The sequence below is a fragment of the Protomyctophum parallelum genome (assembly GCF_964188405.1).
Source record: "Protomyctophum parallelum genome assembly, chromosome: 3".
Classification (NCBI taxonomy): domain Eukaryota; kingdom Metazoa; phylum Chordata; class Actinopteri; order Myctophiformes; family Myctophidae; genus Protomyctophum; species Protomyctophum parallelum.
In genome coordinates, this window is record NC_139698.1 from 52222513 (window position 1) to 52363088 (window position 140576).

The 140576-nt window shown below is 42.6% G+C and overlaps 5 protein-coding genes across 13 annotated transcripts; 2 read left to right on the top strand and 3 right to left on the bottom strand.

Annotated features, from left to right (window-relative positions):
* Window positions 1–7959: 7959 nt before the first annotated feature.
* LOC310855690 (uncharacterized protein) lies at window positions 7960–18113 on the bottom strand. 2 transcript variants are annotated; one of them, XM_083760797.1, is made up of 9 exons: window positions 18012–18113; window positions 17752–17846; window positions 15324–15668; window positions 13378–13644; window positions 11982–12269; window positions 11475–11579; window positions 10762–10817; window positions 8634–10589; window positions 7960–8225 (listed from the first exon to the last, which is right to left on the bottom strand). In XM_083760797.1, exons 2-9 carry the CDS (start codon window positions 17789–17791, stop codon window positions 8199–8201), a joined length of 3084 nt encoding a protein of 1027 aa, XP_083616923.1. In that variant the 5' UTR covers window positions 17792–17846; window positions 18012–18113; the 3' UTR covers window positions 7960–8198. The 2 variants fall into 2 exon arrangements, with proteins under 2 accessions (XP_083616923.1, XP_083616922.1); XM_083760796.1 differs by having other exon boundaries at window positions 17752–17843; window positions 18012–18091.
* Window positions 18114–19597: 1484 nt separating this feature from the next.
* Window positions 19598–25455, top strand: LOC310855523 (uncharacterized protein). Of its 5 annotated transcripts, none has more exons than XM_083760558.1 (8): window positions 19646–19725; window positions 20395–20497; window positions 20933–21040; window positions 21615–21671; window positions 22475–22840; window positions 23650–23889; window positions 24607–24709; window positions 24979–25455. In XM_083760558.1, the coding sequence occupies exons 4-8, from the start codon at window positions 21620–21622 to the stop codon at window positions 25040–25042; spliced, it is 825 nt and encodes a 274-aa protein (XP_083616684.1). In that variant the 5' UTR covers window positions 19646–19725; window positions 20395–20497; window positions 20933–21040; window positions 21615–21619; the 3' UTR covers window positions 25043–25455. The 5 variants fall into 5 exon arrangements, with proteins under 5 accessions (XP_083616682.1, XP_083616684.1, XP_083616685.1 ...); XM_083760559.1 differs by lacking the exon at window positions 19646–19725 and adding an exon at window positions 21385–21449 and having other exon boundaries at window positions 20266–20497; XM_083760556.1 differs by lacking the exon at window positions 20395–20497 and having other exon boundaries at window positions 19598–19725.
* Window positions 25456–40666: 15211 nt separating this feature from the next.
* ago3a (argonaute RISC catalytic component 3a) lies at window positions 40667–81113 on the bottom strand. Of its 2 annotated transcripts, none has more exons than XM_083761431.1 (19): window positions 80357–81113; window positions 62534–62708; window positions 61349–61469; window positions 59943–60151; window positions 57646–57782; window positions 55536–55670; window positions 55279–55366; window positions 54382–54529; window positions 53455–53574; window positions 51568–51690; window positions 50465–50598; window positions 48983–49167; window positions 47828–47987; window positions 47228–47318; window positions 46461–46655; window positions 45326–45460; window positions 43854–43955; window positions 40995–41194; window positions 40667–40792 (listed from the first exon to the last, which is right to left on the bottom strand). In XM_083761431.1, the coding sequence occupies exons 1-19, from the start codon at window positions 80376–80378 to the stop codon at window positions 40684–40686; spliced, it is 2589 nt and encodes an 862-aa protein (XP_083617557.1). In that variant the 5' UTR covers window positions 80379–81113; the 3' UTR covers window positions 40667–40683. The 2 variants fall into 2 exon arrangements, with proteins under 2 accessions (XP_083617557.1, XP_083617556.1); XM_083761430.1 differs by having other exon boundaries at window positions 51547–51690.
* A 3246-nt stretch (window positions 81114–84359) lies between these two features.
* Window positions 84360–108202, bottom strand: ago1 (argonaute RISC component 1). Its single transcript, XM_083761429.1, has 20 exons — window positions 108054–108202; window positions 106200–106232; window positions 103874–104057; window positions 101512–101632; window positions 101146–101327; window positions 100024–100160; window positions 99382–99516; window positions 98942–99029; window positions 97675–97822; window positions 97288–97407; window positions 96340–96462; window positions 95922–96055; window positions 94917–95101; window positions 93414–93573; window positions 91856–91946; window positions 90877–91071; window positions 90618–90752; window positions 89169–89270; window positions 88813–89012; window positions 84360–87017 (listed from the first exon to the last, which is right to left on the bottom strand). Exons 1-20 carry the CDS (start codon window positions 108079–108081, stop codon window positions 86909–86911), a joined length of 2610 nt encoding a protein of 869 aa, XP_083617555.1. The 5' UTR covers window positions 108082–108202; the 3' UTR covers window positions 84360–86908.
* Window positions 108203–108677: 475 nt separating this feature from the next.
* On the top strand, window positions 108678–119432 carry dhdds (dehydrodolichyl diphosphate synthase). Of its 3 annotated transcripts, none has more exons than XM_083761432.1 (9): window positions 108678–108797; window positions 109528–109597; window positions 110561–110677; window positions 111195–111337; window positions 112430–112546; window positions 113502–113603; window positions 114862–114976; window positions 117142–117249; window positions 118617–119432. In XM_083761432.1, exons 2-9 carry the CDS (start codon window positions 109535–109537, stop codon window positions 118857–118859), a joined length of 1008 nt encoding a protein of 335 aa, XP_083617558.1. In that variant the 5' UTR covers window positions 108678–108797; window positions 109528–109534; the 3' UTR covers window positions 118860–119432. The 3 variants fall into 3 exon arrangements, with proteins under 3 accessions (XP_083617558.1, XP_083617559.1, XP_083617560.1); XM_083761433.1 differs by having other exon boundaries at window positions 108693–108785; XM_083761434.1 differs by having other exon boundaries at window positions 108779–108812.
* The last annotated feature ends 21144 nt before the right edge of the window (window positions 119433–140576 follow it).

Consider the following 140576-nt stretch of genomic DNA (forward strand, 5'->3'; position numbering starts at 1 on the left):
AAAATACCACTGTTTATATAATCTCTGTACATTGTTGGGCTTGTTGTTCTTTTTTGGTACACACACACCAGTTTGATTTTGTCAACTAAAACTATGACGAAAAATGGGGAAAATTTTAATTAAAACGAAGCTATGATGACTGTAAGAGCCACTTTAGGAGGTTAAAACTAAAAACGTTGCACTTTCAGTAGAACTAACGAGAGAAAACACTAATCAGACGTAAAGGAGGTTCAATAGTGTTGACTTTTTTTGTTCGTTCTTTTTTTTAAGCTGAAAAAGTTAGCCGGCTTTTGCCTGACAGCGACGATATACTGTATAATATACAGTATCAGTATGTACAAATAAATGTGATCTAAGGTCTGGCTTAAAACAGTCCTATTTAACTCCACTGCTGTAGGTCTACAAATCACCATGAACAACACTGGTGTGATTATGTGCTCGTCTGTTCTCTCCTCACAGCACTTTCCCAATCATAGCATAATCAACTCAACTGTGTGGTGTGGAGTGTATGATCCATCTAGAATGGGTCATGTAAATATAAATCAAGATAACGGCAGAGCAGAGCATGCGCTATTATATATATTTCCAGTCAGGTATTTACCCCATTAAGACCTGAGGCCGATTCTATACTCTGCCTGTCTTTGAAAAATCGAAGAACGACTGACATAGAAACGTAGCTTTTTCAGAAAACTGTCAGGATGTAGAAGACATTTTTAGAATCTGATCTCAGGTCAAAAGGTTCTCAAACTTTGTCGTGCCACTGTAGTGATTTAGACCCAAGCTGGGATGGAACCCCAGGGATGGAACCCAGGGATGGAACCCCAGGGATGGAACCCCAGCCTCTCACCGGGCAAACCAACACACCAACCGACCGTGACCGAAACCTGGCAGAATCATTGTTGTTGCTGCTAATTTTGAGAACCACTGTTCAAAATCGTTTTCTGAAAAACACATGTTGCTATTTAGATAAATTCTATGATGACACGTTTTAATGGGTTAAATCTGATGTTAGCTATAGGAGAAGTCAGATGGAAATTTGCAGTGGTGGAAAGTAAAGTACATTTACTCAAGTACTGTACAATTTTGAGAAATTCAAAATTGTTATACTATTTTCTACTTTTACTTTTACTGCACTACCAGAAAATGTCAGAAAACGTGTTACTTTGTACGTTTGTATAACTTACGGCCTATTTCATACTTCTGAAATTTGAAAATAGCTGATCTATTTTTCGTACTTTTATACTGTATATAGCCTATATTTTGATTGCAGATATACTTTTACTCAAGTACAATTTTGACCACAGGCCTTTTCCTTGTAATGTAGAATTTTTATATTGTGGTATTGTTACTTTTACTTATTACAGTAAAAGTAAATAATCCGAGTACTTTCTCCAACCACTAGAAGCATGCGTGCAGTTTAATCAGAATGATGGGGCCCCTGTACGCCTCCTCCCCAGTGACATTTGTGCTGATACAGTGGGTCCTGCTCCAAATGACACACGCCAGACGGTGAAGCAGGGTGACTGTGTAATACTAGGGCGCTCTGTTCTTTATCTCCACCAGTAATTATTTGCAAACCTCGACGAACAACCTACGTGGAGCAAGAGACACGTGCCATTTATCCAAACTCAACTGACTGGTTTGGCGTCCTCTCGTTGCCTTGGTAATATAGGGATGTAGCTGTGACGCCAGATTCATCCACTGATCCCCCCCCCCCCCGTATGTCTTTGGGATTCTAGTTCTGACCTATTTTCTACAGGCTATGGTGCTGACAGATCCTCATTGTAGCCTATATTGCAGGATCTGCTCCTGAGAGATTACCTGTCTGCTATTGTGTGTTCGCGTGTGTGTGCCCAGTGTGCCCGCTCGTTCGTGCACTGTCAAGTTTTTAGACGTGGTTCTTAATCTCTACAAGACAGATCAAGACCTTGGGAGTGAGCGTGTGTTGCTTGTGCGCATGTGTGTATTGTATGCAGTGACGTTCCACTAGACCTTGGAGATCTGCCATCCATCAAGTGGTTTTCTGAGGAATTGCCCCTGCCACAGACCTGATTCCTGCTGAGTGTATAGTCTAGAAGCCTATGTCACACAGTCATTGACTGATCTGCCTTTCTTTGAGCTAAAAAAGAAAAGAAAAAAAAGAATCCATTCTCGATTTGCATTTTGAAAAATGACATTGTACTGCTTATCAGTTCGCCTATAGCCTAAGTGTAAGCTAAACAAACAGGCCAAATGCCAATCCCTTTGGCATATTGAACTAGGAAGACGGATGTGTAATTAAACTAGTCAACTAGCCCTAATAAGTAGCCTTAATAAGAACACTGCAAGGATACAAACCGGCATTCTCCCTCTTGGTTTAGTCGGTTCTTTTTTTAGAATACAGTATATATTTGGGTCATGCATCTGTGTTTTATACATTTTCTATAGTCATATTTCTTTTTTTTGCTGACACTTACCTTCATTATGAGCAGAACTATCTGCACAGCAAATTGAGCGTAACAGCTATTTCTTTGAGATGTCCGGAAAGTTTTCCATATGCTCAAAGTATAGCTAACTTTCCTGCACGTGATAACTTCAGTGTGTTCCTGCTTCTTTCCAGTTGTGCTCGCATGGCTCAATGTGTGCTCCATGTTTGCAGTGCTAAGCAGTCTCAGGGTGATTGGTTTTCTTTTCTCCATTATCATAGCAGTTCTCTCCAAGCACTTACAGTAAGCCCGACATGTGGCATGGTAGGATGAAAATAGCCACAAGGTATTGTGCTGCACATCATGTGAGGCATTGTGAGCTAGGCCGTAGGCTTATTTCCTTTTCCTCGACATGCCTAAAATAGGGATGCCAGGGTTATGACTAAGGTGTAAGGTTATGACTAAGGTGGTTAAAGTATAAAACATACATATGACAATGTGGGTGCGTTTACCAATTTCATTCACAATTGGAATTGTAGGAGAACCAATTTATCAGTGTGTTCCAATTCAGTCTGTCTGCTGTTTATTATATTCCTATTCTTGTTTATATCCTATGATTTCTCTCTCCTTGTTTGAAACTGGTAAATGTATTTTCTGTTTACTAAAGGGCTGGAGAGATACGGAGACCCCTGTCACTGACCAAACACACTCACTATAGCAGTTATTGCTATGGGAATATAGAGCTATTTGACACTTATTTGTGTAAAAACCACACAACCTTTAAATAGAAAATAATACTCTGCACAATAACATTTTAATTCAATCAAAGTGCCATGAGAAATAATTACAACTCTAGGACCCGTATTGAATTTTAATCACCATATTAATCACCTCGCCCAGTAATTCAGGCGTGACCATCTTTAAATATAGGCTACCCTGCCTACAAACAACACCATGCTTTTCCAGGATTGTTTGACTGCTGGACTTCTTTCTGTCAAGGCTATGTTTGCCTACGGCTGGCATTTTGATTTAATGTCATTGAACAAGGAACAAAATGTTATCTGCAGAGATGGTGAAGGTCTGAAGGACGCAGTGATCATAATCTAAAACCTCAACCCTCTCTCTCTTGGCTCCCTCTAGTGGGACATAGAGGTGTGGAGTCTCCTTTTGTGACTGCACTATACATCAGTTATTCTCCAAGTTTTCACGCCAGATTGATATGCATTTATCTAGGCCACAGAACCCCATTTTATATGATTTTTTTATCTCTGGGATGCTAATGTACACTGTGAAATCCACTGCATCTGTGCATCGGTGTCATTCTAGCATCGTCTGTCATTTTAGATTTTTGCATTTGCTATATTCAAAAATGGCATAGACAAGCTCACAGCGTGTCACATCGTACATTTTTGAATATATACATATATTAGTGAACATTTTATAGATATATTTTGTGCTTTTTCTGCCTTTATTAGATAAGGTACAGTAAGCTCAGCTGACAAGAAATGGGGGGAGAGAGATGGGGATTGACACGCAGCAAAGGTCGTCGGGAACGATTAGCAGCCTAGGTGCCCGGACCACTAAGATGGCCTAAAGCGAACATTTTGCTTCTGGGGATCCCTGGAACATAAATATTTTGAGATGGTGGTCCGTAAGCCAAATCATCATCATCATCATATCATATCATACTATAATTAACTAATGTCTGAATGAATGTCTGAATGTGTGTCAGAAACACTGTCGTAGCTCCTCACTGCCTGCACCAATCACTCCCACTTTTTCACATTGGCATTGACCATAATATTATGGAGGTCTTAACGAAGTCCTTTTTCCCCATTTAACAAATTATAATTTAATAATGTCTTTATTAGTGAATTAAAATTGCCCCATCATCGGGTAAGGACTAGTAAATATAATTTTAGGGGTCCTTGAGATTAAAAAGTTTGAGCACCACTGAAATATAAACATACGTTTTTCAGAAATCCTTTTAGGATTTAGAAGATATTTGTAGAATCAGCCCAGAGTTAAGAGTGTTCAAATGGACGTGTAATGGTGCATTTGGTTCCATTTGGTTACAGGCCTGCAAGAGCTCATTTGGTTATTATCAATACGTTTACCCCCCTGGTGTTCCCCAGACCCCACAATGAAAACCAGTGCACTACATAACACTTTAGTTTATTGCAGAAAGGGGCCTTATTTCAGTCACTTTACAAGTTCCCCCTCCACAAACTAGCCTATTAGGCCACCCATGCGGTCCAATTAAACTTGTAACATCTTAAACCTAGCTTAATTGAATCCCTGTACTGTGAATCTCCAGTTTAAATGAGCGCCGTTACACCGTAGTCAGAAAGACTGTGTATGGAGGGCAGACATCTAGGCCTACACCAGGTCGGGCATTCATCAATAGGAAAATGCAGAATTTGCACACGCCGCCGTTGAATTATGTTTAGCTTTAATTTATGCCTCCAAAGGGATATGCGTAAACAATTACAATTAGTTGCAACAGTCACAGTAAATCATAGTGTATCAGGGTACCAAAACAACAAGGGTGGATTTAAATGCAAATTGGGTCTGGGAAAGTTGGCTGCATCAGCATTTGAGTATACTGTATATTCAGAAATGCACTGTGTCTTGTAATTCTGCTCTAATAGCTGTAGTTTATACAACGTAGTCCATTCACAAAGCACACGGTAGCTATATTGTAAGGCCCTGTCCAATCAAACTGACTTATACTGTACTTAGATCATTCTACAATACTACAGTATAGTACTATAGGTCTGTTTTCACCTATTCCCAGTGAGTAACATCATATTTGACAGTATTTAACCCTCGAGATGCACTTGATAAAACTCGCTGCTCTGCCAAATATTGTGGCAATGTGGCAACTATAGTATTGACAGCTCTATTTTCTTGTTTTTTTAATTCATGTTAACAATTAATCTGAATCTGTCTGATGAATTGAATAGGGTGGACCCTGTTGTAAACAAGTGTAATGCTTTATCAGTGTGTCGTCCACAGTAACAGTCTTTGTATTGAGTTGTGCTTTCATGTGAAATGTACCATTCTGCAAACTGTTAATAAATACCCTATTGGCCTGAATATAAGACTACGGTACATTTTTTTCCCAATGGAAATATCCTAAAAACTCATGTGAAGTGAGGGGTGCTAATATGGTGATGTAAAACAAACGGTACCAACATAAACATTAAATGCCATTAACAATAAAGAGACAATATGACGTAATGAGGGTCATTATGACGTACATTTTCCCTTCATTGTCAATGGCGTTTTTAAAACAAACATTGAACTAAACACAAACATTAAACCTGTATATAGGAGGGGCTAGCGCCCCTCAAAAATGGGGTCGTATTATAATCGGGGGCTAGAATATTTGACATTCAGTGTTCTTTTTCCACAAATGAGTCTTGAAAAAATGGGGGTCGTCTTAGATTTGAGAGTCAGGACAATAGGCCTACGGGTAGCCTACTTCAATCAATCAATCAAACAAACAAACAAACGATGCTTTAACTCACTCACTCACAAACTGTAGTAGGTCTGAGTCAATTCAATTCAAGTCATTGTTGCCGAATGTTCCTCCCAGAATAGGGACACAAGAATGATTAAAGTGCAGATGTTTCCAGAAGCTTTGGTAACCTTGTGATCACAGCCATACAGTAAGGTGAAGAACCAAGGGTGCTCTCATAGTCATAGACCATTAGTGCTACATACACAGAACAGTCATTTTGTTCTTACCTCATATTCTCGGGGTATTGCATTGAAGTGCTTCCATGATAAGAGAAACCTTGGGCTTGTTCATCAGGGGTGAACACACAAGTGGAAGCTGGCGACTGGGAACCGGACGGAGTGACCATCCAAAGGCACTGAACCTCCACAGCAATCTGGGTGAACAGATTTGGCTGGCGAGAAAATCAATAAGGCTAGCAGTACACTACATGGACATGTGCTTCATAATTAGCAATACATATCTATAAGTAAACACAAATATGTTCAGGCTGGGGGGAAAAAAAAGGTTTCTCGACAGCAAAAACAATGCATGCCCACCCACTGAAGTATACGACCAATACAGTACAATATAATACGGCATTTGAAGTATACGACTAATAACAGTACAAAAATAGAATTTTTATTAGAAGCAAGCATATTTGGCCCTAAACATTATTGCATAATCCTGAGATTAATATTGCAGAGGTGGGTGGCGATTCAAATATATAAATATATTCGCGCTTAAGTGGTGCTTAATTTACCACATTATCTTAACAAAAAGAATAGACAAACTCAGTTTTCACAAAACCTTTGGTTATATCAAAAGAATACACGCCTCTACGACATATCCATGTAATGTACAGTCATGTGCCGAGACTTAAGCCCCAAACCACACTGGTAGAATTCAATGAGTTGGATTGGTGTGGTTGACCTTGAAACGGTTCTGTCCCAAGGAGTCCCTACCAGTGTGGTTTGGGCTTTAAACAATAAAATAAGGAAGAACAATAAAACATACAGTAAATGCATACTCTGTATGGCAACATAACAGAGCTATATGTTGCGTTATCCATGGCATAAAGAGACCGTCTACTCCCTGAGTGAATTGTTACAATGTGATTTTGTCCAGGGGAAAGACGGGAACACCCGGCCTTTTGTGCTGTGACCTCCTTCATGCGCGGGTGTGATTATTTTCCGAGTCATTTAAGTCACATAAAGGCGCTTCATTAATTAAGCGCTCATCCGTTTTTTAGGGGGTCCCCTTCATAGTCAGCTGAGCATTGCGGTCACGCGCCACTGAGGTAAATCCCCCTAATTGAGAACAGTCAAGAGAAGCATCTGTAAACAGCAGACGTTAAATAAATAATTGAGTATAAATACATGACCGCTACAGTGGGTTTTCCCTCTTCCCTCATCATTTGCAGTTCCCAGGAGACATACAGCTCCAATCTGCCGGAATCGATCTCATCGGCTCATTCTCTTTTACTCTCACTGTAAAGTCTGCTATTAATGAGCATACAAATATATTTGTGCAAACATCTCAAACGGACGTGCGACCTTACATCGGAGATCTGTGGTTTTCCTCAACTTGTACTTGTAACTTGTAATGTAATGTAATCAATGTACTACACAAACACCATTTTATATCTTGCATCTAATTCAAAAAAAATTCAGTATTCAGACAGTTTCAAGGTTTTTTCCTGAAGGTTTTTTCAGACAAAATATACAGTATGATCGCCACAGTTGTGACCAATTAGTCATGGTATGATATCACTGAATATCATAACATCCCCCCAAATAATGTTTCTGTCAGTGGCTGAAGAGTGCACTGACAGAAACTGCACAGTTGGATCAATGAAAGTTTCTTTAATAAAAAATAAATGCCACGTTTTGGGTCAGATGAAGGCCATCCGACCAAAAGCTTGGATTTTTTATTAAAGAACTTGCATTGCTCCAACTGTGCAGAACCTCCTCATACTTTTCACTTTTTATAGCACCATGGCCCATTCTATAGTCCGTCGTGAGTGAAATTATTTTCTCACTGTCTCTGTCAGTCGTTTCCACGACATTCTAATAATGTTTTATACTAAAACAAGTGTAATTACCTCATCCCAATGTCAGATGTTTTCTACTCGTTAAAGAACAAAAAAGGATTTTAGGACTCGGCACACAAGGCGACTTCATACGATGTGGGATATTGCGTTGTCAATCTTGCTGGCTTGACGGCGAATCCAGTCTGTGAGCTGTTGCTTTGGTTAGTGGCTATAGGACGATACGTGGGATGTGGACATCTCACCATGTTGGCCTCCCTCTGTGAGCCTGTTGTTAGAAAGACAGAAGAAGCCCTTCATTACAGACATGGCATGCATCACTGTCAGTCTACTTTCAACTTCATGACAATCGTATACCAACAATTCTGTAGTTCCAAAGAAATAACACTAAATTAATTTTTGTGGCAGGGGGGTGGCAGAAAACGACTAGCTGCACTAAAAGCTGCTGTCAAGCATCCCTCAATAAATGCAGTCGTATAGACAGAAACAATCTGACAGAGGGCGTATGTAGGGGTAGAAGCCTGGCAATAAAATAAACTACACTCTTCCTCGCTATGCAAGTATGGCAGAAAGATGACAGGATATGACAGGCATAAGTGCACATCTGAGATAAGAGAGCCATGTGGTGGAAAGCTGCACCATCACTGAACATATGGAATGCGTGTGTTTCAGTCACCTGGTGTGGGTGGGCTGGGTGGGCAGGATGCCTGTGGCCAGGTGCATGGCCATGCCACCTATGTGCATTTCCAGGATGGTGATGTGGGTTCACATGCATGGCAGCAGGGTGGTGGTGGTGAGCATTCGGGCGCTGTGGGTGCCTCTGAGCCATGGGGATGTTAACAGGGGGTCTGGGAAACCTAGTTGGGGATGCGTGGCGAGTGTGTTCCTTAGGGAGTGCCTGGAACTGGGCCATGGGGATGACCGGAGGTAGGTTTGGAGGGCGATGGACCCCGGCTGTAGTGGCTTGAGGCTGCCGTCCAGGTTTGAGCAGGGCAGCCTGGGTCTGTTGGTTGCGATTTTGGAAGGTTTGAGCCTTCTGTGTGTGCATCTGTAGTGCAGCCGGTGTGAGATTACTAGGGTTTTCAGAAGGGTATGGGACTGTATTAGTGTCTCCTTGGCGAGGTCGATTGGCACCCTGTAAGCCAGCCTGTGTCTGTGGATCCAGGCCCCGCGATGCCTTCTGTGTCTGTTGCTGTGCCATGTACGCCTGTGGGAGATGATTAGGATCAGCCAGAGCTCTTGTATCAGTGCCCTGTAACACAGCCGGTCCCTGTAGTGTAGTAGCTGCTTGTGACGCATTAACATGGCCTATGGAGCCCTGCAGTGCCTCGGGCCTACTGCTGTGTACATCTGCCTGCCTGGGGGCATTGCGGCTCTGAGGCATGCTTCTGACGTCTTGCTGAGAGCTAGGCCTTTGTGAACGAGGTCTTGTGTGCACGTGATGGTCAGCCTCGAGCCGTCTCGTATCGGGGGCGTTTTGTCCCCGGAGGTCGGTTCCATGAGATTCTCTGCCCGTCGGTGGTACAGCTTGTGGGGATGTGCCTCTGCTCTCTCGTGTGGTCCGGTTTGGACGTTGATGCCGAGTCCTGTGGGAGATTGTAGCCTGCTGTGTGGGAGGCTGGGAAGTGTAGTCAGTGCTATAGCCTGAGGTGGAGTGAGGCGATGCCTGCCCTCTGTTAACTGCATCACTGGGATACGCCGGTGTCCCTCTGAGACGATCCCATGGCATTTGGCGGGGACGGCGGGAACCGGCACTCGCCGAGGCACTGTGGGGCAGGGAGCTGCCATCACGTGGCACGGACCTGCCATCACGTGGCATAGAGATGCCATCACGTGATGCAGGGTTCAAATTGGGTGGAATCGCGTGTTGTGTGATATTAGTTACTGGGTCTTGTATGTAGGTCTGCGTGGTGGTATGTTGCTGTGCAATGTTGTGCCTGTTGCTGTGCGTGTAACTAGTAGGAATAAGCCCAGCATGTGGTTGACGACTCCGGTCTAAGTGATCAGTCTGTTGGCGGTCATCAGGGAATGATAGTCCTCTTTGCTCAGTCATGTTCTGCGGGTTGCCGTTTTGTGAAGCGCTAGGATTGTTAAGGGTTCTGTCTTGTGGGTTATTACCGAGTGGGAGTGACTGATGTGTTGGTTGGCCATTGCTCGGATATGAATTTAAATTGACGTGAACGGTAGGCATCTGTGCATTGCCGTTTTGCTGGGCAGTTGGTGGCAGAGCGTTGAGGCTAACATGTACCGTTGCGGGCTGGGCACCGCCCTGGGTAGTACCAGCCTGTATAAGAATATTAGAGCTCTGCTGCTGTGTGTGCGCTGGAAGTGCGTTTGCACTTTGATCAAATGCGTGTGTAAACGCCGGGTTATCTCTGCCATTGTGCGGGTATGAATTGCCATTCTGAATGACATTGTGTGGGAGTCCATTTGTGTGAGTAAAGCCATTGTGTTGCTGCGCGTTAGAGTTATGTGGGCCGTTCATTGGCGAGTGTCGGTTCCCATGGCCTTCACATGGGATTGTGTAGAGTCGGTTCTGGTTCTGTACGGGTGTATTGGAGTCATGGAGGGGTGGATCAGGATGAGGACTTTGCTGCAAATCCCTCGAACCATGTGGCAGTGGATCTGGTGGCTTAATGGAAGGAGAGAGACAGAGTGGAGGGAGAGAGACACACACACACACACACACACACACACACACACACACAGAGTTAGTTAGTGAAAAGCTCTACAGCACCATCCCATGGTCAATAAAAAATGGCAGCCCCAATGATGTATTGATCGTCAACATTGCAGTGTCTTACCATAAGCCTGGGGTTTTGCCTGGACTTGGCAAAACAATCTCTCAACCTGCGGTTTGCTGTAATAACAGACATGACAGAATCAAATGTCACTTCAGCACCGGCAGATACAGCCATATTACTGCGAGTACACATTTACTCACACACAAAATAAGTTGACAAAGCCTATGACTTAAAAATAAAAGTCATAGGCTGCTACTGTACTTCTGAATAGCAGAATGTTTACATTACTATCGGAGCGGGAGCTTATAAGCTGATGGAAACATTTTCGTAATCAATATTTTGCATCAAATTATTAATTTTGTTCACAAGTAGCCGTGTAATAAGCGGGATAATGTATAGTGAGGCAGTCAACCGTTATGCTTTAGCTATTGAAAAATAGCAGATCTACAAGCTCATATCGCGCCACCGAGTGGCGCGATACGAGCTTGTAGGTCTGCTATTTTTGAAAAAAATCGAAGAGCGACTGACATTTTTAGAATCTGATCTCAGGTCAGAATGGGTTAATCAGACCAGTGTGTGTCCGGCGGAAACCTCGTATGAATCTGATCTCAGGTCAGAATGGGTTAACAAATGGTTAGACATTAAAGCCTGGGTACTGAGGCTAGGCGGACATTAGCAGAGAAACACAGACACAGTCGTGTGTGCAACCCACACACACACACACACACACACACACACACACACACACACACACACACACACATGCACTTAACTGTTTCTATAGCACACCAGCAACACAATGGCCAGGATGATTAAGATCAGCGCAACCAAACAACCAATCACGATCCCCGCCACTGCCCCTCCACTGAGACACGTGCCTAAGAAAGAGGAGAGGAATTAATAACGATAATGAGTCTGGGCCTCAGACAGGCAGGAGAAGGGGGAATAGGACAAAAGAACAGATTCTAAAAAAAAAGGCTTGATGAATCGATAGCGGAAAAGGAAAGGACAACACACAGACATGGCGAGAAGCAGATGAGAATTAAAGTAATGTGAGCTGAGACAGAGTAAAAAAAAAATGGAAAGGAGAGGAAAATAATTGAAGGAGAAATGGCTGAAAGTCACTCAATGACTTTGACCAAATCAGTCTTTTGGAGTTACACTCTGGTCCTCTCTCCTGTCATCAAGATGGAACCTGGACACAGAGACTGAGACCGAAGATAACAGCAATCATTATTGCTCACATACAGTCGGTCGATATCCAGTGTACAGTAACTCACCCACAATGTCCAGGTCTGTCCCCTGTTCGGACGTGCCTCCGGTTATAGCATTCTTGGCCACGCAGGTGTATCGGCCACTCTGATTGGCCGAAAATGTCTGAACGCTGAGGACGCCGCTATCTGGCTGGCCGGAAGCCACGGGCTGCTCGTCGTGTTTCCACGAGAAGAGGGCGGGGGGAAGCGAATCCGACGTGCAGGTGAGTCGCACCGTTTGTCCCACCACGGCGTCCCCTCCCCCGACACACTCTGCCGGGGTGGACTTGGTCAGCACAGGGATGTCTGGACCATCTGGTTATGCGACAGTGTGAAAGACATCAGAATCAGCACCACTTCATCCCATTAAGAGTTAAGACCTGAGCCCGATTCTACAAATGTCTTCAAAATTGCTATATCGGTGGTGCTCAAACTGTTTCATGTCAAGGACCACGCAAAATTGTATGCATTTGGCTTTCCCCATCTGAAAATATTTTGTTCCGGGGATTTGAGTTAAAGGTATATTCAGTGATTTCACTCAAAAAACCTTAGGTTTCGTTTTTGGCTGTGGGACCCAGCCTTTCGTCCAATCAGGATAGAGAGTCAAAAACTAAACCTAAGGTTTTTTGACCCCCAGGGGTTAACTGGGGACAGGGAGGAACTCCTTATATGGTCAGCACACTCTATAGTAGGGAGGATTATCACAACAAAACAAAAAAATAAGTGATATTTGAATTAAGTGAAATCACTGAATATACCTTTAAAAAGTTAAAAGATTTGCACAAAATTTGACGATTAAGATATATATTCGCGCTGCACTATGAGCTTGTAGATCCGCTATTTTTGAATAGCCAAGTCTAAAATAATGCTTTTTCGCTCAAATCTAAATGACACAGACGCTTTCCCGGTTTTTAACTGTAACTCGTTACATTAGAACAGATTTATCGCTCGATGTAAAGGAATTTATCTTGGTGACTTTTGAGTTTGACAGCTAACATACAGCCAGAACAGGGACCTCTTGTTCAAGATTTCACCAACAACGTTCTGTACGCACTGGTGGCCACTAAATGAAGTACTGCCAAATCTGTCTTTGTAACAATGTAGGCCCCAGCGAATCACATTGGAACATTATGTTATGTCAGAATCAGTGATGTGTTCAGGACAACATAAAAAGCAGCAAATAAGAATCAGAAATTGAGATCAATAAACCATGGACAAAATTGACTGTTTAGAATGAAGGATTTTGGCTGACATTTGTCAGTGTTTTGATACACACTAGGTAGCACTCGATTTTACATTGACCTCGTCATCATCATGGACCAAAATAAATGATGTATCAAATAAGGAAAACATTCCCATATTAAAGTTGTCCTTTTATCAGCAACCCCATGCCAGCATTCGAGAGACACCTGCGCTAACTTACAGTAGACGGTGAGGCTCCGCGTGGCAGTGTCGGCGCTGACAGGGTTGCTGACTGTGCAGCTGTACTCCCCGGCATCGCCCCGTCTGGCTGGGTTGATGAGCAGTGAGCCGGCTGAGATGGTGATCCTGGAGTCGGGGTTGATGGCCGATCCCCCTTTACCCCACTGCACGCTGGTCTCAGTGCCAGCCGTCCACGTGCAGCTCAGAGACACGTTGCCTCCCTCCAAAGCCACTGAGGGAACAGACAGAGTCACCCCGGCTACTGCGTCTACCGGACAGAGCAGAATGTGGGGAAAGGATTCACTGTGAAGAACGACCACGGATGAATTACTACTACTACTCAGAAATAAAGTTAATAAATGTGACATTTAGACGTTATCTTACATGACAGACCAAAGACTAGAGAACATCAAAAGTCACAAGTGACAAAACAATGTAGCTCGTATTTCTTTCTGCCGAGACTACTTTGGTGCAGTCAAAGTACAGTAAATGAAGGTCGAAAAAGGATGCACATACAGGGCACACCGGCACAGGCACAGATGGTGAATAAAGGGGCAGACGGTACGAGTGGTGGCTGAGATGCCACTTTGGCTAGCAGCCTAAGACGAATAATTGGAGTGGCGGGAAGGCAGTGTATGGATGGAGGAAGCTGTGACTAAAAAGAACCAAGCTGCAAAGGAATGTATGCAGGAAACTGGCGAGCAGCTCTAATGTCTTCTCAAATTTGCAAATAGATTCTGCAGCCCCGCCTTTTGCTAGGACCTGTGGTCCTCCCATGGTAAACATTGATGTGTGACACAGGTGCTAAATTGATCCAGTGAGAGCTGATGAGTTGGCCTGATATACAGTATAATGGTGGAAAAGGCAGCTGGGCCCACTGGACTGATGCCATATTATAAGTATATTCAGTTACTGTATATACACATCAATGCAAGGCATCATTTGGTTTCCTATACATCTGAGAGTGCTAAATCTAAACTGGTTTTGTATGTCACCTTATCACGACTGACTGGGGAAACCATCCAAAGGTCATATTTCTTTAAAGAAAGTAAAAACAGGTGTGCTTCCTCTGGAAACTGCCCTATAGGTTAAGGCAGTGGGTGCTCAGTTTTGAAAATAACTTAACTCATAAACCAACTAAGTGGTATTTTGGAGTGCTGCTTTTTCCACTTAGTTGATTTAGGAGTTAGGACAGTGGTCATGTTTCTTTGTTTTGCCATTGACAACTTGTGAACACTGTGAACTGTACTCATTCAGCAAGTAGTAAGTACCACTCAATGGGTGCTGCTATGTGCAGCGTAAAACAAAAAATTAATGAGAAAGCTATTTGACCCACGTCTATTGGTCAGTGATCCTTGATCAGCTCTCATGCTCTGTGAATCTTAACCCATTCTGACCGGGGATCAGATTCATACGAGATTTCCACTGGACACACACTGGTCTGATTAACCCATTCTGACCTGAGATCAGATTCAAAAAATGTCAGTCGTTCTTCGATTTTTCAAAAATAGCAGACCTACAAGCTCATATCGCGCCACTCGGTGGCGCGATATGAGCTTGTAGATCTGCTATTTTTCAATAGATAAAGCATAACATGATGCTAACACCAAAATGGGTGTCCGTTCAGAATGGGTTAAATAAGATAAGCCCAGGGACTCAGGGAGTGAGTTAAAATGGAATTAAGTCTTGAAATTGCATAAAAACCTGAACCATTTGCATTATTAACACCCCATTTTTAATTAATTTGTTACTACTACTACTATGGGTCACTAATTTCATTATTATTTCTAACCCACACAGTCGCTTTCTTTCGACCTCTTTCTCCCCCATGCAATTACTCCCCTCCCGAAACAGTCTCTACCCTCTATGGAGATGTCCGTCCCCTCCCTCACCCTTCCTAGGCCCTTCATAGCACCTTCACAAGCGATCCGTCCTTTTATCTCTTACCGAACACCCTCAGCTGTATCGAACGGGAGTTGGTGTCAAGGCCAGTGGTGGCCATGGGGGCCACTTCAACCGAGTAGTTCCCGGCATCTCGGAGCTGGGCACTGCTGATCCGGAGCTGGGTGGCGGAGATGGTGACCCTGCCCTGGTACTGAGCCACGTTGTTAATAACGGGCCCTCCGTTCGCCCAGAGACCCAGGGGCGTGGCCTCCCCACCGGGGGAATACCATGTGAAGGCCAGGACGTCTGTCACAGTCAGTACCGTGAAGACTATCTCAGTCCTGGTCTGAACCAGCACTGGGTCGATCTGGAACCGGATGGGAACTGGGTCTTTGCTCATGACAGCAGCTGCGGGACCAAAACATTTTCAAAGTGATGATGAAGAGAGAGAGAAGGAGGCTATTAAAAGTGGGATTAAAGACTTAGAAGAAACAGAAAGGAAGATGGTTTCTGTCGAAGTAGGAATTTCTTTTTTCAGTGGGTTTTGAAAAGCCTCTGGGTGGAATTATCACCAACATGTTCAATGTTTGTGGGAGGAGATTCTTTAAATATAACTTTGGCATGTCCATTCAGTATTTTAGCTGTGACGTGAGCGCCCCCTCCTGAGATACTTCCGGGTCCTACTTTTGTGTCGCTTTTGTGTCCCCATGGAGTTATACTGTGACGCTCCGTCAGACTAAATCTGAGACGAAAACAACCACGAAAGTCTAATTTTACCGCTTTCCTCACAACAACAAAGCTGTGCTGCTCTCCAAAATCTGGCTGTGACAGGCCGTCTGCCCCACATGGAATACTATCGCCATTATATTTTATTGTGTCAACTAAATCCTCATTAATGCAAACTAGATTCAACATAATCAAGCCTGCACACATTCTAAATATCCCCCGAAATATTTTACCGAGCAAATGGACTGTTGCCACCTTCAATAATAATGATAATAATAGTCTTTATTGTCTCCACATCATATACTTTTGTTGTCATGGACACTTGTACAAAACATTAATAATTGTACTCGAGTTGGAAGCATTAGGACCCATTTTAACCCTCTATGGATTCCTTTCTGAAAAATAACGTCAATTTAAAAAGATTCACGCGTTTAGATATTCTATTTACAATGGGATGCGGACGGGAGCTGGTGCCACTTGGACCCGGACGTAACGTAGCACTACAAAATGACGTCGGACTTAAATACTGAATAATTTTAGCAGCAGAGATATGACAACTACAACACAAGTGGGGGAAGGAAAGTGTATGCCTTATGTAGAGGCCATGTCCAATGAGAAACAGAGAAACAAAACATTTTAGATTCTTATTTATTCTTTTAGGTATAGGTATGCGTCTTGATGAGACAGACCAGTCTATGAAAATCATGAAAGATATTAGTGATTCTGTTTCAATATTGAAATTAGAGTTTTCTCCTTCCTTTGAAATGCCTGATTTAAGTGATTTTACACTTTCAACACCAAAAACGTGAAATTATAGATCATTATAGATCTTAGTGTTATATTGCCTATTACGAGCGTGTAAATCTGCTATTTTTGAAAGAACTACTAATTTAGCAAGCATTTGTAGAATCGTCCTCGGATCTAAATGGATCAACAAGTCAATATTTAGCTTTTGCAACCAATTTGATTTTGAATTAAGATGTCCTCTAGTTTTAAAAATAAAAACTGTTTTGCTTGTGGACCGAAGGTGTACTGTATGTTTTAGGTTACTTATAACTTAACTACAGACAGGCAATCCCTAGGGAATAGGGATTCTACAAGAGGGGATTTTCTGTCAATGACACAAACTGTGCAAGAAAGCCAACACTAATGAATTGTAGTGAATCAAATCATCCTGATCAACCTTGAATGTGTTTACAAGGTACTGTACACACAACAAAGAGCAGAATGACAGTGTTAACACCGAGATAGATTGCACAGGTTTTCTGTATTGATCCAGGACTGTTTTTTTAAAAAAAAGTTTATTTTAGTAGGCTACCTGATTAAAAGCATCATTCTAGAGTCTGAAATGGTTTTCCACTGACACTGTGGAAAAGTGGAACTAAAACAGTGGAACTAAAACAAATCCTGAGTCACAAATGAAATCAGTGTTGCCAGATTTAGCAAAAGAAATAAGCTACCAGGTTGTCGCAATGCAGCGTTGTGAGCTTGTACATCCGTCTGATCATGGCAACACCACGGTGAGCACTGAGCAGATTCACTGGAATGCAGTCAGGCAGGTTTAAGAGCCGTTTAGGAGTGACATTCTGCTTGTAATGTTTTGTTTTAAAATATGCATGGAAGGAATACCGACTGTAGTAGGCCTACATAGCTACTCCCAAACGTACGTATCCCACAGAGGAGTCAGAGGCAGAGCCAAGAATCTCCTGGCAAATATCAGGGTTAGCCAGAAGATTAGGTGAAATCAAAGAAAGTGCCTTTTTACCTGCCAATAACAGAACAAGTGGAAGGATATGTCCCTTCATCTCCTCGGTCGGATCGGTTTATGGAGAGATGCAGTCTCAAAGGGACTGAATGCTGCTGTGAAAGAGAAAAATAAAATATCCCATTAGCCATATTAGTGCTAATTGCTAAAAGACATTGTGTGACAAGATTAATACAGTAATACACCATAGCTATTCAATTAGCCTACATTTAGCTACCACATTTATTTGTGTTCTTAAAGCACAAAGACTTCAGACTTACGAAAGCGTTTTGCAGCTGCCTTCATCTTCATTGATTGTGCACCAAACATCTCAATGCGTTCATGTTGTTTGTTTTTGTAACTAATCGTCCACTTCCTTGTGCTCCACCTCAGACAGTCAAGAAGACACACCTGTTGGAGTGTTGCCATGTCCGCTTATTATAAGGGACTTTTGGCTTGTTCTTCTGCTTGTTTCTAAAGTGTAGTAGTAGCCCCTACTGTATTAAATACTTTGTGCCAGGGACCCCTGTTACGCTCGCACCAGATTTGTGTTATTAAAATATTAACAAAAACCTCCCCCATCCAGATTATTTTAAAATGTGCTCATGTGTTATTGTTTTCAACATACCATGGTTACTTATTTCTCTCAAAATATCTGGCAACACTGACCTGTTGAGTCACAGTATTGGAGCAAGGGGTGGCCAGATGTGTCCATTGTGATCTAGCATGCATATTTATAATTACAACCTAATAATATAGCATACAATAAGACATTTTGAGGTAGCGTTTATTGTATCATACCCCCCCCCCCCATGCTCCCTGTAATTACCCATCTCTATCACAGTAATGCGACAAATACACATTTATTACAACACATAATACATGAACCCCAGACACATTAAACCCAATAAACACAATGCCTTGCACATAGCCTACTAACTAAATAATAAGCACAATAAAAACATAACAGACACACAACATGCCCTGAGGCATTCTGGGGAGTCTCGCCTCAGCCTAGCAGCCCAGCTAGGAAGTTACAATAATTCCCTTTTATTGAACACATTTCTCATATCTCACTATTATTTTCATTGGGGCAGAGAATAATGCTTTAAAAGTGAATAGGATGGAACTAATTATATTGGTTGCTAGTGAATTGGAGATTAAATTCCATTTCAATTCCATTTTGAAGGTACAATACAAGGTACCTTGTATTATTTAGAGGTATCTCGATTGTAACACAAAGTTGGCCTCCAAGGTGAAGTCACTGGAATGAGTTTGTGGCCAAAAGACAGACAGGGTATCATAACTTTAATATCAACAAAACCTGTAATGCTTCAATATCTGTGTAAAACATGCATAGGCCTAACCATTGCAGGAGACAAATTATCTTGGATTTATTGACTTCCAGAAAATATACATTTGGGGAGACTATATATTTTTTTTTTGGCCAAAAATATGGAAAATGTTCAATGTTCAATTTAGGGGACGGGGGGACGGGGACCATAACATGTGATGTATTGATGGTTGTGATCTTGTAGATTTGCTATTTTAGAAAAATTCTGAAAACTTAAATTAAAACTGGTTGCCTACATTACCATTTTTTAATTACAAATTATAGGGGTACCAGGTTGAAAGGGGTTAAAAAAATAAATTGTAAATGGTTGGAGTTGGGGACTTGGAGTGGGGCGTTACTATAGGGACCGTTGGGGCCCAGAGGCAACCCTTGTGGCCCAACGGCCCAACGGTCTGTTGCAACGACTGTAGTTGTGTTGCAAAACGTTTGGCGGAGCCTGGTGGTGCAGGCTGCTGCTAGCACACACAGCCACGCACACACATGTGCCCGCCTCCCAACCTTTTACAGTCTATGCTCCCAACCCAACAGCTCTAGTGTAGGAGGCTAATAACGTGAAGGAACTAAGGATTCGGAAGTGGCGAGAGTGTGCAGTGTTCCCAGTCTCGAGCATAGAGTAATAGGTCTCGAGTCCCGACAGCCAGGTACGTGCACAAATCACAACTACAACTACAACTGTACCCCGCTGTTTATAAACCAAAACGCAGTTTGGACTTGTTTTTACAGGATGTACAGTCTGTGTACAGTGCCACGCTGCGCTGTTTATTGTTCGTTATCCTAAAACTTCAAACGCCTGCAGAGACTGTCTTTGTCAAAGCTTTACTGGTGGTGCTCTTCTCAATAAGCTATGTCTATGTGGACCAAAATCAATAAATGTTGTGAATTTTGCGCCAAGCGACAGATTTATTTAATACCCAAAAACATTCAACATTAGAAAGTTGAGGTAAGGACAAAGCATTTTTCATCTGATATATTAGTGCCACCCACTGGCCATGTCCAGATAACATTTTTTATTGAGAGAGAGAGAGAGAGAGAGAGAGAGAGAGAGAGAGAGAGAGAGCCTGCCCTGTTCTTGTGTCAGTGTGTCTATCCATCCAGCTAATAATACATACAACAATGCATAACACAGTACTTTACTGAAAGTATATATTTTTAATTGAAACAATCTGGCGGATAAGTTATGAAACAAAAACAAAACAAAAAACTAAATGGCATAACATTCTAACACTTTCAACAGCTAACTTTTAAAATAATGTAGTTTTATTCCATTCCATTCTATTTTATTGTATTTATGATGCTGTTTTTATCTACAGGTCTGTTTGAACAGTGACTCAGTGTGGCTGGAATCCACATCAACACAATCGAACTTGTTGCATTGTTGTGGGAGTGTGTGTGTCGGCCAAGCTGCTGATAGAGGTTCGGGCTATAAGGAAGGGTGTGTGGGGGGTTATGTGGGGTTATGAGGGGCGCTGTTATTCCACTGGAGAGTGGAGAGTGTAACTATTTAAAACTCAATGCGATAGCAAATGGCAATTACTGTACAGGAAGGGGTAGAGGAAATCGTGCAGCATGGAAACTAGCTGACGCCTACGTACAGAACCTCTCACTGCATGGACCTCTCACACCTCTCAGAGAAGCGCCAGTTTCTGGGGCCTTTACTCCTGCTCAAATGGACATTTTGTCACATGCCATAAACATCTAGGTTTTGCCATGCTATATTATTTTTTTGGAGCTTAGATCTTCAGAGCTATATTCTGGTCCTAGATATGTTTTGTTGACACAATGGCAAGTAGGCCTACATTGAATACCTGTCTGATATTGTTTTATTTGGGGCCATAAAACTGCAAGCAGACGTTGTCCCACACCTTACCCCTGGGTAAAGTCTTTTGAATGCGGCGAGGAAATTGGCCCAAGACTCCGCTCTGACTCATCTGTGTTGTATATCTACGTGCCGGGAAGGTAGGTGAATTCCATGTTTAGCAGGCTGGCTTTTTTATTTTATTATTGTACTCAGCTGGACAAATTGAAGTATTGTTCTCATGTAACACCCTTCAAATAGAACATGGAATGTACAGATATTTGTCTATATAACAAAGCTTTGGTCAGTGTTCCTATACTGCTGGGAGTATTTTCCTGATGTTGATTTTGTGTGCTCCCATGTAGCTAATTTGTTTTTGGCCCCATGCACATTAGTTGTGGTTCTACAGCAGGTTGCAGTGCTACAAAGTTGTGGTGCTTATAATGGAAAACAAGGAATACCCTTTTTTTTCTGACAGTGTGTCCTTTTCTTTGATGCCATTCAGAGATCCCTTTTGAATATAGGCTATCCACCTTTTGTCCTACGCACCTGTCACCAATACCTTTTGAGGTGTGCATCTGCCTTTTTCTAAAAAATATTATTGTGTCTGGAAATGTTGTTAGTGTCCTTTCTGTGTTTTGCACGTCACTTCCATGTGAATATAGAGAAAACATGTTGCAAGAAAATGTGAGGTCAAAGACCAATTCCTTCACAAAGTGTGTCTTTCATTTGCAGGTATCATGGATCTTCATTATCTCCAATGCTGGAGAGTTGCCCTGCTACTTCTCTTAAGTAAGGCCAAAAAAACAAAGAAAAAAAGGTTTATGATTAAATCGGGAGTCTAGCCAGGTTATTGTCTTGAAATATCATTTCCTCTATGTATGTGACCTCAGAGCTCCCTCTGAGGTCATCTGAGGCTGAACCATACTAGGTTTCTGTCCAGAATAGATGCAAGAAAGAATGTAATTGTGTTTGTAGATGCAAGTATGTAAATGCATTGTAGATTATAGATGCAAGACTTGCAAGTATGTAAATATATTTAGAGATTATAGACACTTAAACAGCCCTTTACATTTGTATCCCATGCAAGTGCATTACTTATGTTTCTAACAAAGTTACTGCACACTTGGTAATAATGTCCCTGTGTGAGTACAGACATGAGGCTTTACCTGGTCCACTGCAACTCTGTGAATACAGGGGCTTACTGTACTTGGTCCGCTGCAACTATGACATAGATTTTAGCGTACTAATGTGGTTTGATGGATATCACATTAGGCACAGCTGTCGTGGTCCATAAATCACTAGCTGACAGAAAACAGGCATACATATTCATAAATCCCATGCTGAGGAAAAAGTTGTGGAAATGACATCCTAGTATGGCAGTCTAAATTGACAGAACCATGTAGATTACTTATTGCAGCTGGCAGTTTTAGTCATCATCTCAAAATGCACTCCCCTTGGGCGAACAGCCAAAATATAGAATGTTAACCACATAGTCAAATATTCATTTATCACTATACAAGTGCATACACAAGCAGACAGTCCTTGGAATGCACTATTAACTATTAACAATGCTAACCAATCTCTGTTGCCAGTGCCGTGTGGTTACCGGTGTATGTCTGTGCACATCCTGGACGAGGACCCCGTCCATGTAATCCCTGGTACCAGTCTGGTTCTCCAAGCCCAGATCAACCACGGACCCCTGGAAGAGGTCTCCATGGTAACCTGGGAACGGGAACCCGAAACTGGAAGTCCCCCCGGGAAAGTGACAGTGGCCACGTGTCCTGGCGAAAACATAAAGTGTGCTGATAAACTTCCAAATGCGCATGTGAGCGCCGAACAGCAGGGGACGACGCTGAAGCTTGAGGGATACACCCCAGCAGACAATGGTGTTTATGCCATAACCGTGACGGATCAGAACGGAGTGAAAACCACGGCACAGTGCATTGTCAGAGAATATGGTATTATCAGAATCCCATTTTTCTGCACACTACAATCTCCTAGGTTTTGTTTCTGGATTATTCCGTCACGCCTTTTCGTTTCCTCACGGAGGATTAGGTTTCCACTTTCCAGTCAGTTCTGGTTTAGCTATTTTCCTTTTAAAGTATCCTTGCTTTCATTTCCGTCAGCCTCTGCTACCTCTGTCAGTTTATCAGTTCCCCTCTATCTGTCATCTCAATTTCTGTGGTTCTCCATTTCATTCTTACCCCTAACATGAAATCACACTCATCCCTTTTAGACACCCTTCTACTTTTATCTGAGGAGCTCTAGTAAGAAGATATTCTCCGTCATATCTCACCATCATCTCCACTCATTACAGTTTGATGGTCTCCACTTTGTATTGTATTTATTTTTCTTCCCATATCCCCTTAGGCCCTACTACGGAGCCCCTAAGACTTAGGGGCTCCGTAGTACGAAACCAAAGAAATACAAAATGAATACACCGACAGCTGCTAACCTTAATAAAAAAACCACGATAAAAAAAAGACATAAAGCTGCACTATGTAAGTTTCCTCTTCTACCCCGGTTACCTGGTTTCATGGAAAGTGCTCAAATGTTTGCCATTGAGCTTATCGAGCCTGCATGCTTGCTCAGGGGATAAACTGTGTAGGTGTCTGAGTCATGACCGTTGACACAATCTAAATATCTCAAATTCTCAATAGAAGAGCAGTGAGACACAATTCTGAATGTTTTTTCCCCTCATGAAATGATCCTCCCCTCTGTCTACCCCCGCCCTCCCCCAAAATGGAACCCTGCTGCGTCTTTGCAGAGCCTGTGCACCACGTCTCCGTGAGCGTTAACGTCTCTCACTCCATCCTTGTCTGCGGAGAAGCCTGGGGGACGGACCCGCAATTCAGCTGGCTCTACGAGAGAGACGCCATTAGCAAATCTGTGGGGAGTGTGTCCAAAGACGGGAAGACCCTGTATGTCTCCAGCGCGCCCATCTGTGGGCACTTCACCTGCATGGTCACTAACAAGCTGGGCCACAGCGTTGCCACATACACAGCAGGTACAGTATCGCTTCAGGCTGGTTCACTGACCAGTGCCATCCATCTGCTATTAGTGTAGGTCAGACACTAGCAATCCGCTCCTTGTTATGTCACTGTGCACAGGATGCATTGCTGTTGTGTTCAAAGTCTGAACCGAATGTTTATTCGGTTCAAGAATAAAACAGAACATTCTTACCATTGTTCTGGTATGTGCATGTTAATATATGACATGCATCAAATCAGTTTCATAATGTTAATAGAGCTTCAGAGTCTTCTGCTGGCTGTCTGTGTAGCATCCTAATCTTGTGTAGTGTCCTTAAAGTGCTTATATAATATTCGCTGTTTATGCTATAATGGGATTTTCCAATCTGGGCTCAGTAACCCAACACAGGGACTAATACTGTGCAACCAGAAACTGCTAATGCCAGAAGCCTACTGCTGGAACTGTAGCTAATGACACTAAATAAATGCACATCTTCCCATCTGGTAAAGCAGCACAGTTCAAAGTCATCCAGGTCACTTTCAGCTTGGTGCAGTTAATTAATTGATTAATTAATTCAGTGTTCTTGTTCGGGTGTGTGTGTGTGTGACTGTGTGTGTGTGTCTGTGTCTGAGTTTGTGTGTGTGTGTGTGTGTGTGTGTGTGTGTGTGTGTGTGTGTGTGTGTGTGTGAGTGTGCGTGTGCGTGTGTGTTTCCGTATCTGAACTGTTGCCTTTTTCTGTGCCTGACACCGACAGCACCATGTGAGACAGAGGGCAAGGGCCGGGCTACGACGACGGCCGTGGTGTGCCTTTTCATCCTCGTAGCATGTGGAGGAGTATTGGCTTTTCTCCTGTGGAGGTACAGTACAGTAGATTTGCCTGCTGACACTGTGTGGGGCCAGGAGTCAATGTACAGATACACATCTCACTTCAAACCTGCACGCTCTTGTGTTAGAAGCTTAAAGCATTGCTTTGGGGGAAAATCTGAATATTGCATAGATTCTTTCCATATGGGGAAGTGATACTGTATATGTCTTTGTTAATGACAGAGTAATTAATTATTATGTCTTTTGAAGCCGGTATGCCAATTCTGCTTGATCGTGATATGATATTTGGTTTTCTATTTAGGAGGAAAAGACGACACAACAGCAGGGGTGAGCGGCTGCATGAACATTTGGATGACAGCATCTGAATAGATGTAGCCTACACATTTCCCCCACCCAGTGCCTTTGAAATTGGCAAGCTACACGTTCGGTTTCTCAGCCCTGTTATTGGTGCCAGGGGATTGAAAATGGACCCCACTCCTTGGGAGGAACCTTCTGTCCTGTGAGCAGCATGACCTCGTGGTTGAATTTGACAAATGTGAAGAGTGAACTGCTTGCCGGCAAATGATAGTGTTCCGTTAATAGATTTGTCAAATAATTTCTGACTCCTTACACTGTGCCGACATCTTGTCCTTACATGGCCTCTTGTTGAGCTACTACTACTGACATTTATGCATGCAAATATGAAATAGGAATTAAGTTTTATGAAACAATATTTTGTTTTTACTCACTGCATATTGTATTAAGCTACACTGTCCTTGTAATAAAACCTTCCACAGCATGTGTTTTGACTCAAATATTAATATTTGAATTAGCTAATTAAAATACACCCCCTGGATATGATGCTAGTATGTGGCAGGGACTAACCGAAACTAACCCTTGATGACTGGGTCCCATTTTTCAGTCTTTGATATGACCCGGCTGGGGATCGAACCCCGACCTCCCAGTCTCAGGGCGGGGACACTAACTACAAGGCCAATGAGCTGGTTGAAAATTGTATAGCAGACGTGAAGTCCACATATCAGCTGTGACGATGTCATTAGCCGATCAACAAGATCACAACGTCACATAATGAGCTTGTAGATGTGCTATTTTCGGGGGGGGAAATGCTAATTAAATTATGACATGCACAGGATAGGGATGCTGGGGTTCACGTGGTTAATCCTTCCAAGTTGGCCATCCCACCCATGAACCAAAATTCCTCAAACATTGAAGACAAAAGTGAGGACGCAAATTGTGATTGGCCAGAATGAGATGATGTATGATGATAAGAGCGCCCCTCACTTCACACGGGTGGGATTTTTGGAGAAGGTGGTAGGGGAAAAATGCTCTCATCTCTCTCTACCAAATGCCATTAAGGCACTAAATGATACCATGTCTCGCTAGATTTGTTGTTTTTCCAATGTATGTGCCACTGTTGTCCTGCACGTTTTTGCCATGAGAAAGTGTTGTTGCTGTTGTTGTAACTGTTTGTTTTTTACTGTTGAGACCGAAGACAAATTTCCACACGTGGACAATAAATTAAACTAACTAACTAACTAACTAACTCACTCTCCTGTCCTAGTGAGATACAGAGGACTACATGAAGGAAAACCTACACCAAGCAACCAAAAGTCAAATGACGGATGAGTGTGGGGGAGGGAGGGTGAAGTCTGAACATCTGCCATGAAGGTTTCAGTGTTCCTCTGGGAGAATTAGCTCAAGATCTTGTCTGCTTAAAGTACTGACGTTTTGGAATCCGTCAGCTTTATTGGGCTCCAATTGTTCCATTACATTACAAGACCTCGATTACAGGGTCACCTTACAGGACCTCAACTCAGACCCAAGAAGAGAACACCACAATAGTGCCTGAGGAACGCGTCCTGTGGGTAAAAAGGTAATGAAAATAAAACACTAAACAGTGCGAGGGTGTGTGTAAGACAGGAGGATTACACTCACTTAATACTGGATCAGTGTTGGGTTTCTATGGAGGGCTGCATGTCCTTGTTCTGACTGATCCAGAGGCCTAGGATGGATGAGAACGAAAAGGGCACAAAGAAGTGGACACGATACATCGACTTTTGAAATCCATGTCCTGCCGACCTGCCTGCCATTTCTGTGGGAAATGTAAATGTGATGTAATTCTCCTTTCTCAAACAGCTACTGCTGGATTGGATTTTTTTGCAGTCAGAGAGATGCCCAAGTTACTCTCTATGGAAGGTGTAATTGTTCTGGGTACTTTCTAAATGTGTGATTTTGTGTTTAGTTCTCTCTTGCAGATATTACACAAAGGCATTACTATACAGTAAATGAAAATGTGAAAACTAAAACTGCACAAGGTTTCTATTCCATTGTAATTCCTACAGCCCAGAGAATAGACAAATGAAAAGTCACTCAATAATATCTTATCATTATCTCAATTCTTATTGGCCCTTAGCCAGCCCAGCAAACACAATAGTTGATTCATAGTTCCTCCTTGTTTGGGGAGATGCATTGTACACACAGGAAGTATGTACAATGCATCATCAAACCCTTTACTGGCACACTGCTTGCGCAAGTAAAGAGCAGTCCAGTGATGCATTACACATTCATGAGAAACATTGGCAGCCACTCTTCCTTGCGTTGAACCCACTTGTTTAATGTCTCTGTGCATTCCAGCTTCTGTTCTTGTTGTTGCTGCGGAACTTCCTTTGCCATAACTATACTGTATACTAGTCATGATTATAGAGATAGGGGGACCAGTGGAGTGCCAACGAATGGAAAATTGCTGGTCTGTTTTGATTAGTGCACAGATCGCTGAGGGCAAGTGGCAATGGACCCACACAGACAGCCATCGGGGTAGAGAACCTCTCGTGAAAATGTTGTATATGCTGATAAGAAATCAGCCTAAAGGAAGGAAGGTGTATACGTGTTGAATATCTTTGATAAGGCTTTTTGTGACGGCCGTCACTGCCCTTGTGAGAACTTCATGGTAGTACGCCTGTACAGTAGGGCATTACCAAGGGCCTAAATAGTTGGCAGAGACAGTGTATTGATTCAATTCAATTTCTCTGCATGCAACATGTAATTAACCATTTGCAACTAAAAAGGCTCCACGTTTCAATGGTCAACAACAAAATACAAAATGGAAACATTATTGTAAAGCTTTTTAAAACTTAAAAAAATAATAATAATACAGTGTATCTATAAATGCAGCAGCACCATGTCTCTATGTCTGAGTGTGTGTAATCCACGTAACTCGAGAACCGTTAGCCCCACTCCATATTTGGGCATGCCTGACACAGAACTCCACAAGCTGGCTGCATATACTCCATATTTGGGCATGCCTTACAAAGAACTCCATATACAGTATGGGCATAAAAGGGAGACAGACATAATATCTGGGTGGGGCATGCATTTCCAACTTGCATCGTTCCAAGTAGGCCAGTGCCCAACGGGCACCGCTGTAGAGGCCCCACGGGCACCATTCTAGTAATTAAAATGACAATAGTATGGTAATAGTTTCCATCTGTGGAGTCCTCAATAACAAAAACCACACCTGTGTGAAGTGAGAGGCGCTCTTATCATCATACTGTACAAAGTGTACATCATCTCATTCCAGCCAATCACAATTTGCCTCCTTACTTTTGTCTCTTAAATGTTTGTGTTTACACACTTTTGTCTTCAATGTTTGTGTTTACACACTTTTGTCTTCAATGTTTGTGTTTACACAGACCCTCAAAGCTGGACATAGAAAAAAATAATTGAATATGAAGGTCATACTTAGATTTGCAGAACCCGTGCCTTAAAATGAAAAACTGACAGACAAACAATCACAGACATTGAAATAGCATGTTTTCATACTGCATATTTTGTGTAGATATGGTGTGGATTCACCGTTACTCCCCTCGGCTACATGTGTCTGTGTGAGAGTGGCAGTCTTATAAAGTGTATGTTTGTCATTCATTCATGGGCTGGGATGCGTTACACCACACTAGTGTTACTATGCCATCTTTTTACATCTTATTTGAAATTCCCTCAATGCACATACTGTACCAACGACACCGTTGGTCCAAGACACTGAATGCAAACGCTAAGCAACAGAATGAGGAACTGTTTATTTGTGCAGCAATGCACAGATAGATTAGATTAGACTACATACATACATGTAGACCCACCCAGTAGAGGAACAATAAGTACAACTGCACATAACGTATACAAATGAAAAGAGGGCAGCAGGGACTTAAATGCAAAGTGGGACAATAGTGTGAACAGTACAGTAGCTGAGGAGTGTAAACCAATACAGTATTGAATATAGTAAAAAGATGGAATATAGGAACTTAATGTAATGCATACAGTAGGCCTACAGTAAAGTAAAACACTGCAGATTGTGCACAATATAGAATAAAAACAAAGTCAAACTTTTTTCCCAGCAATAGTGATAACGTAATAGTCAGTGTATCATCATTGCGACCATAAGTCACAGATTACTATGAAAACCTGCAAAACCTGTCGGTCAGTCTGTCACACCTCCATATATGGTTGTCAGTCCGTCATGCCTCGTGACACGCTCCATATATGGCCGTCTCCATATATGAAGATCCCGACACTGACCTCATCAAACCCTGGATAGCCATACATGGAGAAGACTGGATCATCACCTAGATCTGCATATATGGAGACATATATGGGCATCCCAGACCTGTAGTTTCACGACCTACGTATTCACCTTTTCCCTAGGCTGTGTGTGTTCCACTTCCTGTCGATTTCATTGGATATCATTGGTCATCTGACCAGTTTCATTGTATTTCATTGGATCAAATCGACAGGAAGTGGAACACACACACACAGCCTATAGGAATAGGGCCCACCAGTATCAGGGTGTATTAGGATGTTGATATTCATTCATCAGCCAACACTCCCAGCCCTATACGCAGGTCGCTTCTTGCCCTCAGGGCGTCTTACTGGTATCATATGTGCGATGTGTTCTATTTTGCCTATTTTTGTCAAAGAGATTTGTGGTAGAGGGGAAAAACCGGGATGACTGGAAGCAACGATGGAGGGCTCGTCTGAGGACGACCTAGAGAGAGGGAAAAAGGAGAGGACCAAACACAGACGCCTGGGTCTAACATACAGGGTTTAAGTGGGTAAAAGCTTGATATGCAGTTAATAAAGCCTAACAACCCCCCACACATACAGTATACAACTTGGTAAGATGCTGGGGAGAGGAGCAGATGTAGGCCTTAACTAGCATTCTTGGGCATGGAGACAATCAATGGGGCCCTCATGGAGCATGTGGGGACAACAAGATCAGTTCAGGTCTCGCTGAGCCACCCGGAGATGCCCTCTGGGACAGCTGCTTCCCTGATGTCAGCACCCATATCTCTGAAATGTAATCATCAACATCCTGCGGTAAAGAGAGCATGTACAGCAGTATAGCGTGCCTTTGTTTAGGGAGCTGTAATATGAGGACATGCTCCACTAATGGCAATGTGCCGTTGACATGCAGTGGCATGTCCACAGACCCTCCATGCTCCCTCGTGTCCTTTTATGACTTGGAGTTCCTGCTTGTTTCAATCTGGGCCTGGATACTGATTTCCTCTAGGATTAACACAGCGCTTGTCCTCGTATACACCGCCCCAGACAACATAATGTAGTCTACTGCTGTACGTGCTCGGCTATAAGGCCTTGGAGTTCCCCAGCAGCTCATATGCCTGTCTCCTCTTCAGCACAGGCCAAATTGTTCTTGGTGAAGTGCTCCATCTCCTGGTCTGTGATGGGACTGCAGGATCAATATACAACTAGTATTCATTTAGTTTTTCTCTCAAAGAGGCATATTTGGGAGTATGTCTGCAAGCTCATAGGCTACTTGAGTTCATACTAACTTCTGAATTAGTTTTCCTACACACAATATGTTTAGGTCTACTTGCTTACAGTCTGTATAACATGACTATTAAATATGTATATGTTTTTAAGCAAACCCTAACTTCTGATTTTGTATGTAGCCTAAGTAGTAGTAGTAGTACAGTATATTGACCTGGTAGAAAATATATCATCTATTCCCCTGAATCCCCAGTGGCTCTATAGGGTTGTGGTTCGTTCAATCTCAGGTGATTGATCAAGTGTCAAGGCCTCTACACTAGGAAAACAAAATGCTTGCCCCAAAACACTCGCCCACATTTTTTCAGCAGTATATCGTTTCATTTGATCTATCCCTCTAAAAGCATGACAGTATCACAGGGTAAAGCAAAGCTTTTTATTGCGAGTATTAGTGAAAGATACACTTCAAACTGAAGCAAAGCAACACTAAAAGGCCAACAACCTAGAGTTATAAAACAAGATAGACATTGAACTGAAAAAAAGAAAATAAATTGTTGGTACAATGAGTCTTTGCAACATACAGAGGGACAGAGACATGGATCTCATGATGGTAAAAGGTTCAACGCGAATCCATTTGCTGGTGCCACACTCAATGGTACCAGAGAGCCTACCACCTTCAGTTTGAATTGACAATGATAACCAAACATCATGCTACATTGCATATGCCCAACAATGGGCATATAGTACAGTCACGCTTAATGTAGCATCCTTGACCACAGTAAAACATCACCCTTCAAACCATTGGCCATATTCACATGGCAGCCTTTTTGCTCTTCTGTCACATGGCTGCCATGTGAATATGGCAATTATGTACACTTGGGAAAAAGAAAAATAATCAGCATCAGATAGCCTAATCTCTTGAGCAATATTTGGTTCATAGTCGTTATTGGAATGCTAATGGACTGAAATAAATTAACATCTGATAGCTCAGGGAAGTAAACATTAGAGTAAACAAACATTAAACCAGAAAACAAAAACAGAAAAAGATTTGGCTTAATGGATGGAGGGCCAATTTGCTTTTAAAGAGGATTTACATCCCTCCAAAGCTCCATGTCTCTGATCCCGTGATGAAGAGAGAGACAATCAACAGACATCTAAATTAAAAGGAATAATTCATCATCACAACACCTTGGTTCAATATACAGGCACAGGTCTCTAATCCAGCACTTTGAGGAACACCTCTGGTCAAATAGCACTAATAGTACTTTTCATCATTTGCTCTATTTTCTGAATGCCACGTCCATGGAGGTTACCACATAGAACAACACAATGTTTCTGTGACTAAGAAATTACCCGACACTGTCAGAACAGTCCTGATGTGGCATACTCCACACACACCTGCAGCATCCATGCAGGCTTAAACTTTTTTTTATTTTATTTTTTTTGTGTAAAATACTATTACGCTGAAATGTGGTTCCTGTTTGCACCAGTACTGGTTAGTGGTTAAAGTGATGCCTATTGGGGGAATGAGGGCACACACACACACACAGTAGGTAGGCTTCCCAGGACAGGAATCCCAAAGTCACACATGAATCTGAACCCACTTAAGGCGGACTATTGTGGAATGAGATCTACTTTTACTGCTGTAAAAGGTTCTGGCACAAGAAAAGAGCTTGACAAGAGACAATTAAAGAGGACAGAAGCAACTCCTACAATAATAATAATAATACAAAAAAAAAGACCATAGTTCATATACTTCTGCCTTTAAAACAGGTTTCGTTCCTTCCCGCTATTCTCTATGCTCTCCCACCAGCCCTGTACTGGCTTGGGGATTTACATGTACAAACTAGCAGCTTGGGATGAGAAAGTCAGCTTTTTTTAACACTCAGTGTGGTTCAGAAATGGTTCCCTTCGTCAACAGAGATGAACTGCAACATGTCGGGGGTTGGCATTCTGCCTTCTCAGATAGTTGGAGACCAACAGAGATGAACTGCAACATGTCGGGGGTTGGCATTCTGCCTTCTCAGATAGTTAGAGACCAATAGAGCACCGAAGTCTGACGTCACTTTCAGTAGAGGGCGTCAGTCGCCAGGTTCATGTATTTGTTTAGTTGCATTGAAATCGCCATAGGAGGATTTTTAGATTGCTTCATATAAGAACTGTGTTTGAAAAATGAACATGTCATCCCGGCCGCTTCACTCATATGGATATGAAGAATCAACTGACTGAGAGAAAACGCTAATGTTACTGCTGCTGAATTAGTTAGATTTTCGCTAGAAGCAGACTGTATCATATATGAGTGACTGACTGTCGCAAACGATACAGAGACACCTCCCTGACAATAACGCAGAGACAGCTTGTTTATTTTTGGACCACAACGCTTATAGTAGACGATATTAAGATCACCCCATGTTATTCTCCATAGAGAAATTATTTCCGCAAACCAGGGGAATCGAAGGGATGAGCGAGTTACGTCAGGACTTCGGTGCTCTATGGAGGGTAAATAAATAGTACAACAAAAAGAAGAGGGTGAAGAACTGACCCGTTCCCTTTTCTGTGAACAAAAGTGAAACTGCTTGACACGGGGCCTGTTAACAGATCACCTCAACCCCTCCTCAAGTCACAGGGCCTGTTAACAGGTCACCTCAACCCCCTCCATCCACCTCCTCAAGTCACAGGGCCTGTTAACAGGTCAAATCAACCCTCTCCATCCACCTCCTCAACTCGGACCCCTTCCATGTTGTTGTGCTTTGCACGTCTAGGGAGAATAAGGCGTCAACATGGAGGGGGAGGGGCTTAAGGCCTCATCCTCCAAGCTCCGCCCCCACCATGCTGCAAGTGATGCGGAGACTCCAGCCGCTTATATGCACTCTCAATAAATACACCATAAAATATGTCGCATATATATTTCATATATATATATATATTTAAAGAACACCACATTTAAATAGGACAACAAAATAAAGTCGGCTCAAAGAACTTTTTTTCCCGAAGTCTATTAAGTGTTAAGACAAAACAAAGAAGATAGTTTACAGTTATACTTTTTTTTGTCTCTAAAATAGTTATAAGAATATCGCAACCAGGCATTACTCAAGCATTGAACGGTCATAAAAGCAATATTTGCAGTTTTCTCTCATGTATGTAGTAACATAATGCAGCATACCTAGGTAAGTGAGGTGCAGTGTTTTGAGATCTCTTGTATTAGAAAGTTTTAACCCCTTTGGAATCACAAGGTACCCACAGAACGTACAGGACTAGAGGCACTGCTGTGCTCCCTCCAACCCCCCCCCCCCCCTCCAAGGACAACATGGCAGGGCATTGCACTAGGATGAAAGAATGCCATGGGCTGTCACCAAGTAAGGCTGGGTACCGTTGAAGAATTTTAAAGCAATACTGGTCGTTTACATCACCCCTTTCGACATGTTGAAGACATGTTTCATCATGCAATAGCGTAACTTACAGTAAGTTTCACATCCATGTATCCGTTTCTCAACATAGTACTGCTTATAATTCCTCAGAAAGATGCCCGTAAACAGGAACACATTTTAAATTCTTTCTCTAACAATCATCAATTTTCAATGCCTTATGATGCTTAAAATAAAATGAAATAAAGAGCAAGACAAAATCTGTATAGTAAACTTCTTTCTCAACACCCAGCCCTAGATGTTATGAATTGTGGTGTCCGTGTGGGTTGAGTCTTTGATCCTTTCCTACCTTGAACCTAGCACAGGGATTGGAGGGATAGATATCAAAAGCTCTTGGCCATGTGTCTGTGTGAGAGTGGCAGTCTATAAAGTGCTGTGCTATGTTTGTCATTCATTCATGGGCTGGGATGCGTTACACCACACTAGTGTTACTATGCCATCTTTTTACATCTTATTTGAAATTCCCTCAATGCACATACTGTACCAACGACACCATTGGTCCAAGACACTAAATGCAAACACTAAGCAAAAGCTCAACCACAAATCACATACTTGGCATATAGTCTAATTATATGTACGCTTTAAGTCTTAATATTTAGGAACGCAAGTTTGAATCTTCAATTAATCTCTAAATATAAACTGTGTACTGTATGCACACACGTGTGTGTGTGCAAATGCAGCCATTTCTGCATTACAATGCGTTCTTCTTGAAAAGGTTTTTCTTTGATTTGATGTTTGTCTTTCGTTTGCAGCACCATCAAGAGGAAAGGCACTTTCAGTGGACTTCTTTCTCATTTCTTTACTACATTCCACACCAAATACAGAAAAATCATAATTTCGGATTTTTACTCATGAAATACGAAGGACACGGTGACATTTAAAATTTGTACTTGGGCTATTTTTCTTCCACAGATGTCTGTCACGTTGTGGGAAAGGTTTGGACATTTGTTTTGACAGCCTCCTTCACATTCTACTCCGAAACCAAGGACATGAAGCTCTCAGACTGAAGAACAGCAGTCAGAAACTGAAGGACAGATGTCAAACCTTTATAACCACACCAACAAGTATGTCTAGTATACACAACAGACCCCAAATGGTCTTTTTCATTTTAGGTCACTTCTCCACTAGCTAGCATTCGCAAAGCAGAACTGATGGTGGTTTCGGCAAGTTGTAAGCCAGGCAAACACATTTGCTATGTAAACATGTGTTCAATTGCACTCAAGAGTTTAGTTTGGACACAACTGCATCAACATCCATCAGAAACAGCAGATATTCCGCTTTAACGGCATACCAATACTCGCATATATCAAGAACCTTCAGTGGCATACAGACCAGACTTCTCCAACAAACATACAACCGCATACACTCAGAATTAACTATAATCAGCATAGATTCTGAACGAATTGCACACCGTGCTAGAAAATACCACATAATCTATTGGATCATACACGTAGGGCCAGGCTCTGTGTCCACCAAGCACAACTTTTCTTTAAGCAAATAGCACGATATATACTTGGTAGAAGCGCTCCAAGCACCAAACACCTATAAAATGCCATGCTTTCAGCACTATTGGAAAGAACAAGGTACATATTGCAAGACAGAGCCGCTTCAAAGGAGAAAGGCAGAGCACCTAAAGGGGATGGGCATTGGTTCAAAACGAATGCACTGAAGCAGGTTGAGTCTACTCAATGTTGCAATTTTATGGAAAAAAATAAAAACTAATAAATCATTCCAAGTTGCATATTGATAAGTGGAAATCATTTACAATACATTTGGAAACAAACCTACCAGAGAGTAAAGTATAGGAGTGTGTATGTCGGGTATGTGTGTGCACGTGTGCCGCTGTGAAATGAAAAAGTTGTTTGTTCTTGTTGCAGAGGTTCTATTTCTTTCAAGAAAACAATGGCCCCGAAGATTAGACATGTCTCAATGGCTGCCTCGACTTGAGTTTACGAAAGAGTTCTCATTCGAAGAGAATGACGATGGATACGATAGTCTCTTGTCAAACATCCCCGAAGCCTAGGAATTGAGGAAGTGGCTGAAGGCATACTATATTATTATTAGAATTTGAGAAATTAACAGAAAGGAGTATATTTCCATAAGTTTGGAAGGTATAAAGAATGAGGTGGTACACCCATTACTGTTGCCCAGCCGAATATCCAACCGGCCTCGGTTTTAGCTGGTAAAGCGAACGACTAGAGGTCTTGGGACGACAACATCTCAACTTATTTACGAACTTTAAATGGGTAAGAGGCCCAGCTTAATGGCTTGGAGCGGGTATGGAATGCAAGTCATCCAAGAACCCTCTAACGATTCTATCCACCAGGGATTAGTATATAGAGAGAGATTCAATGTTGGCCTGCTGGAGAGAAAGAAGATGAAGCCTGAGAAGATGCCAACTAAGTTCAAGTCATTGAGGTGGGAATCAACTCACAGACAGTTTGAAGTGGCTGAAGTGGCCCAGGAAAAGGGAAGTCTGGGTTCCTCTGTTGCAGCTGTTGCCTCCATAACCATACTCTGGATAAGCAGACAAAGACGGATGAATGGATGGGCATTTGAAGAAAAGATACAGATAATGTGGGTCTATTTCAAAAGTGCACATAGTACAAGAATAGGTTGAGTCAACAATGTTCGCATCTGGAAATGTTGATATGAAATGTATTACATGAACTACAGGTGAAATAGGGATCGACAAAGAACTTAGTTTTTACTTTGTGCCAAGCGTCGCCCCTTTGGAGCTGCTCTGAACAGCAGAACAAGGAACTGCCAGGTGGACACGTGGCCTTACTGACCAAACCTCACCTCCTAATCTTTCCTATAACATCCTATGGGATTGGATGGGACCCCACTGGCTGTGGAATGTAGTCCTCTGGTATTGGGATTTGGGAGTGAACAGTCAGCAGTGAAGGGAACCATGAGACAATAATATGAAATCATAGTCACTGCCATTGTATTTTGTAATGCACATGGAAGTGCTCGGGTGAGGAGGAGGAAAACAACCAAGGTCACATGCTGACATAACCCACATTTTTAAATAAAAAACAAACCCCGCCGCGAATTATTCTTTCATCATACGTGTCCTTGACATGTATCAAGGAGCAGCTGTGAGCACCAGTTGATTAAAATGACAACATTCAAGAGCAGGAATTATGCTCTTATAATTCAAGCTACCCCATTTATGTTGTACTGTATATCATCATTACCATATAATCACAATAGGGATAGCAACAACACGTTTCAATATTCCTAAATTCTGTACCACAGGCCTCTCTCTGTCTGAACACCTACCAAAAAAAGGGACAAATAAGAATTGGATGGAAGGTCACCATCTTTTGTTTTTTCTTCTTCCAAAAAAAGCATTGGCCAGTCCACAACCTTACTATAGAGCTGAACAGTCCAGACACGCTTTACTAATAGCAATAACAACCCCATAATTGTACATAGAAATACACTATACGTTATACAGTGACACAGAAACAAGTCAACAGTCTATTGGAATAATAAAATTTCATTATACTTTTTAACCGTAAATAATCAAGATACAATTATTACTAAGATTAATAACTAGACTACATTTTTTAGAACTTTTTTGTTAGCAAAAATAAGTAGTGTGCATTACATAATTTAAAATGTACAAATATACTTTCAATCTGGCTTTTAAAAAGGCTTTCGGACACTAGTGAAAACCGTGAAGGCTCAAACCCCTTTGGCTTCCACAGCGGGAAGGCTAGCCTTGGAAAGGCATTCAAATGCAACAATGCAGGACAACGGGGCAATGTACCCTAAACCTATACTGTTACACTGCACTGTCCAGCCAAGGGGCAGTCTTTACCACTGTACCATTTGCAGATTTTAGTTTTTGCTGTCTGCTGAGGCAAAGTCTTAAATCCAGAGTTTGTCTGCACAAACAATGCCGGGAGGACCTTCTCATAACACCTCTCAAAGCATTAGGTTAGCCATTTTCATCTACATGTTTTTGTACCGTGCCCAGCCCCTATCCAACTCCCTCTCAACGCAGAGACTCCAAATTCAGAGTGAATAGCACCACGCCTGTGTTCAGTCTGATACACATGCTTCATTTAGTGCAGATTATCATTATAACTCTTTAAAACACCACAGGACAAGCTTCAGACCACCAAGAGCACAGAGGAGTGGTGAGTACATCCTCCAACACAAACACACCCTGTCATTCCGACAGCTGGCTCCCATTAGATAGTTAAGCTTCTTCTAGTGAAGATATGCAGTCAGCCACTTGGATCCTATGTTTGGGTCTGAAGCCAGTCCTAAACCATTACTTATTTGGGACTGGTTTCACCAGACATGGATTTCACCTAGTCTTCCAAAGAGTGACCTCCACTGAAATAAATGACCTTTGGTCTTAGGCTAAGCTGAATCCATTATGTGAAACTGTCCCTTTAAAGTACTAAACAGAAGATACAGTAGCAGCCGGATCCATGTCTGTTTAAACAAAAGCCAGTGCAGCTTGCTCTGCTGGAATACTGTGGCTAAGCAAAGACAACAGCTTCAACCGTCGTATAGGCAAACACCATAAATATCAGTCTTGGGACGATTAGAATGAGATGTATGGAACAGTAACAGTCAGGCGATGGAATTTACTGCACAATCCAAAGCTCTTTGAGGAGAGTTACGAGGCAGTAGCAGATGCTGACTTGCTTCAAACTGAGTTATGCTGCTCATTTGTTCAGAACACAAAGTTTGTTCATTTGAATAGTTTCGTTCCGTTACGAAAAACAAAAAGGGACATTTTTCAACACATTAAAACAATGGTATTTCGTAAAGAATTATAGGTGATTTGACTATTTCATGATGACACTTAAACTGGATCCTATGTTTTAGAGATGATACACTTCAGGTGGTTGAACAGCATTTTAGAAATTAACACCTAATTTGTCCCTAATGGAAACCTCTTAAGAATCTGTTACACCGGTTTCAAAACAATAAACCCTTCCCTTCTTCCAGGCACTTGACTACCACCCCATTATGGCATAAATACACTGTATTGTTGCTACTGGGTGAAAACCTTGCATCTCCAAAATGTCAACTCAACAGGAATTAAGAAAGGCCACCTTGTTAAGCCGTCTGCCATGCATTTGTTAATTTATACATTTAAAGGGGCTTCATAACACCAAGGTCAGAACATTTTCTCAACCCACAAAAGGTACTGTAATCCTCCCATTCAAGTAAAACATGAAAAATCATCAAAACTAGATTTACCAGGTCTTCACCTAACAATGTAACCATAAAAAAGACCTTCCTCCAAGGAACAATAAATAAAAGTGCCATATATGTGGCAAACTTTGTTTTGTTTATAAGAAAATGCGTATTTGTCAAATGAGATGTGCTACTTTTCTTTTGATGCACTACACCCCGATATCTCCACCTCTCTCTTAAATGATTATTGATTATTGATGCACTACACCCCGATATCTCCACCCCTCTCTTAAATGATTATTGCACTAGAGGAAACTCTCCATATGATCTGTTGAACAAATTCACCCACTGTGACAAATTATAAAATACTGTAACAAGCACAGAGTAGGAATTAAAGCAGCTATGAATACCAATAGTAAAAACACAAGCTTGCCGGCTTGAGAGAATTAATAAATATTGAAAAGCCTGATTATAAAAACAATAATAATAATACAATTTAGGTTCATATAGCCATGTTGCACATTATAAAGCCCCATAGATGGCTGCTATAGAGCAATTGTTATTACCATCATTGAATATGATCTGTGCCACTGTTTAAATATGGCAGTACTGCTCGATGCAAACAGATGCCACCTTGTAGCCTAAAGGTGGCACTGTTTTCCAAAAATAACAGCTTGTTTTGTACACACAAGTGATGGATTGACAAGGATTGGCAAATCCCTGTGGGCTGAAACAGATTAGACACAGGAAAAGAAAATGTTTGATGTACCCGTCATCTAATGCTCCAAAAAAATAAGCTATAATTACCACTTTATCACCCCATAAATTGACCTCTTCTTATTCTCTGCTCCTTCAACCACTAAAAAAGAAAAAAACAACACAAAACAAACAGTAAAACTGATAATGCAGAAAAGTGCGGCTGCTCAAATTGACTTTAAGTTCTGTAAAAGGGCATGGTATTAAGGGGGGAAGGGGCAGTGGGTCTGAAGTAGTGTGCCAAGCCACAGGCCGGCCGCAGAGGGGGAGCAAAACAAACAACAAAGTATATATATATCCTGGACCAGAAGTGAAGTGTAGGCCGGCGAGGGAGGGAAGATGGGCGTTGTGTCGAGGGGCCCCGATATGAAACGAAGGGAAAATTAAATAGTTGGCTGGTTTGATATTGCATAATAGTGCCAAGTTTCTCTGGTTTTTAAAGCAGCGTTTGTATCCTCGGTCCAGTGTGGAGGGGACAGCCTCCTCTCCCTCTGCACAGTGTCAGGTCCGGATTGACTAGGTGTATGGGTGAGTGGAAGGGGCATCTGAAGGGCTACACACACCGTCTGCGAACGCCGCGCGTCAAAACAGCCGCCTCCGTTATTTTCAATGAACCTATCGCACACCGGCGGCGTCCGACGCACGTTCACGCCTCGCCTGACGCTCCGATACGCCACTGTTCTATTTTCCAGGCGTTGCCGCGTGGCAACGCCTGTGCCGCGTCGCTGCGCATCCGGTGTGTGATGGGCTTCATACCTCCAAGGACTCCTTGACTGGCAGGCCAGCTGTGTTATAGGGGAGTGTGTATGTCTGTGCATTTATGAGGTGTGTGTGTGTGTGTGTGTGTGTGTGTGTGTGGGGGGGGGTCTGATGTAAGCTCAGGCGAAGTACATGGTCCTCAGTGTGTCGTGGTGAATCTGAACAGCTTTGGCCAGCGCCTGAGGGTCCCGGCCGTTACTCTGACCGGATACATGGCTGCCCTCCGCGCTGAGGAAGGGAGAAAATGAGAAACAGATGATCGTTAATCACACAGTCCCCCAAAATAGGGCGTGCAAGATCGCGAGCGCAAGCCGCACTTCCTGCGATGAGAACCAAGCTATAAAGCGAGCATAGTGGAACCTAGGACATAAGCCATGGGTCTATTTTTAGCCTACCTTCCACTTCCTTGCTACCTCCTTCACAGCCTCACCTGTCATGCTCTTTGTCCACCAGATGGTAGCGGGCACGGAAGGCCACCAGGTGTGCGTAGTAGGCTGGTGCGGGGATGGAGACAGAGCGGGTACAGCGCACATAAGTGTGGCACAGCTGGTAAGTGAGCAGCTGGAACTCGTCAGCGGTGAAGCAGTTGTCGTCCCACAGCACATGGTAGTGGGAGGGCCGACTGGTGCCCTTGGGAGAGGCAGATGACATGTGGTTATGAAATAGAATGTAACACACACACACACACACACACACACACACACACACACACAGTTTAGTTATAGCAGTACATACTACAGACAGTAACATTTTCCGTATGATTTGAGGTCTTGCTATTTGCTATTTCACACTGAAGAAAATCAGACCCATCTGAACTGAGTGGTGCTGGACTACTGTACTATACTGTACTGTACAAGCCCTCCTCCCTGGACTCTATGGCCCTCATTTATCAATCGAGTGTAAAATCTGCCACAAATTCGAGTGCAGGTTTCGTAGTACACCCACGTCTCCACGGCATTTATAAAGTGATCGCAAACAGCTGATCCTTCCTTAATTTCGTTCTCACGTTAATAAATGTCACGGCTGAATTTGATCTGGCACGCCCTAAGAAATCAAGCCTCGCCCTCGTTTTTGCGACCTGAACCACTGCTATACGATCTGGAAACCATGGTTACCGTGCCTTTCTGCCCGCCTCACCCCCCTCTCTCATACACACGCACACACACACACACACACACACACACACACACACACACACAGACGCACACAAGCTGCACGCACACGCAACTTGCAAGCCCAACTAACTGGTGTGTTGTTAAATAAATAAACAACGAACACCTGCATGAATTAAATAAAGTTGTAGGCCTACCCTGTCTGTTCCCTCTCACCTCGCTTGCCTTGCTGTCATGTCCACGCACGCACGCACCTACATGACACATTAAATAAAGCTGTCTGTTTCTCCTCTCGCTTCGTTTCCCTTGCTGCCCGCCTCACCCCCCGCACACATATCGCAATTTTTCACTGTGTGTTGTTAGTTGTATATTAAATCATTAAAGTATTTTTAATTTAATATACAACAAGATATATTAGTGAACGAAAACCTGAACCTGTGAACCATAATTAAATAACAAATAGGCACACACACGCTGCTGTTTTGCAGGTGCTCCTCCTGTCCAGTCTGTCTGTCTGTCTCTCTCTATCACAGTGGTCCGTCCGTGACCAACTGACCATGCACGTTCCGACGTTCGACAGTCTATTTAGATTGCCTCGCAGTCGTTAGTCACTGCTGTGGCCGCCGGCCGGGCTGTCAACTGTCATTATATGAATGTGCAGCAAAAACCGTATATAGCCTCATGTGGCATGGTGGTTGCCTGGCTGGGTAATATACCTATATCTCCGATGCAGTTCCCACTTGCGCTGGGAGCCTGGCACGGTACATTTGGCATTGAGCGACGCGTCGGGTTTATTATATTGCACATACCGTAAGAAAGACATCGGCCTTCATGCTGTAGATTAGGCTACAGTAGGCTATAACACGTTGGGACTGCTGCACTATACTCTCCAACGTCCCGTCATGGAAATATTTCAGCACAGACAGCCCAAATCCTCGCATGTATGCGCTCATGCAAAACACTGTTTAAATGGCTTAAGCATCTCTTGCAACATTGTTTTTAATTGCGCGATTTTATCTCCTACTAATTTCATATGACACATGTATTCCTTAACATTTTTATTTATTTATTTTTTACATGTAGCCCATATACATTATACATACCTTTTATATAAACATTTTAGGAGTGAATACATATATGTTTAGATGCCTGTGACAGCCTCTCAGCAGTTCAGACAAGGCTGCTCCGCTTGTGTAAAACAGAAAAACAGCGTACGCCAGCTGAAGAGTAGACGTGACTATTTGTCCTACTCAAGTTCAATTTCAAGCTTTGCCGGAAATGTTAAATGCCGAAAATGTCGGTAATTTCGGCGTGCGCCCATATTTTGGCGTACGCACGGTTGATAAATGAGGGCCTATGTGTGTGCGTGTGAGGTAATGGCTGCTAAAAACTCAGCTTCCCATCATGCACCTGTATGTGTGAAGCTCAACAGCACCACTTTGTCACCCGTCGGTACCCTAGACCAGAGGTTTTCCCAACCGCCACCAGGATTTTCCGTCAGTGACTGATTTATAAATTCCTTCGAGTCTTTAATTTTTTTTTTTATCATATTATCATTGTTAATATATAACGCCATTTAGGTCAATGATATAACATTATTTTGTGATATAATAATAATATAGCAGTGGCTAGCCTATTTAACTGTCTTCCGTGAGAACGTTAGGTGTGATGATGCGCAACACTGGTACAACAAATGGTAGCATCCTCTGCTCCCAACACCTCCTTTTTCTGTAAATATACCATTCGCTGCTACTGAGCTTTTACTGGTAAGTCAGTTCATTGGACCACAATGCAAACAAGCCCCTGGGGAATTTTGTGTTATCCTTTAAGCATTTTGACTGTACTACTTGAACTATTAACAATCTCGATAATGAAATATTCAATCAATAATCGATCAATCAACAAAATACCTATGGTAAGGTAACTTAATAAATACAGCTTTTAATGAAATCTCGGCCAGCCAAAATTTCTGCCTTTCTCAATTCCTGAACGGTTTGCAAATGTCTTACATAAAGCAACTGTATTTTTACACCATTTGTAAAAAATGCGTTGCTCCACAATAGCACAGAGCCTGCAGTCTTCTGGAGGCTTTTAATTGGATTTCAGTGACGCCCACGGCATTGCAGATTAGGCAGAAGGGTTATAGGGAGAGCAGATGGTGCATGGCTCTACGGTACCTGTATTCCAGCGTGACTGCAGAGGTAAAAGTCAAACTCGTAGGGGTGCGTGATGTCCGTGTCAACGGTGGTGCCGGCAGGAATGTTTCCACTACGTCCAACCTGACAGAGAGGAGGAGGACTGTACATTAAGGGTTGCTGCTCTTTTCACCACTGGCCTCTTTCTAATTTTCACAATATTCTGTATGAAGCAGAAAATAACTGGAAGAGTAAATTGAACAGAAGGCCAGAAGAAAAAGTCACCGATTTAACTCAGTTAGCAAACTGGCCCATTTAATAATGAACTCAATTGTTCACTGATTGCTGTAGTAACGCTGACATCTTCATAAATGGAACCATGTTTGATGGACATGTCCGGTTGTCAGCTTAGCGACTACTTCCCACAATCAACCAATTAAAAGCCTAATTCTCTAGTGAGTGGCTTGGCCCACTGTTTGTGAGAGCCTGAACTGTAAACGAGGTTATTAACTAATAAGGGGAGTATTGCTGCGGGGACCTTATGTGCCACTCCAGAGCTCTGGGTATGCATTGGGCCCTAACGCTTTAATCGAATATAATTACAGGGCTTGGGGAGGAGATCAGACCCACTGGCAAGAAGGGTAATTAAGCCAAGGAGGTGACATTTCCAACCATTAAAGTGCTAGTAGGGAACAGTGCGCTAAACTCAAACTCAAACCATTTGTCTAGCCTGGAATCCAGAGACTGATTCGCTCCGTTCAGCGCACCATTTTATTTATTTATTATTATTTATTTATTTATTTTCACTTCTCAGTCTGGTAAGCGTTGAGCACCACATGCGTACATTTCGACGGTGCAATGCAACGGGGGGCCTAGACGCCAGAGGCCCATGACGGGGGAAGAAGAAACCAAAATGCCATGGTGACGGTGACAAGAAAGCCTGAGTACCGAGGCTACTCGGTTGAATGAAGTGTAACACCAAGGATTCGTCAGTGACGTCACTGACTGACTGGTTTATAAACAGCTTCAGGTCCGTATTGTCCAGTCCTTCTCGGGATCTTTACCGTAGCCTTAGTTTCAACTTTCAACGCATGTGTTTATGATCAGCAGCATAACAAAGCTCAGCCGTAGACTATTTTGTCACGTTTGTGCTAATGAAACACTAGATGGGATTATTATTTCATGTCAACATTCAAGTACAACTATCAGAAGATGTAACCCAGGTAAAGTAAAGAAAATATGTGCACCGGGGCCGATTGCCAAGTCCGTACGCCACTGTTGAGCACTATCCAATCAGCAATGACGTGCCTACGTAACAGGTGACAAAAGGAAATGGAGAGTTGTTCAGGAGACAGCCAGAATGAGAAGCGATTGTTTTTTAAATAATATATTTACATGTATAAAAAAAATTTGTGGAGCGAACCAGTCTGGATTCCACGCTACCATTCTGTGACATTTGACATACTCTGTGATGGTTTTGTGTGTGTGTAGGTGTGTATGAGTGTGTGTGTTACCCTCTCGTTGCGGTCGGCACAGAAGAGGCGTGTATGGTGGCGCTTCTGCACTACGATGTAGGTGATACCTGGCTGATATTCCTTCTCCAGGTTGATGCAGGCCTCACGGATGGCCAGCAGCTCATAATACAGCACCTGGAGATGACCAGATGAATGCAGTACATTTATACAAGTAGAAGAACAGGGTTTTTTTCTGTACATCTCTACAATAGTGGTCCAGGATTACATATTTCTTTAGCCGGAAGAATTTCCTTGTTACCTCAACAAAAGTCAATGCTCGTGTGTTCAGCATAATGATGTTATGTGTTTTGTCCTCGACAATGTCTGTAGTGTATTTTAGCGACTTGCCTTTTGTAAAATGTAGAAATGTAAAAGCTTTCAAAATTCACGAGTGGGGTATTTACTAATGAATGTATTTTATGTCATAGAACAAAACGTGACAACCCCTTAAGCATGTAAAATACAGACCTTATTTCAGGAATTCCCAAAAGCTCATTTAAAAAAAAAAACATAAGCCAGATCCCAATACAAAAACTTTTCCTCCTGTGTATAGTAAATTTAAATTGGTGACCTGCGGAAATATTTGACCATTTTGTGGACTTCATAACATCAAGGTCCAAACCACTGCTGTTTATTAACTAGGGCTCGTAATGCAAGACCTCAATGTGTGTTATGTGAAGTTATCTTTCTGGCTGCGTGTCAGTGACCATGAGCAAGACACTTTTCTTTAACCCTGCGTTACCAAATAAAATTAATAATATTATTATGTAATATATTATTACACTGAACTCCTAACTGCTCCCTATGAGCAGGTTGGTGCCATGTATGGTCTCCACACATCTACAATAATACTTCTACAATATCTTTACAGATTTAAAATGTTCAATTTCAGGGTCAAAAGCCAGGCCTTTATCTGGGACAGGCTGTTCACCAAAATACGAGGATATGGAATTGCTGACAATATGAGTTAACTGGCTGCAGAGTATGCAGCATTTTAACTTGAAATGGACACTTGGGTGAGATCACGGGACATCTGTGGACATTTGGGTATGCAACCATCATCAAGCTTAGGGACAGGGTCACCCTGGACCAAATCACTCTCCATCAAATTGAGTCAAGAACGGGATGTGCCGACCTGTCTGAACTGGCCTTCCGACACTCCGTCCCTGTAGAAGATGATTCTGGTGGGCTTGTAGCGGGTCGACTTGTAGAACTGGATCAGCAGCTCACGCACCATCGAAGCAAGGTCCTGGATCACCTCCTGTCTGGGTCTCTGGACCCTCACTGTGGCACAGTACCTGCTGGGGTGGGCATCCATGCTGCCTACCACCTGGAAGACAGTGGGTAGAGCAGTGTGTCTCAAACATTTTCATGCCAAGGACCACCAAATTCACCAAATTGGCCACAGAACCCCATTTTGGAAAAATGTTATGCCCGGGGACCCCAAAAGAGAAGATATGTGTCATTAATTGTTTTTCAAAATCAGTACTTTTCGAAAATAGCAGTGTGTTGTGATTCGACACGTTGTATATGGGCTATTTTTGATTAGCCAAATATTAAAATGGATTAAAGTGGTTAAACAAATTTTCATGCTGTATTAATGCCTTTGCTGGAATCCCCTCAAGGAACCTTGAGGGTCCCCAGACCCCGCTTTTAGAACCAATGGGGTAAAACAAAATTAAATAGCTAAATAAAAAATATAAAATCATAAAAAAAGGACAATGAGGAGATAGGGACAGACAGCGTGTAGCAGACACAGAGTGTATCCAAGAGTTGTGAGGGAACAAGAATGTTTGTGACAACGCAAAAGCTAAAGATACTGCCCACCAACACGGCATTTTTACAAAGAGAAATGTATATACTGGCAGATTGGGAGGGTAAGAAAGGGAAGCTGCAATTTACAGCTGCGATAGAAGGCTTCTTCCCGTCTCCTGCAGGGGGATGTGTGACGTCTGCGCCGAGGAAGATAACTGGCTGCTGGAACACTGACGGCCTGCGAGATAGGACACACAGTCAGTACAAACAATATTATAGTTCTACTCTTTATTTTACATATCTTTGCTGCGGGGTGGGAACCTTGTATGTCCAAAAAAACAACATTTATCAAAAACAAGCCAAAATAGCAGATCTACAACCTCACAACATGACAGCTCTTACACTTATACAAGGCACGCTAAACTCTAAAGCACAGGTTGTCAAGGTGGGGTCCGTAGGGGGGGGGGGGTAATTCTATCGTCTACTCGTGCTTTTGTGAACACCCCAGACAGTTTTTAAGTTGCTCGATTCAGTATTTAGATATTTGATATTCATTTCATCGCCCTTCCTATACAAAAGTTGTAACTTCAAACAAGATTTTAACCATTCATCGAAAACACCCGTCCTTGGTTCTGGTGAATGATAGTTATTTTTTTAGATAAATGAAAAAAGTAATTGAAAAAGCACAGCCCCCTCACGTATTATAAGGATAGTAGAAACGCGGATGAGAAGAAGAGTGGTTCTGACCGTTGATGAGGTACCAGGATGTTGTTTATTCCTCCCAGCTTGACGTTGATCTTGAGGCAGAGGTTGGAGAGGGTCTGAGGGGACGTCTTCACCACATTCTTCACCTGGACACACTGGGTGGCCATGCCTAGGAGGGTGTCTCCCACACGCTTCACCTCCGCTGTGAGTGGGCAGGAAGAATATTAACACCCTACTTCATCACACACTACCGCATCACACAAAAGCATCAAAAGTAGTAGATCGTAAGATAGTAAGTTCGAAATGTGGTGCGAAGCGACATGTTTTAAGCTTGAAGATCTGTGATGTTTTTGCATAGTGTATATTTGTATTACATTATATGTTTTGATGAATTGAGTATGAAGGACCCCAATGTAAACAATCCAATAGGCTTCCTTGGGTTTAAATGCTCTTAGCAGACCTTGTATTGAACTATACTTTACTGTGATTTTTTTTCTGCAAACATACAGTATTCAATCAATCTACAGTACATTGATTCAATCAATTTGCTATTTTTTTATTAGGTAAAATCCTGAAAAGGACATACAGTATGAGGTGGAGAGGGGCACAGTTTGTCCCAAAATGACAAAGGATCAGAGTTACACTTGCTTAAATAGATAAAGGGTTTAAAATAATTGTAATATTAACTTTGAGAACCACTGCCGACACCACCACCAGTCCACTCATTCCGACACCGTTAGCTTAGACAACACACATTGTCGCCATATTTGGGCATGGAGAGTGTATCCTTATGTTGAAGGTGGCGTAGTCGACAAACATTTGGTCTTCATTTGGTTTAAAAGTAGTAATTATGCATTTCACACTTTAACCCATTCTGACCGGGCACCCATTTTGGTGTCAGCATCATGTTATGCTTTAGCTATTGAAAAATAGCAGATCTACAAGCTCATATCGCGCCACCGAGTGGCGCGATACGAGCTTGTAGGTCTGCTATTTTTGAAAAATCGAAGAGCGACTGACATTTTTAGAATCTGATCTCAGGTCAGAATGGGTTCATCAGACCAGTGTGTGTCCGGCGGAAACCTCGTATGAATCTGATCTCAGGTCAGAATGGGTTAAACCAGTGAAAACCAATTCATTTATTGCTGTAAGCCTTTTGGTCCAGTCAGTCATCATGCTTTCAGATACGGTTCCTACCGTAGACCGGAGTCTTTCCCGGCAGGATGACGATAATGAGCTGCAGTCCAGAGTAGGTGTTCTTCAGGTGTCTGAACATGGGCTCCACGCTGTCGGCCCCCTGGGCGTATTTACAGAAACATGGCTGGCCCTGGATCGGCATCCCAGCATCCTTAGAGATCTTCCGCAGCTGGTCTGTGAAACCCCTACAAACGGTGCAGGTAGGAAGAGAAGATGGAACCGTCTTAACCACCGTCTCCCAAACAGTGGGTCACGGTCCCATTTTTATGGGTCCAGAGTAAATAATCTCTTATCTTTTTAACCCATATTATGTCCAAAGTCTCAACATTAACATGTTCAGGAATTAAATAGAATAGTTTGTGAAAGTCGTGAAAATATTTTCACATCAAATGTCTCTTTTAGATCTTGAGCAAAAAGGTTTGGGGAAACGCCTGGTGTTGTGGTGTAAACAATAGGATCTCATTTAGGTAATGTAGCAGTAACCAGACACTTGTGGGCATTGGTTATAAATACTAGCAATACACAAAAAAGGGCCAGGTCAGTTCATTTAACTAATTAAACGTAATGACCCTTTGTGTTAAGTAGTTCGTTCATTCGGCCTTTAAACTGTAGAAGGGGAAAAACATGTGATGTAGAATCCATCATGACTTTAATATACATCAACAAGCTAACAGAAATGTCTACTTATTGGTATATATCCCTTTGGTGCATTGGCACACATCTAAAAATACACAAGATAGGATGGAATGTTAAGCAGAGTCAACATCAATGATTTGTGATGCAGCCACTTGCAATAGAATACTAAAACTGTGGTTTGCAATGATGTAAAAATGGACAGTCCACATCCTCAATTTCCATAGCAACAGTATTGTCACAGTACCTTCGGGATATGGGATACAAACGACATCCACTCCATAAACAGGACAGTGACGGACACATCAAGGTGAGGAGCAAAGATAGTTAACGGTTTCCTTAGCACATGACATAACCCATTATATTATGTTGTAATACAATGGGATACAAATATGGAATATCTATATTATCTCTTTATCCAATTCGTAAACTCTATTTTTCTCTCCCCACTGTATGCTGTGTGGGAGGGAGAGAGAGAGAGAGAGAGTAATTTAGGGTTTTCAGACAGCTGTGACTTTTCTCTACAACATTATTTAATGGTTCCGTATTGCAAATCATTGGTGTGGACTGGGCTTCATACACAACATACTAAAATATACGCTATATAATAGTTTTTATGTTTGTGTTGTCTTATGACCGTACACTTTGACAATTATATGGGACGTCCTCAACAACTGCAGAGTAAATACTCTACACAAAGAGAAGGAATTCCAGGAAATAATAGTTGAGCCAAAATAAATGTACGATAGATGGAGAGAGAGATGGACAAGCAGACCGACAGAGGCTAATGTTATGCAGAGCACGGCTGTAAACGGATCCTGAAAAACAGGACCAGTGAGTAGTTCTCACTTGAGGATCTCTTCCCGACACTGCCTCTGTGTGGCGAAGCAGGCGATGGCCCACATCTTGATCTCCACACCCGTGTGGAACTGTTTGCCCCTCATGTCCCACACCCCATGGCTGGGCGTGGCTACGGTGCGGTTCTGAAACAACAGCATGCCGTTGATCTGCTGCCAAGCCTCACCGTAACAACATGCATGACTGATATACTGTAGAATACGCATACATTCATTCGTACCATCCACGGACGTACATACTAACTAGAATGTGTGCACACACACACACACACACCTAAAATGACTAATACAGATGCTACAAACATACAAATAAACACAAAGACCTAAATTTAACATGAATATTGTATGTGGATAAACTAACTATAAACTAACAAGACAATGTATACTGTATGTTTCAAGATTTTTTTATTTTATTATTATTTTAAAATGTGTTTTACATTCTTTACTGAAATGCAAAGCTGGTACGAATGCTGCATGGTTTCAAAATCAGTCAAGAATAATGAGAGTATGCACATTCAAAGGGTGCCATAATTTCTCTTTGGATTGTTTGCGCAAACTAGATAAGTGTAAGAAGTGAATGTTAATGCACACAGTGGATTAAGTCTCAATGAGTTGCTTCTTGATTGAGTTCCACAAAAAGAACTTCAGTCAAGACAATTACTGCTAAATGATTTGTCTTTCACGATTGTCCATTCTACTCCTTTTTTGTGTAAAAAATGTTGAGCTGGCTAAACCATGCAAAATGTAGACTAACTGATTTCCCACCCTGGCTGATTTTATCCCCTAAATACATTTGAAAAAAGTTCAAGTGGACTAAAAAAATAAATAAGCCCCCAATCAAATAAACAAATCAAGGCTATACTTTTGAGACTCAACCACAACAACAATATACAGACACGCAAACGGATGGACAGACGGTTGTCCAAATAGACGGCAAAAGCCTGCATGTGTTAGTGTCCTCAGTGAGAGGGGAGAGAGGTGCCGAGAGGGGAGAGAGGAGGAGGAGGAGGAGGAGAAGCGTGTCAAAACAGACAGACAAACAGAGAGAATGGGCGTGATTTAAAGGAAGGGTACCATAAAGTGCTCTGTGCTCACCCTGCCGCCGTATTGCAGCATGGGGGCGGGCAGCACGCGGCCCGTCACATGGGCCATCTCGTCTCGCACCTTGAACTGGAACTCCTGCACGAAGGGATCAGCCTCGTAGTTGGCACTGCGAACCTATAATAATAATAATAAAACAACTTTATTTGTATAGCACCTTTCATGACATGAAATGCAGCTCAAAGTGCTTTACAGAGCAATGGAGAAAAAAAGAAAAGAAAAGCATAAACATTAAAAAACAAGCAGTAATGCAATACAGTGAGGACATGAATAACAAAACATAAAAGATCAATTAAAAGCAAGGGTGTAGAAGTGGGTCTTGAGCTGTGCTTTAAAAATGTCTACAGAGGGAGGGAGGCAAAGTGAGGCCACAGTGGGGATGTGTGTGTGTGCACGCAAGGCTTTGGTTTATTTTGATTCTTCCACCCCAAAGGTTATCTGGCTCTCTGGCCTAGAGTTAGAGAACTTGGCAGTTGGGTTCAAAAGTTTCAGCTGTTTACACATTTTCCGCCAATGGACTCTTTCTGTAATGATGACTCCGATGCACTTGCACATATGGATGTTCATTCTTTCCTTTCTGCTATTTTGAATTTTGTCCAAACCAGTTTTTCACTACTCTTACAACTAATTTTGTCCAACCCCTCTCAAAGTTTGGTACGCCTCTGGAGTTCTCTGATGTTTTTTCCACAGCTTTTTCTATTCGTTACTATGTTCAATTTAGCTATAATTCGCTTCCAAATTCAGAACAAATCCTGTGGGGATTGGGCCTATTTTGCAGACACTGCCTTAACTAACTAACTATCTTAACCACATTTTGTCCACAATGGGCAGGCATCGGCTTTGAAGTGTCATGCAAAATTGGTGCAATTTCACCAATAGATGGTGCAATAGCAACACAACTTTATTACGTCATTATAATAATAGACATGGACATGGACACCATGATACACGATTAATTGCTGCTTGTGGCTGGATCTTGTTTTTTGATCACCTATCTATCATAACATATTACAGTATGGGGGGAAAAAAGAGAAACAACCCATGATGCTCTTGGCTTTGTGATAATGTCTAACAGACAGCTTATCTCAGTGTTTTGTCCACCTTCACCTCTCTTCCACTTTCTGCAATAGCATCAAGTTCAAGAAAGCCCATCTAAATGAAAACACAGACACTGTGCTGTCTCCATCGTGTTATCTCGACAGCAGGCCCAGTTCTTTCCATTCCCCGGTTGGAGACGCGAGGGGAGACTTTTTTAATAACGTGACAATGGCCTGGATATAAGTTAACAGCACTAATCTGATGGTGGTTGGAGGCAATGTACTGTCCGTGTCAGTCCATTTCCAGACAACACACTCTAGAGACAGCGCAGTTACTTTATACACATTAAATCCATTATGACTCAGGCAATTTTCTGAGCCAGGTAACTGCTGCCATCCATAATACAGCAGTGCTGGCATCATTTTAATTGTGACACTAATGCATGACGACGAGCAGTAAGTAACTAGTGTAGAAGAACAGTTTGACAATGTGATGTAACCACGAGTGGAGAACACCAAGAAATGTTGACAGCAGAAAGGAAGATACTGTAACTGCAGTAGTATCAGAAATTTTTTCTTTACAACAAACACTGAATTTCTAAGTAACACGTTATCACACACCTTTCCATGCAGTATCTTTCGGGCCTATTCATAGTCCAGTGACAGTGACACCGAAACGGTGGCCAGTAAAAACAGAGAGATGTGTTGTGTGAGCGGTGACCACCGCGCCGTGATTTCATGTTTTCATAGTTTTCGGTGGTTTCACCTTCTTCACCGAAAATCAGGACTATGAATAGGCCTTTTAAAAACAGGCCTCCGTCCACTTGGGGGCTCCACCACTCACCAGCCTGCTGATCTCCTCCTGTCTGTCGGGTGCAGAGCGAGCTGTGGCTTTGATCATAGTGGAGGTCTGATTATCAGTCAGCTTCTTGATGCACCGCTGACCGGCTACAATGTTGCACACCTGCAGGGAGAACATGGCAACATCTTACCCAATTAGACGTGAGACTATAGTCTAAACATGACAGTTTTCTGAAAAAGTCCGTTGCTCTCCCCAGGTTGGCATTAGATAAGACATATAAGACACCTAGCCTGGGCACCACTTCATTTCGGTATATGATCCGGGCTGGAGCCGGATGATATGCTTACAAACAGGAAGAAGAGGAAGCGGAAACTTCCTTTTCCCTCTCAATAAAAGCTCTCGTAAGCGAGAGCTTTTATTTAGAGGGAAAAGGAAGTTTCCGCTTCCGCTTCTTGACTACAAAACAATACTACAACATGACGTAACCACATCATCCGGCCCCAGCCCGGATCATACGGACTTTTGAAACAGAGACCAGGCTTTCCTCCGAGGCGGTGGAAAGCCTGGTGATGCGAGGTTATAAGACACCTAGCATATGTATTCAAGGGGGGGGGGGGCATTCACTGAAAATAGCCAATTCACAAGCCCACATCGTGTCGTAGCAAGAAGCATTGTGAGCTTGTAGATCTTGTAGATTTTCGTCAAAGAGGTTTGGTGTAGAGGGCTAAGGAGCTGAACAGGTACAAAGCCAAATGTAAATGTTACCAAGTAAACTAGACATTAACATGAATTCAACATTCATAGAAAAGACAATGTATAAAGAAACAGTAATATTATGGTCAGTATCATCATGGTCAGTATTACTGCATGTCAGTATCATGTGAGCATCATGTTCAGTATGATCATGCCAGAATCATGTCACTATGAAATCTATGAAAATCTCTACATGGGTTGGCCAGTTTGTCTCACCTCCAGAGGCAGGTAGGTATGCTTCTGTTCCTGTCCCACCTGTAGACATGGCAGGTGGGGGTATTTCAGCTGCAAGTTGTACTTCTCCCTGAAGTACTGAGCTACAGTGCGCTCTACTGTCTGGCCATTCTCCAACTGCAGGGGGAACCTGTCCACAACAGAACACATCATTTAACCCATTTAGACCCGAGGACAATTCTACAAATGTCTTCTAAATCCTGAAAAACCTATGTTTCTATATCAGTGGTTCTCTTGTAGATCTGCTATTTTTCAATAGCTAAAGTATAACATAAAAGGTGTTCCCTTCCAGAATGGGTTAAGAACTGTAAAGCTCGTCCACCTTATTTTGTTCAAATACTGTATAAGAGTGTAGAGCAGAACCTTACAAACGACATGATAGGGAGATGCATGTTTAGGTTGCTAAACATGGCACATACATCCTCTTGTGTACATGAAAATGAAAGCAAAAAAAACTAAACCAACGGTCTGGCTGTTGAGATGGCCACGTGGTGATCAAATAGTCTTACAATGAATAATAAATAAATAAAAGCATAATAGTTTCAAATTAGACCATGCCTAAAATATGACACAGCAAAGAGACAAGCAGTTGCATGCTAGAATTACCACCGATTCATACTTTGTTGCTCGCGCTGGCACACAACTAAGTAAAAACCAGGCTTCACTTCAGTGAAGGATGACTAATGCCTGCTTTCTGGTTTGGCAATTGCAAGAGTGAGCCATTATGTGGTTTAGTTGGTGAATTGGTGATCAGTCATAACATGGGCCACTCAAGTCACCGCACATGCACGCGAGCGCACAGCCGCACGCACGCACACACACACACACACACACACACACACAGTCTTCCTCCACTGGCCCCTTCCCCCGCTGACTCACGTCTGATGGCTGGCCGGCCGGCGGGTCACATTGCACACGCGGTACTTCCTGCGCATGGTTCCACAGTGCGTCACCTCCACCTTCAGACCTGGTGAGTAACAGAGTGGGTTGGAGTAACGTGGGAGGGTGAACATGTGTAGCCAGCCACATGTTCACAGTACACAAACGCACATATACACCATCACGCGAGCACACACACAGTCGCACACATGCACACACACAGGTCAGCATGGCAGTGTTTGATACATCTCTCTCACCCTTGATTTCTTTGGTGAATTTGACCCGGTGTGAGTCTGTAAGGGGCCGGGGCTGCTCGTCTATGTTGTGGATGTCCAGTACTTCACACATGAACTGGATCACCGGCTGGGCTTTATAGAAGGCAGTGGCAGATACTGCAGACAAGCAGATAAAAGAGTCAGCAACAAACTTTAATATATCAGTTCTACTCTAAACAACCATTTATCCAGTAATGGAATACAACCACTTATGGATGTTGTCAACGATTTTGTCGCTCCTCCAACAGATATAGTTTCTTCAGCACTCCATCAACAACTTAAGCAACAAATAAAGAGTTGGCCTCAAAATGTTGGCTATAACCAGCTCGCAAGCAGAATAACACTTCCAATGCATTAAACACAAAGCATTGACCAACACTTCTAGCATAACGAGATTAAACAAATTTGTATTTTAGTTTATTTAACGTTTGTCTCCTCAGATTCTAGGAAGTGGGGCATCTCCTGTGGCCGGACAAACGTCTCAGCTTGGTATTCATGCAGGACAGAGTAAACAGGCATCTGATGCTTCGTATTCACAACATCATAATGTTCGAAATGGCAATTGCCAAGCAACTAATCACTCCATAAAGTTACACAGACCCGCTCAAATGTTCTATGAATATTAACCCATTTTGACCTGAGATCAGATTCTAAAAATGTCTTCTACATCCCAACAGTTTTCTGAAAAAGCTATGATTCTATGTCAGTCGTTCTTCGATTTTTCAAAAATAGCAGACCTACAATCTCGCTTGTAGATCTGCTATTTTTCAATAGCTAAAGCGTAACATAATGCTAACACCAAAATGGGTTCCCGCTCAAAATGGGTTAAATGAAGACAGACACAGGAATTGATTTGGTAAGCACAAATGTGCCCGGTAGCTATAATGCAAGTGCAAGAGAGAGAGAGAGGGAGAGAGAGAGAGGGAGAGAGAGAGAGAGAGAGAGAGAGAGAGAGAGAGAGGGAGAGATATGCTGTTAACTACTAATCTACAATCTGTTGTGTGATGACAGTGCTCTCACACACCTACACACACTGCTAGTCTGTTTCAAAAGGTCTCACTGCCATCAGGAAGCGATCTCACTCTGAATTATTTCCTCGCCCCCGTTTCGCGTTTTGTTTTGACAACCGTTTGTTGATCTCCGTGAGTCAGAGATGTAAACGTAAACTCCAAAGGTCTCACGCCCCCCTAATAAAATTATTCTTTCTACATCCTCTTTTGATGATCAGTGAAAGCGCTTGTGGATGATGGCATGCACAGGTGTGCAATGAATGGCAAATAGTTTGGTCGTTGGCTCCCATTTGGGGACCTTCTCATGAGACCAGTTTCATCGCTTGAGCATACAATGGGCTAGGAACACTTTCTAGATGTTGAGACGCTTTCGGGCCTCTTGGTTAATGTTTGAATTGACGTGGGGGAGACCAACAGATTTTATGGTACAGTGATAGAGAGACAGACTAAAACAGAAACAGCACTATAAAACAAAAGCTAAAAAATAAATAAATAAAACGTTCCCCAACAGCGTCGCTACCCTGCCGACCTTGGCACCGCCCACCAGTCTCTCACACGCTGCCCTCTGTCTCCACAGCAACCGCCTAGGCAGTTCCTATTCAGTCAGTTGCCCACCTTCCACCATGCTCCTCTGTCTAACGCATATACATACACACATATGTACAATCACTTTGTTACACTCTCTGCAGACTTGCTTTCCAACAACCGCCTGCAGAGAACAGAAGGCACAGCACATTCTCCAATTTTCACCACTAGCATCACTAACGGTGATTTTTAATAATGGATTTTATTCATAAGGCACTTTATATTCGTGAGAATCTCAAAGTGCTACAGCAAATGAATAAAAGCAGAAGAAACAACACACCAAAAAAAACATCTAATAGAACGGGAACATTAAAACATAAGGGCAAGGCTATAAAAATGCTTTGGTCCAACGTCCAACGTCCAACGTCCAACGTCCAACCAGGGAAACTCCAAATAAAAATAAAAATAAACTTGAGTGGGATTCGTCTTTCCACATGAACAACACATCCACTTTTCATTCAATACAGTACTGGGGACAGGACAAGTCTGATCCTCACCATCAATGTTGAGCATCATCTTCCACATGGCTGGCCGCACAGACTGGTGGAAACCAAACCACACCTCCCTGCCACCGCCCAGGGGGTGGTCATAGCCTTCTGGAGCAGAGAAGAAGGATCGACCCACTGGAGTGTACCTGTACAGAGAGATGAAAGGGATAGGGGGACAGATGGGTGGAGGAGAGGGAAAAAGAAAAGGACATTGGGGGAAGATAAAGAGGTCAAAACAAGACTGAAGAAGATAAACATTAAATGTATAGTATGAAGGGTGGTGGGATGAGCGAGCAGGAAATAGGGAATTAGTATTAGTTGACACAACCTGAATTGATAATGTGGGTCAATGGTAGTTTGTAGAGTGTCACATCTAGCCTCTGTTCAATACATCCTGGAAACGCCATCAATGAAATGAGATGGCGGCGACGTCGCTCACCTGGCTTTATCGACATCTTATCGCTCGGTACAGGAGCCAACATTAATAATAGTGCATAGACCATGGGCCTCTGTGTGAATCCCAGGCTGGACAATCTATCATGATGCCAATGCATTCTGGCCCTCTAGGCACATAATATGGCAAATAAGAGTCAAATGAAATCTGTCAATATGGCTTGGGAACAGAGTTTCATTAAAAGGGCCTCCGATATTGGCTCCGACGTTGATATTGTGGGGTCGGCGGTATAGCATGCATTGGGATCATATTTAAGACACATTTGATTTCCACACGGATTACAGTATTGATATTTGGTGTGGATCATACGAAAAAACTAATCGTCCTCGGTATCAGAAAGCACACAGTGTGTGTTAAACTACTGGCATTCCTTCCATGTCTGACTCTATAGTTTTAACAGCTGGTGACAGAGGCAGGTCAGAAGAACGTACGAATACACGAACAGTACTGCGTTTCCCCTAACGTGCACATATTGTGGGTACAAAAAAAAACTAATATTGCTCTTTGTATCAGAACAGTACACTATACAGACGCTACTGTATTTCCCCTTATGTGCACATTAGGTAGGCCTATACTACATGTAGGAAGTGACTGGATGGTGTTCCGGAGACAGTATATCGTCATGTTTCAGGGTTTCTGCGTGGCAAGTTAGGTTCCACTCCCAACACATTTCAAAATGTTGCTATTGGGTGGAAACCTTGCAAGTCCAAATCCCGTTCCTTATACAAGAATCACACTCGTGTGAAGTGAGGGGCTGTCTCGCCTGTCTCATCATCATACATCACATTCCGTGCACAGCCAATCAAATCATCACATTCCATGCTATAAACACACCAAGCTGTGCATAGGAGCCCCTCAAAAACAGCAGGACTATAAGCCATTCGTTTACGAAAAAACTTAACAAAAACATGGTCAACATGACCTGTAATAACCATACATCTCAGTTAAGAGTGCCAATCTAAAACGGCTCAGTAATATTCTTTTCGGCCAGGCCAAAGGTGTGGCCAACTGGGCCAAGACAATATATTCGCTGCTGTCCGTCCATGCGTGCGTGCGTGCGTGCGTGCGTGCGTGCGTATGTGTGTGTGTGTGTGTGTGTGTGTGACCGTCTGTGAGCAGCATCGATGGACCAATCTAAATGATAAAATAATTTAAATGTATATGTAATGCGTATGTCATTATATTAGCCATATTGTTATAGACATTTATGTGCGCATCGATCGTTTACTTTACATTACATTTCTCAAATATTTACAAGAGTTTCAAAAGAATCTCATCATGTGTGTGTTCTTATGACTCAATCTCTGCTTAGCTCCCTCACATACACACACTCACCCTTCGTAGCCATTAGCGAGAAGAGGCAGTGGCACGTTGGATGGCAGGCAGCGCTGGTTTTGGTTCACTCAACGTGCCGCTTTGGTTGCAACCACAGCAATTATTGGCACTTACACTTACACACAAGGTGCCTTCAAAACACCTTTAGTACTACTACTTTGTCCAAAACTCACAGAAATCGACACACATACTCTCTACGGTCATACAGTACGTAGGAGTCATATTTTTCAGGCAGCACTGGCTGGCGGAGACACATGTGCTCTGCGGAACACACTTTTCGAGTTGAGTCATGTTTCTTGAAAGCTGCACAAGAAGAAAAAAAAACACCCAGAAGCTACAAAAACAGTTGTCACAAGTGCTGTAAATGCAGTGCAGTGACGCATCTGGCTTTCATTCCACAGGGGGGTTACAAGGCTCTTATCATTCCGTTTTGAACACAGTGAACATTCACAGGTGACAATGACAGTCAAAAACAACCCTGAGCTACCGCATTTACAGCATAAAAGCGGTGACTCACTTCATGGACGGCAGGTGTCGTAACACCACGTCCACAGCGTGCACAGGGTTGGTGCTGATTGGCTTGTCCAGCTCCAGAGGCTCAGGCATGCTGCGGCCGGTCAGCACCTCGTGCAGCATGTGCCAGCTGACCAGAGACACAAACTTGATGCTGACTTTAAAGGGCCTGTCCTTCCCGCCCTCACCCGGGAGAGTGACATCCAGGTCCACCTATACCGGGGAGAGGACAAAGGGGTACATGTGTTTGGGCCACGGGTTAGTTTTAACCCATTCTGACCTGAGATCAGATTCATACGAGGTTTCCGCCGGACACACACTGGTCTGATGAACCCATTCTGACCTGAGATCAGATTCTAAAAATGTCAGTCGCTCTTCGATTTTTCAAAAATAGCAGACCTACAAGCTCGTATCGCGCCACTCGGTGGCGCGATATGAGCTTGTAGATCTGCTATTTTTAAATAGCTAAAGCATAACATGATGCTGACACCAAAATGGGTGCCCGGTCAGAATGGGTTAACCTGCTATGGGTTCGTTGTAACGTGCCACGCATGTCGGGAGCCACAGGTTAGTTTTAACCCGCCGCTGTGTTAGTTTGAACCTGCCATGCCTGTCAGGAGCCACCGGTGATTTCTTAACCCACAGCACGGGTAACCCGCAGCGCATGTCGGGAGCGATGTCGTTGTCGAACTAATGCCTGTCGGACTGTTAGTATGTCTAACCAACGTATGCACCCCAGGACAAAGAGTGATGACATGCCTTACCCTACCCCCTTAGATAGCACTTTTGTAGACTTAGATAGCATTTGATACAGCTTGTTATGTAGACAGCACTATAATTGCACTGTATGTAGTCATAGCACGTCATAGTACAGCAGTATAGCATAGTATAGTATATATGTATAGTTTATATGTATAGTTTAATTATATAGATGTTCCACTGTTACGTTCTTAGCTTACGCATGTTTCATGATAAATGCTTTTTATATATGTGATGTATTCCCATGCTTTTTTGTTCTTGCTTAACCCATTCTGAACGGGCACCCATTTTGGTGTTGGCATCATGTTATGCTTTAGCTATTGAAAAATAGCAGATCTACAAGCTCATATCGCGCCACCGAGTGGCGCGATACGAGCTTGTAGGTCTGCTATTTTTGAAAAATCGAAGACACTTTTAGAATCTGATCTCAGGTCAGAATGGGTTAATAATGACACTGTCAGGATGTAATAGACATTTTTTTAATCTGATCTCAGGTCAGAATGGGTTAATGTAAGTCGCTCTGGATTAAGAGCGTCTGCTAAATGCCTAAATTGTAACTTGTATATATGCCGAGGAGGTTGCAGGCGTCTCCATGTACTGTACGTAATGTAATGTGTGTGTACTATGCATGCAAGTGTGTTGCCTTCTCACCCCAGCGGGAGCCACGGGCAGTGGGTTGGCTGTGTACAGGCTCCTCTTCCCATCGTAGACTGGCCTGCGATCCCCGAAGATGGTCACCTTGAAGTGCTGCACCATGGAGTCCACCACCTCCCTGTACAGTACAACAGTCCAGTTCAATGTCATGTATAAGCCATGAGTTCAATTCATCATACGGATCATTTTTACAAAGTGCACCCGTTGTGCACGGCGGGCGGCTATGCCAGCCACCTGGACCAAGTATTCTATTTTTGTAAAGGTTTATTTGGTTCCTTATAGGCAAAGCAATTGTCCTCCACCCTACAAAATCTCTTCAGCATTAACCGGACAAAAGGCTGATACTCCTAAGAAGTTAAGAACTCTTTTTTTTTAAGACAGTGGTGATATCTCACAATACAAAATACAACATATACCTGCCAAGATGAAGATACTATAGAGATGCCATTAGCTTAGAAGTCTTTGTGCTATAACAACACAGAAAGAAAGGTTGAGTAAATAATAAAAAACATAATAAAATATAATAAAATATTTCCACTGCAAACGGCAAAAAATAAAGCAAGAAGCAACAACGGAGTCAAGAATACACAGTAACAAGTGGACACATACATTTTATTAGGCCCGATTCACTAAGCTGTTTACACAGAGAGACTCTCTCAAGTCTCCTCCGATTCAGACTTACATGGGACCAAAGCTTGCTGTATGAATGCCTTATTCTAAACTACTAACTTGGGAAGTTTAGAAAGATTCCTTTACACGCAAAATATGGGTGTAAACAACTTAGTGAATCGGGCCCAATGTAACACACCACCATGTGTAAAGGGAACTGGACTGGACACACTGAAACACAAACACTATTCCATGTGTAAAGTGGACAGACTGAAACATTATTCCATGTGTAAAGTGGACACACTCAAACACTATTCCATGTGTAAAGTGGACAGACTGAAACATTATTCCATGTGTAAAGTGGACACACTGAAACATTATTTCATGTGTACAATGGACACACTCAAACACTATTCCATGTGTAAAGTGGACAGACTGAAACATTATTTCATGTGTACAATGGACACACTCAAACACTATTCCATGTGTAAAGTGGACACACTGAAACATTATTTCATGTGTACAATGGACACACTCAAACACTATTCCATGTGTAAAGTGGGCACACTTTACCTGTTGACTCGTCGTGGGCACTTCTCCGGTTTGATGTCCACCTCATAGAGGTAGACGTCCATCTTGGGGATCTCCACCTGGAAGCAGTTGGCCAGCAGCTTGATGGGCTTCCCCATGGTGCCATAGCCAGGCCGTCGAGGAACGGTGAACAGGGACTGGGCCGCAACGGCGGGTCCTGGGAGGAGAGAATGAGAGGTATAAGAAACATAATGGGGCAATAATAGCAAGACAGAAGAGAAGACTGTTATTGCAGATCTAATCTTATCTTTGCCACTTAAGCATGAAATCCTGTTAACCATGGTTCACTTAAAGATTCGTTTTTCATAGTCTTCGAGTGAGCTGTACTGCACAAAACAGAAAGCATCAGTGGCTCAGGAGGTAGAATGGCCGCTTGGGAATCGGAAGGTTCCCGGCCCGGGTTCGGCTGTGTTACTGTCGAAGTGTCCTTGAGCAAGACACTGAACACCTAACCAAACATTCTCCTTAGGAGCAGGTTTGTGCCTGCCTTGCATTGTATGGTATGGTTTCCTCCATCGGTGTGTGAATGTAATGCACAATGTAAAGTGCTTTGGATAAAGGCACATTTAACAACTTTTAACCTGGTGTCTCTATTTGGACATGCAGGGCAGAAATAGTACTTGTAAAAGGCTCTTTTCTGTTTGTACCGCTTCCTGTTTGCGTTTCTACTGCTCTTATTAAATATGGAAAAACATTTCCATTTCGGTATACTTGGCAGACATCATGCACAATGTTTTTTGTATCCGTTTGTATTGTGAGTGACGTGCAATGCCAACCACAGGTTGCGATCTGGTAAAGGAAGGATAACAGTAATGACTGAAAAATGAATGGATCCCTTCATGTTACTTCAACGGGAACCAACTGAGCTGAGAAATAGGGCTATTTGAGTGATCAAATGAGTTGATCAAAACAACCATTATTGTTTGATATGCACTCAGTTTGCACAACATTGCACTCAAGCTATTGTTTGATGTGCACTCAGTTCACACACATTTGCACTCAAAGGACCACAATATAAATAAGCTCTCAAGCTTTTAGTGTTTTATCTTTTTGATGGATACTGTATGTACAAATATTCATGGATATGGATATTCTTAAATTATGGACTTCTGGTTTTGCATTATTCTAATTATCAGCCTATGATAAGACGTACGTAAAAACAAGAAACCAGCATTGGAAAACTGCAAAGTGACCATGTGTGAAGAGTGTAAACACTGTGTGCGCACACACGACACACACACAGACAGACAGACAGACAGACACACGTTTGATTCAGAGACACGGACTCATCTCTGTGCTATTTTTGGTATGCTGAGACTTTCCGTATATTTGCATCATACTTAAAGAAACAAAAAACGCTTTCGTTGGGTGACTGTGTGTGCATGCGTGTGAACGCACTTTTTGGAGATGCGATGAGTCGCTCTGCTGTTCTTATGCATCCGAAACCAAAGCTCAGATACCAGGCATTTCAGTCGCCTCGGCTTGTGTCGATTTGTTTATTGCACTCTCAGTGACACTTTCTTCTTTTGGTTTTGAATACACTCCGTACCGCTACCCCCACACACACACAGACACAAGTTTCCCCTTGGCTCAGTGCTCTCCGTTCTCCACCAAAAGAAGAAACTGCCCAAATGTGTCATTGATAAATGAGAGTCAGTGTTGAGAGTGATTCATCACCGATATTGACTCACAGGCTCACATGCGTGGGTGATGGTGAGGTTTAGGGCCCCGGTGGAGAGGGGAAAAAAAAGAAAAACACCATAACGGTACATAACAGAGATCCCTTCTTTCAGGTCACGCAGAATGCTATGAGCCTGTGTGGCATGAGTGAATTGTGTTTATTTATGGTCACGCTTAACGAAGTGCAAGCTTTTTCGCCCTGCTCCCGGCGTTCGCTTTCTGGTGGGCCTACGGCGCAGAGGGGGTGCAATGGGGTGAGGGGTGGTCTGATGTTTTAAAGAAACCTGCTGGAATAGAAGGACAGCAGAGGGAGAGCGAGACAGAGGCATGTGGAATTCATACACACACACACACACACACACACACACACACACACAGTCCAGTGGGGATCTCAAACCGAAGTGTGTGAGTCTGAGATGCACTTTAGCCCAAATGTAAGGCTGATTGAAATATATAATATATAAATATCCCAAATATTTTTTAGACCAAACGCCTCACTATCAATATTGTGACAATAATGCAGCGCTGCATTGTAAAAACCTAATATATACAATATATAGTAGAAAAGTATAAAATAAAAGTATTAAAAATAAGGCTTAAGTGATTAAAACCAAGAAAATACTGTGCTTGTGTCATATTACAATATCCAAAATCCTAGATATCTACTCTCATATCACAAATTCACACACTGACTGACACACTGACAAATTATGACCTAATATTAGGTCGATTCTTAGCTGTAGACATACGTAGGTTTATTTACATGTAACATGTAATGTAGCGTAACACATTAAAATCCTGTGAACCTTCCGAATGTTCTGTCTGTCTGTCAAATAATGTTTAAATCACATGAACCTTGGCGTCCCTATTCCGAGGGCAAACTATTCTGCGAAAATAGCAGATCTTCAAGCTCCAAACACGTCATGACACTAACACACTCAAGAGAAGGTTCCGCTGTGTTGTGGTGGTGCTGGCTGAGTGAGTCAGGGTGGAGTAGGACCATGTAGCAGCCAGCAGGGAGTGGTGGAGTTAAGAGAGGGGGAAGGCCTGGGCTTTTCATGCCTTCATCTGCCTCTCTGACAGCAGGCAGGCCTCACACTGAACTGGCATCCACTCAGCAATGACTCACACAGGCAATGTAAGCGAAGACACACTGACACACACAAACACACCAGCATGATCCAACAGTACTTTTGGACTCAATGGACAAAGCACTACAACAACCACTGGGGCTCCATGCAGAGTGAAAAACAAACACTATAGTCTACCGTGGTTTCGGAGTTTCGGAATTCCATTTGACGGGAGGTCCGCTCTTTCTCAAGTCTGCTTCCGAGGCCGATTTACTGTACACATGGGACCAAAGCTTGGGTATGTCTTAAATAGTGCCAAAATGTGTATTTGTCACACACATTCCGTGCTACAAACATTCCGTGCACATACACACAAACACACAAAGCTGTGCATAGGAGGGGCTAGCACCCCTTTGCATACTATAGACACAAGTAAGACGCGCAAACGCGGGAAGCGAACGCAGCTCGTGTGTGTGTGGTTGTGTGTGTGTGTGTGTGTGTGTGTGTGCTACAGCTGCGCCCTGTGTGTGTGTGTGTGTGTGCTACAGCTGCGCCCTCTGGTGGCGGGCGGGTGGTATAACAGCGTGACACACACACAGACATTCAGCCCTTGCTGTCATAGTAAGTGGCTCACTGCGTTCGCAATGATGCAAATTTGAGCTGGACATAGGAGGGGCAAGTGCCCTCCTATGTAAAAGCTTTTAGTGTGTGGGCACAAACTTTGTCGTACACAATCTAAATTCCCATCGACAATGAAATGACAATTTTACGTCAAAGTGTAAACACAAACATTGTGTAACACAAACATTCATATTCTGTCAGTTATACACCCTCCTTTAGTCATTTTATTTACACGTTATTTACGACCAGCTTAGTGCCTCCGTTTTGTTTTTTGAAGTGCTCTCGGACACCAAAAGCGGTTGAGTGGCGCATGCCCGCGCGGCATCAATCCTCGCCATGCTGCAAAGGACACAAAAGAAACTCCAAGGCCATGCCAGAAACGAAATCTAACCCATTCTGACCTGAGATCAGATTAAAAACAATTCTATTACATCCTGACAGTTTCATTATTAACACATTCTGACCTGAGATCAGATTAAAAAAATGTCAGTCGTTCTTTGATTTTTCAAAAATAGCAGACCTACAAGCTCGTAGCGCGCCACTCGGTGGCGCGCTATGAGCTTGTAGATCTGCTATTTTTCAATAGCTAAAGCATAACATGATGCCAACACCAAAATGGGTGCCCGTTCAGAATGGGATAAGCATGAAAGGGAAGGGAGAGGAGTTGCACAGCCGGCGTCATGGCAACTGGAAAGCGCTGCGTTGCTGGTTAGACGTCAACGGAATAAGAGGGAGCAATAGTCTCACTATCACTAGCTCCTTTACAAGTCCAAAATGACGGCACCTTTTCTGGAAAGCAGTAACATTGCATCTCCAATTCTCCATATTTAAACTCGTGTTTCGTTCTTTTTTTATGGTGTACTACTTCATCATGCTGCAGTGTCAGTGAAAGGTCAATAAATAAACACGGATGGCTAAGTAAAGCATTGGTTTAGACTAGAGATTGTCATTGATTTTGTGGGTTACAGTTAAGGGGTTACGGTAAGGTTCTGGGAAGGGGCTTGCTCTCCATTGGACTTTTGTGGCTATACTCGTCATGCAATTCATGCCAGTGTGTTCCACAATACGCCGTGCAAATGTCTCATCAGATTTGGGGGAAATAATTATGTATAATTATTGGTACCTGGAATTAACCCATTTAGGCCAGTATTTTCACGATTTTTCAAAAATAGCAAAAAATAGCAAAATAAATAGCGCTATGAGCTTGTAGATCTGCTATTTTTTCAATAGCTAAAGTATAACATAATGCTTAGTTAAAACACCAAAAGGGGTTCCCGTCTAGAATGGGTTAAAAGGGGTGGTAGAACAGACCAACATACCAGTTACACTCATAGCAAATGGAGAAAATATGCCAATAACCTGTGATTGTAGCATTACACGGAAGTGGGGACTGAACCCGGGGCTCCCACTCGCCAGACCAACTCGCAACCTGTCGTGCCGCCAATAGGGCTGAGCCCGAGTGGCAGGGCTGTTGTGGGCTGGGTCTTGGCTGGGGGGGGGGGCTACACAAACAGGCTGTTGTGGGCTGGGTCTTGGCTGGGGGGGGGGGGGGGGGGAGGGGGCTACACAAACAGGCATCAAAACAAGCAAGCAGTGTGTGGGCCAAAATCAAAACCGGCTACATTGCCACAACATTTGGCTCATAGCACTTAGCATTCCCCAGCTTCCTGTCATTATAGAAGAACTCTGGGCTTTCTGCTCCTCATCTGATACGCTGCCAAGTTAACACTGTTCTTCATATGACGTAGTCCTACATATTGTGTCTTTGACTCTTTTTACATGCAGCTTAAGTTATAAGCCAACATTAAAATGTGTATTGTGTGAGAGTTAAGATTATACGCAGCCTGTTCACCTTTCCCATATTGTATGCATAATAGGCAATAACCTTTACACTAGTCCATGGCTAATGAAAACACTAAAAACACATTGTGATCTTATAGATCTGCTATGCCCACTCTATAACCACTCACAAATAAATCAGGCTTTAGGTTCCTGTTACTTAGCCAAGTGTGTCCTTAAGTGCACTGCCACCCTAAAATAAGGTAAGTTCAGGATCAGCTGAGCTACAAGAGAGAAGCAATTAAGCAAGCGTGCCTTCATCATGTTAAACATAATCACACTGGAAACTGAATTGATCATTCTGATCAATGAGCATAATGTGACTAGGCTGTTTTTAGATTATGCACGACAGTGCAAGCACACGACAGTGTGTGCTTGCACTGATGATAGCAGTGTGTGTGTGCCGAGTGTGTTTGTGTGTGTGTGTGTGTGGGAAAACTAGTCCTCTTAAAGTGAACTCGGATGGCGGCACAGCTTAGCTTCATAAATGCTACTGTTAGCTGACATAGAAAGTATTTTTAAGATTATCTGATATCTGCACTTCTTTTCATTTATAAAGGAGCATATCACACATGCCGGTAAAATAAAATGGTAAATGGTGCATTTATATAGCGCCTTTATCCAAGGCGCTTTACATAGATTGTGCATTACATTCACCCATTCATACACCGATTGCGGCGGAAGCCATGCAAGGTACCAACCAGCACATCGGGAGCAATTTGGGGTTCAGTGTCTTGCCCAAGGACACTTCGACATGTAGACAGGAGGAGCCGGGATTCGAACCGCCGACCCATGGATCATTGGACGACCTGCTCTACCTCCTGAGCCACAGTCGCCACAGTGGTTTCGCCACAGTCGCCCGGTAGTTATTATACTGTGCATGACTATGTTTACAGTATGTGTGTATGTGTACAGTATGTGTGTATGTGTGTGTGTGTGTGCGTGAAGCAGTGCTCTAGTCTACAGCATATCTAGGATCTACACAGTCCATGTTTAAATATTGAAAAGGTGTGTCAGGGTAGCTCATGTGGTTGTCATGGTTACTAACATGGTGTCTGTGTTTCAGAGAATGGAGGGAGATCTGGCCCACCTATAGTTCTCCATTTGGCTGCAGGGACAGTCTCTCACACACTCTCTCTCTCTTACCATGTAGCTCACTGGGAGCACTCCAGCCTCTTTGCTCTGAGTTGGTTATACTATGCTTTGCACATCCATACATTGATCCACACACATGCAACACTGATTCTACTGACTTCCTTGGTTAATACAGAGTTTGTTTGCATTTTTAGTTATCCAAGTTAGACTGTTAATACAATAATTTAAAACGTTCCTCGTTTGCGTTGGCTTCCTCATCGTTACAAACTGAGCTACTTGTAACAGTTAGTTGGCATCTCGGTTGTTGAACATTTTGACAAAAGATAATCAGAGTACTATAGAAAAATAACAGTTTAAGTCGGAAATCCACGAAAAGGCCTAGTTTTCCTGACCCCTTATCCATCATTTATACATTATGGATAATTAGTGCGGACTTAAACTGTTATTCGTCTATAGTACCATTTTGACTCTTGTAGAAATAGAACAAGCTTTCCTGATTCCTGATGAGGATTGTTGTACTTCTTCTTATTAGTTCTGGATCATGCTGAGTTGGTGACATCATTTACAGACATGCTGCTGCCTCAACACTTAAGCCCTGGATGTTGTGCTCAATGACACCACTAGAGAAACATGTCATAGCTTCCTATCATTTACTTAACATTAGCAGTAGCTCCATTTACATGTTTTGTTTGGGAATTTTAAGGCAACGAGAACAACGTATGCGTTCTTGGGTCTCACTTAGTCGGAGTTGTCCATGAATGTCATTAAAATAAAACAAATATATATGTATATGTTGTATAAATCAAACGTGTGTTAGATGGCCTTGGCAATGGGACTTTGGGTTTGACTCGGTCCCACTGTACACAGTGGGCAGTGAGCCAGGATATCTGGATAGTGAAAACGAAGCCAGGCCCACATCCAGTCCCCACTAAACCCCCATATACGAACGCTGAACTCGTTCACTCTCTCTTCGCTGCCAACAAGTGCACACGTCCATAAAGACACACACACACACACACACACACACACACACACACACACACACACACACACACAATACAGCTGTTGTGTGTCTAATCCAGAGAGGCCTAGGCTGTGGGAACAGGGCGAGTGCTCAGTGGTGTGGCACAATGGCGTCAGTCACAGCAGGCCCGGCCCAGACACACACTCATATGTACACACGCGCTAACGCACACGGATGCGTGTGTGCATACGACGTTACTGTGTGACAGCGTTTACACACACATGCATCGTCACAGATGTGGTTTCACTTGCTCATATGTTGCCACACAGTCATAGACAAAGTTTAACAGTCAGACAAACACACTGGCGAGAAGGGATTGATAGGCATCATCACGCACACTGCCAACCTCTTCCCTCATGCTTCCCTCATCCGTCTCACAGTGGCATCCCCTGTGGTGCCCTTGGGAGCCACTGCCACAGACAAACGACAAGAGAGGGGGACCGACAGAGAGGGAGCCCGGTCCGCCACGACAACATATCTAAATCCCTCGGAGGACCAGAGAGAGACACGCACAGAGGGGAGATGAGGGAGAGTATGGGAGGAATAGAGAAAGGCAGTAGGGGCAATGAAAAGAAGTGGTGAGGGAATACAGACGGGTGAGGAGAGGACTGAGTTGATGAGAAACATCAGTGATCATGACGACAACCAGGGGGAAAACGGCAAATATTTGTAATCAGAAGAGAAGTCAAGCTGAGCAACCGAGACGGAGAGTGAGTGAGTGTGTGTGTGTGTGTGTGTGTGTGTGTGTGTGTGTGTGTGTGTCAGACTCACACGTACACACATGCTCTATTAAACTGCTTGAGGATTCTGCTGGTGTAGGTTAAATGGAGCCCTCTGTCTTAGCAGGCAGGGTCAGCATGTTTGGAAGAAATTGGAACATCGGGGTGGGGGTGAGGTTAGGATGAATAAAAAGTGTATGTTTATTAATGGCCAAGGAGACCTAAAGACTGCTTTTAGGAGACATCACGTTAGTGTTCCACTGTTCATTCATGTGTGTGTGTGTGTGTGTGTGTGTGTGTGTGTGTGTGTGTGTGTGTGTGTGTGTGTGCGTGTGTGTGTGTGTGTGTGTGTGTGTGTGTACACAACGGAGATCAGCCCACATGTTCTCTATGCAAAAAGTCTGAGATGGCAATATATCGTGTTGTGTCCTTCACTGATAGAGCTCTAGTAGTCACAAAATAACATAATATTATACCATATTAATCACAAGAGTATGAGAGATAAGGTACAAAAGGAAATAATTGTTTTGAATATTTCTCCCTGATGATTAAAAGAGAACACACTGAATTTTGTCTGCACAGTTAAAACATTTGGTGTTAATTTAACTCTTCAGAAGGTTAATATTCACACGCGTAAAATATTTTACAGTGGAAAACAAAACAACCACGACATAAATGTCTGCTCGCTCTCCTTCACTTCCTGTCTTCTAAATCACCCCTCCCTCATGGTGCCCCTCGCGGTGCCCCTAACAAACAAACCCCTGGAAGGGAAGGGAGAGATTAGCCTGGTGTGGCCTCCATATTCACCGACACATCAGTCCATGGCCTTCCTCCTCCTCCTCCTCCTCCTCTTCCACGGCCTTCCTCCCCCTCCCACAAAGCGCTTCTGTATCACGTCCACGGTCCTCCCCCTCGGTCGTTGCCTGGCTTCGAAGAAGAAGCCCACCCACATCAGCAGGCCATCAGCTCATGCACTCCAGCAGCATGTGCTGAAGCCACACTGACCACAGTCAGTGCTGCCTCCGTCTTGCACGCAAACAATGAACCGTTTTAATTAAGACTTGTTAAGGAAGATGAATAGGGACATTCCTTTCGAGGCCACAGGGTCACACTTTGTAGCCCTTTGGAGAAAACACAGCCCATCTTGGTGTTTGAAACTAAGGTTGGCTGAAAAAGTTAGTATGGGCACAATGTTTCAAAAGAGAGCATAGAAGGGCATTCCACGTGTTTTTGCCAGGCTGGGTGACCTACCAAGGGCTGTGTCAGTTCTGCCAATCTTTAGCCAATTACAGGCAAACGGTATGGAATATCAAAACCCTGTTTGATGGCCATTGTCATTTGTACTGTATTTGGTACAACAAATTGTGAATTTGTAAAAAATGTTGGCACTCCCTATCGGTGGAATTGCAAATGTGCGATTCAAATTTGAGGCAAATAAGAGTGCTGCGTTCAGGAGTTGCAAAATCCTCCCGCAAACGTTTTAACCAATCGTAATGGAATCTAAAAAATATGACTTATAAAACTTTCAAATGACTCGAGATAGTAGCAACCATGTGCATGCAAAGTTTCACAGCGATTAGTCCAGCAGTGCCTAAGAGGAGCTGTTCAAACTCACAGACAGATGTGCAGACAGACATACAGGGTCTTCCCGTCCCAGTCTGACGGCCTGGCGAAAACAAAAGGGCTGAATGATTGATTGTTGAAATGTCTATTTCACAGTATGTAGAATGGGTACATTTCAAACGAAAGCACAAATCAATACAAAAACTGCTACTTTAAAAGGACAAAACCAAAAAGCACTAGACTTGTTTACATCAGGGTACTCCATTTTCAAATCATCAGAACATTTAAAGACGTACAGATATACACTTCTTTGAAAGTCAAAAAGGGAAAAACGTACAGTATAGGGAAAGGGGGGGGGGGGGGGGGCTATGCCCAGCTTTGTGTAAACACAAACATTGGCTTGTGATACCAATTTACGTCATATTTGGTGGACATTTGACCTTTTTCTCCTTTCATTGTCGATGGCAAATATGAGACGTGTGGTGACAAGATGACATAAATCTTCCCGTCATTGTAAATGGCATTTAATGTTTGTGTCGTGGACATTTTGTGGGGACAAAAGCTGTATATAGGCGCCCCTCAAGAATGAAGGGACCAAGGGAGGCTCCGCTGAAATTGTTGTTTGAGCCGAATCCGGCTTGTTGAACTCCCTCTGGTGTTGTGAGAAATGAGAATAGACTTCGTTGACATTAACAAAATATTTAGACAGGTACATGGGTATCTTGGTGTTGTAGCGAATCTTGTAGACCAGCAAGATGCTGTACTCCGTTGTCAACCCTAAGCCATTCCAGCCTATCCTGACGGAACAGAATAGGTTTTAACTTAAGTGAATCAAGAAAAATTACAAAATACAATAAAACAGGTCAGCATTGGATTAAAGGTAGGTTTAAGTGAGATTTCTTTGTCAAAACAAACTTTTATTTTAAAGCTATATTCTGATAGTATTCATTGCCCTACCCTACCTTTAAATAGAATAGAAATACTTAATGTTTAATGAACTTTACTCTCACAGTAGAGCTATACAAAGACTCAGTGGCGGGAAATTTTAAAACAATAAATTAAGTAAGTGTGTGCGTGTGTGTGTGTGTGTGTGTGTGTGTAGGGAGGGTGTTAAGAGAGTTTCCCGCTTTCCTTTTAGAAAAACAAATTGACAACTGTAGCAGTCTGCTACAACAAGCCCAAAAGACCAACGGCAAACTTCACTCTCCATAGAAACCTGCCACAATATGCCAGAGTCAGCCTTACGGGAGACTGGGGACTTGGGGGGTGGGGTGTCTATTGTCACTGGGCTGCTTCAATGAGCCAAGAATTATACGAGGAGACTGCAAATCAAGTTGTCTACTCTAAGCTCAAGGCCTTCACCACACAGAGCCACCCTACTGGAAGAACGGCAGAAAAGTCAAAGTTCCCCACCGAGGCACAGACAGGGAAAGAAAGGCTTTGGAGAAAGCAAAGCAACAAGAGCGAGGGGTGAAGAGGGGGCATCCGTTTGTGAATGAAAAAAAGAGCGGGAAGAAACTGAGTGAGTGTGATAATGGGATTTGGGGAAAGAACTGGAGTAAGACATCAGAGAGACAAAAGAGCAGAAAGCACATTCAAAACAATGTATTCATGTAAGGAGTGCCACTTGAACCTATCTCACCACCATTGCTATATTTAATTTGTTCAGACACATACATTTGATTGATTGATTGAAATATCTATTAACAGTTTGCAGAATTACAGTACATTTCAAGCACAAACTCAATACAAAGACTGTTAACTGTGAGTGGACGACCCAATTAAGCATTACACTTGTTTACAAGAGGGCCTACCTTGTTCATCATAAGGGAGGTAAAAAGGGAAAAGAAACTTATACAGTGAGGGGAAAAGGGGGGGGATCAGATTTTACGGAGGCCAGTTTCGAATTGCAGCCGTCCCTAGGTGCCCTTTGAGAGCGGTTTTGAAGGAGTCAAGGGATTCGCATGTCTTAATGACTGTTGGTAGGGCGTTCCGCATTTTGGTGGCATAGGAGCGAAAATAATTTATTCCCTTGTTTGTGCCGAATCTGGGTTGTACATGGTTTGTTGCACTTCCTCTGGTGTTGTGGGTGTGGACTTCGTTAACATTAAGGAAGTATTTAGACAGGTACATGGGTATCTTGGTGGTGTATTGAATCTTGTGGACCAGACCCATTGCAAGATGCTGTACTCTGTCTGTCGTCGTACATCCTACACTGTACCTAACTACCAGTGTAGTGTGTGAGTGAGACAGGTTTGGGGCCCCGTATTATTAACCCATTCTGACCTGAGATCAGATTCATACGATGTTTCCGCCGGACAAACACTGGGTCTGATTAACCCATTCTGACCTGAGATCAGATTCTAAAAATGTCAGTCGTTTTTTTAGATTTTTCAAAAATAGCAGACCTACAAGCTCGTATCGCGCCACTCGGTGGCGCGATATGAGCTTGTAGATCTGCTATTTTTAAATAGCTAAAGCATAACATGATGCCAACACCAAAATGGGTGCCCGGTCAGAATGGGTTAAGTGGCAGTGGCATTTATTCCTCCCAGGAATACCCACCTGTGTGTGCAGTGCATGCGTGTATCTCAGATACACGCATGCATGTATCATTTATTTCCAAAACATTTGCTTGATAATGCAATTCATGTGAATTTTGCACGTATAAAACGTTAGGCAACAAAGTCTTATGCACACATGATAGGCGAGGGAGACGGGTGCGAAGGTACTAGGCAGGGCTCAATGTATTCCGGAAAAAATGCGTGTATATGCAGTAGTGCACAAACATGCCTGAAGAAGGTCTTTGACCGAAACGTTTCCTAAATAAAGTGTTCGTATTGTGCAGACGCCAGACGGTGTGCGGGTCTTTGTGAACTTTATGTGCATTTTTTCTGAATAAGTATAAAAAGTTAAAACACACCTTGTGCACTTAAGCTCTACTATTTAAAAATAATTGTCTTCACCAGGCCAAAGGCCTGGGGAGAGAGTATGTTTTGCACTCCGTCCGTGTCTCCATCCGTCCGTGAGAGTGAGTGTGTCCGTCCGTCCGTCCGTCCGTCCGTCTGTGTTACCAGCTAATCTCCGGCACCGTTAACCCGGTCAATGCCAAGTTTTGCACACACACTCCCTGGATACCAACGATGAACCTCTGCCCCAAATTTTCCAGAACGTTATAGCGCCACCAGGAGGCCGACTTTTGAAAAACACATTTCTTTATATTACTCTGTCCAAAAATCCCACAAATCGTTCACACTATCTCTATAGTCATGTGTACAAGCCGGAACTGTCACAATATTTCATATTCCATCATAATTGGCTATCATTGGCTTGATTTGAAGTTTGCAGGATTGGCCCGTTTTGAACAAAAAGCCTCAAATCATGAACGCAGCATGCAATTTACGTGAAATCTTTCACGGACTTTCCTACTAGGCTGAGGAATATATCCTACCCTTTTCACATTGGCCTGTTATAGCGCCACCAACAGGTGGAATTTTGCAAAACACATTTTTGGGCCTCAAATCATCCAATTGCCATCCAAGGCGTAAGAAGAAATGGCACCTTTTTCACATTGGCCTATTATAGCGCCACCAGGAGGCCACAACCTGACCTGCCCTGGTGGAGATCTGTGCCCTGAGGGGCACTTTATCTAGTTGGTGAATATTATTATTAGTAATTAATCTACAAATATCCTTTGTCTGGTTTGACACGACTGGTTGTAAAAATGGTACTGAGACCGATGGTCAAAATTAAATATCTCCCCAGAGCAAGCTGATGGCTCTATAAGCTCAGCGGCAGAAATGTCAGCCGTTGTGCAGCAGACCCAGGTTCGCATCTGGGACAAGACATGAAAGTTACAGAGGGAAGCTTTAACCCATTCTGACCTGAGATCAGATTCATACGAGGTTTCCGCCGGACACACACTGGTCTGATGAACCCATTCTGACCTGAGATCAGATTCTAAAAATGTCAGTCGCTCTTCGATTTTTCAAAAATAGCAGACCTACAAGCTCGTATCGCGCCACTCGGTGGCGCGATATGAGCTTGTAGATCTGCTATTTTTAAATAGCTAAAGCATAACATGATGCTGACACCAAAATGGGTGCCCGCCTGCCCGGTCAGAATGGGTTAAATCAATCATCAGCATAGGAGCTACTTGTAACATAGAAATTCCCAAAATTTTGGGAGAGTTTCTTCAATATTTCCCCAAATTCCCACAGCTTTTACAACACTATAGTGTAGGTGCACAATGGTTGCAACCACAGGCAGCATATCCATTACGACAGGAAGCACCTGTCTCCATGCACTGTTGAATGTGGGTTACCCAACCAAACTGCCCAGCTGGGAGAAAGGATCACTCATTTGGGTTATCCTCATATGACCGGCATAAAATAAACTCTGGCTGGACACTAAATGCCACAGTGACGGACAGTGACTGTACTGTAGATTGAGATTCATGTTCACTTTCTGGCTGGGAGGCCAAAAACCTATTTGAACAAATGTATTCAAATGTGTGTCTTCAGTTCATTCAAGGTTAAGGGTACTGATAATAAGATCTAAGGTTACCGTATAATTTGGGAAAAGGTCTTTACATGAAAATTGTGCCCAGCAACTTGGCTAGATAGCTACAAACATTCAGTATTGACTATTGAACTACGGTATTTGTCAGCAAGAGATCCTAATACCACAGAGTTAGCACATCAAAATGGATTAGATTTTCCTGGGGCTCAAAAACCCCAACACTCATTTTATCCCTAGTGCTAATCTCACCAGAATAAAGAAGAGTAGGTTCCAATCTGCATTCTGCATGCATGCTGGTCAGACTGCTACTATACTAGTATGAAGAGTGGCCGTTAGGGCAGCTCCAGACAGCACAGACGGTCGGCTGTCGATATCGGCTTCACGACACATCGGCAACCGACCGAACCGAGCAAGTTCGGTCGGTTGCCGACCTCGAGCCGTCGCTATCCATGTTGTAGTGAATTATACTCCACTGTATAGTGGACATCTAGTCTGCTCGTCATGTTTCAGGTCCGACTACTGGTGTAGTACTGTGAACTAGATACCATATTCTCAATCTCTTCTCAACTCTCAATTCCTTTATCAATCGATCAACTCCAAAGCAAAGCTAGTGCAAAAATGCTACCAGTTGTGTTTTCATTGTGAGATACAGAGCGGTTGCCCTTCTGCAAGCAACCAGTTTCACCACTTGAGCCCTATTAAATCAGCTATTTTCAAAAAAGGTGTTGTGAAAGCAAGCACAAATAAGCAACTACACTTCAGAAACAAGCCCAATAAGGCAATGCGCAACAATGAATATTTATCGCTTATAATAAAGCAGAACTGGCAACACTGCAAACCAGCGTGGGCAAAAATAATGTTTCATCGGCAGACTGGTTTGTGCCGATTATAAATGCCAGTCTGTTGCAAACTTTTCTGGTGTGGAAGCTGGAAGGGCCTTTAGTGTTGGCGGGCTGTGTGAGCCATTTGCATTTTCTCACGCCGCTCTCTGAAGCACTGACTGACTTGACTGACAACAAATGAGGGCCCCCATTCAATCATTCACTCAAGGCGGTAAACTTTTGGCGGTTGGAGATGCACATTTACCGGCAAACACACAAACAGCATGACAGACTAGAGCCAAAAGTCATGCTTTGTCGAGTGAAAATGTTGCTTACTGAAAATACGTTTTTCCGTCTAGCGACAACATTGTATGATTAGCCTCATTCTGATTAAATGTTATAAGAGCCTTGCAAATGACACACACACACACACACGATGGAAAATCCCTCCTGTTCTGTTACAAACCCTGGGAACTGTCACACCTGAGAGGGGCTCAGAGGTCACTCTGTCAGTCAGTTGGCTGGCAGAGAGGACTCCTCTGTGGAGGAGGGAAGGGTGAAGGTGAACAGTTCTGCGTATCACATGTCGCTAGCTGTTCAGCAGAGGTACATGCCACCCAGTGTATGGTTGCATAAGTGGAACGCTTCCGTTAGTTCAGACAAAGCCAGGCGAGACAGTGTAACTGCCACTACAATCGACAGGGAGAGACACTTTTGCCGCCAGTGTGTTAGGCCCGGGCTTTTTCATCTCCAGTTCCTGGAAAGGAATTTGCCTGACTAGTTGATGTTAAGCATCCGACTTTGTGGCTTGGTGGATAGACGGACCGAAATGTCTTTTCTTTTTTAATGCCCACCAGTAACAGCAAAACATCTGCCAATCAACAGACATATTAATTTAAAGTGCACCTAAGAATCATGACACTAATCCTCTTACCTGCTCACTTTCCATAAGCTGCTCTGAGTAGAAGCATCAGCCAGATGCCTAAAATCTGAATAATCATATGCACATAATGAGGACGACATTCTGAAAAGCCTGGCCTACAAACCTACACCATACCTGGGAACACGCTCGACTATATTGAGTTCAGCTTGTGGTCAATTGGTTGATTCTCATGAAATTAATTTAATACCATGGTAGCAGTAATCATTTCAATATAAAACCTGCTATTATCATTTAATTATGTTAAATATTTATAAGTGTTCTCCTTCTTTCACAGAGGGTTCTTTAGATTTGAATGCATGTTTTCATCCATTCAGATGAAATTCTCATTAACTTAACAATAATCTTACACTACACTGTGTGCTCCTGTTAAGACAATAATAAAGTTTAATAAATAAAGTATCTCATTAGTCATCACAACGAAGAAGCTGCTAAATGGAAACTAGGCTAGCTAGTCTCTTCACATTTTAACACCATGAATTATAATATCTAAATAAAATCCTTTCTTCGGAACCTGTACATTGAAATTGAATTATTCCATTAGAAAATGCAGCTCCATCTTTGCCAGAAAACACGATTGAGCAGTCAAGCTCTGAACCTCCACAGACTGAATGCACACTTAATTGTCTTTAGATAAAGTTTAAGTTTAAGATTAAAGATTAGCATAGCTAATCTCTCAAGACAGATTCAGAGCAACTCACATTACAACATGTAGAGTTTGTTGTTAGTAGGAATGGAAACAAAGACACACCATCGGAAGAGGGATGATGGTTCCCAGAATGTAGCATAGCTAATACGGGGCAATAAATATGATGCCAATATGAAGCAAAATGTAAGGCAATGTAATGTAAGCTAAGGCAACAAGCTTGTTACATGATGAACCTATATTGCTTTGCTTTAGCAACTGTACAGTACATGTTATCATCATTTAGCTCAATGAAGACAGTCTGGCATCACTCACACTGCAATCACTCAGTTTGCTCCATCAATCCAGGCAGCTATAGTAGTGTAATGTGACACTAGGGCAGTTACTCCTCTCTCCTGTCATTGCCCTATCACCTGACATTTAGTTTTTATAATAAGTGGGATTTCAGATTTTTGTTCTAAATCTCATGCAAGTCTGTGTACAGGATGGTTAAATCAATATTCTTCAAGTTTTGAAATGTCATTTTATGGGTTTTCAAGGATATGGATTTGAAATGCATATGCATATATTGTCTAGTGTCTACGTGTTTTTGTAATTGTTGATCCATGTCTTTTGTCAATTGAAATTTTGGAAATCTTGTTCTGATTATTTGCAAGCACAAGAGAATCCCGTCTCCATCTCTTCTCCTGACAACTAATATCATCATTCAATATGAAATTAAGATTCAGCATCTAATTCAGCTTAATTGTGAAATTCACTTCACTAATTAACTTACAAACATGACCATGAAACGAACACCATGAAATACCAACGCAGGTAGGGTGTTTAAATAAAATGTAGATGTTCGACCACAGCACAAGGAGGTAGGTGTAGTAACCTACACCAGACCTGGGGATGCTGAAAGCTTTTAATGGAAAAAGTTAAAACGGCAAGAACTGTCACGTCACATATTGAGCGCGAGGATGTTCGTTAGTCATGCTTGCTCAAAAGTAAACTCACTGCTTGGTTACAGCTAAACAAAGAGCACCTGGTAGATGTCAAAGTCAAACATGTCAAAGTCAAACACACCTGAGACATGAAGATGCATATCATTATTCCACACCTGCCCGGAGCGACCAAAAGCCTGCCAGTGCCATGTTACAAAATAATCAATCGTGATTCGTGACAATGACAGCTTGCCAGCTTTAGTCGTTTTAGACTTTTCTACTCAAAGACGTATTTTTGTCAACAGTTTGGTAAACAAGCCGACCGACAGGTCAAATTTACCTGCTGTAGTTCCGATTTCCATTCATGAGGTCCCTGCCCGGTTCACTACCCGGATCACAGTTGTCAATCTCTGGCTGGGGGACTCCGTCTCCGCTCGGCCCGGGGTGTGCAGCGCCTTCGCTCCGCTGCGACTCCCCTCCCTCCCTCCCTCCCCGAGAGGTCTGTCAAAAGGCCCCTTCTGCTCCCCTCCTCCGTCCCCGGAGAGTCCGTTAGGCCGGGAGGGGGGGGGGGGGGGGGGTCTTTTTGGTGTCCCCGTTTGTAGACCCCGGTCCAGGGCAATATCCAATCAGATGTCACTGCCACGGAACCTGGTTGATCAACGTCGCTGCTGGGCAAACAGTCGCTAGCCGCGTTAGCTGGCGCTGTATCCAGGCTTAGGTAAAGTACTGGACACAGCAAACAACACAAGCTGTCAAGATATCATAATAACAGCAGCTCCGTTTAACTTCAGATTCATTCCTACGCGATTTCCGAGGCCCCCACGGCGGCGAGAATGTCCACAAGAAGCAGATAAGATTGGTTAGCTATGATAATTAACTAGCCGGCTTGGCTAAAAAGGCTGCTGGATAGTTGTAAAATTCTGACAGAAGATGGCCACTTTTAACACAGCTGTTGCAGCGGATTCCTGCGGCGTCGTCTTTCGTGGTTAACGTTATTGGTCGCTGTGTCAAATTTGAGGGCTGTCAACTCCGGCTTGTTTTTCCACCGGTAGTGTCAAGATTTTTCAGCCCCTGGGTGACAGATCAACTGTGCGGGGCTCCAGGCAGCCAGCTAAATATGGTGAAGTTGCCTTTCTGACACCGGCAGGAAGAGGTGGGCTCAGTCATCGTACGTCACAAGCATCAACTCCGCCTCTTTTTTATTAAGTTGTACTCCATCGTACGACGGTAAAAAACAATAGCAGATTTACATTTTTTATATATATATAAAAAGTACAAAAGTATACCCAAACATTTTTAGTTGAGCCCCAAAGGCAAGCTAAGCACTTTATGAAACAATACACTGACTCAGCAGGCCTACACCATATGTGGTGCAATTTGTTGCTTGGGCCAAGGTAAGATTCAAGAAGGTCATCATGAGCCATGCATGAGGCTCAAATATGCACACATCTAGGTTTGCCCTGGTCCATCCTTCCATCTATCCATCTTCAACCGCTTATCCGTAGTCAGGTCGCGGGGGCAACAGCTCCACCAGAGATTTCCATACTTCCCTCTCCAGAGAAACATTACTAGTGACTTCCTCCTGGGGGATCCCGAGACGTTCTAAGGCCAGTGAGTTGATGTGTTTCCTCCAACTGCACCTTGGTCTGCCCCGGGGTCTCCTCCCAGTGGGACATGCCTCGAGGACCTCCCTAGGGAGATGCCCGAGATGCATCTTAACCAGATGCCCGAACCACCTAAGCTGGATCCTTTCCAGGCGAAGAAGCAGCGACTCTACTCCGAGTCTCTCTCGCGTGACTGAACTTCTCACCCTATCTCTAAGGGAGATGCCAGCCACCCGTCGAAGAAAACGAATTTTGTCCGCTTGTATTCGCGACCTTATTCTTTCGGTCATGACCCACACTTCATGACCATATATAGGTGAGAGTAGGAACGAAGATTTCTCAGTAGACAGAGAGCTTATACCTTCTGGATTGCCCTATTGAACTTCTGATGCACAGTCTCTCATGAATCAACTTTTGAAAAGTAGATATTGAATGCCACTCCTGTTTTAGACCCATCAGCATTGTAGGACAGTGATTCTCAACCTGTGGGAAAGTTAAAGTGACAATGTAAGGACTTTTAAGATCTTTTTTATACCTACAACCAAAAAAGACAGCATGTCTGTATCAGAAGTAATCAACAAACAATATAAACTGGTCAAACATTGGCCAAATGATAAGGAGGCAAAAATAGTGAAAATAGTTGAAGCTTGTGAGTGTAACCGAGTCAAACTAAATGTCTCAACTCCAACAATTCCAAGTGCTTGTCCCCAGTTCAAATATGACTATTTTGGGGGGTCACGGGCCACGGCCTGAAAAGGTTGAGAACCACGTAATGTTTTAGGACACTCAAATCAAAGTTTGAATAACTCACCTGAATTACAAAAATGTAAGTAAACAAATAGTCTGTTACTCTTTGTGTATGTACTATACATACATTATACTGATTATAGTACAGTATACAGGTGTGTGTGTGTGTGTGTGTGTGTGTGTGTGTGTGTGTGTGTGTGTGTGTGTGTGTGTGTGTGTGTGTGTGTGTGTGTGTGTGTGTGTGTGTGTGTGTGTGTGTGTGTGTGTGTGTGTATATATATATATATGTAATATATAGCCTATATATTGCAGCTCTTATTTATTTGTGACCGAATTTCCCTTGTGGGATAAAGGTCTGTATCTATTAGTATCCATCATCCACCTACTTACCTATCTTACCTACCCTTAAATTAAAGAAAAAACAAAGCGTAATAAAAAACAAATTTATTTTCTTTAAAAAACTAACCCCCCCCCCCCCCCCCCCCCCCCCAACAGAGTCTCCATACTATTACATACACAGAGCCAAAATAAGTTGCTTCCATGTCCTTTCATTCAAATCTATTGGGAAGTGCTATGACAGGGACTGTTCTTGTTCAGTGGCTTCATATTGCTTAGTCAGTGAGGCTGGGCGGAGAGGAGCGGACTCTCCTGTGTCCACATGATGCGTTTCTAGGGTGACTCCTGTTTTGTCCCCCTTCTTTCGTTGTGTGTGTGTGTGTGTGTGTGTGAGACGCAACTTGGCCTGTTGTAGCGCCACCATGAGGCTGATTTGAAAACTGTCAAGTGGCATTTCTTCCTCAGCCTATGTGGGAATAGGCATGCACGGTTTGGGAAGCCGTGGATATATGCACGGCTTGAGATATCCGTGGATATGCACGGCTTGGGATATCCGTGGATATGCACGGCTTGGGAAGCCGTGGATATGCACGGCTTGGGAAGCCGTGGATATGCACGGCTTGGGAAGCCGTGGATATGCACGGCTTGGGATACACTGCCATGTCTTCCTTCTCAGAATGCATTTCTTTCATGTGGATTCCAAGGGATTCGATTTCCCAAAAGTTGCGTAACTGATCTGACAGTGCCTGTTCCTCTCCGACGCTGATGCATCACTTCAGTTATGATATTTAGCATGGTGACTTCTCCTTGCACCAGCCATCCAAATACACTTTCCAGCCACCCGTCGAAGAAAAGTCATTTTGGCCCACACATGACCCACACTTCATGACCATAGGTGAGAGTAGGAACGAAGATTTCTCAGTAGACAGAGAGCTTATACCTTCTGGCTTGCCCTGTTGAACTTCTGATTCACAGTCTCTCATGAATCAACTTTTGAAAATTAAGTAGATATTGAATGCCACTCCTGTTTTAGACCCATCAGCATTGTAGGACAGTGATTCTCAACCTGTGGGAAAGTAAAGTGACAATGTAAGGACTTTTAAGATCTTTTTTTATACCTACAACCAAAAAAGACATGTTACTAGTCAGTATCAGAAGTAATCAACAAACAATATAAACTGGTCAAACATTGGCCAAATGATAAGGAGGCAAAAATAGTGAAAATAGTCGAAGCTTGTGAGCTTGTAGATCTGTTATTTTCACAATCTATCTGTGTAACCGAGTCAAACTAAATGTCTCAACTCCAACAATTCCAATTTACTTACAAAAATGTAAGTAAACAAATAGTCTGTTACTCTTTGTGTATGTACTATACATACATTATACTGATTATAGTACAGTATACAGGTGTGTGTGTGTGTGTGTGTGTATATATATATATATAGCCTATATATAATATATAGCCTATATATTGCATCTCTTATTTATTTGTGACCGAATTTCCCTTGTGGGATAAAGGTCTGTCTATCTATCCAGTATCCATCATCCACCTACCTACCTACATAGCTATCCTACCTACCCTTATAAATTAAAGAAAAAACAAAGAGTAATAAAAAACAAATTTATTTTCTTTAAAAAATAACCCCCCCCAACAGAGTCCCCAATACTATTACATACACAGAGCCAAAATAAGTTGCTTCCATGTCCTTTCATTCAAATCTATTGGGAAGTGCTATGACAGGGACTGTTCTTGTTCAGTGGCTTCATATTGCTTAGTCAGTGAGGCTGGGCGGAGAGGAGCGGACTCTCCTGTGTCCACATGATGCGTTTCTAGGGTGACTCCTGTTTTGTCCCCCTTCTTTGCAAGGTGCTTGGTGGCTTCAGTGAGAGAAGAAAACTGCATCTGAATTCAGCGGTGCCGGGACTTTCCCCACCAGGCTGAAATCTTAAACACAGAGTGGGGGGAGTATTGTAACACTGGCCCCAACTGTGAAAAAGGCCCCGCTACCGGTGAGCCAAAAATACATAACAGGTTAATATATATTTATATATACAAATCACCTTGGACACAATGAAGGATCAGAAAAACGGTGTACAAAGGCATTCTGATTATGCAAGTTAATAAACATGATTAAAAATCAAACTAAACTGATTTACATCATCATAGGATCCCTTTCGGCTCAAAGGGGCTCTACCCATCAGGTAAAATTTGAGGCGCTTTAAGGGCAACTGAGGTGGAAATCAGACTGTCCCCACAGTGCCCTCTTGAGGATACACTGACTGACTGACACTAGTCACAATAATCATAATACAGGAAAATAAAAGCAGTCTTCATCCATTACACAATCGAGGCAAAATGACAGGCAGCGGTGAGCACGAGGCTCCTATCTCTAACAAAACCAAAATAAGGTGGCTCAGAATATCCAGTCATAAAAAATAGCAACATGCAATTTTTTGTTCCATAAAGCCAGAAAGTGACGAGATGTAAAGGCAGGGCATATAAAGTAGCAATAATGACCCACCCAGACTTATGTAGCAACCCCTATCTGTGTTGCTCATGCACACAGCGCACCAATGGGGAATATCTAGCACAGACTGGGGGGCAGGGCAAGGAATGACACAGGTAGATGACGTTAAAAGACAGGATAGAGCATATAGGCAAAGCTACTAAACAAAGAGGGGGACTTGTCCATATGTTTTTTGGGTTAGCGGGAGATAAGGGCCAAGTGCTTTGAAAAAGGGAATCTCTACATGCTAAGAGCGGAACTGAGAGGTTGACATGTAAATGTGCTCACGTTTGGCGAGGCTCAGAGTAATCGGTGCCTGTAACACACCTGCAAGGCGTAGGAGGAAGAGCTTTATATGAGGTGCAGCTGTCTGCATTAGGGGAAGGTGTGTGTGAGTGGATGTTAATTAATTCCACCGTTTGGCGTCATGTCCAATGAAACATGTTGTAATGTGGAGAATGATCATAACAAGGTCAAGTGCTTCATGTAGTTTCAGCTTTGCAGCACTTAAAGTGATCACAGGCTTCCATTTGCCTGCATTCAAATCTACAAAGGAGATCTGACCTTGCCTATTGCCTTTTTCAAGTTATGAGAGGGTGAGAGTGAGTTGTGTCTAGCCTGAGCCTCATAAGACAGTCTCCCCATTCAGAAGTGAAACAAACCATAACGTAAATTAAAAAAGTGCCTCGTAATTCTTATAAGAGCTATGCATACAGAAACAAAAGATTATCTTCCTGTTTAAGTGCCCATTTCCATTGGTTGGTATCACATTTGGCTGGTTAATAATGCTGGTTTAGGTGCATGGGGTGCAAGTATATTTGATACACTCTATGCAAATGGTCCCTCTATCGTTACACTAAGTTTGATCTATTGGCTAAATTATCTAAGGGACTGGCCAAACAGCACATTGTGTGTGGCAGGACTTTACTCCTGTATCTACAATATGCTACAGCTGCTCTTCCTCTGTATTCAATATTACATAGACCAGAGGGCTAACCTCACACAATAACAAACTTTTGTGTGTGGGGCTGGCAGCATCTACATGCTATCGCTAAGTGCTAATGTACCATACCACTGCCTCCTCGAGGCCTTAAAAAACAGACAGAAAAACATAACACAAGCAAGAATGCAGTTCATGACAATTGACAATGTTAAAAATTATGATAAAAGTGTAGTGTCCATTACCACCCCTCTGAAGGGGCCCCGTACCAAAGAGCTTGGAACACTGGCATCCGGCATTCAGATGGGTAAAGAGGCAGCATTGTGGTGGCAGTCAAAAAGGTTTCAGGATCGTCTTTTTGTTGTTGTCATTTACCGCCCGTTGTCCTCCCATCCATATTGCATACATAGGAGTGTGAAGGTAACATACAATACAATAACAATAATATAATACCCACAGTTTAAAAAGTCAACATAAAAAAGAGCAATAGTCCTTTTAAGGTCAAAACAACAAAGAACAATAATAACAATAATATTCATAACCATTTGTGAGTGCATGAGGCTGTAGAGTCTGCCTGTGTTTTACAGGTGGTTGTTTTTCCTTGGGGGGCTGACTTGGCTTTGTCAGACATGGGATGTCTGTGGAGTATGTGTGGGTGGGCAGTTGCAGGGAGGAAGGCATGGGGATGAGGTGGTTTTGCCTTACTGTGGGCTGTATGCCCACTCAGGTAGGAATGAAGGCGGGACGATGGTCGTGGCTCAGGCGAAGTACATGGTCCTCAGTGTGTCGTGGTGAATCTGAACAGCTTTGGCCAGCGCCTGAGGGTCCCGGCCGTTACTCTGACCAGACACGTGGCTGCCCTCCCCGCTAGATAACATGAAAGACAGAACAGAACAGCGGTCAACCACCATGTTAGAAGGCATTCTTCAGATTTTAAATGAGAAACAACAATTTGATCAAGACTGTGAAAACAATTGTCAGTTACATCTGCTTCCACGTGCTTGTGAACCATCCGATTCTAATATATTAACCTAGTGCTGAAAAATAGTGTGTAGTGAAAAAGAAAACTTGTGCATTAAGTTGTGAAACTTGTCAGTACTACCATAAATACTGTGTATATATATATATATATATATATATATATTGTGGGGTCTGGTGAGCGACCCCCGCGATGGTAAGTGCGTTGCCAGGGCAACCAGGCACGCTGTCAGACAGAAGACGCCTCGGGCCGTTAGGAACGCCCTCCTCCGCCAGATTAAGCTGATTGACGGACCGCACCCAAACCAGCAAGCGGCCACACCCGGCGTATAAAAGGAAGACTTAGTAGTCAGTCTGACAGCGGCTGGTTCACACACACACGCTCACGGAGGCACGCACACGCAAACCGTCGGGGGGTAAGCAGACACACACGCTCTCACCAAACACACACACTCATGTGTATGGCTCTGCATGTCTTAAACTGTCACTCTCCTCTCGTCACAGGCTTTATAGGACCCGTCCGGGGTTATGTCCGAGGGACACAACCCACGGGACTGGATGAAGGACATGCAGGATCGGTCCAGGGTTATGTCCGAGGGACAGAATCCACGGGACTGGATCATGGACATATAGGAACAGGCGTTCCGGTTCTCACGTATCGGGCTGCGGGAGGAAGGCAGCCCCGCCAGTGACGGCGACGTGAGAACCACAGATAATCAGGTTGGAAAGAAACATATAAGTCTGTCTATAACATTGAGTTCCAGTTCTCACGTATCGGGCTACGGGAGGAAGCCAGCCCCGCCACAGACGGCGACGTGAGAACTACAGACAGTGAGGTCGGAAAGAAACATATTCATTCTTTATATAATATTGCGTTCTGTCTGGGATACAGAAGAGGAGCCCAGTTTCCACGGACCGTGCTGCGAGAAGGAGGCTAACCCGCCACAGCGACGAGGACGAGGAAACTACAGATATTAAGGTCGGAAAGAAACCTATTAATTCTTTATACAATTCGGAGACATTGCATTGAGGCCTGTCTAGCAAACAGACGCTCATTATAGACGCCGGATCGGCTTGAAGGCTGGCGCTCTTGCGGAGCTGAACCCCCGCTATGGGAGAAGAACCCCTACAGTAAAGGCTAAATACTGACGACGTCACGAAGCAAGACTCCGCCGTCATATATTATTATTATTATTGTTTCTTATGATAAAGAGCCCTCCAGAGAGGAGACGTGCCGTAAGAAGACTGTATGAACTGAGTTGATACTAATATTGTATTCTCACCCCTCTCCAGGCTGTGAAGGAAAACGCCTGTGAGACCAAACAATTACTGTATGGACCAAACTCAGCAGAAGAGACCTATGTGGGGTTTCTCCTGTCTGGAAATTGCATCTTATGTTTGCTGCTCTTCTTTGATTTGTTAACATGAAATAAAACCAGCGTCTTGAAAGTGCTGCAATACCTTGTCCCGCCTGTTGATGACCACAGAGACCTCACAATATATATATATATATATATATATATATATACACTTTAAAAGGCCTTGGCCATACAGTATATATATATATATAGACTGTATGGCCAAGGCCTTTTAAAGTGTTTAGTAATACTGCTACTCTTTTCTATAAATGTTGAACTATTTGCAGATAACATTTGATATTAATCCTTTAAAAACAAACACACACCTGTCATGCTCCTTGTCCACCAGATGGTAGCGGGCACGAAACGCCACAAGACGGGCGTAGTAGGCTGGCGCAGGGATGGAGACAGAGCGGGTACAGCGCACGTAAGTGTGGCACAGCTGGTAGGTGAGGATTTGCAACTCGTCGGCGGTGAAACGATTGTCGTCCCACAGGACATAGTAATGAGAGGGCCGACTGGTACCCTGGACAAAGAGAACAGGCAACCAACTGAATAAGCAAACAACTAAATGCATTGGTTATGAAAAACAACTTCATTGGACATGAAACCATTATAACAACACATCCTACATAATGACATTGTCTATGGACCAATGCTAAGAAAGATTTATTCATTTTACCTGTATACCAGCATGGCTGCACAGGTAGAAATCAAACTCAAAGGGATGAGTGATGCTGGTGTCCACAGTGGTCCCTGCAGGAATATTTCCACTCTTCCCAATCTAGGCACAGACAATACAGAATGTTAATTATTATATAATACATGCCTACCCCTACCTGGGAGCCACACAAGTCAGGAACGATGCAAGTTATGCAATACCCTTGTATCACTTTCTACAGATTGTACCCCTCTGTCTGTCTGTGTCCCTTGTATGCCCAAATATGGACTGAGACCCTGATGTCATCAGAATATGCCCATATGTGGAAAAGGGTGCCATGTGTTCAAAAGGGGCCAATCCTGCAAACTTTGAAAGCCCATGTTAGCCAAATAGGAGGGAATATGAAATATCAGACAGATCCGTCTTGAACACATGACTATAGAGTAATATCAAAACATTTTGTTTTTCAAAAGTCGGCCTCCTAGTGGAGCTATAACAGGCCGTTCTGGAAAATGTGGGGTTCATCGTTGGCATCCTGGGAGTGTGTGTGCAAAATCGACCGGGTTATTAGCTGGTAACAGACGGACGGACAGACTCACGGATGGAGTGAAAAACATACTCTCTCCCCATGCCTTCGGCCTGGTGTAGACAATCAGATTGCTCAAACACAGGATTGCATAAGACACTATTCAGCTCATCTTTAACTGCTAAATCTGTCCTTGATAGAGGTATAGAACGCTATGAACACTGTTTGTGTTGCTGATGTTGACTTTACTTTAATAAAATAAATTGGAAAACATGGCCGCCCCAATAAGATTCTGTACATGGGGTACTGATGGCCTAGTAGTTAAAGGACCACTTCACCACTTTTCAACCAATCTTCATATAATAGGTCCTCACTAATAATCATGATAAAATGGCACGATTTTGTTCTACTCAGTCTGTGTCTCCTAGGAGGGCTGTGGGCAGTTTAGAAACCGTCTTCCAGTGACATCATCATTAGGCAGATTATTTTTTAAACAAGATGTTTTTACAAAAATGTTTAGATTTTCATTATCGTGAGAATGATGGCTTCCATTTTCGCATTGCAACTTTTCAGGACTAGGAAGCCTGCAGTTTTTATTAGCTTATATTCCCCATTGATGATGTCACTGGAAGACGGTTTCTGAACTGCCCACAGCCCTCCTATGAGACACAGATTAGAAAAGAATTGCGCCATTTTTTCAAGATTATTAGTGAGGACCTATTATATAAAGAAGGACTGAAAAGTGGTGAAGTGGTCCTTTAAGCCACAAGCCACATAGCTCTAATGCAGCCTGACAGCGAGTCGCGTCTCTCTCTCTCCCCGTTTCCTGTCATTCTCAACTGTACAATCCAACAAGGTGCAGAAAAGCCCCAAAAATGTATGCGCAAAAAAGATTCTGCACATTTAAATTATTAAGAGCAACAGGGCTTGTGAAAGGAACTCACCCTTTCAGACTTGTCTGCACAGAAGAGGCGTGTGTGGTGGCGTTTCTGGACCACAATGTAGGTGATACCCGGCTGATAATCCTTCTCCAACTTGATGCACGCATCTCGGATGGCCAGAAGCTCATAGTGGAGAATCTGCACAACACAAGTCCATGACTCATTTATCAGTAATAATATACAGTGTATTATTTAAAGTAAAGCTACAGTATGGTTCATCTCACAACTATCGATTTAAATATAAATTTCAACTTGTACATACTTGTGGCAGCTGCCCTTCTGGAACCCCATCTCTGTAGAAGATGATCCTGGTGGGTTTGAAGCGGGTTGACTTGTAGAACTGGATCAGCAGCTCACGCACCATGTAAGATAGATCTTCAATGATCTCCTGTCTGGGTCTCTGGACCCTCACTGTGGCACAGTATCTGCTGGGGTGGGCGTCCATACTGCCTACCACCTAGAAGAAGACAAGTGGAAGGAAGGAGATGAAAGAAGAATATGACAACAGAACACTAAGAATACATTCCAAACCTACATAGTTACTGGGCTAACTTTGAGTGGTGCTCAACTGCCCTCACCACTCATGTATTGGCTCATAAATAATAGTGCACAGTCCTCTCTACCGCGCGAGTACTCTAAATTCATAGCTCTAAAGACAAGGTTTACAAAAAGACAATTACAGTTGGAAATTATGAATCATAGAATTAAATCATCATCAAGCGTCACTAAAAGAGCTGAACCTTTTACTGTTCCCAGTTCCGCTGTTGGTGTAATAGCATCCCCTACAGGCAGTGAAGGTGAGATTTATAGTGCAGCAAAACCAACACGTTACCACCACTATACTATGATTCCTGGCTAACATACCTGTACTTCTCCTGTGTCAGCCAGTCAAACCACTCTAAACCTAAACTCTGTGACTGAAGTGCACACACACACACACACACACACACACACACACACACGCACACACGCACACACACACACACACACACACACAAACACCAGCGTTTTGCTCTAAGATCCTGACATTCCTTTGAGACGTTGGCTGACCACATTAGACTGTCTGCTCAGCTAACTTAAATTGAAGACACCTGACAGAGAACCACATGAGAGGGGGCATAGCACTAGCAGTTGACCAGTTAAGAGCTGCGACAACGTAATCTTAACTGAGAGAATCAGTAAAGTGAATATCTTCCTGGCTTTTGGCCACCCTATTTATCCATGCTGATGTTGAGACTTACAGCAGTAATGGAGGGCTTCTTCCCATCTCCAGCAGGGGGATGTGTGACGTCTGCTCCGAGAAAGATAACTGGCTGCTGGAACACTGCTGACCTGGGAGCAGGAACAGATGAGGAGATAGAATCACACTTATTCATTACGAGGCTACTAGGCCACTAGATTTGAAGTCATCAATTTATTATTTCCGGCAGGGTGTGACCAGGAGAGAGGCACCAAAGCAAATGTGTTGAAACGTTTCACACCATGCTAATTTATTAAATCATAACCTTCCTAAACAGATTAGAGCTATTATGTAAACTAGCTGTCTGCCATGCACCTTTCATCTACTAACTTGCAAGTTGCCCTCAAGATGCATAAAGTCAATTTTTGAACTTAATAGGAAACATGATGATAGAAAACATAGCTTAATAGTTAAAGAACATACTGTAGGAGCGGCAATGCCTCTTTTATAGTATCACAGAGGTGGTCCAAATTAATCCATCCACCCACCAAACACATTTATCCTAAAGTCCCTTATTGATAAGACACAATCATACTTTGATGTTCCTCTGGTTCCGACGCACACTGGAGAGATGGGTGTGTGTAGAGTAAAAACAGCTACATGTGCTGAGGTGACCAGTGACCACCTCACCGCTTATCACCGCTGCTCAGCGGCATCATTTTGTAGAAATCCACACAGCCAGTTCGGTGGGTGGATGGATTCATTTGGAGCACGTAGCCGCCTTTAGTTGGTAGGACATGATAGGATACTGTGTACTGATGACACCACTTTACCAAGATACATACATTCATTTAGTTCGACAGCTTACCATTAGGGGTAGCTCAAGTTATAATGATGAATGAACAAATTACAGCAATCCATGTTTTGGGTGGAGCCAATCGAAATGGAATATTGACAATCTGACTGATACATCTTACATGCCATTATGTACCGATTTGTGAGAGTTTGACAACAACAAATCTGTAGTAGTAGTAAAAACTAAAAGTGTTTTGAAGAAAACACAAAATGGCAGGAAGTGGGCAGGCCTATCTGGGTAGTTGCGGCATGAATCCAGGGAAATATGTTTTGAATGTACTGTTACAACCTAAGGATCAAGAGGTGAACCAGGCTATAATTTGCACCACCATGAGACTGATTTGAAAATGTTGGGGTAGAGGTTAGCTGTTCATAGATGGACACACAAACAAACAGACAGTGTCTGTCTGTTTGTGTTCCAGACATAATCTCAGGCCTTTGGCCGTCTGGTCTGGCGGAGAAAAAGAACACAGACTAAGGGACGACGAGTAATGTTAAACCCTGCTTTCATATTGATTTGATTATTGCCCATTTTGGTGCGGGAACCCCTTTTGGTGTTTTAAACATTATGTTATAATTTAGCTATTGAAAAATATCAGATCTCCAAGCTCATAGCGCGCCACCGAGTGGCGCGCTACGAGCTTGTAGGTCTGCTATTTCAGAAAACTGGAGGATTTAGAAGATTTTTTTTTAATTTTTGAGGTCAGGCCTAAATGGGTTAAACAAATGTCACTTTAATCAAATGCAGTGGGTAGTACACTCACCGTTGATGAGGTACCAGGATGTTGTTTATTCCTCCCAGCTTGACGTTGATCTTGAGGCAGAGGTTGGAGAGGGTCTGAGGGGACGTCTTCACCACATTCTTCACCTGGACACACTGGGTGGCCATGCCTAGGAGGGTGTCTCCCACACGCTTCACCTCCGCTGATGGGGATCAACAGACTACAGGTGTCAAGAACTACATGCAAGTAATGTAGCCGATATTGTTTGAGTGGCGCTAGCCCCTCCCTATGTCCAGCTTTTAGTGTTTGTGCAACCGTGTAAACGCAAACGTTGTCCTAACACAAACATTAAATGCCATTATTAACCCATTCTGACCTGAGATCAGATTCTAGAAATGTCAGTCGTTCTTCGATTTTTCAAAAATAGCAGACCTACAAGCTCGTATCGCGCCACTCGGTGGCGCGATATGAGCTTGTAGATCTGCTATTTTTCAATAGCTAAAGCATAACATGATGCTAAAACACATGATGCTAAAACACCAAAATGGGTGCCAGTTCAGAATGGGTTAATGAGTGGTTGATTTTTATTTCATAGTGTAAACATAAACATTAAAAGCTGGACACGATGATGTATGATGATAAGAGCGCCACTTCACACGGGTGTGATTTAAAAAATGGTCATCTATGGTCATCAACATTTCAACAACCAGGCATGTTTTGAGATAGATTAATATAATGATAGTTTGCAATCTTTTCCCCCCTCTTCTGTGTGTTACACAACAAACTAGAAAAAGTGCCCTACTGGGCACAGGTCTCCACCAGGATGAGCAGATGTGAAGAATTCCAGGCAAAGGTTTTTCCTTGGCCTCTAGGGAGTTGGCATACAAAGTTATCCACAGATCCGTGCAGTTAGAGGTGAAAACACTTTTCGGCCAGTTATAGCACCACCTTGAGGCTGAGTTGAAATTGTTCATGTGGCATTTCGTCCTCGGCCTAGTGGGAATGTGGGTGCACAATTTCACGGAAATCACGCGATGTGTTCATGATTTGTAGCATTTTGTTTGAAACTGAGCACTCCTGTGAACTTTGGAAGCCAATCTTAACCAATCAGGATGGAGTCTGAGAAATCTGAAAGACGGGTTTCGTTGAATGGCTCTAGAGAGACTGTGTACCAATTTGCGTGATGTTTGGACAAAATCTGTAGGTGTACTGTGCAAAAACTTGTTTTGCACAAAGCGGCCTCTTGGTGGCGCTATAACAGGCCGTTCTGGAAAGTTTGGGGCAGAGGTTCATCGTTGGCATCCAGGGAGTGTGTGTGCAAAATTTGGCATCGACCGGGTTAACGGTGGCCGAGATTAGCTGCTCACGGACACACGGACGGACACACGGACGGACGGACGGACACACACACGGACACACGGACGGACGGAGTGCAAAACATACTCTCCCCCCCATGCCTTCGGCCTGGTGGAGACAATAAAACTAAAGCAGAATCCTCTTCATGTGAAAAAGCTCGGTCATAGAAGTACAGGTGACTTATCCTACCGTAGACCGGAGTCTTTCCCGGCAGGATGACGATAATGAGCTGCAGTCCAGAGTAGGTGTTCTTCAGGTGTCTGAACATGGGCTCCACGCTGTCGGCCCCCTGGGCGTATTTACAGAAACATGGCTGGCCCTGGATCGGCATCCCAGCATCCTTAGAGATCTTACGCAGCTGGTCTGTGAAGTTCCTGGGAGAAAAACGAAAACTGGCAATTAGCAAAGAAACTCTGCAACACAAGCTACAATAAGTCTACACAGCATTTAATGAATGACTGTCAATCATATGCCTGTCACTTTATATTGCAGGTGAGGTCCTGCTATTCCTGTACCATGTAGGAGCTGTGTAAAGGAAGAAAGTCTACCCGTCTGCCTCCGACAACAATTCCTGTACAGCAGGGGCATTTAACCCATTCTGACCTGAGATCAGATTCATACGAGATTTCCGGCGGACACACAAAGGTCCTGATGAACCCATTCTGACCTGAGATCAGATTCTAAAAATGTCAGTCGCTCTTCGATTTTTCAAAAATAGCAGACCTACAAGCTCGTATCGCGCCACTCGGTGGCGCGATATGAGCTTGTAGATCTGCTATTTTTAAATAGCTAAAGCATAACATGATGCCGACACCAAAATGGGTGCCCGGTCAGAATGGGTTAAAATGTTTAGGTGTGATTCCATTATTCAAACCCGGGTCTCAAACTTGGGAAACCAAACATCATCCGCTCATCCCAAGGGGCAAACCGCCTTGACCAGTGGAGATACGAGCTCACTCCCCTTTCACCTCGGTCAGGGCTACTCATAGTTACAATAGGCTATTCCAAGAATGTTTCGGATGAATGCACATTTTCCACTGAACCAGCTACAGCAAATGCTGATGCATGACACTCCATCTGATGTTTCTCATTTCATTTAATGCTTCTATACTCAGTTGCATATTGTTCATTCATTTTCTTTTTTCTTGCATTTATTTTACAAGGTTGTCACTTTTGATGCCATCTAGTACTTACTTGAGTACCTCTTCCCGGCACTGTTTCTGGGGGGCAAAGCAGGCGATCGCCCACACTTTGATCTCTATGCCGTTGTAAAACTGCTTCCCCCTCATGTCCCACACTCCCTGGTTGGGGGTAGCGATGGCACGGTTCTGTGGATGAAGGAACACAAGGAAACAATATTCAAACGAAACTTTAATGAGATAAATCCAAGAGTTTGGTACAATAAGCACAATATAAGAGTTAGCTGAAATGTTTCTGGTTACAGATATTTGCATTACCGCAATTAAAGCCCATTAAAGCCCATCAATTGCCCTCACAGTCACACACTCAATTAAAAGCACAACCATGCAAAGAGACCTCTAGATTTTGGTTTTAATCATGGACAAAAAACAGTCAACAAAGGCCAAACAACAGAAAGCGAGTCATGACTTACCCTTCCTCCATACTGCAGGATGGGGGCAGGTAGAACCCTTCCTGTCACCTCAGCCATCTCATCCTTTACCTTGATCCCAAACTCCTGGATGTATGGATCCAGGTTGAAGTTGGCGTTCTTCATCTGTAAATGAAGTAGAGTAAATTGTGGGTCGGTGGAGGGAGGGGATGTATTGCATGTTTAATAACTTGAATAGAAATAACTAGATTTATTTTTCATTATGCATTAGAGCTTGTACAGTATGAGGTCCAACAATTCAAGCCTGGACTAACCAGTTTAGAACCATTGGTCTAGTAGCATATTCAAACCCAGAATGCAACTGAACTGTCAGCACAATACATAAAGATTATTTTCACCGATATTGATGAATTGCAATAATAATGTCACCGTCAATGGCTTTGTACTCGCAGAGTCCGCCTGCCGGCTACTTTCACCAGCAAAACAAAGATGAAACTTTTAGATTCAACAATGAGTTCAATGTAAATATGATATAATATCGGTATCGGCCGATATGACCCTGTAAATAATCAGAGAACGGATATCGGTCATAATTTCAGTATCATGCATCTCTACAATTTAATAAACCTTAACCTAGAGTCCCTGGCTCTCCCTGCAAATGACACTGGCAGGGTACATAACGTGCAGGCAGGACACCATAGGTCTAAAAACGAGAATAACTTGAGCACGTATGAAAGATTCATGTTGCTAAATAAATTGGTGAAAAAAGGTTTTTTAACAAATCCCCGCCCAAACATCCAAGCCCCATCTGGTTCGGGCAGAGATAACAATCTCTATGCATATTACTGCCTTTACGTAACATTAAGCTCACTATTGTACACATGGCAACAATTACTATGCATCCTTCGTAACTTCCTTTCGTTATGTCCAGTGTAATTGTTGTAACACTTGATAGGCAGTTCGCCCCCACTAGGGGTCGCCAACACTCACCAGCCTGCTGATCTCCTCCTGTCTGTCGGGTGCAGAGCGAGCTGTGGCTTTGATCATAGTGGAGGTCTGATTATCAGTCAGCTTCTTGATGCACCGCTGACCTGCTACAATGTTGCACACCTGCAACGAGCAAGCCCAAAGTCAGTCGAAATTGGAAGTACACACCAATGTATGTATGTTTAATGTTCTCAATCATTACATTCTTCTAGTGTAAATTGTAATACATCACCTAAAAATAACAACCCTTTCAACTTCCAAGTATTGTCAAATCAAGTTGACAAGTGATAAAGAGTGGGTGTTTAATTAGTCATTATGTCTTTAATGATGAATGCATTCAGTGTATGCTAGGCTTGCATGTACTGTAGAAGATCTTTGTTATCGCCTCACCTCCAGGGGCAGGTAGGTGTGCTTCTGTTCCTGTCCCACCTGTAGACATGGCAGGTGGGGGTATTTCAGCTGCAAGTTGTACTTCTGCTTGAAGTACTGGGCAACTGTACATTCTACTGTCTGCCCACTCTCAAGTTGGAGGGGAAACCTGGAACAGAGCATAAATGTGTCCCATCCCATAAATGTGTAATAACTATGCATTACTATATGAATCACAAATATGATTTTGCACTGAATATAATACCCTACAACTAATAGTAGGCTATTAGTGCATGACGTTTTGATCCCCACTTTAGGCACTGGATGATGTTTTTCTTATCAACAGAAAGCCTGGGGAACGTTGAGAGTGTGGACAGGAGCTGTTCCACAGCGGAGGAGGAGGGGTTCGACAAGGCGCTCACATCAATATTGTCCACATTAAATCACTACTCCGTGGAACAAACATGGTGATTGCAGCAAGTAACATTACGCCAACAAAAGCTGCTGATGCGCAGTGCACAGACCACAGGCAATGTTATAATACGTTACTCTTCCAATTGTGCTGATGGATATACATTTTCAATCAATTTTTTGGTTTGTACCTGGTTAGAAAAACACAGGCAGACTCTATTCCTGTCTCTTAAAGTTTACCCACACACCAGCAAGTGAGCTGCTTGCTCATTCCATCCCCTGTTTCTGATCACTGATTCCTCCATTCGGAGTGGAGCGAGATTAGAGGGCTGGCCAGACGAGACGAGAGGGCATGTATGTATAACCCATCTTCTTTACGTATTATGTGACTGTGCTGGCCTGGAAACCAGAAGAATCTGCCAGTAAAAAAAAAGGCCTCTGCAGATTGAGGCTTTTTTTTATCTGCCCCTTTTATTTCCAGACCAATATCTACGCAGTGATATTAGACTGGCCATGCACTTGTAAGTTTAGTTTCAAACTATATTGTGGGACAAATGTCATCCACAAACCATATACTATAAAAAGTGGTAAAATGGTGCATTTATATAGCACCTTTATCCAAGGCACTTTACATAGATGCATTACATTCACCCATTCACACACCGATGGCAGCGGAAACCATGCAAGGCACCAAACAGCACATCAGGAGCAATTAGGGGTTCAGTGTCTTGCTCAAGGACACTTCGACACTAACTCTGGGGGAGCCCGGGTTCGAACTGGCAACCTTGCGGTTTCCATCCAGCCACTCTACCCCTGAGCCACCGCCACCCCCATCTATGTGGTTATGTGCATATGTAGACCATAAGAGGACATTTACGTCTGGTGGCTTGCAGGACGTCGGGTGACATTGCATACACGGTACTTCCTTTTCATTTGACCACAGTGAGTCACCTCCACCTTCAGGCCTGAACACCAGGCACATGCAGGGCACACACACACACACACACACACACACACACACACACACACACACACACACACGTTAGTGTAACAGAGCAGATCAAAGCAACACCCAATCCCAGCCTAACACAGAAAACAAATGTGACATTTCTGACGTAATAAACAGAAAATTTGTAATCACACCAAACTTTAGAAAGAAATGTTCCTAAACCAGAAGTATACCAGAAACAACATATATAACAAATGTGGCAAAGATAAAATGCAGAAATCAAAATAAACTGGGGACTAAGAGCTGTTGTAGACATCTCTGAAGAGGTGTGAGGTGGCAAAATAGTTTCTTACTGTTAAGTAGCCCACCTTTGATCTCCTTGGTAAAGCGGACCCGCTGGGAGTCGGTGAGGGTCTTGGGCTGCTCGTCGATGTTACGGATGTCCAGGACTTCGCACATGAACTCGATGACTGGCTGGGCTTTATAGAAGGCCGTGGCAGACACTGGTGGGGGACAGAGAGCAGCATTCAACCACTGTGGGTAGAATTCATCCAACGGTTGTATTTTATATCTCTCACTTTTAATCCATTTTGACCTGAGATCAGATTCTAAAAATGTCTTCTACATCCTGACAGTTTTCTGAAAAAGCTATGTTTCTATGTCAGTCGCTATGAGCTTGTAGATCTGCTATTTTTCAATAGCTAAAGCATAGCATAATGCTAACACCAAAAGGGGTTAAAAAGGCATTTAATTCATACGTCCAGAAATACTCACAAAAAGGTCCAATGAGTAGATATGCATTAGATAACCAGATATTATTTCTATATTTTGAGTGCTAATTTGGGCTTTCTTTCTTATCATTTATGTCTTGTTTTTTGTTTAGTTTTTTACAATAGCAATTAGAACACATTTCAAATTTGTACATGTTTACGGGTGTTGAGGTCATCGTCTGATCTGCGAGATATGAGATAAGTTCACTGTCACTGATGAGTTCATCTCCACTGACTCACCATCAATGTTGAGCATCATCTTCCACATGGCAGGACGCACCGACTGGTGGAAACCAAACCATACCTCCCTCCCCCCACCCAGGGGGTGGTAGTAACCTTCAGGAGGGGAAAAGAAGGACCGGCCCACCGGTGTGTACCTAGATGATAGCAGATTTGGAGAGGGTTAAGCGTAGGATATACTAAATCACACAATGGTGTCACTTGCCACAAATAACAGATTTTCAAGTAAAAAATGCACTGTGATACAGCGGTATAGCATGAATTAGGCTTTAGCAATGGCATTGAAGGATGACTCAACAGTTATGACCTCAGCGTAAATTAATCTCTCAGTGAAGCTACTGTCTCACAGGGGGGCATTTCAGAAGAAAGACACACATCGCTGCCAAGCCTGCCATCAGGCACAATCTTTGTTTATACAAAATTGGCACCTCTTTAGAAAGCAAGAAATACAGTCATGTCTGCCTATTTTCTTGACTGATAAAATGGGTTTTGACAGCATTTCATATGGTATTATAATTTAGTCCTTCCACTCAAGTAAAACAAACCTTTCATTGACATAGTTGTTTGACTACCTGAGACAAGAGTGAAAGAGGTTAAACGCTTATAAACACTAACTGACATGGTATCGGCTCGGTACACATAGAGCTGTACATATAAACGCTAAATTACATGGAATCGGATCGGTACATATAGACTTGTGGACTCGCCAATACCAGCGATTTAGGCTGTATTGGGTTATTGGCACAACTTAGCTAACAAGCATCTTTTATTTGTTGACTCAAGAGTCGTGAAGCATCGAGTCTGATCCCAATGAATGTACCGTAGGGAACACACCCCATTAACCCTGCTAGCTGGCTGATTTGGTATGTTTTAATGTAGCACACAACATATAACTATGGATAAAAAGCATGCCCCTCCCCCTCCAACTTCTTGACAGAATGATAGAGGTTGAGAGTAAAATCTAACAAATGTGCTTCCAAGCTAAACAAAGAGAAGCAGAGAGCAAACAACGATTTATTATTTGGTTATTGCGTGCGTTTTTATGCCTGGACTGTAACTATATACTCCTGTGAATGAATACATCTGACCACCGTTGATGAGTGTTTACTGTGCGTGGTGTACCTCATAGAGGCCAGGTGGCGCATGGCTACATCTAGGGCTTGGACAGAGTCCAGGGGGACCTGCAGTCGACCGCTGACCAGAGTCTCCTGGAGCAGGCGCCATGACACCTTGGCCAGCCAGCGGATGGACACCTTGAAGATGCGGTCCTTTCCCTCCCCAGGGATGGTCACCTCAAAGTCCACCTGGAGGGAATGTGAGGGGTGAGATATAGGGGAGAGAGAATGAAAACAGAAAAAGACAAATTAAGCAATGATTGTATGGCATCGATGGATGTAAATAAATAATCGACGATACTGTCAAAGAATGATGGTGCAAGTGCAATCACGTGCGTACACATTAGCAATGAAGAAGATGCCGTGCACCTACCTTCTCACTCCCGATAGGAAGTGCTAGCACAGTATAGATGTTCTTTTTGCCATCATACACTGGCTTTCTATCTCCAAACAGCTGGGGCTTGAAGTGTTGCACCATGTATTCCACCACCTCCCTGCAGGGGGCAGAGCACAGAAAATGACACTGCATTGGTATACTGAGTGACAACTAACACTGCATTGGAGGCCTCAACAGATGTCATGCTACAAATTAAACCCATCATCCAATCAGGATGTTCTTTTGGATGGGGGGGTTTGAAGGTGATAGGATATATATTGATCAACAGGATACAGCTGGTGGAAGCAATATCTCATGGTCGTGGGGGAGTGGCAAGGACAAAAGGAGTAGGTGTGCGAGGGGCCCCCACCTTTCAATGCATGGTGCCTTGGCCAGACCTTCATATAAATTGTGGGGGGATGAGGAGACACTTTGAATGGGAGAGATCACGCAGGCTTGACCTTTGCATGCCTTCTTGGACCCTTTGTCCCCGTCCCTAAAAGAGGGGCAACTACCTCATATGAAGAGAATGAAGCTCTATGTTTGTTTTTTTACAGTGTTTGATAGAAAATCTTGTTTCCGATTGCAACAAGCAGACTTTTTTTCTTAGTTGTATTTTTTAGACGAAAAACTGCCTTTCATTTCTCATGAAAAGTTCTCTCTCTCCTTTGTTTTTCAGACCACATCCATTCCAAGCTCATACAGACAGACTGAAGTTCAAAGACTCTCCCTGCTCCATAGACAACTGCTCATTTGTTCAATCAAGTGGAGAGAGCTATATGAGCAGTCTGCTTCTGGGTCGTGGTTTTCTCAATAGACAGACATAAAGCATGTTGAGTTATGCCTTTCAGGATCTCCGAAGGCTGAAGTTAATCAGTGTAGTAAGGCAACGCGCAAAGGCAGATCAATACCTGGCCATGGAACCAATAAGGGCCTTGACTAATCTGTAAACGATCATAGTTGCAGTGTTGAGGCTGCTGACAGAAAGACCTGCCTACTAGTGCCTACCAACCTGCCACTTATTGTATTTAAGTGAGCCATAGCCCCAATTATAGCCTTGTTGCCACATATACCTTCATCCCTCTTAACTACTTCTACCCCCTACTCTGATCAAAAGCTAATATTAACCCTGTAGACTCATTGTCTTTGTAGTAGAGATGGAAACATAATTGCAACTTTCTTGATTACTACTACCACCTGATGTACAGAGCCTTATATTTGACAGAATCAAAGTTTGAACTTAAGCCCAATTCACTACAATGAGATTACTGCTGCTAAGTGAATAGACAATAAAAACCTGTTTATTTAATTTAACTATGGGACCCTAAGACATAGTTCAATCTAATTGTAATTTAACTTGAAAAATTCCAAGTCCATCCATCCATCCATCTTCAACCGCTTATCTGTAGTCGGGCCACGGGGGCAACAGCTCCACCTGAGAGCTCCAGACTTCCCTCTCCAGAGCAACATTAGTAACTTCCTCCTGGCGGATCCCAAGGTGTTCCAAGGCCAGCATGGAGATGTAAATCCCTCCATCTGGTCCTTGGTCTGCCTGGCGGTCTCCTTCCAGTGGGATGTGCATCGAGGACCTCCCTAGGGAGACGCTTGAGAGGCATCCTAACCAGATGCCCGAACCACCTAAGCTGGCTCCTTTTCAGGCGAAGAAGCAGCGACTCTACTCCGAGTCTCTCTCGCGTGACTGAACTTCTCACCCTATCTCTAAGGGAGATGCCAGCCAGTCGAAGAAAACTCATTTCGGCCGCTTGAATTCGCAACCTTATTCTTTCGGTCATGACCCACACTTCATGACCATAGGTGAGAGTAGGAATGAAGATTGCTCGGAAGACGGAGAGCTTTGCCTTCTGAATTGAAATCCATCATCTATTGTTAACAAGGTCCCCATTATGAACATGGATATGTTCTATCTAGAAGTGTGAAAAACATATTTTTTCACTTCAGCTTGGTCTGACGGGAACCCCTTATGGTGTTTTAAGCATTATGTTATACTTTAGCTATTGAGAAATAGCATATCTACAAGCTCGTAGCGTGGCACTCTGTGAGCTTGTAGATCTGCTATTTTTTTTTTTATGTGGTGCAAATCATTGACTATATATTCTTTCAGAGTGAATGTTTTTAACTCAAATATTTTCTTCTGGGGGGTCCCTGGAAACAACATATTTTCAGATGGGGTCGACGGCCAATTACATATGGTCCTTGACATGAAATTGAAAAACGACTGATATAGAAACATGGGTTTTTCAGAAAACTGCCATGATTTATAAGACGTTATTTTGTAGAATCGTCCTTAGGTCTAAATGGGTTAAGATTTTGCTCAAGTTTTATTAGTTGGTCACCTCACCTGTTGACCCGCCGTGGGCACTTGTCGGGCTTGATGTCAACCTCATAATGGAAGACATCCATCTTGGGGATCTCCACCTCAAAGTAGTTGGCCAGCAGCTTGATGGGCTTGCCCACGGTGCCCATGCCCGGCCGGCGGGGAGCCTGGAACACCTGCTGCAGTGGTGGGGGGAAGGCCCCGGGCACTGGAAGGATGAAGAAACAAAGGGAAAGGTGGACATGGGCAGGCAGAGAATGTGCACAATGGAAGGGAAATTACAGAATTGTTTAATTAGTGGGTGGGCAAGTACAGTCATTAGAGAGGTGTACAGAGGGCAGAAACAGAGTATTAGTGCATGCATGGGTTGACCAGAAAAGGTTATGTGTGGGATGTGGTGTAAGCACTAGCAGAGGATGCGGTTTTGGACAGCGGAAGATGGAGCACAGATGGGGCAGCGATGCGGGCATAAGTCCAGGAAGGAAGCGTAGGTGTCAGGGGCCAAAGGGGCATGATAGGTGGGCACGAGGAGAAACAGACAGGAAGGGGAAGTCAGAGATGAGGAATGGAACCATGTGAGGGAAGAAAAACAGTTGGGAAGCAAAAACAACATGGTGGGACAGTGGCAGGGAGAGATATAATACGCCATGCAAGAAGTGGCAAAAGAGATAGATATTAACGAGGAATAAAGAAGGCGAAGGGTGAACAAAGAGATTTAGGGAGGGTGTGAACAGAGGAGAGGGGTGAGGGACGATTGAATGAGAATTAAGGGGGGGGGGGATATATTAGAGTAACGCTTATTTTTACAATAGTACAGACATTGAAGAATGCCAACAAATCTAATTCAGTCCTTTTCAGCAACTGGTCAATGCTTACAGAGTACAGACAATACAGACGTCTTTACAATGAATTGTCTCATCAATGGCATCATGGAGGATATAAATCTCTGTCAAGTATACTGGTCTACATCAGTAGTTAATTTTTTGGTTTCTGGATAAATCCGTTTCAAGAGACAGATTCCAGATTTCCTGCATTGTCTGTTCTGGATCACACCGATGCTATTTAGGTTGCCCAATAATATAGGCTTACACTACGTGTGCAACTATACCCTCAGACTCTCAGGTAGAAGTCCATTCATAGGTTAGACTGCATTCTCATTACGGTACTTTCCCAAAAACATATTCTATGTCCCTCTTGAAAATGTCTATAATACTGTCGTGTGGTGTCTTAACTCACAGGCTTAGGCTAGCCACGGCCACGGTCTTACTAGGCAAGAAGTTTGCATTCTTGTGATGGGTTTCCATTTTCTTTCAAAACAATTTACCGTTCAACTGATCAATGACTGGCTACGACCACAGCATCATGCATGTGCAAAAACAGGTCTGATTCAGGAGGCCTAGCAAAGAGGGGTCTGGACCTGGCTGCTAAATGTGAGGCTAGCCGTGACTCCTGCCTGAGAGGGGCCCTGTGTCTTAACCTCTGGGCTCCCCAGAGAACAGCCCCCTCCACCACAACAAAGACCCCAGCTGCCCTGGTCCTCCATCACACACACACACACACACACACGTCTGGATGTGAGAGAGGGAGTGCCCCTGCTAAGGCGAAACACACACTCACATACGCACAAACATAGGGGGCCCCCTCCACATTCTCAGTCTCACCATGGAGACACCACAGCAACACAGCATTGTCATGGAGATCAGGAAACCTGTGTGTATGAGTGTGCACTGACACTGTGCATGTGTGTGTGTGTGCGTTGTGGTATTTGTGAGATGGGGGTGCCACCGTGGTCGATTGGGCTTAAAGGGACCTTGGCCTTTTAGGTCCCCGAGTGTGATCTCGTTCCCACATCAAGCCAAACTATACTGAAGAGTGGAGGAGCTCTGCTTTACAGGCTGCTCTGGTCAAACATGGTCCCTCAGTCATGTTCACGGTCATTACGTCAGTTTTGGGGTGCCTGAGATTTGTGATACCCGAACACTGACATGGAGAAAAGCATTAGACATGCGAGTTGCTTCAAGGGATCACTTACAAACACAGTTAACAGACATGTTCAGGCACTGGGCATGTGATGATGACACAAAGTCTGTGGGCGTACGCATTGCACATACAGAGAGAGACATGGGCATTCACACAGGAAGACACAAGAACACACACGTCACCCTCGCGCCAGCGAAGACAGATGGTGAGAAGTGGAGCCAGGGCTCACACACATCCCCAGACAATAGCTGTCCCTGGTGCTGGGTGCTAAACTAAAAGATGGCTCGAGTCATGTCATCTCTCTGCTTTAACGCAGCATCCCTGGATCACATATAATATGCCATTTTTATATTGTATAATTGGAACTTACTACCTGCTCCTTCATGACCAGGCCAGTCTTGCTCTATAGCACCACGGGGGAGGAGAAAAGAAAAAAGAAAAAAGTGTAACGCAGGCCTGTAGAATGATGTTACTATAGGTGCGCGTAGCTGTTTGATGACTTAGCGTAGAGTGGTCCTAAATTTGAGCAAAATAGTTTATAATGATAGGAGTAGGAATCGCAGGTCAATTGCCCCTTAAGTTAAGGGGCAATTGGTATATGTACACATTTACAAACACATTTTGCAAGATGTTATTACATTCTGTGCCTGACTAACTTGGCAACCTTAATATTTGTTTGTTTTAACTTACAAAACATTTAAAAATGTTACACAATGTCAATCTAAATGTGAAGGAGAATGCCTAAAAAAACATCCAGGGGCTTAAGAAGTGGCATTCTCCATTGAGGGGGGCTGAGTTTAATGGTGGCAGTGGATCCCTTCTAGGGCAGATACTGAACTGATGCTGAACTGTAGGTTGTGCAGTGCTTACAGGGCAAAATGTTCAGCTCAAGTGAAATGTCACATCAATGGTGGGAGATGTTTGTAGACAAGTCCCATCTTATGCTAGGGAATCACAAGAAACTAACTGTTTGAATGAGACGATGGAACAACCCATTACATATTATTACGCCCATTTTGGCTAAAGTTAAACTACCTACTCCTACTGTAGGCTACCTCTCCCTCTAGTAACTGGCTGTCCACCATGAGCTAAACATGGTCAGTTCATGCTTCAAATACAAAAAAACAGACCCCGGAGTACACGCCTCCATTTGGGGGAAAATAATCATTGATATATATTCTAGGTTCAACATACTGAACTGCAACTGACAGCTACTTTAAATTTAGGCTACTGACTCACGACATGAACATGAACATAGCTGGGAAAGCAGATCATACATCTTGACATAGAACTACTGAACTGCCATGGACAAGAGAGTTCAAGCATGGTGCATTAATGCATGCAATGGTGCAAGACGTTCCAGAATTGGTGGACTTCAAGTTCAGACCACTAGCTCGTTTAATAGGTCATCTCCTGTATCTGTCATTCAAGAAACCTGACTAAATAAATAAATAATTGATCAACTTATTGCACATTAGTGGCTATAAACTTGTATGACAATGTTCTTACTAAGTGCATAGTCAGCAGTCTACATGTGCCAGTAGGAGTAGGCTACAATCAAATCGCCCACTGTACAGATGTGAATATTTCACAATACATTGTGCTTTAAAACGTTAAATTCAATTATGGTTAGATATAGATCACATAATTAACTAATCACTGCCGATGTTAGGCCTATGCTCATGTCTTGAAAGAGTGCATGTAAGGTATTCATGTTATTAGACAACATAACATGTGAATAACCTGGCAGGATGGGGCTGTGTGCGCTGCGGGGGTCATAGTGTGGCGTTTGGGGTGTGTGTGTGTGTGTGTGTGTGTGTGTGTGTGTGTGTGTGTGTGTGTGTGTGTGTGTGTGTGTGGAGGCTGCAGCCAGCTGCTGCTTGAAGGCGGGCTTTATCTCGTGCCTGCTCGCTGGAGATTCCCACGACCCTCCTGCCCCCCGCCCCCTGGCTCAGGACATTGTCAAATCAACGCACCAAAAAGACCCGGTGCCATGAATCTTGATCAATTATTTCGTACGACACAATTTCACAAAGTGTCGTGCCGTGTATGGGTGTCAAAAGAAACCCACCGACGTTGCAACAGAATAGATAGATTTGCAGGCAGGCAATGCAATCTAAAACACCTCCCTGATGCTTTAAGGGCCACTGTGTCCTGTTTTTTTTTTACCAGCCAATATCTGCATTTACTCATCACCCCCAGAAACAATGAAAGATAGACCTACCAGCGCCAGACGGACTTCCCGGCTCCATCCCATTCACTTAGCCGCACGGGTACAAACTAGTTATTCCAGGGTTATATGTGGCCACAACGCCGGCCCCTTCAGGCTGGAAGCGGCTCAGACCTCCAGCCCCCTCCTCGCTCTCAGTCTCCTCCTGTCGGCGTGCAGCCTGCTCCGTTCCCGCTGTCCCCCCGCCCCCTGCCCCTATAGTAGCAGCAGCAGCCCCAGACCCGCAGAGGAGTGGAGGAGATAACGGTGTTCGCTGGTCTGGTCTGTCTGGTGAGTGACCCCTGCTATCGGAAGGTGTCGAGGGCGGTATAGGTGCTGGCTCAGCCTCCCTTCCCCGGGGGTCTACTTCGTCAGATTGTCCGGCGGTGCTCTGTGACTTCTTGACGGCCTGCTGTCCTCCTGCTTCACCGTTCAGGGCAGGCAGGATTCTCCAGCGGAACAAAAAAGGCCAGCCCCTCACCCCCAAAATCTGAAGCTTCTTCTCTCTCTCTCTGCCTCTGGCACACTGGAGTAGTCATCTCTCGTCGACACTTGCAGTCTCGCCGCCCAAAGGAGGGTGGTGGAACATGCACCACAGATTTGTAGCTGATACGTCCCACAGTGACGAACGTTGATGCATTACAAAAATGCACATCCGCATGATATACAGATCTACTCCACTTACACAGGAAGTAGTCGCATACGTCACTTTACTCAAACCAGGAATTGAACGTCATCGTAAAAGCTGTGAGTTGGAAGGTCTGTACCGCTATGGTCTGTAGTACAACGTGTAATATAAATAAAACACGGATAGTCTTTCTTTATACGCGATCGGACAATCCAGTTGTTTAAAGTAATGAATGAAGCAATTGCCATACTGATTAAATGTTTGGTTGGCAATTTATTTCTGAATTCAGCGTTCAGTTTACCTTGCATGTCTTGTCAGCTCAGCTGACTGCTTCGAAGAAATCCACATGATGTCAAGATGTGTGTTTATTTTGAGCTGACAAAATGCAAAAGCTATTCGGGTCAAAAATGCCGTTCAATTGTTTCCCGGCTTTATAGAAGCATGTTTCCCGGCTTTATAGAAGCATGTACATGTATTGTATTTATTTTTTTATTTTTTTATTATCACTTAGCCATCTTGATTTATGGACTAGCTCTAGAATAGCTGTGGTATTACACATAGTAGTATATACATAACAACACACACACGTTATAGCATAGCACAACATTTGAACTCTCGTAGATGTATTTATCGATTCTGACATTTTCAGAATCGATTCTGACATTTTCAGAATCGATAAATACATCTACGAGAGTTCTACTTTTGGGCTAGTAATATCACAACCATTCTATAGCTAGATTTGTACTAGCAAAGACCGATTAGCTAAAATTGCATGTTTATTTTATCCCATCTGTATTCAGAATCTTCAGATGTGTAAAATGTCTATATTAATTATGCATTATTATTTTTATTTGTTCAAAGGTTGAAGATGTCCTGGATTAGAGAAGGCGAGCTGAACTTCATTGAGAAAATCACAGCCAACATACTCAAGGTAGAATATTACAAAACTTGTAAAACGCTTGTAAATTCATTTCAAGTGAAGTGACACTGAGAAAAACACATTAGTACTGAATGACTCATGTTGACGCTGTTTTAAAAAAAAAGTAGACCGGGATGACTGGAAGTGACGATGGAGGGCTCGTCTGAGGACGACCGTCCTAGAGTATTTGAAAGGATCAACCTAGCAATATTATCCAAGTTTAATCACCTTCCATAAACATGGTCTCAGAAATGTCATAAAAAGCAAAGAGGTTAATGCCTCAAATCTGTGATGTTTTCCAAATGGTTGGCTGTAAAATAGGTTTAGAATGATAATACTGTACCTAAACATCATTAACTTTTCAGTCATGAGATTTTTGCTTTATTCCATGTATACTGTAATTGGGAATTGAATAGCCGATTATATGATTCATATTTTATATAATTTATTTATTATTACCAGTTTTTTGCTGTCATGGCCGTACCTTTGTTGTAGAGCTACATGATAATGGCTAAAGACATGATTACATTTTGATCACGTCATCACAACAAAACTTGTTACAAAAGGTAACCACGGTTCTTTGACTATTGGTTTCGGCTCTAAAATCAACCGGACCGAATATCGAATATGCTTTTTTTTGCCACTATTCGGCCAAATAGTTTCGGTGGCCAAATATTCGGTGCATCCCCTGTGTTAATGGGAGTCGGGGAACACCGCCAACAGTGTTTGGAGGTGTTACTGCTCTGGCGACTCCTAGGAGTTAGTTGGGACACCTGTTCAGCAGGGAACGGAACTGGGAGTGATAGCGTGTTCTTCCAAATGCGTTAAGCCCTCCTGGAGAAACTCCCCACTGTCAGCTGAAAAGAAGTGATGTCAAGTGTTTTGGAGGAGACATGTGGTTGGCTCTAAGGGATCAGCAGCAATTACTTATTTCGAGAGATAAAAATAAATGCCATCTTTGTCTCTCTTGAACAGGCTGGTCCAATACCTAAGCATGTGGCCTTTATCATGGATGGCAACCGACGCTTTGCCCGTAAGAAACATGTGGAGCGACAGGAGGGACATATGCAGGGATTTAATAAACTAGCAGAGGTAAGGTTCATGAAATACGGCAAATTACCACCAGACAGTTTTGTCTCAATCTTTGGCTGGGACTGCCTTATTTCACTACTCTACCGGCCATTCTGAAATGTGACAATCTAGAGATGGATGGACCCCTATAAAGAATGGATGACGTATACGTTTTTGCTTCACATATTTGTTGTCAAGGATGACATGTTGCTGATAAGTAGGATCTATATTTGACATTACAGTTGCCTAAGACTAACTATGTAACTTTTAATGTTATGTAATCTTTCAGGACATTATCCGTAATTGACTGATGCTTAACAAACAATACTAATGTGTGTTTATTTGTTGTTGTTTGACATTGTTAATAATGCTAATATAATAATGTTACTACCTTTGCATAGTCACATCAGTGCACAATCCACATTGAAACGTGTGGTTATGATGAATGGTGGTACAGGGTGGATTTCAGGCTTTTCAGGATGCTGTTTAATAATGATAGGGGATGAAAGCCTTAGTGACATTTAGTTTCCCCCTTCAGGCGCTACGTTGGTGTTTGCATCTGAGCATTCGTGAGGTCACAGTTTATGCCTTCAGCATTGAGAACTTCAAACGGTCCCAAGATGAAGTGGATGGACTGATGGAGCTAGCCAAGCAAAAGTTTGTTAGACTGTTAGAAGAGCAGTGAGTATCAAAATCATATTTATTGGATCTTAAATATCTGCTGCAGAGAGAAAAGAGATCTTCCTGCACCTAACCCATATTAGTAATAATCATTAATATGACTTCTTTCTTTAGAAAGATTAGAAGTATTAAATATTGTATTGGCCATTAAAGGATTTTCATTAACCACTTTTCAACCTACCTTCATATAATTGGTCCTCACTAATGATCATGATAAAATAGCAAAAATAATTCAACTCAGTCTGAAACCCATCCACCAGTGACATCATCTATGGGGAAGCCAAGCTAATAGAAGCTGCAGGCTTTCTATTCCTGAAAAGTTGCAATATGAAAATGGAAGCCATCGTTCTCACGATAATACAAATCTAAATATTGTTTAAATAAAATCTGCCTAAAGATGTGGACGGGTTTCTGAACTGCCCACAGCCCTCCTATTAGACACAGACTGACTGATTAGTGAGGACCAATTATATGAAGTTGAAAAGTGGTGAAGTGGTCCTTTTTAAAGGAATACTTTCCCAGATACTGTACTATAAGTTTACCCTCTGTACGATGTATTATATTCCTGATTCCTGACTTCCTGAGTGAGTTCTCTATCCCGATTATATATAATTGATATGCCGACCTGAAAATGCATTTTCTGTTTAATTAATAAAGATAAAATCACTTACCTTTAACTGAGTTTCTTCAGGGAATAGATACATACAATAGATATTGAAAGACTGACAAATTACTGAATATAGTTGCTGGTCCAATCCTTTGGCGATTTTGTTGTCTGTTAGGTTAGTGACAAATCTACCTAACAGACAACCTTTCTCAATTCTTTCCTCTTGACTTGTAGGCTACATCTTGCTCTACCCCCGGGTAAATTCCCATAGAAAGGAGGTGTTATTCACTGCCTTCTGTTTTTACTTTCTTCAACTTCTGGTTGTCCCCATTCAATAGAAGTCTATGTAGAAGAGCCTGGCTCCATGAAGTGAACAGAGTTGTTGTAACTCTGTCTTACTCTCTCTGTACCATGTGCTGTTTACATTTCTGACCAATGAATCAATCAATCACAATTCACCACCTGCTCTCCTCCCCCCTCCCCAGGGAGAATCTTGAGAAGCATGGTGTTTGCATCCGTGTATTAGGAGACTTGACACTACTGCCACTGGACCTTCAGCAACATATCGCCAAAGCTGTGGTCGCAACCAAAGCTCACAACAAGTATGCAACTTTGTATTCATTCTTACATGTATAGATACCCCAGGCTATAGATACCCAGTACCACAGACTGCTTTCATGTTCCTGAGCATGATCACGTTTTTATTGCATTGGGGGGGCTTGGTGATCACATGAACACATCTCCAACGTTGTTGGAGATGGTGGTGGCGCCCTCACATGGATGTTGGTGGTTGGGACAGGGGACTTGCCATATTGTACAATTATTTTCTATGTTCAATTCCTTTAAAAGGGGAATACCACTCATTTTCAACATTAATATACCTTAGAGTTGTTGTGTGGAAATAATTTAAAAAAAAAAGTCCCCCCATTGTGTGTTGCCTAGAACTGGAGGTCTGGAAACAATCAGTAACATTATGAAGTACATCTTTGTGATGTCACTGAGAAAATGTTGAAAATGAGTGGTATTCCCCTTTAAGTACCTATCTTTATAAAAACCGCAAGAGTAACATGTTTTATTCATCATGTATGTTCATTTGTTGTTTCACATTTATTATTTATATCAGAACACTCGGATCAACCTGACCTGATGAACCTTACCTACACTATCTGTGAAATGTAACAATGTGTATTCAGTGATGTTAAAAGTATAAACTGAAGTTGAATCATGTATACTGAATATACTCTACATACATGATTTAGAAAACATCTTTATGACTGAACAGCTAAACCTATTTTTAACCTGTCTGATAAGTATGTGATCACCTTTACCTGACGAAGGCTAGATTTGGTCTCAACGTACTCACTGACAGCAAGAAATAATGTATTAAAAAAGTTATCACACTATCTTTACTTCCCAGCACCTGCGAATGGCTTGTATGTGCCTCTTAGACTTTGTTATTCGAGTACAACGTTCTCATCTCTGTGTCTCAGCTTTACCCTGCACCATGACCACTCATCTCCTGACAAAATGGTTATTCTAAACTGTCCTGTTCAACAGATGCTACTTGAATGTGTGCTTTGCGTACACCTCAAGACATGAAATCACCAATGCAGTCAGGGAAATGGCTTGGGGAGTGGAGCAGGGACTTATCAAGTCAAGGTAAGCAAAAGTGACAACGGTAATGAAAGTATTTTCGGAATCAAAGAAGTGAGTGTTGATCAAATGGAATAATTTTCTGGGTACTGCATAGTCTATTTCTCGCTTCAAATGTTTTCAAAAACATTCTTGAGAGCAAGGTTTAGTTAAATGACATTGTGTGTTTGTTTACATGGCTGCCATGTTGGGTACAGCATAAAATCCAAGCAGTGCAGCCAGGTGCTCTGAGCCTTTGATTAAGCGGTAGTCTTTTATAGAGCCTGAGAGTCTATTATCAAGAAATAACACACCGCTGGATTCAGCGATTGACCAATCAGAATCAAGCATTCAACCAAGCCATGTAATAAACAGTAGTACGTAACATGTCATTCATGGGTATTCATAATGTATTTAGCTCTACATACAATACCACGCAATGCACAAGCTCAGTGGTTCTCAAAGTCGGGGTCCAGTGACCCTCAGGTTTCCTTGAGGGCGTTCCTTCCGGACCTTACAGGACTTACTATAGAGTATACAAATTGGAACCAAATAGACCCATTTACAATTTAGGCATTTAGCAGACGCTCTTAATCCAGAGCGACTTACAATAAGCAAGAACAAAAGCATGGGAATACATCACAAAAAGCATTTATCATAAAACATGCGTAAACTAAGAAAGTAACAGTGGAATATCTATATTATGAGACTATACATATAAACTCTATATATACACTACTATGCTATACATATGTACTATGGCGTGCTATGACTATATACAATGCAATTATAGTGCTGTCTACATAACATGCTATAAGTCTGTATCAGATGCTATCTAAGTCTACAGAAATGCTATCTAAGGGGGTGGGGTAAGTGCTATGGGCCATGATGGAGTCTAAAAAGGTGGGTTTTCAGACTACGGCGGAAGATTGGGAGTGATGCTGCAGTTCTGACTGCAATGGGAAGTGCATTCCACAGTTTTGGAGCCAGAAGGGAGAAGAGTTTGTACGTATAGTCTCAGAGTTATGGGGATCCTTGAAGTAAAAAAAAGAAGAAAAGGTTTGAGAACCATACAACAGTAGTAGCCCATCGGTTCAAGGTTGACAACCTTAAAGAAAATCACCTGCTATTTAATTCTTATCATGAATGCTGTTAGTAGCTCATTGTGTGTCATTAAAGAGCCTATTAATAAGTGTCTGTCTGTCTGTCTCTCTCTCTCTCTCTCTCTCTCTCTCTCTCTCTCTCTGTGTCTGTCTGTCTGTGTGTCTCTCTCTCTCTCTCTCAGTGATGTGTCCGAGGCCATGCTCAGTGAGTGTCTGTACAGCAGCAACTCCCCCAACCCAGATCTTCTCATCCGCACCTCAGGAGAAGTGCGCCTCAGTGACTTCCTCCTTTGGCAGGTGATTATGGGACTGGCCTCTTGTTAAAGGGACATTTCACCCTTTTTGCAAAAGATATATATGTTAATGACGTTTAGAAGATTTAAAACCCTTTCCTGGGCTATGGGCTCACTTACTTCCTGGACAAAAATTCTCATAATGCTCCTCCTTGTGGATATGGGGAGGGCTGTCTTACTGAGACAACATGTAGTCCAAGGAAGCTCTGAGAAGGAAGAGAAGTGGTCACGTGACTAGGCTGCACCATGACACTTTCATGGACACTTTCATGGTAGCCAAACTCACACCGGAAGTGCAATGAATACATGGCAGTGAATGGAGCAGCTGGATCAGCTCATAACAAACATTATTTATGAACAATTGAGACCTTTGTCATATAATCAGTTCAGGCATAATAAAAGAAGACATATCACAGGTTGTTTTCTAATCACTTACTTTTCATTGTGCACAGAGTGCACAGTATATAATTTTATTTGAGGACCTAAACAGCAGCAGATATCGTTTCTGGCTCCGAAGTATCGCGAGATTTGTCTGCCAGACAGGAAAAGGTGGGAAGTCTCGCGATACTTGGTACGTTCAGAAAGGTACTTTGTGCACTTTAGATACACAGTGTACACATCGAAAAGCAACACGGCAGACAATAATGTGTTACATGTCTTCTGTTCTGTTATTTTCCAGAAGTGTTTACTTTACAAAAGGTCTTAGTCATTCATAAATAATGTTGGTTCATAGGCTGGTCACTGAGCTCTCATTGACTCCAGTGCATTCTGCCAAACTTCCGGGTAGTTTGGCTCCCATGAAAGTGTCATGGCGCAGACCAGTCACGTGACCACTTCTCTTCCTTCTCAGAGCTTCCTTGATGTAGTCCAATGACTGTCTAAAGAGGACAAGAAGCGAAGACCGTAAGGGCGCCGCCATGTTGCTCACATGGTGCTCCATGGAAGGAAAGAAACATGCGCAGTTGAGACCAAGGAAGCTGAACGAGGAAGTGATGGCTGCATAAAGCCCATTGCGCATGTTTCTTTCCTTCCATGGAGCACCATGTGAGCAACATGGCGGCGCCCTTACGGTCTCCGTGTCCCGTCCTCTTTAGACAGTCCTTGATGTAGTCCAGGAAGTAAGTGAGCCCAGTGTCCACTGTCCATGACATCAGAGACACTGGGCTCACTGCTCAAATCTAAAATATATAAAACCACATGATATTACACACATAAAGACCCCCAGAAAAGTGTTCTAAATCTTCTAAACGTCATTAACATATAGTGTCCCCTGATTCATACGTGGGACTACCACTGTCCCTCGCCAAAAATAGCCAATCTACAAGCTCACACCGCATCGTATAGCAACGCGTTGTAAGCTTTGTAGATCTCCTCTTTTTGGCAAGGGACACTGTTGCACCTGTTTTTAGCTACTACTCATTGATACCCATGTATTTATTTTTTATTTTTTCGCACCTTCAATTCATATACTATTATACTATTACTATACAATGTTTTAGTAATATAGCATTACTTGCGTTACTGTGAATGAAGAATCAGAGAATACCTCATGAATTGAAGAAATAGGGGTCCAGGATTAACACCAGTAAAACTATATCATAAAATAATGTATAACTCTTATACAGCTCTCAGAGTATGCCTGAGCAAACACATGCATGTGAACTCAGCTGTGTTGAAGCCTACATGAATGCCCAGGTGTGTTGTGTTAATGACGTGTACACAATAACTTTAATCCAGTGTTAAATTGCACAATCTTGTAAGGAATAATGGCTCATTCCGACAAGCAGAATCGGGAGCAAAAGCTGTTACCATGACAACTGATCTAACACATGTCTTAAAGTGATTTCTAAGAAAAGCTATATATATATATATATATATATATATATATAAATTGGCCTTAGCAACAACTCACAGAATAATCCATATTGCTCTCAGATGAAGTTAGTCATACAAATGCATTGTGTGTGTGTGTGTGTGTGTGTGTGTGTGTGTGTGTGTGTGTGTGTGTGTGTGTGTGTGTGTGTGTGTGTGTGTGTGTGTGTGTGTGTGTGTGTGTCACATGTTTCACATGTGATGGCATGTTCACATCACTTAGTTATTCCGCATGCCTGATGAAGTGTACCAGGTATTCATCTTCTTTACATCTTCTTTTTCCCCCCCATCCTGCAGACCTCTCACTCGTGCATAGTGTTCCAGTCAGTCTTGTGGCCAGAGTACTCATTCTGGAACTTGTGTGAAGCCGTCCTCCAATATCAATTCAATTACAGATCGATTCAAGTAAGTATGCTCTGTTATTCAGATGACATTTGGTCGATGTGTCACAAATAGCATACCTGCATTGTAGGAGAGCAGGGCAGGAACAGTCCATTCCGAGCAGAGTAAGTAGGTCAGAGTGGCTTATTGTCAGTATCAGCCGAGCAAGAAAGGCGTCTTATCCCCTTTTCAAGGCTCTAGACCAGAGAGGTAGAATGCCACACCTACTGTCATCTACTGTCAGCTTTGTTACCAAGCTGTGCTACTCATATGCACTCAGCATATGAGTGGTGGTGCCTGGAATCAAACCCAGAAATGTGGATTTCAAAGGCGAACACACACAATATTATTTTAATGTTTTTGTTCTTAGATTCTACCCCATATACTGGAGCAGTTAATAAATGCAATATGCTCAAAAACACTATGTGACAGCCAGGCTAAGATTATGCACCATAAAATAAAACTGTACTAGTTTAACAGACCAGTTTAACTGACCTAATTCAAACTTGTATCTCATTCTCTATCAAAGGAAGTACCAATAACACACACACACACACACAGAGGAGTTGAGGTCTAACTGGATAATTAAGCTAATTAGGCTAAGATAATTAATCATACAGTACATATATCCCTGTATGACCCTCTTAAAATGAGTGACCTTGGATTACCTATGAGGTCAAACAAGAGTAAAACTATTTAAATTAAATTATTATTTCTTATCTCATTTTAATATTCCACAAACATAAGATCCTCCTTTGGGCTATTGTAAACAGCATACAATGATTACACATTGCAAGCAAACATATTTGAAAATCATGAATAATGATGGGAATAATGACAGAAAGACAAGCGTCTAGTAGTCTATACAGACCATATTGTGTATTCAAACATATGGAAAGAATGTCCTGGAGAACTGGGAAAGACTTCAGGCATGAAAATGCATGTTGCTCTTGGAGCATGATGCTTCGATACAATGAGGCACTCCGAAACATGATTTAGATCTAAAGGCATTTGGGAGTTCAGACAAAAAGGTTTTTTAACTGGTAATATAGATGATTTATTTTTGGAAGATAAAATATCAAAGTTGTTTTTTATTAACACATTCCATAAATTCCATAGGACTAGACCACACATACAGTACCATGTATAGTGTATTAGTGTTATAGCTGTTGCATGATTTTTAAATTTGTATCAACAAAACCTTTTTCTGTACATTTATCAAAATGAAATTAAGTAAAGCTTTTGTCTTTATTAAATGACCTTATTCACACAGGCATTTTGCTCTCATGTCATACTGACGTCATAAGTTAACCATAGGGACAAATGGCTGCCGTGTGAATATGGTCAATTAAACTAACCAGATCTAAGCAGTGGTATCTGTGGGTTTGCAGAAAGCCAGAGAGCTCCACAGAGAGGAGCAGGCTCGACTTCAGCTAGAAGCAGATCGTGCCTGTATAGCAGAGGTCCTGCAGCATCATGGGAATGGAAAGCCAGCTGATGCCCAGCGGAGACAGGAAGTACTGTTAAACTACACTGCCTGTCGAGAGGAACGGGCTCAGGACTTCCTAAAAGCACTGAAGCATAAGAGGAACACTTTCTTAGATGATTTATCCAGCCAAGCTGCCATGGCATAGAGAAGCTACAAAGAATAGACCCCCATGTTGAAATGGGGCTAACCTCTCCCTTCCTCTTTCTGAATACGACTTCCGTTGAAAAGGGAAGAGCGAACACGAACTTGCAACAGTTTGTTTTTGTATTGTTGATTTATACAAAGATGAGAGGGTATTTTTTTTTACCCCTATGGGGCTATATTGTAGTTAGTATATTGGGGATTTATTTATGGCTATAGATCTAATGTCTGGTCAAGATGTAGCTTAAAGATGTATATATTGTATAAATTGTGTGTCAAATACATGCCACTTACTAGAATATCAGGTACTGGGCCCAAGTTTTAGATACAAATTTGAAAGCAGTACCATTGAGCGCTTTTCTTGTGGCCATAAATGCTATCTCAATCGCACTGTAAATTATTAAATCTGTCTGTGATGTTGACAAATGACAATATACAAAACTATATTTTGACCAGCTTTCTTAGTGAGAACACAGTTGTGATTATCTGTATGCTAATGCCATGTTGACTCACTTAACTCTTCATTTTTTACCATGTTGCCACTCAGTCATAAATTAATTAAAACAAATTAAATTGGCTATTTGACAGACTGACATTGTGTGTGTGTGTGTGTGTGTGTGTGTGTGTGTGTGTGTGTGTGTGTGTGTGTGTGTGTGTGTGTGTGTGTGTGTGTGTGTGTGTGTGTGTGTGTGTGTGTGTGTGTGTGTGTGTGTGTGTGTGTGTGTGTGTGTGTGTGACAAATGTGTTTTCGAGTTATTAATGTAATTTTATGTTTTTACAGATAGATAGTACTGAGTAACATGGTTTTGATTGATTGATTGAAATATGTATTAACAGTTTGCAGAATTACAGTACATTTCAAGCACAAACTCAATACAAAGACTGTTAACTGTGAGTGGACAACCCCAATACTCTATGGGACAACCCAATTAAGCATTGCACTTGTTTTACAAGAGGAACTTGTTCAATTCAAAGCCTTAAATTTGGTTGCAGTATACGGAGACAACTTGAACTTAGACATACTTAAAAATCACATATCCACAAATTAATTGTGAGTTGAGCAGGTTGATGGGCGAAGGAATATATCAATATATTTATATACAACATAAACAGTAGATTAAAGGACAGCATTGTATCAATAATCACACACAAGTACACTGGTCTTATGGTATGTTTGTCCTGGGAGAATATTTTTACAGTTACTATTAATTTGTATTTGATTCCAGTCACCCTCTTATTTAGGCTATCAAGAACTTGTAATTACCTGTGTGGAAATAGCCATGCTATAATGTGTAATCAATCTTCACAAATAATAATACACCAAGTAATTTGCACAACTGTGCAGAATGCATCCCACTATATTTGAGGACTCTATTCCATTGTTAGTCACTACTGAATATTATATTATTGACTTGTATTTTGATAATAGCACAATGACGTTTAAGTAACACTTAACCCGTGCCACACTCCCTCCTGTAGAAGACTGTACTTTTCACTCAAATCACTTTAAAAAAAATTACTCATGAGGGAGTTTTGTTCTTCAACTAACAATATTTAAGATTTAATAACATACTCTCTCCCCATGCCTTCGGCCTGGTGGAGACAAGTATAAGTAACTAGCTATTTGCTGAGCAGGCCTACATGCATATCTTTTCAAACGAGACATATACTGGCTGTAGTACTCTTAGTATAACTCTATGGTAGTACTACGCCCCCTTGTGACATAAATTCACAAAGGCATTTCTTTTTAAAACTGCCTCTTTGGCGTAGGGGTGGTGCTTAAAAGCACATGACACAATTTCATCCAATGAATGACTCCAAAATATAAAACTGGTTCAAACCGGTTTCGTTCTTATATTTCAGTGTATAAAGTATTAAAACATTCGCTTGTTATACATTCGCCATTATACCGCTCTAACGTATAGCCGATCTCTCTGTAACCTCTTGGAGGGAAAATAATTTGCAGATTCATTTTTTTGAAATTTTCTGTTCCTTTCCTGTCCTCAACATGCCCAAAAGAAAGGTAAGATTTTTATTTCAACAAAAAGATTACTTTTCTCAGTAATAGCCTGTTCGGTGTCTTCAAGCGTCTTGGGTTCTTAGATTGAGGTTAACGTTTGATTTGATTTCTACATCAGAAGAACGTCATCACCGTTAACCCACTGACATGGCGCTCTAGCAATGGAGACCTATTTTTGTCATTTTGATGCATCCTCTCGTGCGCTGCCTGTTAAAGGTTTATTTATACAATATTTTACAAATGCATCGTTAACACTAAAGTCAGGACTAACGAATGTAACTCTAGTGTGCATGTGTCCATGCAAAAGCACCAGAATCTTGGATTTCGCCTCGCAAAAAAAGGATAAAATAATTCTGGCGCTCTCCTCTCCGGGGGGATGTGTTTTCTGCCAGCGTCAGTCAGATTGTGTTTTTAGACTGGTAATATTAACGTTGCACGCTGTGCACGAAAATGCAACGCTTGTGTTAAGTTGTGTATAAAAGACCGGTTGTTAGTTTTAAAATAATACGAGTAAATTCGACGTTAAACCGAGTGGATGTAGCCGGGGAGGGTTTTGGGTGTGTGCATTAGTCACCTAGGAGTCAAATAAGTTCAGCTTCCAAAGTTGACGAGGACGTGGGGGAGGGGTGTGGACGTGTGTGTTTGTGTGGGAAATGCAAAATGTTGAATGGCGGCATGCCACGTTTTTAAAAAGAAAAACATACATTTATTTTGTGTATTTTGTATAGCCTCACACATATTTAAAGAATTTAACGTCCATAAAACATATTTTTGCTGTTTGTCAATCGAAACCGAAAACGACACTATGTGGTCTATTTAAGCTAACAACATACAACATGTAAGGGAAACTTTTTTCCCCCCTCTTTTTCATTTTTTTTTCTTTTCTTTTTTGTTACTGCATGTAAATATATACCGCCTATATATTTAAACAACTCTGGTAGAAAAAAATACATTTAGGAAACTATTAAAAAGTTTACTCATCAATTGTCTTGCCGTTGATTGGAAAAAATGCTAACGTATACTGGTTTGTGTTTGGGGCCCATATGTTGTGTGGAGATAAAGATTAGCAGCATTGTACGGTTAATCTTATCATGTTCTTAACAGCTGTCGGGCGCGCTCTCTAGTGCAAAACAAAGGAAGTGTCAGAGCCTACTCTATGCTCTGTCGCACGACGGTATCGCGCGCCAAAAATAGCAGACCTACAAGCTCACAACCCGTCGCAAACGCATGTGTTGTGGAGCTTGTAGTTCTGCCATTTTCGACGCGTGACACCGTCGTGCGGCGAAGGATACATTTGGCTTCAGCGCGCCAACAGGGTGTCATCATCACACACAGACCAGATTTCAAATTCGAATATGCGCGGGAGATCCTTTGTCACACAACCCAAAACACTAACGATGTCCCGTACCCCCCTGATAGGCCTATGACGCCTTACGCTAAATAACTAATAATAATTGAGCTGTACATCAACTGTCACTCTGGCCTTTAGAGGTATTGAAGGGATAATTGAAGACTCCATTGTGGAATGTTTTGCTATTTTGAGAAAAGACCTGGCTCTATCAGCAATAACAATTATTACAAATCTGAGTTTTAAATTGTTTCTTTTGTTTTTTTCTTTTTCAGGCAGCAGCAGGAGCTGAAGTGGTACGTATTATTATTATTATTGTTAATATTATCATTGTTGTAAATCATACAGTTGCCCATTTAAAAAAACAAAGTTTTAAAGTACACACTATGAAGTGTCATCTCTTGATTTATTTTAAAAAGCCTGTCTCCCTCTTTTCTCTATAGGCTTCCCGGCGGTCACCGCGGTTGGCAGCGGTGAGTTATAAACTTAAGCAAATTGCACGTTTGTGATTGCTGTCGTTACTACTGTATTTTCATTTTGTATTTTCACGACATAAGTTAGTAGTCATTAAAATGTAACATTACTGTTTAGTAAATGATGTTTCAAAACCCAACACTTATTACGTCTGCCAAGTATAAGCCTGTACCAAGATACTGTAGATGCATGTCACACATGTAATGAGTGAATGGGCTAAAATATTATTATTTTTTCTCCCCCCCCCCCCCCCCCCCTGCAGAATCCAAAGCCAGCAGCAGTAGCCAAGCCGAAAAAAGCTGCTGCTCCAAAAGTATGGAACAACAAACTGATGTCACTCTTTTCTTCTACCTGCATGCTTCAGTATTGGGTCATGCATGTGAAACTAATTCATGACCTTTATTGTTTCTCAGCTATCAAATTTGACCTAGTTCAAAGCTCACGAGAAAGGGCCCTTTAGAAACAATTTAGATTGCATGGTAGTTTGTAGCCTTGAATGAGCTTTGAAGCATTATGATGCAAAAGCATTACTAACTAGTGATATTCTCTTTCAGAAAGCAGCCAAAGGAAAGAAGGCCGCTCCAGCTGAAAATGGTGATGCCAAGGCTGAAGTGAGTTTCATCATAGATTTGTTCCTCTCTCTCCCACACACACTGATATGCTACATTGTAACGGAAAACACGGTGGATGATAAATAATGGTCGCATTAGAAGGGGCCTGTCTGTCATTGTTTAGTATTAAGCATTAGTAGTAAGATTTAACTAACACTGCTCTTCTTTTTCTTGTTCCAAGGCACCAAAGGCTGAAGCCGCTGCAGATGCTAAATGAATAACAGTTCAAGTTTTGCTTATTCTGTGTACTTGGTGATTGTACAGTTTTAAAATAAGTATTTTTTACCAAGTTTTATATTATAGATGTCATTTATAGTTTGTTTTTGGGCTTGCACTTGTTGTATTGAAGCTGTTCCAAGAGTGGGGGTGGGATTTCACATTTCATATCCATTTTTATGCCATGTTGAAACGATTACCGTCCATATCCTGTAAAAGTAACATTTTTATCTTTGTCTAATCCAGATTTTTTTCTTTTCTTTTCTTTTTTTTAACTGCTGAATAATACAGATATTTTCCTACGTTTTGGATTTTAAATATAATTTTAAAACCCAAATAATATCATGAGGCAGCTAAAGTGTGTTACTTAAACGTTTAGGGAGAATAGGAGTTTTGCCACTGTCTCCTTGTATTTTATTGTAAGGGTAACTAATGCAATGCTTACCAAATGTTTTGAAACACTGTACGTGAGACCTAGTCATTGGAAATACATTAGAAAAATATTCTGTAAGGAGAACTTGTATTAGGTCAACAGTTAAATACAACCAGACAATGAGTTATGTTGTGAACTCTGTCATCTGAAAATATTCTTTTGCTTCTTAAATTATGTTCTGTAACAGTGGAAGGAAGGAAGCTTTTCTGATTCCAATGGGTTTCAATGTTCTAAATGTTATTGAATAAAACAATCCAAAATGTCAGTGTTCCTTTTCATGTTTTTTTTTATTGAATTAAATTCCTTCATTGAAATTACCATTGTAACTGCAAAAAAAATAAAAACGTGCAACTCCCATTGATAAGATTATTCGTTAATCATTAAAATAATTGGGGGGTAAAGATGGGGTTTTATTGTTCCAACTACTCAGTTTTATACCCCCTTGCTCCTCCAGTTGTATAATTGATATACAATGCCAGTTCATGAGAGAAATGTGGTTTATAAAGCCACCTTTATTTGCCATTATGTTCACCTACAAATTTCATTTTTGACTCATGGGTTTGTGGAACGCTTTGAAACAAATGACATCAACATCAATTCTTAAAGGGACTGATGAAACCCTCAGACTAATTCAGCTAACTCGAAACTACAAGCAAGACACATGTCACTGCACAATTTAGGTGTAAACTGAACTGCATTCTTACCAATATAACTTGTAGAATCTCAATTTGTATACATCCTTGAGAATGAGAACTTTTAATTTAATATTATATAACCCAAATCACATCCTTGTTATAATGTATTAATGTTGGTGTCACTTGCCTGCCTTCATTGTCTCCACCAGGCCGAAGGCATGTGGGGAGAGTATGTTTTGCACTCCGTCCGTCCGTTTGTGTGTCCGTCCGTGTGTGTGTCCGTGAACAGCTAATCTCGCCCACCGTTAACCCGGTCGATGCCATATTTTGCACACACACTCCCTGGATGCCAACCATGAACCTCTGCCCCAAACTTTCCAGAACGGCCTGTTATAGCGCCACCAGGAGGCCGCTTTGTGCAAAACAAGTTTTTGCACTGACAGTACACCTACAGATTTTGTCCAAACATCACGCAAATTGGTACACAGTCTCTCTAGAGCCATTCAACGAAACGGGTCTTTCAGATTTATCAGACTCCATCCTGATTGGTTAAGATTGGCTTCCAAAGTTCACAGGAGTGCTCAGTTTCAAACAAAATGCTGCAAATCATCAACACATCGCGTGATTTCCCTGAAATTGTGCACCCACATTCCCACTAGGCCGAGGACGAAATGCCACATGAACAATTTCAACTCAGCCTCAAGGTGGCGCTATAACTGGCCAAAAAGTGTTTTTACCTCTAACTGCACGGATCTGTGGATAACCTGGTGGAGACCTGTGCCCGGAAGGGCACTTTTTCTAGTTGACATATGTGCACAGTGAAGAGAGACAGGAAACGGAGTCGGAGAGTGACATTCAGCAAAGGTCCGCTGGACTCGGGAATCAAACCCAGGACTCGATGCCAGGCATCAAAGCCCTCATGGTATTTTTCTTTTCTTTTTTTCCAGTTGCCACCCAATCTGTGGAACTCACTTTTTCAGTAACTCACATCATAGCAGCCTCTCTTCTAAAACTGCCCTCAAAAGTAAAAACCCACCTCTTCAAACTTGCCGTACTCATCTAACCCCTTTCCCTCTATCTTTTCTTCTATTTTTAACATTTTGTCAATTTTGTAGTCCCCGTTTTCTTTTTACTTACGGCTTTGTTAATTGTTTGTAAAGTTCCAGATAAAGGAATGAAATTATTTTAGTGTGGGCCTATTTCTTCTTTTTTTTCATTGGTATAGGCGAAGGGCTGTATTTTGTCTTGTATAATGTGAAATAAAACGTTTTTGACTCAATAAGGTAAAAAACATATATAATAGGTTTGTAAAGTGTATTTAAGTATCATAAAAAGCAACATATACTGTAAGTATATTATACAATCTTTCTACCCGTGTCAAATCAATTATCTGTGTACAGGTACATACAGTGTGTATGACACTGAAAAGTGAATACGTCATAAAGGTATTTATATTTAAACAATATTTCCAATTGTATGCCATTCTCATCCAACATGGACATGATGAACATGGACACACATATAGTATACTGTACGTGTATACTATTATGCATGTAGGGAAAGGAATCCATAAATAAACAGATGGTCAGGGTTTAAAAGAACCAAAGTTTAATCCAAAAATATACAAAAATAATGTTAATATTTGCCTATGGAAAAAGCTTCAAAGAAAACAAGACTTGGTCTAATAATAGTGTGGCTCCTATGTGGACTATCTTGGACTTTGTGCAGCCAGTCTGTGTCATCTACGATGTATCTATGTCTATGATATATGTTCAATGGCCATTCAAATATAAAATAAAAGTTAAATAAATGAAGGTGGGGGGGAAAGTGTGGAGGTAATTCCTTGGTCTAACTGTCTGGCACTAGCCTGGGCAGCATTCCTTTTCGGGTTCATCCGGTCTGGAGTGTATGATATCGCTACGTCATGTTTCTTTTCTAAAAGGAAGTTCCGGATGATATTCTTCCTGCCTGATGACTACAAAACAATACTACAACATAGCGATATCATCCGCTCCTGACCGGTTCACTTCACACGGCAATTTTGTAACACAGACCAGGCTTTCCTCCGAGGTGGAAAGCCTGGTGACGCGAGGTTAGTCTGGCACTATGCACAAAAATTGACACTGATCAGTCTAGCAGTTTGCGAGATTAACCCCACACACACAGAGAGACCCACTTGTAGTATGCTCACCTCCTACAGAGCCCATGGCATAACAAAACTATAAATAGTCATGGTCAACAAGAGGAAGTTGGCCTGCCAAGCTGTCTCGCCGACCATGCCCACTTTGTTCCCCCCTCACCGGACGGGGTGGCGGAATAGGCACGCTGTCCTCATTCAGAATGGGCTCAAGGGTGTCTCCTGCAGTCAGGCAGATGTTATGGAGGACAGCACATGCAGTGACGAAAGTGGGGACAAATGTGTGGGGCACATCCAGAGCCTTGAGGAGCAGGCACTTCCAGCGCCTCTTCATCATACCAAAGACTCGCCCAATAATTGAGTGAGCTTTGGCATGGTGGTGGTTAAAGTGACTCTGCCTCTCCTGCAGTGGCTCTCGATATGGAGTGAGGATGGCTACAGGACAGTCGATGCAGGGGTAGCCACCATCCCCTACAATGAAGTAACCTTGAGGAGGGTACAAAGTCTCTTTATATATCCTGCTATTCTTCAGGACTCTGGTGTGGTGGACTGAGCCAGGACTCCCCACAAAGGTGTTTAGGAGCCTTCCCTCACCATCACATACTGCTTGCATCTGTATGGATAGGAAGAGCTTCCTGTTGAGGTAGACATGGCTGCCTGGTACAGGAGGGGTCTTGATGTGAACATGGCATGAATCTATGGCACCCACACACTTTGAGAAGGCCGAGCTGTTGGCCAACTGCTCAAAACTTTGACCAACGTGGTCAAGCTCCTGAGCAGTGGGAAGGCGAATCACCTCATGGCGTAGGGATGCAATCATCACTGTTCCTCTGTGGACCAACCTGCACAAAGTAGATTTGGGAATGTGAAAAGCGTGGGACACAGCACTGTAGGACAATCCATGTGCCAGCCAGTACACTGTTACCAAAACCATTATGTGCTTTCCCCAGCCATGTGTCCCCTCCTGTGCTGGCAGCAGCCCAATAAGGGCTTGAATGGAGGTTCTGCTCATACGGTAGTCTGAAAGGAAGTCCTGTTCCCCATTAAAGAATTGTTGCAGCACTGGCAGAGCTCTATTGACTCTAGCATATTTTCGGGGTCCTGGCAGATTGTTGCCCTATGAAAAATGACAGTGACAGTGTGATTGTTGACATTATATTAATGAATATTACAATGCCATGTTAATGTATTACTTTGCTATTTATCCAGATTTTGAATCTTTTGAATTATTAGTGAATTCTAATGTGAAGTTGTGAACGAAAATAAAAGCCTGGGTACTGAGGCTATGTTAGCCCTAGAATGGCTGATATTCCATAAACTGACCCAGACTCTCTTGTTTCGCCCAGGTGGACGGGTTTTGATGTTATAGGTTTAGGCCTAATTCCTGTGAGGTAAGGGTTAGGCAATAGGCATACGGCATAGTGTTTTTGAGGGGCGCCCTCCCATATTCAGCTATAGATTTTCGTCTTACTTCGAACATTACATTTCCATTGACAATGAATGGAGAATTTAGGACTCCCTCCCTCTTTCATTGGTGTGCTGTGCAGCTAGGTTGCACCTAACCTTTAACTTAAAAGAAAACACTGACTGCATGTGTTCCATTTACATGCATTTTCGTGGAGTGGTAAGGGTTAATACAGTGTACTGTACTCCCCTGCCAATCAATAATGGAATTGGAATCTGATTGGAATACACGCAATAATAATAATTCTGCCTACTACACAGTACACATACTTACTAGTGTACATCATGTCCAGGGGATCAACGTCACATTTGTTTGGCCATTCTCAGAGTCAAACAAATGTAATATACTTATTGATCATAAACCTGGATCGGTCTCAAAGAATAGAATATCATCCGTTCTAATCTAGGGTTAGCGAGCTGCATGTCACCAAACACAAGCTTGTGTGATTACCGGGTACATCAATGCATTTTCCTATCTACTTTAAAAAATATATTTTTAATCACATCACATGCAATCAGAATATCAGATTGACACAGCCGTCTTTTAGCACAACTTGAAAGCAGATGTGATCTGTGAGCTAGGCGGCCTACTACCTCCTGTAGCCGATAAGTAAGCCTGGGACCGAGGCTATGTAGCCGTAGGAGCAGGATGGCGCGACGTAGCCGCGCTCTCGTGCGCGCCGAACGCCGTTGTTCCTGCAATATCTCCTGCCATATGCCTACAACACATGCTACGGCCGCTGTTTTGACCGCGTCACGAGAGAAACAGAGAGAGTACAGATGATCAGAGTTTGGAAAACGGACCATATTTATGGTGTTCAGTGTTCACTGAATTCGAACATTTCGAGCGTTCCAGCTGTGTGTTCTACGTCATAAGTAATTGACAAGGTCCCTTCAAAATGACGCTTGTTTATGGTGTGCGGCTCTGGGTAGGCGGAGCTATTATTTCAGGGCTCCTCTGTCTTGCCCGCGTCTTTTTTCTAGGGTCTTGGTCTTGCCCAATGATGTTGCCTAATATGTCTTGCACTGTCTGAATGTTTGTATTGTGTTCTAGCCGATCTACAATACTTACATAACGTTAAAGATTAAACGTTGGCTTGGCTGCTTTGGTGGCATCATAAATTTAGAATACAATACAGTTGCATCACCATAAAACCAGTAAGATTGTCATGTATTTTTCTATCCAGTAGAGGGCTCTCTTCATTCATTGCCACACAACACTTAAAACTAGGTCAAAGTTATTAGAAAGGTTGTGTTGGACCATCATTTGCCACGGTGGATCATTCTTTGCGTGGTTAATATATAACCGTTGTCTAATCCCAATAGCACTCATAACTGCATCTGTCTGACTCTCTAGGCTACCCCATAGACCTGAGGAAGCAGCAACAGCAGGTTCTAAATATGTGTCAAATTGGACAAAGGGAGGATCCTCATTTGAGCAAATGTGGGGAATACGTTTTTGCCATTCAAACACCACCATTCACAAATACAGAACAGAGCCCAGTAATTTATATAAATACTCAGAAGTCAGAAGCATCTCTCACAGTTTAGTAGTTTACTATGAACACCTGCAAAACCAAAGACCTAATCAAACCCTGTACACTCAAGACACTGGCCCCGCTGCCACCCTTAGATCTCCATATATGGAGCTGACCTGTTATGACATTCCATATGTTGATCTGACCTCACCACACCCTGTACACTCAAGACACGCTCCATATATGGCCAGTACAGAATTCATTCCATGTGTTGATCTGACCCCCCCATGCCAAAGCGCCAGCGCTCGCCCAGCTGCCAACCTTAGATCTCCCTGTATGGAGCTGACCTGTTCTGACATTCATATGTTGATCTGACCTCGTCAAACCCTGTACATTCAAGACAAGACACGCTCCATGATATATGGTCAATACAGAATTAATTCCATATGTTGATTTGACCCCCCCCCCATGCCAAAGTGCCAGCGCTCGCCCAGCAGTCTGCTGTCACTTATTGGTTGCGCCTTCAGGGCGTCTTATACTGGCAAAATTCTAGCTGGCCATGAGGCCATCACAAGTCTATAGGCTACCCCTGCCTAACCACCATCCTAGCTGTCCCTACAGCAGTGGTTCCCAAACTTTTTCGTGTCAAGGACCCTCAAATGAACATTTATTAGGCCACAGACCCCCCCATTTGAAGACATATACCAGTGCCCCCGATAAGGGAGTATTTTTACGGCTCTAGCAGTGATTCCGAAACATATTAATTTCAAGGACCCCCACTGTCCCCAGTTTCACACGCATTATATGCCATGGATCCCCGATTTAATGGCATTTTTTATCTCTGGTACCCCAATTTATATTGTAAAACCACTGTTATTTTAACTCTGAGCGGGTCCATTTGGTTCCATTTGTACACTCTCTGAGTTACAGACCCATAAGGGTCCATATGGTTACAAATTATCATTTAGGTGGAACTCCCTCAAGTACCCCTGGGGGCTGGGGGTCCCCGGACCCCACTTTGGGAACCACTGTCCTGTATTTTCCAGGGACGCATAATTACATGCCATTCACATGTGCTTGCCTTGTGCGCTCATAGTGTGAGCTCCCTTCACTGCAGCAGTTGCCCCACCCCCTTCATGAATGTATAGGCTGGCCCATGCAGCTTCCTCCTATATAGTTTGCACTGGGTGAACATTGTGTGCTTATCCACTCCACAGGCTTCAGCGTGCCCCAAACTGCTCCAAACAAGCTCGGTTGCAGGTAAACACAATCTACACATTTTCAATGTATAATTCTGTGCAAAGTAAACTCAGTTTTAGGGAAGAGATGTTCAAGGTTTCAGAAAGTGGTTTGTAGCGCGTTGGTGAATTTGTTTACATGACACATAGACAATGGGCGTTCTGATATTTTGCGTTTGTTTAATAGGCACAGCAAATGTACACTACATGCTGTAAAATGTACAGAGTAATCTCTCATTTTTAATTTGCAATATAAATCAACAATGTTATCGGCCCGTCCGTCAATTTCATCTGCTGTAACATTACTGTTGTGGAATTGGGCTCAAACAAATTTAAACTTTTAAAGCGTCATATGTTTGCTTTTGCTTTTCAGAAGTCAAAACATTGCAGTAGTGACTTGTAGGTGTATCGCTTGATTATTTGGAAACTTAAGACTTTAAGCGTTTATTTGTATTCCAAACGCAATGTAGCTCAATGTACGCTAATTCATTGTAGTTCAATTATCTGATTTGATTTAATCAAATGCATTTATCAAATCAAATTGTATGCTGTAGGTCGACGTGATGTGGTGTGTGTGTGTGTGTGTGTGTGTGTGTGTGTGTGTGTGTGTGTGTGTAGTCAGTGTACTGGATTATATTGTAGACGAAAAGTGAGTTATTTAGAATTTATTTAATTTTGTATTTTATTTACATAACTAGAAATAGTTTGGCATACAATGTAGCCTACTATAGGCCTACTTGTGTAATATAATGCTACTTTGGCTTAATTACGTTATTTGCACTTCTTTTGAGTGTATGTATACTTCTCAACATGGGTGAAAATCAGCTGTACATTTTGTACAAACCGCTGCAGTTAAAGGACCACTGCACCACTTTTCATCCTACCATCATATAATTGGTCCTCACTAATGTTCATGATAAAATGCCACAAATCGGTCTGTGTCTCATATGGGCTGTGAGCAGTTCAGAAACCTGTCATCGATGGGGAATCCAAACTAATAGAAACGGCAGGCTTTCTATTCCTGTAAAGTTGCAATGTGAAAAATCTGAAAATGGAAGCCATCGATAATAAAATATAAAAAAAAATTGGAAAACAATCTGCCTATCGATGATGTCACTGGTGGACGGGTTTCTGAACTGCCCACAGCCCTCCTATGAGACACAGACTGAGTAGGGAAAAAAGTGGTATTTTATGATGAACATTAGTGATGAAGTGGTCCTTTAAGATAACAGCTGACCATTGTCTGCAGGGATTCTATTGGTAGAGCTGTTTGTGTAGTTAAAGTAAAATTGTAGCTTTTTGAGTAGTGCAACCACTCCAAGGAACAGCTTTGTCCGTGTTCACCTATGTATGTATGTGACGTTCACGTATGTATGAGCATCATAATTATAATGAGTACCAGTAGGAGCGCTGTTGCCTGCTAATGAGAGAGAGAGAGGGAGAGAGAGAGGAGGGGGGCGGAGAGAGGGGAGTTGCACCACTCGGTTCACACGGGTGTGATTTTTGTTGAAAGATTGGCAAATTTGGCAGTGACTGAAATGGGTTGATAACTGTAATTTAGTCCCTGCAGTGCAATACATTCAGACAAATTGGAACCATTATAGCAGCATTTTCTAGGCACTCGCTCATGTGTCACATTTTGTTAATTTAAATGTGTGGCAGTGTCAACTCAGAAGGAAGTACTTTGGTGCTCCACGGCTATACAGCATGGGCACACTTTAGCAGACAGCCGCGGACAGAATAAACTGTTTTACGTCATTTCCGTCAGATTCCCGGAAACGCTCTCCTCCGCGGCAGGTGGAGCTTCTTTTCCATCCACTAGCTGTCTAAAAACTCGGAAATTACGTAAAACACAGCTTCTTCTGTCCGCGGCTGTCTGCTCAAGTCTGCCCATGCTGATAGAGGTGGTGTTGTTATCAAAGGTTGATCTGGTGCTTCAATCCAGCTCATTTAATTAATAATAATGTAAATAACTCACATTTTCTCTTGTTGATATTTCTCCTTTGACTGACTATATTTTTTGCCCTTTTGACTGAAAAGGATCTTTCTAGAGATTAGTGTAGTAACATGCACACCTGTACGTCTCGTGCTGAAAACAAATTGCACCTTGGCTTGTCCTCAAAACATCTAAACAGATGTTATGCACACCCCTTATGTGTATGACATGTGCATGACTGATGGTATGCCTGCATAGCACCTTCCTGGGCTGTATACGACTACATTTAGCACTTGGGACTGTTTGAATTGTAAATAGAGGTTTACTAAAGTTAAACATTTAGATTGGCCATGAATGCAAATGCCCTTGCTATTCTTGTGATTTTTTTTTCCCCTGCAATCATTGCAGGCATCCTTATTCTTTTATGTGACCTCTGCCCATGAGGAATCAGACATGAGGAATCAGACACAATTATATCTTCATGTGAGCAAATCACAATAGATGAAATGAAACTGCTCTTGATCTCAAGCAGGGACGCCTTGCATGTGCATGTGCATGTGCAGTAGTATGAGAAAACCATGGAAACAGCTGCACGTGTTCATGCTTTGGTCATGTGTGAAGAGGAGGAGGGTCTTAGTCTGCCCAGTGCCTAGGCTGGGGAAGGGGTTGCACAGCTCCACTGTCAATCAAGGTCATGGGTGACGTAATCTTTACTCTGCGTCTGCTCACTGTGATGCAATCTGATGACTATAGATTTACCATAGTAGCTGCTGATGCTTCTGTTCTCTTACCCTGGCATTGTTCCCAACTGAGCCCTCATTCTGTTGAGACTACTTCTCTGTTTTGGTTTGATTTGTGTTGAGAGTGACAGTGAGGAGGTGGGATTAACAGAGGAAACCTAAAGGGTTTTCATTGGCTGTGAGCAGTGAGCACTAGGACAATGTGTACCCGGTATTATATGTATTTTTATTAGCCTGCATGGTGCAGAATTTAATATGACTATCCATATTGATTTTATTTCATTTTTCAATCTCTGGGGGATTGTGAATTTTGTGTCAGTCTCCAGCCCAAGCCCTGTCTGTGTTTTCACAGGCATTCTGTTCAGTGTCTGCTGGTCTGAAAGCGAGGCTTAGTGCGTTGTTTTTCCTGACTTTGCTGGCTTCCGTTTCATCCACAGTTTGGAACATGAAAAGGACCGACAAAATGCCTTTGTGTTCCGAGAGAACTGTGTCCTATGTTGAACTTGTCACTGATCAGAGACGCACTTCATCTCAAAGTCGAGCTTGAGGTATTAGGATTTCAAAATTTAGCTCTTGAAATCTGAGAGCCACCTTCCTTCAGAAAGTAAATGCCAGACAGCTGAGTGATGACTGCATGTTTGCTGCATGTGTGTGTGAACATGGCTTCCTTCAAGGCCATTTATTTTGTTGAGTGTTTTCCCAATGTTTGGGAATGTGCTCAAGCCACACCATTGATTGATTGATTTACAGTTTGCAGAATTACAGTACATTTCAAGTACAACTCAATACAACAACTGTTTAACTGTGAGTGGATGACACCATAAAGTGAGCATAAACCACCAAGTCAGTAACACCCTTAGTATATCTGCATAGTTTACACCTAGGTCCATGCCCAACATGAGAGTATCTGTAAATTAATCCAGAAGCTTATTATTTATTGTTGTTGTAATGATGGGCAATAGGCATAATGCTATCATCATGATGATGGGCAATGAAAAGAGTGTGAGCCATTTGACCTAAATTCTGCCAGCAGAGGGAGGTAAAACATCTTGTTAAACTAATGTTCAGTTGAACATTTGCCCTTTTTTATATTAACTTTAATGGCAATCATGTTCTTCTGTCATAAGCTCTCTAAATGCAACTGAAACTGCATTAAAATACTTGAAAGGCCTCTCCATTGTTACATACCGGTAATCAGAGCAAGATCAGTTTCTGTATTTAGCCTTGTTTTTCAAAGTTGCTAGCAATTTATATTGGTATGCATGTTGTCCTAACCCTACCCCCATGTCTACAAAGTGTTGATTTAATCACCTAATCGGATTGTTGACTACCTAAGTGGTCATCTTGTTTAAAGGTAATTTATAAAGCCCTCTTATTACAAGAAGATTAAATTCCATTGGATTGGTCTTTGCTGTGTGAGTGCTATAAACAATAATTAACACTTACTTTTCGCTTCCTTGTTTGCGGCCGACAAATCTGGCTATTATCTCTGAATCTACGTCGCTGTCCATGGGTTTTCATCAGAACAGTGACGTTTTGTCCTAATCAACACTTCTAAAGAGAGATCAGACTTATGAGTGTCGCAGCCCTGCCCTCTTTCATGACGACGAGAGCCCCGGAAGAGAATTCACCATTAATTTTCCCCATAGACTTTTCAAAAAGTATTTATTTAAAGACGTTTACGCCGCGGATAAAGCCAACTCGGCTTGTGACAAATCATGACAATAAACACAATGTTTCGGGCCGATCAAATAATTCGTAAGAAGGAAAACAAAACCAACCCTGCCTTTTTTCCCCCTTCTTTCTAATTATTTGATCGGCCCAAAACATGGTTCATTGTCATGATTTGTCACGAGCCGAGTTGGCTTTGTCCGCGGCGTAAACATCTTTAAATAAAATTTGAAAATTCTATGGGGAAAATGAACGGGAAATTCTTCTCCGGGCCTCTCGCCAGGGCTGGGACTGCGACGCTCTATTAGCGCAAAGTAGTAATGGAACATTTCACTACCAGTTTTGGGGGGAAATGGAAGACGGGGCTTTTCAGAGAGGAATCTCCCTCATCTGCTGGGCTCTCGAGCGTATTTATTTTTGAAAAAGTCTGGGGCATAAACAGTAATGTTTATGAAATAACAGAACGATAATGAAATAACAGAAGAATAGAACAGAGCAATAATAAATTAAGATGAAGAGGTGTACCTTCTCACATATTATGGGGTGATGAGGGAGTATGCAACTATGCATTAAGCTGTCATCAGGATTAGTAAATGGTATGGTTAATAATACCCGCTGATGCAGTCAACTGCTGTCACTGCATGTGATAGAAAAGAGATACACATTGTGAGAACATGTTTATTTCTAGGATAGGAATAATACCAGACGGTCCATCTCCCTTAAGAGCTCCTCTCACCTTCCCTTGAGCAACAAAACGTCCCTAAAACCTCCATCTGATCTCAGATGTTCAGGAGCTGCCATAACTGAATGGTGTGTAGATGCCATCTGGGCATCTAGCTTACTTCCCAGCCTGAGTGTCCCTGAGCAAGACAATTAACCCTAACTATCTTCAATCGGATCAATCCAAAAGCTATCCCTGTGTCTGCCAGCTTTGTCAAGATGGTTGATAAGGGATGGTGAGGAGACACGTTGAGTGACGATAACTGAATAACAAAAGATCCCTGGTTTGCCTCCCAGCCCTGACTATTGTTTCAATGTGTCCCTTAAAGCACTTAAACCTAACAACTGCCCCTAAACAATCGGATCAATCAAAATACTGTCCCTGACTCCCTGTGTCTGCCAGCTTTGTCAACATGGGTTGCATTCCACGGGGGGGGGGGGGGGGCTACAAGATAAGGGACAGTGAGGAGACCATGCAAAGAGCAAACATTCCAGACCTTTGTTAATCTTCACCCACCTGATGGCTGCTCAGATGGTAATGATGAGCACCCAGGTGGACACTTTAATACATAGACATGCATACGATATGTGTGGGCTGGGAGGTGAACCAGTGGCATTCTGATTACCAGATGGCATCTACCCCCTCGGCTATTGTACAGTCACCTATAATGTTGTATGGCACGCGTTCTCTATAGGAAATCACGCCTATTGGCATTTTCACATTTCCATCGCATACCTCATGGTAAAATAAATGTCAGAGAGAGAATGTTGAAATTTGCATTATTCATCCAAAGATAAAAACACAGTTTGTTGGGAGAATCTGCAACTTTGCAGTCGAAGGATTATATAACGCCAAACCATGCTATGAAATCCCAAATCCACCAACAAAACACTAATTACTATTGTTGGTAAAGCTCATTGTTCTCAGGCCTTTCAATAGCATGTGTGCACAGGGATAGGTCTGAGCTGTTGCATTAGTTTATCCTCGTTTCTGGCATGTATTCATTTAGGCATGCACATTACTGACCTAATTTGTTTCATTTACACCCTCCTTACCATTTGTTGACTGGAGCGAATTTCTAATGATCATTCCGTGTCATGGACGGTTTTGTGTTTTGAGGAAGCAACCCAGTGACAAGTGGTGTATTTTGTGGTGTATTTTGATAGAGCTATCTGTATTTGACAGTGGGCGTACATTGAGAAAGCCTGCAAATCTGGTTGGGCGAGAGCGAGAGCGGGGCTGTATAAAGGGCGGAGTTCAGTGTTGAATATCTCAGTACTTGATCTTCATCACTCTGGTGGGCAGGGCATTTTGGCTTGGCTGTGGAGTAGAGAGTTTAGCAGGTCACATGAAACCATCAGTTTTATCATCCGCAAACTTTTTGGATCCTGCAGCAATCCTGCAGCAATTACTTTTCCACATGCGAGATCAACTTTCTACCCAGGAGCAACTTTTAAACTGGATTACTTTTTTGTTGTTGCTTAAACAAAGGGATCTTTTTGCAACGAGGTTGGCAGAGCAATCCCTCCTCACATGATTTACCTTCTCCTTCCCTCCACATACCTCTCTCTGTACCCTTGATTTGTTTTGTCAGACACACCAAATCTATAAGCTTACAACGCGCCACAGCGGGACACGTAGTAGTGAGCTTGTGGATATGCTAGTTTCTGTATGCGGTACCAGTGCAAATCCAAGTATAACTGGGCTTGAACTGATGCAGCCCATAATGTTTGGTCTTGGGACCTCGAATCTTGAAGCTTGTCCCTTCCATGTCATGTTTGGTCCCATCTACCTGACACGCTACCTTCAACCAGATGGTTGAAAGAACAGAGGCTATCCAATTTGAACTGTTAACAGAAAACATGGATCGCAGCCTGTTGAGCACATTTCCTGTATTTTATTATTATTATGGGTTTTTTTTTAAGGCTTTCGCCTTGTTTTATATTTTTCTATGGAGGGACAGACAGTAGGCTGACAGGAAATGGCGAGGGAGACGGGAGGGAAGACATGCAGTAAAGGCCGTCGGGATCGGGAGTCGAACCCGTGGCAGGCCAGCACATTTACTCTTAATTGTGTTTTTCGCATCTGGCAACTAAACACCCTCGTTAAGGGGATTATCTCTGGTGATTGACCAAATTTGTCATTTTCCTGCTTCATGACGCAGCATGAATAGAGGTACTGTGCCTCTAGTCAGACAGAACTAGTTCAGACATGGCGATTTAATAAAGGGAGACATTCTTAGCAGTAGGGGGTGGACCGAAACATGCCAAGTACATCACATCAAAAATTCAGTCCAGATGTACGAGTTCTGTAACTTCCGTTATTGGCATTAACGGATATGAACTGGGCAGGACATTGTTTTGTTTGTGCTATAGCTTCAGGCTAGAGGTGTTCCTTCCTCATGCAGATGCTGGTCTTCATTTGCAAGCAAATGCGTTTTGCTTGTTTTCCATTTTCTGAGAGACATGTCTGTTGTATCTCTCACAAAGATCAGTTTATAAGTTTTGATTTACAACTGGCTAGTCAGCGCGGTGTAGTTGCAGTATGTCTCATTCAAAACGGGATGGGAACTGTGCTCAAGTTGTGACATTAATCTTTCACTTCCAGGCATTTTGAATGCCACCTCTCATAGAAATTACATTTCCATTCAACTTTATGTTTATGTTCCTGATCAGTGATCACATGCAGTTAATCATTTTAACGCCTCCCCTCTCTCTCTCTCTGCAGGTGTGGAACTGCTCCAACAGACGATCTGACCGGTCTTTCCCAGATCTCTGCACCACCACAGACAACATGATCATCAGACTAGGCAGACTGACACCTGGATATTTCCGTCTCCTTCAGGTACTGTTGACACCATGACTTTGGTTACATTCTAGGGCGACTGTGAACTGAACTGAACTGAATCAGTAGTGTTGCACGCACAGGTCCAGTTCAACCTTAGTTGGTTTGTGGAATGCTTGCACAACAATTGACTGGATGAGACCTGGAAGGGTAACGGGGCATTGTTTCTGATGGTGACCTAGTATATAAAACTTTGATATACTATATAAAGATTATATAGATTAGCATTGTCTTCACTCCTCGGATACAGTATAGTTCTAGGATGTGCTTTGAGGCCATGAAGCCCTTCTTTGAGCCCCTTCCAACAGTGACACACACAATGCGCTTCATCACCAAGCTAGTTATATGATTAGTTTTGAAGCCAATCATGATGTAATTTCCCCTCTGTTTAATCTACTGCCATGATGTGCGATCATACTACAGTGTACATACTGTAATGAGTGACTGGCCATATGGCATGTTCCTTGCATGTTCTTGTTTTTGTTAGTGTTACTCGTACTAATTGGAAGACAAAGGTTGCCTGTGTTGTGGATGTGGACTCAAATGCTTAACAGACCATAGATAATTGAGTTATGCAAAATTGAATACACTGGCTCTTCTATTGTAGATTCTGACTTCTAAAAGCTATAAATACCAAGGACTTTATCTCAAATATATATATATATATATATATTTTTTACTTGTGGCTCTTGCTTTCGGACCTATAAGGAAAACAAATATTTAGAGGTGGTTATCCCCAGATGCCTGAGAACAAAATACTTCAGTCAGTCTACTGACCAAGCTGTGCACGATCATGGAAGGCAATGAGGGAGCTTATCGGCTAAATATAGTTTTCCCTCCTCATTTTGTACAAGGAACCTTGTGCCCTTTTTGCTTAAAATAATTTTTCAGTATAGTATTTACTTGGCATGAATCGGTTTATGTAAATGGCTGTTTGTGTCATACCTTTTTTGTCTTAATCATCTTTTATTTAGAACAGTTCATTATTTCTACTGTTGGCATAACCAGTGACATTTTATGCTCATATCTCCACAGAGACAAGTGTCTGGTGAGGTGCAAACCCATCCACAAGACCGTGCGGTCAACCAGATAGCCTTGATGCTGGCCATCATGGGCCTAAGCCTGTCCTACTACAGTGCCAAACAGATGACGGAGAAGGTGCCTTCTCTACCTTCAGGTCCCTGAGGAGATGCCTGCTGCTCCGGTCAGCTTTGAACCCGGAGAAAACATGATGAGCCAATGGGAAGTTGAGGAAGTAGAGTGGAGATGTTCTCGGATCAGGACATTTTTCCTCCCCTCACAGTCATATTCAAACTCCGACACTGAATTTACTGGGATCCATCACTGATCATTCATTGAGAGTTTGGGGCCGCTGATGGGGTTATGTAGTCATATTCTTTTGATGCCAGGATCTTGATGAGGTTTTATGGTGTTTGCTCACTCAAGGTGTTGGTGTCATGATATGGCTGGCTAGTTAGTAGGTCTATCCAGCTGCCAACAGTCAGGCTGGGGCTGGACATTCATTTTTGCAAAGGTACATGTCGGCAAGAACATTGTTTCTGAGTTCTGTTTATGGGGAAGAGCTTATAGTATGTAACTGTGAATCTAGTTGTTCCTTTTTAAAGGGATGCTTTTGGACATCAAATAATTATATATTTGATGCTCTTAAATTGAAGACTCGTTTGAAATGTACCTGGTATTAAAGTCAAGTCCGGCCCAGAGCATGAGGGCGAAGATGAACACACAATTCTTAGG

Excerpts from the sequence above, each read along its gene's own strand:
- LOC310855690 (XM_083760797.1), bottom strand. The coding sequence starts at position 17,791 with ATGAAGGGACATATCCTTCCACTTGTTCTGTTATTGGCAG. Across the intron at positions 15,669-17,751 it reads ACTTGTTCTGTTATTGGCAG|CTGCTGTCATGAGCAAAGAC; the intron begins GTAAAAAGGCAC and ends TTGGTCCCGCAG. Across the intron at positions 13,645-15,323 it reads GATACAGCTGAGGGTGTTCG|ACGCAGTAGCCGGGGTGACT; the intron begins GTAAGAGATAAA and ends TCTGTCCGGTAG.
- LOC310855523 (XM_083760556.1), top strand. The coding sequence starts at position 21,620 with ATGGATCTTCATTATCTCCAATGCTGGAGAGTTGCCCTGCTACTTCTC. Across the intron at positions 22,841-23,649 it reads GTGCATTGTCAGAGAATATG|AGCCTGTGCACCACGTCTCC; the intron begins GTATTATCAGAA and ends GCGTCTTTGCAG. Across the intron at positions 23,890-24,606 it reads CGTTGCCACATACACAGCAG|CACCATGTGAGACAGAGGGC; the intron begins GTACAGTATCGC and ends TGACACCGACAG.
- ago3a (XM_083761430.1), bottom strand. The coding sequence starts at position 80,378 with ATGGAAATCGGAACTACAGCAG. Across the intron at positions 55,671-57,645 it reads GATGATGCTCAACATTGATG|TATCTGCCACTGCCTTCTAT; the intron begins GTGAGGATCAGA and ends GCTTGTCTGCAG. Across the intron at positions 43,956-45,325 it reads GTGCCGACCGCAACGAGAGG|GTTGGACGTAGTGGAAACAT; the intron begins GTAACACACACA and ends CCTCTCTGTCAG.
- ago1 (XM_083761429.1), bottom strand. The coding sequence starts at position 108,081 with ATGGAGCCGGGAAGTCCGTCTGGCGCTG. Across the intron at positions 101,633-103,873 it reads TGCCCACGGCGGGTCAACAG|GGAGGTGGTGGAATACATGG; the intron begins GTGAGGTGACCA and ends TGCCCCCTGCAG. Across the intron at positions 93,574-94,916 it reads GGGAAAGACTCCGGTCTACG|CGGAGGTGAAGCGTGTGGGA; the intron begins GTAGGATAAGTC and ends GATCCCCATCAG.
- dhdds (XM_083761432.1), top strand. The coding sequence starts at position 109,535 with ATGTCCTGGATTAGAGAAGGCGAGCTGAACTTCATTGAGAAAATCACA. Across the intron at positions 113,604-114,861 it reads CAGGGACTTATCAAGTCAAG|TGATGTGTCCGAGGCCATGC; the intron begins GTAAGCAAAAGT and ends TCTCTCTCTCAG. Across the intron at positions 117,250-118,616 it reads TCAATTACAGATCGATTCAA|AAAGCCAGAGAGCTCCACAG; the intron begins GTAAGTATGCTC and ends GTGGGTTTGCAG.